The sequence below is a fragment of the Microcebus murinus genome, chromosome 1, assembly GCF_040939455.1.
Source record: "Microcebus murinus isolate Inina chromosome 1, M.murinus_Inina_mat1.0, whole genome shotgun sequence".
NCBI classification, from domain to species: Eukaryota; Metazoa; Chordata; class Mammalia; order Primates; family Cheirogaleidae; genus Microcebus; species Microcebus murinus.
This window is the reverse complement of record NC_134104.1, coordinates 4,007,175-4,136,323: the sequence shown is the minus strand read 5'-3', so window position 1 is coordinate 4,136,323 and position 129,149 is coordinate 4,007,175. Positions and strand designations below refer to the sequence as shown.

General features: G+C 53.8%; 3 protein-coding genes across 6 annotated transcripts; 2 read left to right on the top strand and 1 right to left on the bottom strand.

Annotated features, from left to right (window-relative positions):
* The first annotated feature begins 16,514 nt into the window (after positions 1-16,514).
* On the top strand, positions 16,515-39,835 carry LOC105863084 (interferon-induced GTP-binding protein Mx2). Its single transcript, XM_076000064.1, has 14 exons — positions 16,515-16,678; positions 22,621-22,896; positions 23,388-23,580; positions 25,219-25,356; positions 26,759-26,913; positions 29,187-29,325; positions 30,444-30,642; positions 31,660-31,738; positions 33,252-33,374; positions 33,597-33,738; positions 34,427-34,585; positions 35,197-35,273; positions 37,146-37,400; positions 38,742-39,835. Exons 2-14 carry the CDS (start codon positions 22,657-22,659, stop codon positions 38,982-38,984), a joined length of 2,142 nt encoding a protein of 713 aa, XP_075856179.1. The 5' UTR covers positions 16,515-16,678; positions 22,621-22,656; the 3' UTR covers positions 38,985-39,835.
* A 6,858-nt stretch (positions 39,836-46,693) lies between these two features.
* On the top strand, positions 46,694-78,589 carry MX1 (MX dynamin like GTPase 1). Of its 2 annotated transcripts, none has more exons than XM_076000046.1 (15): positions 46,694-46,802; positions 49,683-49,760; positions 50,570-50,681; positions 55,392-55,584; positions 56,672-56,809; positions 59,427-59,581; positions 60,332-60,470; positions 61,030-61,228; positions 63,400-63,478; positions 65,061-65,183; positions 65,592-65,733; positions 69,689-69,847; positions 71,752-71,828; positions 73,199-73,450; positions 77,901-78,589. In XM_076000046.1, the coding sequence occupies exons 3-15, from the start codon at positions 50,577-50,579 to the stop codon at positions 78,129-78,131; spliced, it is 1,992 nt and encodes a 663-aa protein (XP_075856161.1). In that variant the 5' UTR covers positions 46,694-46,802; positions 49,683-49,760; positions 50,570-50,576; the 3' UTR covers positions 78,132-78,589. The 2 variants fall into 2 exon arrangements, with proteins under 2 accessions (XP_075856161.1, XP_075856165.1); XM_076000050.1 differs by having other exon boundaries at positions 50,486-50,681.
* Positions 78,590-80,056: 1,467 nt separating this feature from the next.
* Positions 80,057-118,219, bottom strand: TMPRSS2 (transmembrane serine protease 2). 3 transcript variants are annotated; one of them, XM_076000058.1, is made up of 14 exons: positions 116,993-118,219; positions 107,756-107,826; positions 104,779-105,001; positions 102,340-102,426; positions 101,478-101,597; positions 96,488-96,614; positions 94,734-94,844; positions 92,402-92,445; positions 91,367-91,538; positions 90,105-90,280; positions 89,047-89,142; positions 86,901-87,043; positions 85,987-86,139; positions 80,057-84,647 (listed from the first exon to the last, which is right to left on the bottom strand). In XM_076000058.1, exons 2-14 carry the CDS (start codon positions 107,768-107,770, stop codon positions 84,636-84,638), a joined length of 1,479 nt encoding a protein of 492 aa, XP_075856173.1. In that variant the 5' UTR covers positions 107,771-107,826; positions 116,993-118,219; the 3' UTR covers positions 80,057-84,635. The 3 variants fall into 3 exon arrangements, with proteins under 3 accessions (XP_075856173.1, XP_075856168.1, XP_075856175.1); XM_076000053.1 differs by lacking the exon at positions 116,993-118,219 and adding an exon at positions 115,243-115,497; XM_076000060.1 differs by lacking the exon at positions 116,993-118,219 and adding an exon at positions 115,093-115,213.
* Positions 118,220-129,149: the final 10,930 nt, after the last annotated feature.

Genomic DNA, 129,149 nt, shown 5'->3' with positions numbered 1-129,149 from the left:
AGGTGCCCCCACATGTCCCCTGCCTGGTGGGGACCCTGCTGGTCGCCCCTCACACCAGCCCTGGGACGGGGTCACCACAATTAGGTCCAGTGGAGCAGGTGAGGCACCGAGAGGCCAGGGGCAAAGAGCCAGGCCACGGACGGGAGGGGGCGGCCGGACCGGAATAGCCCCCTGCCCCTCGCTCTGCTGGGGCACCCACGCCCGGTAGGAGCTCCGCTGTCTGCAGCCCCTCGCCGTGTCCTCTGTGTCATTCCCCAGGGAAACCCCTGCGTGACCTCTGTCTGGGGGTCCAGGTGGCAGAGGGCAGGAGCCGGGCATGCGCGCTTTGGTCTGGCGTCTTTGTCAGGCTGCACCTGTCGGAGCGCTCTGCCCAGCGGCCGTGGCAGAGGCTGGAGCAACTGCAGTTTTCCCTCTCAGAGAACTGGCCCCTGCGCCCCCATCTGCTTAGGGGGTTCCATTTGCCCCGGGGGGCTAAGGGCTCAGCCTGTCACCAGCACCCAGTGGTGAGAGCCCTGCCCTTTAGGTTTTGCACGCATCCTTCCCGGGCCAATGGTGAGGGGTGTGCAGGACGGCTGCAGCCGTGATGGGGGCAGGTCTGAGCCGCTCCTGTGCTGTGTCCAGCTTCCCGAAGCAGCAGACGCCCCCACCACTCTGCCTGTCCCTAGTGACACAAACACTGCCGCATGCTGCCTGCTCTCCCACCAACTCCCCCTTACTGCCCTCCGAGCTCTCTGGGGTGACAGGGCTCAGGGACACTGGAGGTCACCTCCCAGTGATTTCTAAGATGGAGGTTTTTGAAAAACATTTTTAAGCTTCTAAATTTCTTCAAAAGTTACACTTGCCCTCAAGGGAAGTAAGTAAAATGAATTAGCAAAGAGGTGCTCAAGACTTTCTTTTTTTTAATTTACAATATTATTAGGGTATGAAGTATGGAATATCTGATTTCCTTAAGAACTAAGTTTGACCGTTGATATCTCTGACATTTCCCTCCGACACTTCCTGTTTGTGAGCGTGTGTGTGTACATATGAGCGTGAAAGCACATCCTCGTTCTTTCAAATGCATGTTTTGGCTTGCGATGATGATCTTTCAAAGTTTTGTTTTTTTAGAGCAATTTTGTGAAACCATGCATAAGTCGAAAGTTAGCATTATTTTCTAATGTGAGTTCCATCGTGGAATCAGTGCAGCACACACAGCTCAAAATATCATCGAAGTGTTTGGGGAGGATGTGGCTAATGACCACACAGAACGTTGGTGGCATGAGGAGTTCCGTTCTGGTGATTTTAATCTTGAAAATGAGCCACACAGGTGACCTGAGACCAAGGCGGATCATGATGAGCTGAAAGCTGTAGTGGAAGCGAGTCCATCTCCACCTACAAGTGAATTAGCAGTGAGGTTCGATGTCACTATTCCAACAATATTGGACCATTTGAAACAAATGGGTAAGGCAAAGAAGCTGGATGGACAGATGGGTTCCGCATGAATTATTAAATAAGCATCAGAAGAGAAACCGTCTCAAAGCTTGCCTGTCTTTGCTGTCACGACATAAAGGCCAACCATTTCTGCACTGTATTGTTATGTGTGATGAAAATGACAATCCCAGGCATTTGGCACAACAATGGATAAAAATTAAGTGCCGAAACACAGTCCAAAACTGAATATTCATAAAAAAAAAAACCCTCATGGTGTGTGCTAGATGGTCCAGCGGTGGTATTCTCCATGACAGCTTCATGAAACCTGGTCAGTCGATTACAGCAGATGTCTACTGCAACCAGTTGGATGAAATGATGAGGATGCTTGTGATTAAGCAGCTGAGATTGGCCCATAGAGACAGGCCAATCCTCTTGCAAGACAACCCTCAACCCCATGTCGTCACACAAATACACTGCCAGAACTACAGAGCCTGGACTTGGAAACTCTCTCTGTCATCCACTGTGTTCACCAGACCTTGTGCCAACTGGCCACCACTTCTCCCAGGCTTTGGACCACTTCATGCAATAAAAAATATTCAATCCTCAACAAGCTGTGCAAACACCTTTCATGGCTGCATCGACACTCGCTCTCCAGGCTTCTTCGCTGCTGCATGAACAAGCTGCCGTTAAGATGGCAAACCCGTGTTGACAGTTGAGGCGCACACGTTGATTAACTGTACCGCTTCCCCCCGTCCTGCAGGTGCTCTGTCCCCTCCTCGGGACCCTGTGGGCTCCTTGGGGTTTCCAGGGCTTCATGCTCAGGTGATGGGAGTGCCCGGCCCTCCTTGACTGTGGTCGCAGAGCAGGAGGCCCTGGGGACTCCGTGGTAGTGCACCTACACGTTCGCAGGTGGAGTAGCTGAGGACCGCTCGCCACGGCTGGCTCGGCGCCTCATCTCCAATGGGAAGGAAACCATCTTGGTTGCGAGGTGGGGACTCGAGGCACAGGTGCTTTGAGAAGCTGCCCATGGCCCTTCTTTGGGGAGAGGTGGCATTTGTCGGTGCGGCTCAGGTGTGAAGCTAGGCGGACAGCTCAGAGCTTTGAGACCACACACCTGGGAGGGCGCCTGGCCGCGTCGGCAGTGCCTCTGCGAGGTCCAGGACAGGAGCCGCGCGTGGCTATCTAAATGAATTCAGACGATGTGGAATCCAAAGTCCAGCTCCTCCGTCGCAGCTGCGGCGTTCCAAACGCTGAGCAGCCTCACAGACGGTGCTGGACAGCGCCCCTCGGCAGGGCCTTCCAGGGGTCTCCACTCGGGGCCCCCAGACCAGCCTGCCCCGGCAACGTGTTAGCGACACCCCAGACCTGCGGGGCCAGACTCGGGCGGTCCCAGCCCCCTGTTCCCCAGGTCTCCCGGGGTCCTGATGGGGCTGGAGTTTGAGGACCACTGTGTGAGTCATCCAGGGAGTGTGTTGATGATTCGGTTTCATTTCTGTGGCCAGCCGTTTAGTTTCATTTCTCTCCCTGTTTGTTGGTGACGGGTCCGGGGAGGGAGTGGCTCACGGCCCGCATAAAAGGGGAGCAGAGGAGGGGAAGGAGGCTGTGCGCCCGGTCCCCGTCCTGGACGTGCACAGGTAAGAGCGGAGCCCGCGCGGAGAAGCAGCTTCAGGTCTGAAATGCAGCAGGTGTGACTTTAAAAGCATTTCCTGAGTGACGTGACAATCTGCCTGGTGAACTTGGCTTGCACCAGGAGGCAGGGGCCGTGGAGATAAGTTTCCGATGCCTCCTACGGGGGGGGGGGACGCAGGACAGGCTGTGTTGACACTGGCAGCCCCGTGTACCCCCGGAGGGTTCCCGAGGGGAGGCAGCTGGCCTCGGGGCACAGGGTAGCCCCCAACCCCAATCTGGCCACAAAGCAGTGGCTTGCGGGGTAGCTTTGCTCAGTGTCCTACAGAATCTGGGGTGGGTGGGGAGCTTTGTGCCCCAAAGCCTGGTCTCTTGGGGCTCCAGGTGCCGCTCCTCTGGTGGTATTTGTGGTAGAGTGACATGGTGTGTTGGGAAACTGGCTGTCATGTGGCAGGGCAGGGCAGGGTTGGGACCTGACTCCCAGTAGCTGCCGATTGTCCTGGTGTGGTTTCTCCCCCCATGCAGATCCCAGCCCCCGGGGCCACCTGCACGGGGCCGAGCTCCATTTCATAGCTGAGACAGGCAGGAAGGAGGCAGGGTGATACTGATGACATGTTTTTACAACTGCTCTTTCTCATGGCATTTAGAACTTTGTCCACCGTGGTTTGATAAGGAGCAGGGCTGCAAACCACCCTTCCTTGCTCTCTGTCCTTGCTTCCACGCCTCTCTGCCTTTTCTCTCCCCGTAAGGAGCACTCGGGGCCTCCTAACCTAGGACGCGGTCTCGACCCAGGTCTGAGCGGGGTTTGCTTTATCCTTAACCAAACTTCCAAACCTCCCTGTCGAATGTGCACTTTTGTCCTGGATTGCAAGACCCTGGGGGTGATGGCAGGCGCAGGGTGATGGCAGGCGCAGGGTGATGGCAGGCGCAGGGTGATGGCAGGCGCAGGGTGATGGCAGGCTGAGATCCGACTCCCAGCCCCGCCGGGCCAGGACCTCGGCTTGCCTTGGTGGCCCGGCTCCTCATCTGCAGGATGGGGGGTCCCCCTGCCCTCCCCACCTCACAGGCTCTCTTGAGAATTCGGGGAGGTGATGGAAGCAAAACCCACCTGGGTGCCAGAAGGGTTGTGCCCACATGTGGGGTGTCAAGGCGTGCCTGTCACAAATGCCCCCCCTTACTTCTCACCACCTCCGCCAGCCTCCTCACCCAGCACCGCCCTTTCCACCCACCCCCCACCCCCACTCGGTACCCACCAGCTTTCTGCACCTTCCCTGACCAGCGACTTCCTCCGGCGGTGCCTGCAGAGAGGGACCTCTCTATGCAAAGCGCTTTGGAATTGCAAAGTGTGGCTTTGAGTGCATGCAAGGGAATCACCTCCACTGCGTAGTCTGGGGACTTTCCCCAGCCCTCCATGGAGACAGATGCAGGAATAAGGCAAAGCTTCTCCAAATCCCTCTCGCTGCCTTGGCGCCCCCTGGTGGAAGTTGGAAGGCAGGACTAGGCACAGCACGGGCACCATCAGGCTCTGGCTTCCCAGATGTGCATGGCGGGGCGGGGGCTGCCTTCCGGAACACTCCAGGAGGTAGGACCACGGGCTTCTTTTCCTACTGTTAACCCCAGTCATTACCCACCTGTGATGGGCTGAACTCTGTCCCCCCAAATTCATATGTTCAGGTCCTGGCCCCCAGACCTTCAGACTGTGACCTTATTTGGAAATAGGGTCTTTGTAATTAGATGAGGGTGCAGTAGGGTAGGAGCCACCTAAGCCGCTGTGACGGGTGTCCTTATAAAAAAAAAAGGGGGGGGGAATGTGGACAGAGACACACACAGAGTCTGCTTCCTGCTTGCCACTCAGCCTGGACTGGCCTCCGCCGTTCCCCGTCCCCCGCCCCCTCGTCAGACTCACACCCGCACGCTGCCCCAGCGCCTGCCGCCCTGCAGTGTCTGCTCTCACAGCAGGGATCCCCACACCTTCTTCATTCGGGGTGCGCTGAGCGTCTCGAGGGTTCATTAATGGCATCCCCTGCCCACGGGAAATACCAACCACTCTATTCACTGGCTAAGCCCAAATAGCTCAGTAAGAGAAGGCTGGGGGTGTCCAGTAGGTGCCTCCACGTACCCCTGGGAAATTGTGATGTCCCATCGTGCCCTGTGAGTTTGCTGGCGTACCCCGGGGTGCCTCGGGGCACAGTTGGGAACCACGGTCCGGAGGTCTTTGTCCGCCTGCATGTCATTCAAGGGCTTCTCCATGGCCCAGGAAATCTCACCTGGGTGGTCCAGGTGCCTTCAACAGCAGGATGCTGTCGCCACGGACCCTGAGGCCAGAATGAGGTCTGAACCCCTGAATTCTGGCCAGTGCTCCCCCTCTCAATGAGGCTGCCCCGCCTCCCGCTCCTCCCGCTGGTCTCCGGCCAGGTAGCCATGGAGAAATGCCGCGGGAGTCCAGTTTGGGGGCGGTCAGGGGAGGCTGGGCTCAGGTTGCACGTCCTGAGCTTGTGGTGGCCTTGGCCCAGTGTCCCAACCCGAGGGACCTTCTGTTACTCGCGGGGGTCAAGGGGGACCATGCCTGAAAGAGATGGGCGAGAGAAAGGAACGAGACCAAGCAAAGGGTTGTCAAGGTCTGCTTTACTAGGTTTTTTGTTGGTTTTATAAGCATACAGAAACAAAGAAGTAGGGAGGGGCAGCGGGCGGGGGGGGGGGTTAGGGTTGATCGGTCAAAAACAGTTTAGGGTCAATCAGTTACAAACATCCTAGGGTTTATCAATCACAGATAGCCTCTGGCGCCAAGCCTGGAGGGTTTATCAGTCACAAACAGCCTCTGGTGCCAAGCCTGGGATATCTTGCGATCTTTCTCGGAATGGCCATTAAGCACCTTCTGACAGCTCAGGGTATTTATGGGTTAAGACCCTCAAAGGCCTCGGTTCCTAACATCTCCCCCTCTCTTTATTAATATGAGGGAGATTTGTATAAGTTGGTGGAGAGCCTGTCTTAGGCTACGCGATGGGCTCCCGAGACCAGCACCCCAAATATAAGACTGGGCGATCAATGTGGAGGTGAGGCCTCTGTCTTAGGCTATGTAGGTGGCATCCCGCTCCGGCACTCCTGATTATGAAGTGTGCCCCCGGGCATGGACCTACAATATTCCCGTCATGGAGTTAGCTCACTGCTGGCGGGGCGTGCACCTGGTACGCGGCATCGCGATAATCCCGTCATGGGCGTCTCCGCAGCCTTTGTAACCAACTGCGTTCTATGTCTGAGGCAAGGTTTGAAAAATTTAGACTCTCTGTGGCTGTATGGAGAGACTCTGTATGGAGGTCTTCTCTGGAGCCTCTTTGTTCTAGCCGTTGGTAAAACATGGAGACCGATTTTTGTGTGGCTGCGTCCACCTGTGACTTTACAAAGTCAGTTAGTTTTTTGAAAGCCCAAGGCCCAAAGGTGAGGAGCAACAGAAAGCCTACAAGCGGCCCTAAGACACTGGGAAGCAATGTGGATAGCCAGGGGGATGTGGAAAACTAATTTTGATACCATGCCTCACTTTGTTCTCTCCGTTTTTTTCTATCTTCTAGGCTTTGTCTAACTCTTTCAATGCTATCTTCTACCAGGCCTGTTTTGTCTGCGTAGAAGCAACATTCCTCTTTAAGTGCTGCGCACAAACCTCCCTCTTGGAGGAACACTAAGTCTAGGCCCCTTCTATTTTGCAACACTACCTCAGAAAGCGAAGCGAGGGACTCTTTAAGATACCTTAGGCCCTGCTGTAGCTCTCAGAGATCATTATCCATGGCAGCAGAGAGCTGCAGGTACTGCTGGTTGGAGGTGACCAGAGAGGCTATGCCTGTTCCAGCCCCTGTGGCACCAAGGCCTAGGACAACTTCGAGTGTTATGGCCGTGATGGGCTCCCTCTTTTTCCGGGGCATTGTGGTGCCGCGCTCCCAAAGTCTGAGCAATTTGTCAGCAGGATGTATAGTGAGTCTGGGGAGGAGCAAGACTAACACACAATATTCCCTATGCTCAAGAAACGTTGCAGTGACTACATACGGGGTAAGACCAGAGGAACAAGCAAAGTAAGAGGTGTCAGGTGCCTGAATATACTGAAAGGTGGAGTCGACAGTAATTGACTGATTACATATTTTTTCTAAGGGTGCGGGGGGAAGCATTCTTGGGCTAAGAAGGCAAAGGCCTAGGCCTGTGAGTTGGCTGACTGTCAGGCCATCATGGGTCTCCAGGCCCCATCTGAGTTTGCTGGTGTCGTTAGTAAATAATAGTTTGCCAAATGTAGCGACACCCTCGTAGAAGGGAGGCCGGGGGGAGTAGCATACCCAACACTCCTGATATTCTGAATTGTTGGCCTCTCGGATGGTCCTGACAGAGGCGTTGACTAAGGTGAGAATTAGTTCTGCAGAGGAGGGGGGCCCCTCGGGCAGGGTAGGTTGGTATAGGGGGGTGCTAAACGGAAAAGGGGACACAGCTGGGGAGGAGGGTGGGCCCCTGGAGGGACCATGAGGCCGAGGTGGGTGTAGGTCGTGGTTAGGACCTATTGCGACCGTAGGACCTCTGGGGAGGCTTTTAATTAATTTGATTTTAAATGTGAGACCAATGTCTTTTCCAGACATGTAAAGTCTAAGCCCCCACTCAAATCCCCTGGACTGATCCCAAGAAGCCTTTTTTCCAGCTTCGGTGAATGAAATTAACAGGGGGTTGCACCATTGGTTGTTACACTGAGGATCAGTGGGTGGTTGTGGGGCGTAAGGGGACGAAGGAGCTTGACGGGGAAACTGCTTTCTGACGGTGATATAATCCCAGGAAGAGGAGGGATTCCAGCAGGCATCACCGGTGGTCTCACAGCCCCAGGAAGCACAAAAGAAGTCAGGGGCGTAACCACATTGGTGGTTGTTGGCTCGAGGTCGATGGGCCCCCAGGCAAACATAAAGGTCTTTATATCTCATTGCAGAGCGTCCGGCTACCGAGGAACAAAGGCCTGGGGAGGAGTCAGCTGTCGGAGGAGCTGGCTGAGGGGCGAAAAGTGTGGGAAGGCCCCACGCAGGGTCTTTAGCCCCAAGAGCTAATACGCATAGGTCAATTTCTAATGGATCCCATGGTATAACGGCGGAGAGACGTGAGGAGGAATTAACAACGTCTCCTGCCTCATTAATTACCAGCCATGTATAGTTGTAGATCTGATGGATGTTGGTTGCGATGGTGCTCTTGGTCACGACTAGAATCAGGCATAGGAGGGGCAGCGCCTTTTCTCGGGGAGTCATTGTATTTCTGGAAGAGAACAGAATTAAGAATTCTTCTCAGGGGATTCCCTGGGTGGGTTATATAACTTAATTACTCTCTCTGGTAGCCATCTGGCGTTTCCTGCCTGGGTATCGTAGATGCAGGCATGTCCTTTTCCCCATATGAGGACGGGGTCAGGCCCCAGCCATTTGCCTGTAAGCGGCTCCTTCCATAAGGCCTGTGCATAAGTATCCGTGGTGGATGGGTGCCAAAGGCGGTCGGCGGCTGTCTTACCGGCGGTGTCAAAGGTGAGAAAATTTAAAATGAACAGGGCGTGATTAAGCAGGGTTTTGGAATTACCTGTCAAAGGGTACAAAATTCCTCCTCCCGATTGTAGTTTGGAGAGCGTATTTTTTAACGTCTGATGAGCTCTCTCTACAATACCTTGGCCCTGAGGGTTATATGGGATGCCTGTAATATGCTTAATGCCTAGCTGAGCACAAAAGCTTTTGAAGTTGGAGCTGACATATCCCGGGCCATTGTCAGTCTTAATGACTTTAGGCTGAGGGAGGGAGGTGAGACAGGCTATAATATGACTAATAACATGGCGGGTGGCTTCGCCTGTTTGTAGGGAAGCAAAGATAAATCCACTGCAAGTTTCCACAGAGACATGTACATATTTAAGCTTTCTAAAAGGGGGGTTGTGAGTGACATCCATCTGCCAGAGCTCCCCAGGGATCAGGCCGCGAGGGTTGACTCCTAGGTGTGGCTCAGGGAGAAGGGTGAAACAGGCCCTGCATTGGCGGACGATTTCTCTGGCTTGTTTTCTAGTAATGGAGAATTTAAGTCTGAGGGTATGGGCGTTGAGATGGTGTAAATCATGAGCCTGGCGTGCAGCGTAAACAGGGTCAACAGTGATAGTGTGGACTGCGCCTGCAACGCGGGTTGCCTAATCAACAAGATTATTTCCAGCGACTAGAGGCCCAGGAAGGCCACTGTGGGCGTGAATATGGCCTATAAAAAACGGCGCGGAACGGGAGTGAATGAGCCCTTGTAGTTGCTGGAACATTTGAGTAGTATTGTTAGAGGGCCGAATATGAGGCACAGTTTCTAAGGTGGCGACAGCATGAGCAACATAAGAACTATCAGCATACAAGTTAAATGGCTACTGATCTACGTTTTTGAAGACCGCGACTAAGGCTGCTAACTCAACGAGTTGAGCAGAGGAGAATCTGGTGGGAAAACTGTGGACCTGGCCATTAATGCTATAGGCCGCGGTGCCTGAGGAGGAGCCGTCGGTAAAGACTAAGACAGCTCCTGGAATGGGGGAGACTCTTGTTTTTTTGGGAAATATTACAGGTGTCCGATAGAGGAACTGAATTAGTTTATCAGGGGGGTAATGATTATCTAGTTTGCCCTGGAAAGACGTACAGTTAACCGCCCAGTCATTGTCATTTTGTATTAGCCACTGAATTTGAGAAGCATTATAAGGGAGTATTATGACATCTGGATCCTTTCTAAAGAGCTTAAGGGAGTTTTCTCGCCCCAAGTGAATAATCTTAGCTACTAAGTAAGGGTAGGTGGGAAGGACTTTAGGGGAGGAAGCCGATAGGTGAACCCAAAAGAGAGGCTTGCCCTGCCAAAAGAGTCCCGTGGGCGAAAAGGGGGTAGGAAGGACAATGAAGTACAAGGGGGAGTCAGGGGAGAAGTAGCCAATGGCCTGGGCATTTATGGCCTGCTCAACTAAATTAAGCGCTTGCTGCCCTTCTTTAGTTAGGGAGCGGGGAGAAGTTGGATTGGTATCTCCCTGCAGGATGTCAAATAGGGGTTTTAACTGTCCTGTGGTGAGTTTTAAATATGGTCGAAGCCAATTAATGTCGCCTAGAAGGCGCTGAAAATCATTAAGGCATTGAAGAAAGTCCTTTCTGATTTGCACCTTTTGGGAGAGGACCTTATTGGGGAACAATTCAAAGCCTAGGAACAGGTGAGGGGGGCAGACCTGAATCTTTTCGGGGGACAAGCAGAGGCCTCGAGCTTGTAAGGCCGAGACAACCTGCATGGTAACTTGATGTAAGGTTGCCTCGTCAGCTCCGGCAAAAAGAATGTCATCCATATAATGAATTATATATATTTGAGGATGTTGAGTTCTAAAAGAATCAATTGTCTGAGCCACATATTTTTGGCAAAGGGTAGGGCTGTTGGCCATGCCTTGAGGCAATACTCGCCATTGGAAACGCGGGGAGGGCCCTATACAGTTTACCACCGGGAGACTGAATGCAAAGCGTTTGCAGTCATCCGGGTGCAATGGTATGGAGAAAAAGCAGTCTTTCAGGTCAATGACTATCTTATAGTAGACTCTGGGGATAGCTACGGGCGAAGGCAAACCAGGCTGGAGTGCCCCCATGGGAACCATTGTTTGGTTAACAGCCCGCAAGTCTTGTAGCAGCCGCCACTTGCCAGTCCTTTTTTGAATGATAAAAATGGGGGTGTTCCATGGTGAAGTAGAGGGCTCTATGTGTCTGGCAGCTAATTGTTCCTGCATTAACACTGTAGCTGTGGCTAGCTTGTTAGATGGGAGGGGCCACTGTTCGATCCAGACAGGTGAGTCACTCTTCCAAGTGATTTTATCTGCCTGAAGTGCAGGGAGATCAATGGCCCTTACGAAAAATGGTCTTTGAACCCTAGTCCTGATCTGTCTGACTTAGGGAGGGTGGTTAGGGGTGCTCTTAGTCCCTGACCCTCTTTGCCTAACCCCTGTCCTGGGAGGAATCCCTGTTTAAGCATTTGGCTGGCTACAACTTCATTAGGGCTGCACATAATGACATTCATTTGTGCAAGAATATCACGCCCCCACAAGTTAACAGGTAGGTTTGGGACTACAAAGGGTTGAGTGGTGCTTTTGTTTCCCTCAGGGTCTTCCCACGTCAATATTTTTGAGCTCTGGAGAGTATTATTAGACTGCCCTATACCTTGCAAGTGCGTAAGGGAGAGCTGCAGTGGCCATGAATCGGGCCAAGCGTCTTGGGCAATAACTGTGGAATCGGCGCCTGAATCAAGAAGGCCTTCAAAAAGTGTACCATCTAATTTTAGCTGCAGGGTGGGCCGTTCCTTGGTGATAGCTTGGACCCAATAGAGATCAGAAGAGCCAGGGCAAGAAGCACCTCGGGTAGAGGCGATGGCTGGGAAGGATGTATTAAGGGGCAAGGGTAATGCCTGAGCTAAGCGCTGTCCCTTAGAGACACACACAGGGCCGGTAAGCACACTGGCTAAGATGTTAATTTCCCCTGTAAAGTCACTATCTACTATGGAAGGGTGGACTATGAGCCCTGCAAGAGTGGAGGAGGCTCGGCCCAGAATAAAAAAGAACATGTTCAGAACCCGAGATAATTCCAAAAAAAAAAAAAAAAAAAAAAAGAACATGTTGGGGGGGGGGGTCCAAAGGAGCCAGTGGGCAAAATTTGAACACCATCCTCAGGTCTTAATATTGTGTCGGAGGAGGCACACAAGTCCACTCCTGCGCTCCCTGTGGTTGCTCGGAGGAGTCTAGGGGCTGGGGATCCTCTTGTCGGCTGTTCCCCAAGGCCGACTGAAATTGAATAGGGCGAGGGGCCCGGGGCTGGCCCCTCAGGCCGTTTCCCGAAAGGGGGGCAAGGGATTTCTAAGGGCATCGGTCTTAGAGCAGCACTCACTAGCCCAATGGTATCCCCTCTTGCAGCGAGGACAGAGGGAGGGGGGCCGAGTTGGCCTGCCTGGTGGTCCACTGAGGTTAGGGGCAGCAGAGGAGGTGGCTAAGGGACACTGTCTCGCAAAGTGCCCTGGCTGACTGCACTTAAAGCAGTCCCTCTGTGCCGCGGTCCCTTGGATGGCAGCCCCAACCGCAAGCTGTACGGCCTGCGACACCTTATGGGTGAAGGGGTCAACATCGTTACACATTCTAATCATGTCATTAAGGTCTTTATTTTTAAGTTTGCCCCTGAGGATGGCCCTGCAAGCGCTGTTAGCATTTTCATAGGCCAATTGTTTAATAAGCCTATTATTCTCATCCTCGTGTCCGAGGGTTCGTTCAGCAGACTCTAAAAGCCTGCCCACAAATTCACTAAAGCCCTCTTGAGCTCCCTGGGTGATTTTTGTCAGGGGAGTGAGAACAGATCCCGTAGAGGGAAGTGCTCGCCAGGCGCCGAAGGCGGCTGCGGCGGTCTGAGACAAAAGCCCGATCAGCAGTCCCCTTTGGCGCTGTTCAGTGGCAAACTTCCCTTGTCCGCTAAGTTTTTCAAGGTCCAAGATGCAGAATTGGGGTTTTTTAAATTATTAGCAGCCGTGGTCTGACAGCGGTCGAGAAAGTCGGCCTTTCATGAGAGGAACTGTCCGCGAGAAAGGACCGCCTGAACTAGTTTGACCCATTCTCCGGGGAGCAGGTAGCCGCCTCCCGAGGCTGCCTCTAGGAGGGAGTAGGTAAAGGGTGCATTGGGCCCATACGTCCTAACAGCAGAATTTAATTCTTTTAAAGTCTTAAGTTTTAGTCTGCGGAACTCAGTGGGCTCTGAGTGGGCCCCAGGACTGCCTCCTCCGGGGGGTCATCACCTTCACTTTCCCTTTCTCTCTCTTCTGCATCCTCATTATCTGAATCTTGGGGCGGGGACTGGCTCGAAGAAGGGGCGGTAAGGCCTTTCTGGCTACCAGACCGGGTAACTACTGGGAATGCTAGGGCTTTATGAGAGGACTTTAAGGATTTTTTATTTAAGGTGGCGTATGACTGGGTGGTCTCATGATGTGGGTGGCTAATGAAGACCGAACCTTTGAGCGTATCTTGGAGGGAGGGCAAGTCTTTGGAAAGCTGGGCAAACTCTTTTTGAAGTTGTAAGACATCCTTTAATTGCGTAACCCTTTGACTTAAGTCTTCTTTGGCGCGCAAAAGCAAGGGCATTGTAAGGGAGGCATTAATGAAGGTGCTCAAAGCTGAGGCGCGTAAGGAGGAGGTCTATGGGGGGCCGCGGCAAGAGGCGGCCATTCGGGATTGTGATATGGGGCTGCTCCCTCCTCGAGGGTTGCTTCTCCTGCGGGGTCGAGGGACTCTCGTGGGGAGGGGGGTTGTTTTTTGAATACCGGGTAGTTGAATGCATGAGGGGCAGTACCCTCGGGTAAGGGAGGGTAGAGGGCCTTGGTGTCTGGCCTACTAACCGGGGGCTCGTCCCTAGATGTCTGGAGCTCAGCCGAGGGGTCCTGAGGGGGCATATTAATACAAACTGAGGGGCAAGGGGAAGGGCATGTTGGTCTCTCAGGAGTCCAACTCTTTGGGGGAGTCGACTCTTTGGCCGCCTCTAATGACGTTCTCGAAGCGGACCGTGACACGGGTCGGAGGCAAAATTCTGCTACGGCGAGTAGCTGCTTCTTATTGGGGTCTGAATCTGCCCCTTCAACAATATCTCTGATTAGTCCCCAGTATGAGAAAACATATACAGGGACGGCATCTGGGCCCTGATTCAGAAGTAAATTCTTTAAATCTCGACCTACCTTTTGCCACGTGTGTGGGTGAATTTCAGGTCCATCAACTATGAACCATGGACAAGCTCGGTCAATGAATACAAAAAACTTTACTAAGTCCTTTTTCTTAACTCTAATTCCTCTCTCTCTGAGTGAGGCCTTGAGATCCTTGATAAAAACGGCCTCTTTAGACAATGAATGGCCCATCTCGATGGGATGACAATGTAAAAAATCTACTCACCAGACCGTCGATTCTGTGAGCAGCAGAACGGAGGTCTCTCTAAGGGTTTCTCGGCCGAGGAGCTTGCGCTGGCGTCATCCGACGAAGGTCCGTACCTCGAGCCCCACGTTGGGCGCCACTTGTCCCGACCCGCGGGACCTTCTCTCGGGGCTCGCGGGGCTCAAGGGGGACCATGCCTGAAAGAGATGGGCGAGAGAAAGGAACGAGACCAAGCAAAGGGTTGTCAAGGTCTGCTTTACTAGGTTTTTCGTTGGTTTTATAAGCATACAGAAACAAAGAAGTAGGGAGGGGCAGCGGGGGGGTTAGGGTTGATCGGTCAAAAACAGTTTAGGGTCAATCAGTTACAAACATCCTAGGGTTTATCAATGACAGATAGCCTCTGGCGCCAAGCCTGGAGGGTTTATCAGTCACAAACAGCCTCTGGTGCCAAGCCTGGGATATCTTGCGATCTTTCTCAGAACGGCCATTAAGCACCTTCTGACAGCTCAGGGTATTTATGGGTTAAGACCCTCAAAGGCCTCGGTTCCTAACAGCCCAAGCAGGCAAAGACCTCAGGGTCCATGACTTGGCCGCAGGTCCAAGCAGAGCCCCCAGCCCTGTCCTCATGCCAGGAAGGCAGGCAACTCGGGGACCGTCACGACGAACACTTCCTTGCCGGTGACCAAGGGCAGGGTCTGAATCCCGGGCACGGTGCAGCCCAGCTCTCTCCTTCCCTGCAGCCCTCCTCCCGCCCCCCATCATGGCTCTCCCTCAGGCCGCTGCTTCTTCCCGGGGGGCCTGGGGCAGGGCCTCAGCGACACTTGCACAAGGCGGACACTTGCACAAGGCGGGCTTCCTCTTGCCCGCCCTGGCCGTCCCTGGCCCTTAGGACTGTGCTCTAGTCCTTTCTTTCTCCATCTTAGCAAAGATCAGTTCTACGCTCCGGACTTGGTGTGATCCTGGTGCCCGGTTGTGTCCCACAGGAAACCCAGGTGTTGGTGTTTCTCAACACTGTTTTCAGTTCCTCTTTCTCCCCAAGTCAAGGTCTGCAGGTGCCAGTGTCTGTGTTTGCGCTGGGTTCTAGAAGCTTCCTCGTGGGGGCAGAAGCCCAGAGAAGTGGCCACAGGGCAGCGAGAGCTCAGGCGGGGCGGGGCGTGGGGCTCCCGTGCCTTGGCCTCCCAACGTCCCTTCCCTGGCGCCTGTGTGTGCATGACCTTAGTTCCACCCATCCCCGTGTCACCTGGGTCCTGGGTGTCCCCGGGGGCCACAGGTTCCATAGAGACTCCACTCAGGCAGACACACTGCGCACATCCCTGAAGATTCGCAGGGCAGACGGAGGGTCCACGAGGCACACGGCACCCAGCACTCACCCGAACCCCGCCCCCTTGCTCAGCCAGAAGATCCTAGAACTTGGCGGGGAGGGGCACCCAGGGGCTTCTGGTCTTCTCCCCCGGGCTGCGCCGCTGCTCGCCCCTGCCCCCCCCACCCCCCTTCACACAACTCACCCCTTCAAATTCCCACCGCTTTTTTGCAGAGCTGTCTGTGTCCAGCCTGTCCCCCACACTTGCCTGCCCGGCCCGTGGGACCGCTGAGCTGCACCCGCCCGCCCGCCAACAGGGTGAGGGTGGCCACGGCTAAACACACAAACCAAGGGACGTCCATGCTTCACGCAGACCTCTCCTTTCCCTTGTTCTCTCTTCCCGTGACGGGGAAAACATCAAAGCTGTGTCGGACATCACTCCCGTGCGCATCAATTTTGATTTTTTATTTTATTTTTTTAATTTCAGAATACTACAGGGTGGGGGGGCTACCAAAGTTTTGGTTACATAATTTGCTTTTGTACAGTCAAAGCTGTAAGTGTGCCCACCACCCAGATGGTGTGCGTTGTGCCCGTTAGTTTTGTTCCTGGGCCCCGACTTCACTGGGGAGGGGAGCACCCACTCTCCGCCTCTGGAGGGGTGGGTGGCCGGGAGGCCGGAGCCCCAGGCTCCCCGGACAGCCGGGCCCAGCTCCCACTTCCTGCTCCTCCAGGCTGGGCTGAGCGACGGCAGTGGTGGCAGGTGGCAGAGGTGGCAGGTGGCAGTGGTGGCAGGTGGCAGAGGTGGCAGGTGGCAGTTGTTAGAGACTAAGACCCTCAACACCCCAATGACATGTCCTATGCACAGGCCTCGCCCTAGAAAATTCCCAAGACGAAAATAAGCACCCAACCCTCCAGCTATAGCTCCGAAAAGAATGCATTCCATGACGTGCTTGCTCCAGGGTGTGCTACCTGCAATTATTTGCTCCAGGGTGTGCTACCTGCTATTGTTCCCGACCCCCTGCCAGGTTGAGGTTGAGTAATCAGTCACAGTTTCAATGCCGATAAGATGCTGATTAGAGCTGATTGACCCAAACCCGAGCCTCATCATCCCCCCACTCTATTTTTCTGTTCATACTTCCTTGTTTCTGTATAATTATAAAACCAGCAGAAAATCTAAGTAAAGCAGACCTTGACAACCATTTGCTTAGTCTTGTTCCTTTCTCTCGCCCATCTCTTTCAGGCACGGTCTCCCTCCCCCCCCCACCCCCCCCCTCGAGTAACAAAAGGTCCCGCGGGTCGGGACAAGTGGCGCCCAACGTGGGGCTCGAGGTACGGACCTTTGTCGGATGACGCCGCCGCAAGCTCCTAGGCCGAGAAACCCCTAGAGAGACCTCCGTTCTGCCGCTCACAGAGTCGACGGTCTGGTGAGTAAATCTTTTACATTGTCATCCCATCGAGATGGGCCATTCATTGTCTAAAGAGGCCGTTTTTATCAAGGATCTTAAGGCCTCACTCAGAGAGAGAGGAATTAGAGTTAAGAAAAAAGACTTAGTAAAGTTTTTTGTGTTCATTGACTGAGCTTGCCCTTGGTTTATTGTTGGTGGACCCGAGATTCACCCACTCAAATGGCAAAAAGTAGGCAGAGATCTAAACAATTTACTTCTAAATATGGGCCCAAATGCCGTCCCTGTATATGTCTTCTCGTACTGGGGACTAATCAGAGATATTGTTGAAGGGGCAGATTCAGACCCCAATAAAAAGCAGCTGCTCTCCGTAGCAGAATTCTGCCTCCGACCCGTGTCACGGTCTGCTTCAAGAGCGTCTTTAGAGGCGGCCGAAGGGTCGACTCCCCCTAATAATCCTGAGGGACCAACATGCTCTTCCCCTTGCCCCTCGGTCTATATTAATATGCCCCCTCCAGGCCCATCAGCTGAGCTCCAGACATCTAGAGACGAGCCCCCGATTAGTAGGCCAGACACCAAGACCCTCTACCCTTCCTTGCCTGAGGGTACGGCTCCTCATGCATTCAATTACCCGGTATTCAAAAAACAACCCCCCCCAGAGTCCCTCAACCCCGCAGGAGAGGCAGCCCTCGAAGAGGAGGCGGCCCGATATCAGGATTCCGAATGGCCGTCTCTTACCTCGAACCCCCATAGACCTCCTCCCTATGCGTCCCAGATTTGCGCACCTTCATTAATGCCTCCCCTTACAATGCCCTTACTTTTGTGTGACAAAAAAGACTTAAGTCAAAGGGTTACGCAATTAAAAGATGTCTTACAACTTCAAAAGGAATTTGCCCAGCTTTCCAAAGACTTGTCCCTCCTCCAAGAGACGCTTAAAGATTCTGTCCTCATTAACCACCCACATTATGAGACAGCCACCTTACCTAAGAGATCTTTAAAATCCCCCCATAAGGCCCTAGCATTCCCGGTGGTTACCCGGTCTAAAGACCTTGCCGCCCCTTCTTCGAGCCAGTCCCCACCCCAAGATTCTGACAATGAGGATACGGAAGGGAGGGAAAGAGAAAGCAAAAGCGATGACCTCCCGAAAGAGACAGATTCAGAGCCCACTAAATTTCGCAGGCTAAAGTTCAAAACCTTAAAAGAACTAAATTCTGCTGTTAGGACGTATGGGCCCAATGCACCCTTTACCTACTCCCTCCTAAAGGCAGCCTCAGGGGGCGGCTACCTGCTCCCCGGAGAATGGATCAAGCTAGTACAGGCGGTCCTTTCTTGCGGGCAGTTCCTCTCTTGGAAGGCCGACTTTCTCGACCGCTGTCAGACCACGGCTGCTAATAATTTAAAAAAACCCAATTCTGCATCTTAGACCCTTAAAAAGCTTAGCGGACAGGGGAGATTTGCTACTGAACAGCGCCAAAGGAGACTCCCAATTAGACTTTTGTCCCAGACCGCCGCAGCCGCCTTCGGCGCCTGGCGAGCACTTCCCTCTACAGGATCTGTTCTCACTCCCCTGACAAAAATCACCCAGGGAGCTCAAGAGGGCTTTAGTAAATTTATAGGTAGGCTTTTAAAATCTGCTGAGAAGACCCTCAGACAAGAGGATGGCAATAATAAACTTATTAAACAATTGGCCTATAAAAATGCCAACAGCACCTGCAGGGCCATCCTCAGGGGCAAACTTAAAGACAAAGACCTTAATGACATGATTAGAATGTGTAATGATGCTGACCCCTTCGCCCATAAGGTGTCGCAGGCTGTGCAGCTTGCGGGTCGGGGCTGCCATTCAAGGCACTGCGGCACAGAGAGACTGTTTTAAGTGTGGTCAGCCAGGGCACTTTGTGAGGCAATGCCCCTTGGCCACTTCCTCTGCCGACCCTAACCCTCCTAAGCCGCCAGGCCTCTGTCCTCGCTGCAAGAGGGGAAATCATTGGGCCAATCAGTGCCGCTCCAACACCGATTACCTCAAAAATCCCTTGCCCCCCCCCTTTCAAAAAACGGCCTGAGGGGCCAGCCCTGGGCCCCTCGCCCTATTCAATTTCAGTCGGCCTCAGAGAACAGCCGACAAGAAGATCCCTAGCCCCTAGACTCCTCCGAGCAACCACAGGGAGCGCAGGAGTGGACTTGTGTGCCTCCTCCGACACAATATTAAGACCTGAGGATAGTGTTCAAATTTTGCCCACTGGCTCCTTTAGACATTCCCCCCCCCAACATGTTCTTTTTTATTCTGGGCCGAGCCTCCTCTACTCTTTCGGGGCTCATAGTCCACCCTTCCATAGTAAATAGTGACTTTACCAGGGAAATTAACATCCTAGCCAGTGCACTTCCCAGCCATCGCCTCTAACCGAGGTGCTTCTTGCCCTGGCTCTTCTGATCTTTATTGGGTCCAAGCTATCACCAAAAAACAACCCACCCTGCGGTTAAAGTTAGATGGTAAACTTTTTGAGGGCCTTCTTGATTCTGGCGCCGATTCCACAGTTATTGCCCAGGGCCTGGCCCCAATCATGGCCACTGCAGCCCTCCCTTACGCACTTACAAGGTATAGGACAGTCTAAAGATACTCTCCAGAGCTCAAAAATTTTGACGTGAAAAGACCCTGAGAAAAACAAAGGTACCACTCAACCCTTTGTATTCCCGGGCCTGCCTGTTAACTTATGGGGGCGTAATATCCTTGCACAAATAAACGTCATTATGTGTAGCCCCAATAAAGTTATAACTTAAAAAAGTGACTCCCCTGTATAAATCGATCAGTGGCCCCTCCCGTCTAACAAACTAGCCGCAGCTACAGCGTTAGTACAAAAACAATTAGCTGCCAGACACATAGAGCCCTCTACTTCACCATAAAACACCCCCATTTTCGTTATTCAAAAAAAAACTGGCAAATGGCGGCTGCTACAAGACTTACGGGCTGTTAACCAAACAATGGTTCCCATGGGGGCACTCCAGCCTGGTTTGCCTTCGCCCGTAGCTATCCCCAGATGATACTATAAGATAGTCATTGACCTGAAAGACTGCTTTTTCTCCATACCATTTAGTGTTCCTCCAAGAGAGAGGTTTGTGCGCAGCACTTAAAAAAAATGCTGCTTCTACGTAGACAAAACAGGCCTGGTAAAAGATAGCATTAAAAAAGTTAGACAAAGCCTTAAAAATAAAAAAATAAAAAAACAGAAAAAACAAAGTGAGGCATGTGTCGACGGAAAAAAGCCAAACTCTGTAAAATAATTTTAAAGAGATTTATTCTGAGCCAAATTTGAGGACCATGACCCGGAGCCACTGCCAAGAGGCCTTGGGCAAGTGGACTCGCTGTGGCTGGGTTACAGTTCAGTTTTATACATTTTCAGAGAGGCAGGGGTTACAGGCAAAGTCACAAATCAATACATGAGAGGCATATATTGGTTTGGCCCAAAAAGGTGGGACATCTCGAAGCGGGGGCTTACAGGTTATAGGTGGGTTTAAAGATTCTTTGGCTGGCAATTGGCTGAGAGAGTTAGTCTTTATCTAGAAGACCAGAAAGGATATGCTTACTTTAAGATAAGGGTATGAGCACTCTGGGAGGTCCAGACAGGAGGACACTTTAAATTTACAATAGGCGCCTGCTAGGATGTTTTAAGATGGTTTAAATTTAAGAATAGGCATCTGCTAGGATACTTGAGTTAAGACAGGGGCTTCTTATCTTTTAGGTGATGTTAATGCCATACCAGAATCAGGTCAGGAAGTAAACCACTGCTTCGTTTGGTTAACAAAAGCCGCTTAGTGGGAATTTACCGTTTGTCAGCCTAACCCTGCTGGCCTCCTTACCATTTGCCAGCCTAACCCAGCTGGCCTCCTTAGGACAGAGTTTTTAGCAAAAAATTAGAGTTCAGTCCTCACATGGTATCAAAATTGGTTTTCCACATCCCCCTGGTTATCCACATTGCTTCCCAGTGTCTTGGGGCCGTTTATAGGTTTTTTGTTGCTTCTCACCTTTGGGCCTTGAGCATTCAAAAAACTAACCAACTTTGTCAAGTCACAGGTAGACGCAGCCACACAAAAATCGGTCTCCGTGTTTTACCAACAGCTAGAACAAAAAGGCTCCAAAAAAGACCTCCATACAGAGCCTCCCCATACAGCCACAGAGGGTCTAAATTTTTCAAACCTTGCCTCAGACATAAAACGCAGTTGATTCCAAAGGCTATAAAGACACCCATAATGGAATTATCGCAATGCCGCATACCAAGTGCACACCCCCACCAGCAGTAAAGTAACTCCATGACAAAAATATTATAGGTCCATGCCCAGAGGCACACTTCATCATTAAAAGTGCCAGAGCTAGATGCCACCTACATAGCCTAAGACAGAAGCCTCACCTTCACATTAATCACACAATCTTATTTAGGGTGCTAGTCACAAAAGCCCATCGCGTAGCCTAAGACAGGCTCTCCACCAACCTGTGTAAATCTCCCTCATATTAATAAAAAGAGGGGGAGATGTTAGAGACTAAGACCCTCAACACCCCAACGACTTGTCCTACGCACGGGCCTCGCCCTAGAAAATTCCCAAGACGAAAATAAGCACCCAACCCTCCAGCTATAGCTCTGAAAAGAATGCATTCCATGACGTGCTTGCTCCAGGGTGTGCTACCTGCAATTGTTTGCTCCAGGGTGTGCTACCTGCTATTGTTCCCGACCCCCTGCCAGGTTGAGGTTGAGTCATCAGTCACAAACAGTTTCATGCCATTTGGGGCTAATTAACCCAAACCCGAGCCTCATCATCCCCCCACTCTATTTTTCTGTTCATACTTCCTTGTTTCTATATAATTATAAAACCAGCAAAAAATCTAAATAAAGTAGACCTTGACAACCATTTGCTTAGTCTCGTTCCTTTCTCTCGCCCATCTCTTTCAGGCACGATCCCCCTCACCCCCCCGCGAGTAACAAAATGTCCTGCAGGCCGAGACAGGCAGTGGTGGCAGGTGGCAGTGGTGGCAGGTGGCAGAGGTGGCAGGTGGCAGAGGTGGCAGGTGGCAGAGGTGGCAGGCCGTTTGAGGGAGGACTCTGGCTGTGTGAGACACAGTCCTACAGAGCCTGCACCCTGTGGCTGCACGTCCCAAAGCCCCAGGACTCTGGCCGTGTGCGGACCTCACCTTTCATGCCTTTCTGTTGTCCACACGGTGTCCTTTGTTGTACCTGGTCTCCTCGTCGACAAGAACCTCCATCACCCCACTCCCCAGCTCAGACCAAAGGCTGCCTGGGGCCCTGCCTACATCTTCTGATCCTTTGCCCTTCCTTCCTCTGCTCAGTCACATGGGCTGTCTTCTGACCTCAGGACATTTGCAGGTGCTTTGCTTGCAAGTTCCTCCAAGGTTTGCTCCTCTGCCCACGCCATGTCCTGTGGACAGCCTCTGAAGGACACACGGGGTGGGGCTGGGTGAGTCAGGGTGGGGAAGGTTCCTGCCCAAAGCCCGGGCCTGGCCCCCAGTCCTGGCTTGGGCCAGTCACTGGACCTCCCAGACATCAGTCTCTTGACCTGGAAAATGCACACGTGGAGTGACCTTGTAGGCTCGTCGCAAAAGTTAAACGCGTGTCTTAGCGTGGTGCTGGGTGAGCCCAGCGCTCAGTGCCGCCAGCCGAGTTTACCAGCAAGGCTCCGTCTGAGCAAGGCCACAGCCTGAGGACTGTGAGACTCAGATGGGCCTCCACCAGCAGCCTGACCAGCCCGGGTGTGAGACGGTGACCACGGGGCCTAGGCTGGCTTTGGGCAGGCCAATGAGGTGCCAGCTGTCATCTCTCCACGGCTTAGTGTTCTCCTGCCTGGCCCCGAGCCACAGAGGGGCTGTAGGTGGGGTGAGGAGGGGCTGGCAAAGGAGCGGCCGGTGGTGTGGGGACTCCCTGGTGACCTGGGGGCCACCGTCCTGCCCCATGTCTTTGCAGAGCTTGTCGGGAAGAGTGAAGCACCTGAAGGAGCGGATGTCTAAGGCCCAGAGAAGGCGGAGCACGCTTTCTTCCCAACGCCGTCCGAACCCAGAAATAATCTTCTGCCAGGAACAGCCGCTGCTGTTGGACAGCCAAGCGACAAGACAAATGATGTCTACCCCAAACTGCCAGGCCACAGGGGACAAGGAGGCCGATTTCCTCTCCAATGGCTTCGACTTCCTAAAACTGAAGGATGAGCTGTCACCTGGAAACCAGAGCGAAGCCAGTGCAAAGGTGAGTCCAGCATAGTGGTGACCGGGCAGGGCGAGTCCTGCCGCCAGTGCCCACGGCGGCCGGCGGGTAACAGAGCCAGCCTGTCTGTCCCTGCCACTTGCCCAGTCACGTCTGTCAAGGACCAGGGACGTTCTCAGACTGCTTCAGCAAGGAGCCGCTGAGCCCGGGGTCCGGGGCGTCTGTTCTGTGCGCTGGGGCTTGGCCTCCCAGCGTCCCCACTGCCGGGCCACCAGCTCCCCTCCTCGCTCCGCAGCCCCTAGGCCAGCCTCTGTCCTCCCTGCCGCCCCAGCTCCATCCACAGCCCCCTCCCTGCGGCATCGCAGAGGCCTCCGAGGACAGGACGGACAGGGTGCCTCAGCTGAGGCGCCCCCCCACCGTTCGCCTCCTCCCCTCCCCCTGCGACCCGGTGTCCTGGCGGCACAGACCCTGCCCGGCCCCACCAAGGACCCCAGCAGAGACCGAGGCAGTGGCGTCCCTTCTGCCTCCTCCAGGGGTCCGAGAACAGCCTGTACAGCCGGTACGAGGAGGAGGTGCGCCCCTGCATCGACCTCGTGGACTCCCTGCGCGCGCTGGGCGTGGAGCAGGACCTGGCCCTGCCGGCCATCGCCGTCATCGGGGACCAGAGCTCGGGCAAGAGCTCCGTGCTGGAGGCGCTGTCGGGGGTCGCCCTCCCCAGGGGCTCCGGTAAGCTCCGCCCAGCCCGTGCAGCCACCCGCCCCCTACGGAGCATCCTGGGGCGCAGCGGGGTGTCGGAGACAGGCCTGGCAGGGGGGGCGGGGTCTCGGTGGGGCGGCAGGGGGTGACGCCCTTCTCATTTACATAGCCACGCCTCCGGTGTCGCCGGGGTCCGGGGACCTTGCTGTCTCTCTCTATCGGTCTTTGTGAGAACGGAGAAGCATTTCTTCTCTGATGGGGTTAACGTGGTGCGTTTTAGGGGACACATGGAGCCTTTTTAAAGAATGCTGTTGCCAGGCGTGGTGGCTCACGCCTGTAATCCTAGCACTTTGGGAGGCCGAGGCGGGCGGATTGCTCAAGGTCAGGAGTTCGAAACCAGCCTGAGCGAGACCCCGTCTCTACCAAAAATAGAAATAAATTAATTGACCAACTAAAAATATATATACAAAAAATTAGCCGGGCATGGTGGCGCATGCCTGTAGTCCCAGCTACTCGGGAGGCTGAGGCAGGAGGATCACTGAGCCCCGGAGATTGAGGTTGCTGTGAGCCAGGCTGACGCCACGGCACTCACCCTAGCCTGGGCAACAAAGTGAGACTCTGTCTCAAAAAAAAAAAAAAAAAAAAAGAATGCTGTCAACGTTTTGGAAAACCCTTAGCCAGGGTCACCGCGGTGTCACTGGCGTGGTCACGGTGTGGTGTGACGCCGCGGTCCTGTGTGTGTAGCACGGAGAAGCTGTTGTGCATCTGTAACTCGATGGAATAACGAAAAGAGAGAGAGGGAGGGGCGGGATCCCCACAGTGGGCCTTGGAGGGGGACTTCACAGCGGGAGGCAGGTGAGGGGACGCTGGCCGGAGGGGAGCAGCTTCCAGACCCCGAGGGGGAGCAGAGGGAGCCCGTCCCTTCGCCCCCCACTCCTGCCAGCGGTGCTCACCTCCGAACCCACCAGAGCCCGGGGCTGCGGGTCCCGACACGGCAGGGTGGGGTGGTGGAGGGCCGCCCCCACCTGCCCCGCCCCAGCAGCAACTGCAGGGCTGAGGATTTCATCCTGCAGCCTGGTCCTTTCCCCAGCGGGTCCAGAAAGATCTCTCAGCCCAGGCCCTGAGGCAGGAGAGAGCATGCTCTGGGCTCAGCATTTCAGGGAGAGAGACAACAGGACAGGGGGTCTGAATGCCAGAGGGCAGGCAAGTCCTCCGGCCAGAACATGAGGACAATCCCTCCCAGGGCCAGGGGGTACAGGGGTAGGTACCGGGACTTCGCAGCAGGCGTGTGGTCTGCCGGCCCGGCCCCAGCCTCTCCCAGCCCCCTCCGCCCCCCTTCCCTGGGCCCCCCACCAGGATGTACGCAGAGCCTGCAGCAGACACCCAGCCTCGGGGGTGCGGGGCGGGAATGAGCCGGAGCCCCAGTGTCTGCTCGTCACTTACAGAGCCCGTGGCAGGTGGGCACCCAAGGATGGCAGCGCCTCCCAGAGCCCTGTGCCCCCTCCCACCTTCCATTCGGGTCCCCTCACACACTGCTGAGCCCCAGGAAGGGCCAGAAAGTTCAGACAGGCCTTGGGGACACCAGGGCAGGTCCTGGCGGTGCACTTAGAGGGACCAGAGGCATTGCTTTCAAAGGACACTTATGAGGTTTGGGGACCTGTCTCTCAGGAGTGACCACCAGGTGTCCCCTGGTGCTGAAGCTGAAAAAGCAGCCGAGTCAGCTCGGCTGGGCGGGAAGAATCAGCTACCAGAAGACGGAGCTGCAGCTGCAAGACCCCTCTGAGGTGGAGAGGCAGATTCTCCAAGGTGAGCCCGGCGGCTCCGCACTGCGCAGCTGCTGCCCTGGCGCCCGCCCGGCCGCACTAGAGCGCCTCACCCCTCCCTGCCAGGCCTTGTCCGGTCTTCGTGGTCCGTTCCTGGGCTCAGGGGGATAAGCAACAAATAATCCGAGTGTGGCAAGAATCTCTGTAGGAGGGACCGTTTCAAGGGAGGCACTTGCATTACTGAAGAGCAAACTCTGTATCAGACAAGGGTCCTTTACACCTGCGGTCCCCACCACTGGCCAAGGACCGGCACTGGTCTGCTTCCTTTTAGGAACTGGGTCACCTGAGCTCCACCTCCTCCCTACCCTCCTGTTCCCCCACCCCTATCCGTCAAATTGTCTTCCATGACACCAGTCCCCGGTGCTAAAAAGGCTGGGCCCCTGCTTTACATGACCTCCCGGGTTCAGCCCTTCCCCGAGAACCTCCATCGGCCTGCGTCAAAGGGCTGTGGGGGGGGGGGGAGGGAATCCCTGCCCGGGGCGGATCCAGAAGCTCTGCCCCCAGGTTGAATTCAAATACAGAAGCTACTGGGGACCCCCTGTTGGCAAGTTTCCTAACCTCACACTTCAAGGTCTGCACCTGGCTGTGCCCACCGCAGCCACCAGGTGCCCCCAGACATGCAGCGTCTGTTTGCATCCTCTGGGGTCTGTCCAACAGGGCTCTGAGGGGCAGGGCCAGGCAGGCTGTCCGCAGCAGGACGCTGGCCCACCGCAGGTGCACGCTGGCCTCAGGTTCTAGGTAAGGGCGAGCAACGAGCAAACCACAGCCAGCACATCTCTCGACTAGCACCCCAGAGGCCGGGCGAGGCTGCTCGGAGCTCACCGCTGGTAGAGTAAGTTGTGCAACCACTTGGGCAATCTCCACTAAAGCTGTTGGCAGGAGGCCACTCCTCACCACGTGGACTTCTCCAAGCGCCTTGGTGTCCCTGTGGCATGGTGCTAGCGCCCCCCAGGGCAAGCCATCTAAGAGGGGCGAGGAGGGGCAAGCGTGTCACCTCCACTGTATTGATTTGTTAGAAGCGAGTCCCCATGTCCAGCCCACACTGGAGCCTCCACTCTTTGGAGGGAGGAGAGTTGAAGAATTTGAGGACATATTTAAAAGCACCGCAGCACCCACTGGGGAACGCTGAAAAGCATGAAGAGAGAGAACAGAGCCCACCCTGGTCCCGTTGCTAACATGTCCCTGTGTTTCCCTTGGAGGTGCACACACACTCGGCAGCCTCCAGGATGGCTCTGCAGGCTTCTGTGACTTGTGTCTAAACACTGGGGACGCTCTAGAGCCCCCATTCCCTGGCAACAAGCCGCCACTCGCCCTCGGGAGCAGCTGCTTTCCCTCTTAGGGATGATTAATTCCGACTCTGGGTCCCCTCCCCTTGCCCTCCGCAGCCCAGGTGGCTTTGGCCGGGAATGGCACTGGCATTAGCCACGAGCACATCAGTCTGGAGATCAGCTCCCCCGAGGTTCCGGATCTGACCATCATCGACCTTCCGGGCATCGCCAAGGGCACTATGGGCGACCAGCCCCAGGACATCAGACACAAGGTGAGCCTTTCCGGAGTGTGGGAATGGGCCGAGCTGATGTCGGGGAGACCTCTGAGGTGTCTGCCTGCAGCCCCAGGGGCGGGGGTGCCCACCCCGAGCCCCGAGCCCCGAGCCTTGACACTGAGTGAGGAGGGAGCAGCCTGGGCAGGGGCCACCTGGGGCAGGGGCCTCCTGCTCAGGTTCTGACTCGGGCGTGGCAGGTCCTGGAGACAGAGAGGGGAAAGGGATGGGACTGGCAGGTGCATGGGACGGCTCACTTCCTGTCCAGCACGGTCACAGGGCAATGTGGGCCCTGTGCTACCAGCTGCCCTGATGCTAGAAAGAGGGCAGAAATTTGGATTGTCACATGAAATCTTCCCACTTAACCAAAAAATATTTTAATTAATATTATATAAGTCAGTGAGAACATGGCCTGTGATCTCTGGCCAGGCACAGTGGCCTGCGGCTTCTCTGCCAGTGGCCTTTCCATTTAAACCTGGTCCTCGCTGGGATGCCTGAATCACACGTGGTCCGGAAACACTTGTGCACGTCCTGTGTTTGGGCCGGGGCCAGTACAGCCCTGTCCAGGTCTGCCACACCACTCACCTGGCAACCAGGGAGACAGGGCGGTTCCGGGAGCAGGGTGGACTCCAGGGCGGGGGGGGGGGCGCTGATGGGGAGGTGATGAGCCCTTCCTGCCCTAGGACTGGGGTCACCTGCCTCACTTCTTCCATTTTATGGGGGCCACGGCCAGTGTTGGGAACCCGGGAACCCAACCAAGAACTTATCATGGGGTGGCAGCTCCAAGAGCATCCTTGGTGGGGTCACCACTAGCTCTACTGTTCTGGGCAGAATCCTGGGCAGTTAAATTTTGCTTTTTACTGCAACATCCAAATCCGTTCTCCGCCTCTCTAGGAGCAGGGTAATTAGCTCATTTCCGTTACTGAGTTAAGCGACTAATTGCACCCTTCTTAGCCCTCCTAGGAGGGTGGCTTGAGTCATCCTTCTAATTGGAGGGATTTCCTGGAGCATGGGAAGGATCCTTGGGTGCAGTGGGAACACGCGGCTTCCTCCCGCCACTCCGTCCTCTCTGCTGCTGGGGTCCACGTGACTTGTTCAAGAACACTTTGATCTCAAACAACTGCAACAAAAGCAAGTTGGTTGAGATGGCAAAGTATTGCTGGTGCTTTAAGTGTTGGGAAAATGTGTGCACAGTGTCTCTACGCTTTTCGTTTGTGTTTCAGAATTACCGAAGGCTTCGTTTCTCTGCCTTCTGCTACTGCTGATTTTCAGCTCACTGTTCCCACCATGCATAGGCATCTGTTGCTATAGACTTGCCTCTAAATGCTGCTGTTGCTGTGTCCCATAGGTTTTGGGGTTGGGACACAGGGCTGTTCCACTGGCCAAGTAGCTTGGATGGATGGACAGTAGCTTGGCCAGCCTGGGGCGTGCCTGCCAGGGAATTTGCTGGGATGGACTCTGCACATGCTCTGCCTGCCTCCGTTTCCACATGGGAAATGCCCGTGTTTCCTTCAGGTTTCTGCTCTAATGCAACCTCATCATGTCCGCCTTCCCTGGCACACCGTACCCTGTGCCCGGCACTCCCAATTCCATTTAGCCTCCTTAATGTCCCTCCACATTGAGTTTTTAGTGCCTGCGTGCCCCACTGGGGTGTAAAGCCCTGTGGGACGTTGCCTATATGTTCAGTCTGAGTCTCCAGATCCCGGAACAGGTCCAGCACCTGCTGGGCACCTGCAGACTGTTGCACGCATAGAACATGCTATTTCTGGTGCCTCCCTCCCCGGGCAGTCTGTCCTGGGGAGCAGCCCTCCCAAGACCCTGCACAAATGCACACAATGAGTGCACGTTTAATACAGGGATTCCAGCCCACGACTGTTTCACCCCAAGGGGACACTGGCAATGTCTGGAGATATCTGGGGCTGTTAAACAGCTCAGGTAGCAGGTGGGGTTTGCTGCACGTTTGGACGCTACTGGCATCCAGTGGGCAGAAACCAGCGAGGCTGCTCAGCATCTTACAGTGCCCAGGGTGCCACCCGCAGCAAAGAGCCGTCCTTCCGAATCGTCCATGGCATCGGAGTGGAGCCCTGGATCCCGTGGCCTGTTCTTGTCACTTTTGGATGTCTGCTGGTGGCAGACATTGCACAGGGAGGGGACGGGCCAGGCAAAAGCGCGAGGTCACGCTCCAGGGCGACGTTGCTTTTGTGTCTGCATTGTTGGGTGACCAGAGCAAAGACGTGTGCTCTTTCTTTCTCTGCGCGACCCTGTGGCACCAGATCAAGGTGCTGATCAAGAATTACATCCAGAGGCAGCAGACCATCAACCTGGTGGTGGTCCCCTGTAACGTGGACATCGCCACCACGGAGGTGCTGAGCATGGCTCAGGAGGTCGACCCCAGTGGGGACAGGACCATAGGTAAGAAGAAAGAACCAAGCTTCCAGGGGGCAGGCAGGGAGGGAGAGGCTCCTCCTATCTTTGGAAGGTTTCAGAAGGCGGAGTGATTGGAGACACCCTGAGCATCGGGCCATAGCCCTCCCTGTGGGATTCTCCACTGCCTCCCTCTCACGTGCACGTAACCCCCCACCTAACCGCACAGCCAGCCCTGGGGCCTGGCCCGCCTGCCTCTCCCATCACGTTGCTCTCTGCCTCGCCCACTTCTCTGCTGTGTGGCTCGGCCAGCCCAGCCCCTCTCGCCCATGCCTGGCCTGTTCCCTCTCCGTCCTCCCTGGGCCGGCTGCCTCCTTCCTTCGGGTCTCAGCCCACAGAGAGGCCCTCCCTGCCCGCCCAACCTCAAACTGCCCACGCACCTTTGCCCACGGCCTGTCTCCAGCACACCACTGAGTTTCAAAGAGAGTTATTCTTCTCCAGTTCTTGTATATTGCTACATTGATTTAAATGGAGAGAGAGTTTCAGGAATAGCATAGACCAGATATGCACACTTAACCACAGATTAAAACTAAGGACAAAATAGCAGAAAATGACATCCAGGTTTCCAACATTAAAAAAAAAAAAAAAATGCAGCCATTTGGCACTCCAGCAACACAAACGACATACAAGCACTCAGAACTCGAAGCTTTTGCAATGTGAGCAGGGAGGTGTGAGGGCGGAAGAGTGGGAGAGGGAGGCAGAGAAGAGAAGGTCAAAGGAGGTGCCCACAGGAGGGCCTGTGAGTGAGTCTGTGCGGGAGACACAAGAGAAGGGACACAGACCTGCCTAGGTGGGGAGGGAGGTGCTCTCGGAAACGTGGTGGGCAGAGCCAGCCCACTCTGATGACTCATGAGTCCTAATGCCGGCACCCCGAGGGCACCCAGAACATGGATTAAGGAAACCACACACGAGACTGAATGCATGGAGTGAGAGGGTGAGCAGACGGGCCACTAGAAATGCCGATCGGAGGGTAGATGAGGGGTTGGTGAGCAGCTGTCGGACGCTGGGGGCTGCAGAAGACCTTGCTGGCCCACAGCCTGGCAGGAATCAGAGAGGTCTGAGGGGCGAACTGACCTTCCCATGGCCCTTCTTGAACCATCTCACAGGGGTTCTGACCAAACCTGATCTAGTGGACGGGGACGCCGAAAAGAGGGTTCTGGATGTGGTCCGGAACCTCACGCACCCTCTCAAGAAGGGCTACATGATCGTGAAGTGCCGGGGCCAGCGGGAAGTCACGGACAAGCTGAGCTTGGCAGAGGCAACCAAGAGAGAAATGATCTTCTTCCAAATGCACCCGCATTACAGGTGAGACTCTTTTTTTTTTTTTTTTTAATTTTTTTTTTTTTTTACAGGTGAGACTCTTTAGCAAAGCCCTGGAATTGGCATCCACGAAAGCTGTCTCCACCCACCAGTGTGGGCCAAGATGATAACCGGACTGCACATAAAATTACATCACATAGTACAACCTAGCCTTGCCTTGTTTGGTGTTAAATGGATTGGCTTATTCAAACAAATTGAAACAAATGACCGTTCCTTGGATTCTAGCAGTGGTGTCCATTCGACACTGGAATGTGAGCTTACATAAAGCACAGAGCATGGCTGCTTTCCCAAAGTGTTTTCACTGGCTTTTCCACTGGAGTCCCACGAAATCTCAAAAGCTATGTGCGGCAGGTGAAGTTCTTCTCGTTTTTATAGATAGGAATGATGAGGTCAAATGGCGAATGGAAGCAGGGCTGGAAACAGATCTCCTCACTGCCGGATACCTGTGCCTACCACGGCGAGGGGCGCACGTCAAACCTGCTTTGTGAACTCCCCTCCTTCCCGGGGCCTGCAAACCGAGTTTATTAAATATAAACGATCCTGCAGGGACTCTGCTGTTTGTAGGATGTTGGGGTTTCCCCCATCGGACTGGGTATTTCCCCCCCTTTGTTCTACTCAGGAAGTTGCTCCTGCTGAACGCTTCGGTATCAGGGTGATAAGACGGGGGGGGGGTCACTCCTGCCTTAAGGACAGACATAGTAGGAAAATGGTGGATTTGGGCAGAGCAGCTTTGGTACTCGCTAATGCTGTGGTCCTGCGACATCAGCCGCTACTTCACAGGGTGTGGTTGGGGTTAGGTAACACGACGTGCACCAAGGTTGGGATCAAATAACACGGCGTAGACCGATGGCCCCCGCTCGGCGAATCCCATCCTGGTTCCTTCTTTCCTCCTCTCTGCTCCTGCCCCAGGGAGCTGAGCTCGCCGCCCCCTTACGCAGCCCCGTGCTGGAGAGAGGCGCACGCAGGTCCCTGCTGAACGCACGCCTGCCCGTGTCGTTTCAGAGCTCTGCTGGAGGAGGGGAAGGCCACGGTGCCCCGCCTGGCGGAGAGACTCACCGCCGAGCTCGTCGCCCACATCAAGGTGAGACCACGGGGCGGGCTGCCCAAGTCACCGTCTTGGTCTCGAGTCGGCCAAGACGCCCCGATGGACGGTCCAAACAGGCACATTCTGGAGACTGGCTGGCTCACGGTCACGGGCTCACAGGGGGCCTTCTGAAACCAGGAAGCGGCAACTGCACGATGGTGCAACACAGAGCTGGATCAGAAGGAATAAAACGACAGCGCCCGTTCAGCAACGCAGAGGGGAATGGCCGCGGAGTCAGCAATGTTTTCTTTCTCCAATAGGTCGTTAATACTTCACAGTAGAAAAGAACTTTCCCGGCCTCCAGCTTTAAAAAAAAAAAAAAAAAATCAGTTTGTAAGAAATAAGTCAGTTTGCATTGATTCTCAAAAAAAGACAACTATAGACACAGTTCTCATGGCATCATCTGTTACATGAAAACTTTGGCTTAAGCGGTTACCGAGAAAGGTGATATTCCAGTGCTTGCCTGAGCCTTCACAAATGAGTTTAAGCAACAGGAGAAGAGTTAGGTTTACCCTTAGAGCAGAGGCAATTCCAGGTCCTGGGACTTAGTCCATGTTAAATTGTGTGTCAGGCAAAAGCAGTGAATTCTTTGAGCCAGGAAGCTCATACTGAAAGAATATTTAGCTGGGAGGAGCCAGTGTTCTCAAATTCTAGCACACACAAGAATTACCAGGACATTTTGTTAAAACGCAGATTCCTGGGCCCCACGGTTTCTGACTTAGTAGGTCTAGGGTGGGGCTCATGGGTTTGCATTTCTAAGTTCTCAAGTGATCCTAGGGACATACTTGGAGGAGCCTCGAGTCTAGTGGAACCCCCGGAGTTTGCAGAAGATGTTTCTGAAAGATGCATCCTGTCTAATTGAGGAAAACACCTTTTATGCAAAATATATATATATTTTTTTTTGCCATTTGATGACATTTTGGTAACATTTTTCTCAATAGTTATATGTTTTAATCTAAACTTTATACTATTTTAAATTCATTTTAAAAATTTAAATCAAGACTCAATTATGATAATGATAATTTGAAATGTCAGAAGTTAATACACTTCTGCCTGTAGGTACAAATTGTCCCCTCCAAAAAAGAGCGTCCGAGACCTTATTAATGTCTTGGTGTGACCCATCTTGCCTAGCCTTGGTGTACTGACTGACCTCCAGGCCACTTCTGACCCCCAGACCACCTCTGACCCTCAGACCACCTCTGACCCCCAGGCCACCTCTGACCCCCAGGCCACCACTGACCCCCAGTGCACTCCTCCACCCGGCTGGAGCATCACCTGCAGGGGCTGGGGAGAGGGTGGACAGGGTGCCATTCGACACTCTGCCACCAACTAGATCCACCTTGGTGCCAAATAACTGGATTCTCTGAGTCCACTCTGGCAAAAGGGGCGGAGAGAGCACTGCAGTGTGGGATTGAGTGAGATGTGGAGGGTGTCACCAACACTCAAGACTCGCCATTTTCCAGTTGTGACATGCAAATTGTCAAATTGTCTCCGCGACGGTTTTGTTCAGAAATCACTGCCCCTGCTGGAATATCGGCTCCGGGAGTGCCACCAGAGGGCAATGGAAGAGCTGCGCTGCTACGGGGCCGAGGTCCCCCAAGAGGACAGCAACAGGAAGTTCTTTCTCATTCAGGTGAGGGTTTCCACGGGACTCCATGGGACACTGCGTCCTTCCCTGGTGGTCTGCAGGTCCCTGGGGTGGTGACAGGAGCCCTGTCCCCCTGCCCCGCCTGGGAGACGAGGTGGGCGGGGTCTCCTTGCGGCCCTGGCCCCATCCCCCCACACACTGGCACAGGGCCCGGCCCTTCCATAGGATGGATTGCAGCACTGACGAATGCCTTGACATCATTTTCAGAAAATCAAGGTGTTCAATCAGGACATCGAGAAGCTGGTGGAAGGCGAAGAACCCGTGAGGGAGAACGAGACCCGCTTATACAACAGAGTCAGAGAGGAGTTTAAAAGCTGGGTGAACGCCCTCACGGCCAATACCCAGGAAGGTACATGCCGGGGCAGGGCTCCCCCAGAACCCTTGTCATTTCCACCAAGACCAGAGGCTACTCCCAGCACAGACAGAGTGTGCGGAGAGCTGGACGTCCCCACACCGGGGACCAGGGGCCCTCGGTCATCGGCAACGGCTTCCCAACTGCAGAGACCCTTCCAGAAGACGAGGTTGCCCTCGCCAGCTCTACAGAAGGCAGCTCCCCAGCCTCCGACTTCCCACTTGCTCCTTGGTTCTGAGGCTGAATAGCATTTAATGCCCATCTGAGAAAGTCCAGAGCACCCCTGGCCGGCCATCCCCGAGGGGAGGCTGCACCTGCGGCAGGGGTCCAGGTGACCCAGAGCCAGCCCCCGGGAAAGCCATCACACTGCTGCTGTGTGGAGCGGTTGATCGCAACCTGCCAATTACAATCCACCCATTACAAACACTGAACTTCTCCGCCGGGGTGATGATTCCCAATCGAAACGCATTTTCATAGGATAAAAGTTTTGTTTCCCAAAAGTCAGTATGTCTTGAACTGCCCTTACCAGACCAGGAATATTTTGTTTTTTCATTATGAACAAAACTCCGTGTTGAAACACCGCTTTAGGGTACATTTGAGAGCAAGAGTTTAAAAAACTCTTCCTACTTTTAAGACGTCTATGGAGTTATTAGAATTAACTGTGGTGATCTGTTACATGTTGCAGTTAAAACTATTATTCATGAGGAAGTCACAAAATACGAAAAGCAGTATCGTGGCAAGGAGCTTCTTGGATTCATCAACTACAAGACGTTTGAGACCATCGTGCATGGGTACATCCAGCAGCTGGAGCAGCCCGCACTGGACATGCTCCAGAGAGTGGTCGGTGAGGATCTCTCTAACAGCCCCGCTGGTAACTTGCAGAGAGAGACGCTGGTGCCTTGGAGGGAGACACTGGGGTGTGTTGAACACAGCGTCTTCTCTGGCACGCTGGGCTGCTACGCCAGGAGCTGGTCAGAACTGCAGATACTGACCTTCGGGATGAGAACTTGTACGGAGCGAGGTCTCCAGGTGGTTTGAAAGCACATTTAAGTTTGGGAAGGCTGCACTGGAGTGCTAGCCCGCCCTTCGGACACGGGAGGGAGGGATGGAGGGAGGATGGGTTCTTCCGTCTTTGGGGTGAGGGCGGAGAGCGCAGCCCGTGGGGCCTCACCTATAGCACACGTAGCCCCGGACATGGCCACGAGAGGGACGGTCAGATGCTAACCACAGAGAGAACACGCATCCCAAGAAAGGGTGGGAAGTGCACAGGAGCTGGCCAAGGTGGCTGGGGCTGGGCTGCCGCTCTGCCCGGGATTCTGTGCCACCCTCTCGCTCTGCAGGTCTGGGGAGCTCAGCCCTGGGGTGCGGTCACAAGTCATCCTGCCTGTGTCTTTAACCGATTTTTTTCCTGCTTGCATTTTACTGAGGTTTTGTTCTTTTTTTGTTTCTGGTCAGAAATTGTCCGCGAAGCTTTCATGGACGGGGCCAAGAAACATTTTATCGAGCTAACCAACCTTCGACAAGTAGTCCAGGTAAGTGGCCCGTTCTCTTGCTTGCCACCTGGGCCACTGGCTGCGCTGTCTGGGTCTGACCTTTGAAAGCAGCTGGCTATTTACTGTGGCCCGGGGCTGCAAGGCCAGGGGGGAAGGGGCAGCCCAGTCGAGCTGGAGGCTCCAGGAACATGTTGGCTTCTGCTCAGGAGCGGTCTTCACTCCCAGGAGAAACGAAACAAGGCACGTGACCCCGCCGTCTGTCCCTCGTGACCTTACGCAGCATGGCAGGTCATGGGCGAGGCTTGGGACTGGCTGGTAGTCCAGAGCATCTTCAAGATAAAGGACAGCATTATCTCCTAGTCCTGCTCCAAAATTTGTATGAGTTTGATTTAGAAATATCGTCAGGGTTCCGTGGGTCTCCACTTAGCAACTCAGCCCTGAGCCACCTCTCAGCAAAGGCAAGGGGGGCTGGGCCCACACCCTCCTGAGCACGTGAGAGCCTGCGGGTCCTGCCACTTCCCCGTCACCAATCTTGAGAAGTGAGGCACAGGCCACACTTCTGCCCTCAGATGTCAGACCTGTGAGAGGGTCTCTTGTCCACTGTAGCCACAGACACTCAAAAAAGCCCAGAAGATCCTGGCGCGGTGGCTCACACCTAGAATCCTAGCACTCTGGGAGGCGGAGGCAGGCAGATGGCTCAAGGTCAGGAGTTCAAAACCAGCCCGAGCAAGAGTGAGACCCTGCCTGTCTCTACTAAAAATAGAAAGAAATTAATTGGTCAACTGAAAATATATAGAAAAAATTAGCCGGGCATGGTGGTGCATGCCTGTAGTCCCGGCTACTCGGGAAGCTGAGGCAGGAGGATCGCTTGAGCCCAGGAGTTTGAGGTTGCTGTGAGCTAGGCTGACGCCACGGCACTCTAGCCCGGGCAAGAGAGTGAGACTCTCACTCAAAAAAAAAAAAAAGACCAAAAAAACAGAAGAGAAATGAGCACCTGTGAGGCTTCACCTGTGAAACTCTCTCTCTCTCTCAAAACATCGCCTCTGCCTTTGGTTTTTAAAAAGTCAGTTTGAAGTTCAACCCCAGAACGTGACCGTCCTGGTTCAAGCTGCTATCACAAAGTGCCACAGACTGGGTGGCTCATCCTCAACAAGAATTTATTTCCCATTGTCCCAGAAGCTGGAAGTCTGAGGTCGGGGAGCTGGCGAGGCCGGGCTCTGGTGAGGGCTCCCTTCCGGGCTGCAGGTGGTCACGGCCTTCTCGCGAGTCCTCACACGGCTGAGAGAGAGCAGGAGAGCTTGCAGGGGCCTCCTCCGTAAGGGGCTCCTCCTGTTCACGGCCTGTGACCTCATGGCCTCCCAAAGGCCACACCTCCTAATACCATCGCCTTGGGGGAGAGATGTCAACATAGGAGTTTCGGGGTCACACAAACATCCAGTCCCTGGCGGTGGCTTCTCCGCTGTGTCATCCCCTCCTTTCCCAGAACGCCCTGGGCTGCAGGAGTCTCGGGGGTTCCGGGCGGCAACCCACCAGGCTCTCGTCCTACTGTGCACATCCACGCTAGAGTCCCTCTCCAGGGCCTGGATCCAAGCAGAGTCAGCTCACGACAGTGACTGACACCCCCGTGAAAACGCGGAGCAGATCTGATCCAGGGAGCAAACGGCTGGTGGTGTGGGAGGGGTCGGTGGGGCAGAGAGAAAGAAAACGCAAGAGAGAAGGCAGATGGGCAACATTTGGGGGGGGGAGGGGGTGGTGAGGTAGAACCTTCTGGAAATCACCATTAAATGTCAAGGCCTACTTTGACCCTGGAGTATTTCTAATTCTGGGGTCAACAGAGCAGTGCTTTCTCAATTGTTTAAGCAAAGGGAAAAAGAAAAAGACGTAACCCGTTTGTCTTTCTTATCTAACCAGTACCACATTGACGAAACCAGAAGGAAGCAGGCAGAAAAGGCAGAAAAGATGATCCTGCTTCAGTTCAAAATGGAGCAGCTGGTTTTTTGCCAAGATCAGATTTACGGCGTGGTTCTGAAGAAAGCCCGGGAAGAGGATCTCCATCCGCTGGAGAATGGGCCGGAGGATATTCAGCTGGATACGATGGCGTCAAACAGCCAGTGCGCGACTTCCGCCATCACGGAAATAGGTGTCCACCTGAACGCGTACTTCTTGGTGAGCACCAGGGGCGCGGGCCGGAGCTCTCTGGCGCCAGCAGAGTGGAGGTCGGGCTCTTCTGACCGGACGGCCCTCAGGGGGGGAAGAAGGCAGGGACCACTGCGGTGCATTAAGCCCTTTTGTGCTGTGATAAACTACTCATACGTTATCTCATTTACCATTTCCCAAGAACCTCATGAGGGCACTTTTAACTCATCTGCCCCAAATCAATTTTTTAATGTGCCAGAGCTTGTACTCAAAATTAATTCAGAACCCAAATTCCTTTATATTTTGTATGCAATGCATGAAGTACAAGACCACTCTCATCAGAATGCAGCAAAATGCAGTGAGCACTAAGGATGCTGGCGAGAACGTAGCTTTCCCACGTGGGCGCGGGCAGGTAGCTCTTAGCGCGCCCCGAACTTGCCAGCTCCACCACGCACAAATGAAATCTCCTTCCCTTGGATTTTGTGACCCAGTCAACTTTCTCACCTGCCATTCAATGTGCAGGTATCGGGGTGCAGAGAGAGGGGAATAGTTTTTTTTTTTTTTTTTTTTTTTTTTTGAGACACAGTCTCGCTTTGTTGCCCAGGCTAGAGTGAGTGCCATGGCATCAGCCTCGCTCACAGCAACCTCAAACTCCTGGGCTCAAGCAATCCTCCTGCCTCAGCCTCCCCAGTAGCTGGGATTACAGGCATGCGCCACCATGCCCAGCTAATTTTTTCTATATATATTAGTTGGCCAATTAATTTCTTTCTATTTATAGTAGAGACAGGGTCTCGCTCTTGCTCAGGCTGGTTTCGAACTCCTGACCTCGAGCAATCCGCCCACTTCGGCCTCCCAGAGTGCTAGGATTACAGGCGTGAGCCACCGCACCTGGCCGGGAATTGCTTTTAAATTACAAAGAAGCCTGACTCCTGAAGTCCTTTCTCAAGCAAAATAGAGAGTGGAGTTGCCCAGCCTCGGGGCGGTGGGCTGCCAGGCAGACTGGCCACCCAGGAAGGCAGGAAGGAGCAAGGGTGTGAGGTGGTCCCCACCTTCTCTCAGGAGGCAGTCAGGGGAACCCAGGGCCAGCAGGTCTCTCCAGAGGGAAGGGAGCTCCTAGGACGCCCGTTGGAGGTGGGGGGCTTGCTAGCCTATGATGGGGGGGGTTCTTAGTGCCCAGGGGGATGCCTGGGAGTAAAGAGGGTGTGGCCAGGTCGGAGCCTTCATGGGGTTTGATCCCACTGGCGCGGACGGGGCGGGGCCGTGGCTTAGCAAGGCAACCCCTGTGCATGCAAGAACGCCAAGGCTTCCCTCTGCAAGCACAGGCCTTGGGCGGAGACGCCGCCAGTGAACCTTTCTTATTCCTTCTTCCAGGAAACCAGCAAGCGTCTCGCAAACCAGATCCCATTCATAATTCAGTATTTCATGCTCCGAGAGAATAGTGACTGGTTGCAGGAAAACATAATGCAAATAATACAGGAAAAAGAAAACTATTCCTGGTATCTTCAGGAACAGAGTGAGACCGCCATGAAGAGAAAATTCCTCAAGGATAGACTCCACCGGCTCACTAAGGCGCGGCAGGGACTCTACAAATTCACCACGGAACAGTGCCAGTGAAGGGCCGCAGTGCTTGTGGCTGTTTCCTTACGTGCATTCGTCCATTGCGAGAGGGAGCGGTGGAGAATGTTGCCCCTGCTTTGGGGCCAGCCTCGTGTGCTGCTGGCTGTGTCCGTCTTTGCTGTGCTACCCTCCGCACCAGAGCTGATAGCTGGGTCCCCCTGGGCTTAGCTGTCACCTCCACCAAGGTCTTCTCTGACCTCCACGGAGAGGCGGCTCTCGGGTCTTGGCCCCATGGCACACAGCCACAGCATCAGATACTGCTGCCATGCTTCGCTAGTTTGTGCTTGTGCCCCACCCCCTCGTTAGATTATGAGACCCCAGAGGGGAAAGGTCTGTATCATATTCTCCTCTTGTATTTCCAGCGTTGTACACAGCACCTAGCACATGGTAACCGCGTCCTAAGTGATAGCTCACGGAACACAGGAGTACTGTGGAGTGACGGAGATGCCTGAGGCTATCGCTTAAGTCCAGGCCCTGGTCACCCAGGGTCCCTCAGCTGGTCGCTTTCAGATACATCTGGCCATGCCACCTGCTTCCCATCACTCGCTGAAATCGTGATTACCAGTCCCTGCCCCCTGCAGAAATGAGCCCGAGCGACACTGTTTTCCCCAGTTGCTTCCGCACAGCAATGAGCTTCCATTGCTTCCTTTAAGTCTTGAAGAGGAATTTAATAAGCAGAAACTTAAAAAAAGAAAAAAAAAATATATATATATATATAGCGCTTCACACCCGTAATCATGTCTAGATTTGAGAACTGTGGGTGATTTTATTTTCTTCTCCATGCTTTCCTGTATGTTCCAAACAATGGGACTGGATCCCTTAATAAAAAGACAGTAGGATAAATGTCATGATTTGTTTGTTTCTAAACCCAAGTTTGGGATGGAAGGAGTGCCTCAGAAACATTCAGCTTTGGCCAGGGGTACAGACAGGGAGGATACACATGAAATCTTTTCTTCAATTGCTGTGAAAGAAGTTGGAGAAGAAAGTTCAAGTCACGATCACAGCTTGACTCTCCTCCCTCAAGAAGTCTCGTGCAGATCGGACTAAAATACCGGTGTGTTAGTCTGCACGCGCCGCCAGAGCAAATGTCGCAGCCTGGGTGGTTTAAACTACAGAAATTCATTTCCCCACATTTCGGAGGCTGGAAGTCTGAGATCAAGCAAGGTGTTGCTGGTTCGGTTTCTTCTAAGGCTTTCAGACGGCCACCTTGTTACATGTCTTCACTTGGTCTCTTATAAAGACACTAGTCCTATTGGATTAGGGCCCCACTCCTATGACTTCATTTAACCTTGACCTCTTTACAGACCCTATGTCCAAATGCAGTCACACTGGAGGGTTAGGGCTCCAACATTTGAATGGGGGCAGGGGAGGAGGGGACATAGTTCAGCCCATAACATCTAGTAAGTGTTAGGTCCGGAGCCAAGAGAGAGATACAGGCAGCCTCGTGTGTAGCAAAAAGCTGTTTACTTTGAGCATCTGGGAGCAGACGGGTAGAGGCCAAAAGAGCATCCACCAAGAGGGAGGGGAATGCCTTGGGTTTTACAGAAGGTTTTTCTGGGGAGAGTGAGTAACTAGGCCAGAACAGCCACTGCAATAAATTTTTTTCAAACAACCACTTTGTGGGACCCCTGAGTCCATCTCATCCTGCAGGGATAGGAAATAGCCTCGTCCTTCTTGGGGGGTACAGTAATGTCATCATCGCTGCACCTGTCTGTGGTTGGAGTTAGGCTTACACCTCCGGACTCCAGACTTCATGATCACTATCTAAGTTTTCCATTAAATGCATTTCGTCCTATACACACTTTCTTGGTTCCCACCTGGAACAAACCCAACAGTGAGAAAATAAGCACACGCACTCTGAACACAAAACTTGACCAACAGTTTGGAGGGTTCATTTCTAATTTGAAAGCCAGCAGGTCTGGACTGAAACAATCCAAATGATTGTGGAAAGAGTGACACTGATTTACTGTTTCCTATCCACCCAGCATACAGAATCCAGGGGTGGGGGGTTCTGTTATCTATTGCTGTGTAATAAGAACCCCAGAATTTAGTGGTTTAAAACAACATCGATGTGTTCTTTCTTTGGATTCTGCGAGAAGCCTGGGTGGTTCCTGGGCTGGTCTTGCCTGGGCTCACCGGTGGGTCTCAGTCACATGAAGGCCAGACAGGGCTGGAAGGTCCAAGATCTCACTCACTCCCCAAGCTACATTTTTATAAGGGACACTTGGGTTCCATTAGCACTGATTTTCGAAATTAAGAACAATGGAGAAAAGCCGCCTGGCCGCCTGCATCTGCAGCACCTCTTACTGTGGCTGCTTGGAAGCCCGCTGGGTGGACCAGGATAAACGTGGCGGACACTCACCCGTATTGAGTATGAGGGGACCATCTGAAATAGCGCACCTGCCCGTAAATCCCCCTCCCTGCCCAGAGGGGCTGGAGAGGAACAGCAGAGGCCCAGCCCCAAACGCTTCTTGCGTGGGCTAGGTTAGGAGAGGGTGTTGGCACTTGCAGGCGCTGGCGTTTGAGGTGGAAAAAGTGAGAACAGAGGAGGTGGGCCACAGTCCGGAACAGTTCCGGAAAGGCCGCCCTGGGAGCGAGAGGGGGCCCTTCTTGGAACTATTCTCCCTCAGCCGTGAGCCCCCAAGCATGCCCTGGGTGCCTAGCTCACTCCCCACACTGTGAGGTACAGAAATCTACAGCACAAAGCTGAGCTTTGCTGTCCCCACGTCTGTCCGGGATGCAAACAAGGACCAAGGAAAGTGCAAACGCGCAATGCTTTTCCCGTTTCTCCTCCGTATCAGGAAATTGAAAATGAAGTTTTGAAGGGGGCTGTTCACCTTGTCCATGAATCCTTTCCTGAACACTTTCCTTGTGGCCCACTCCTCCCCCTCCCCCAAGGCTCCCTGGAACCCCCTGCCCCGGCCCTGTGGGGCTCTAGAGCAGCACTTTGCTCTTACCTGCGCCCCACCTGTCTGCTTAGGGGCAGTGGCTTGGTTGCATTGTCGTGTTCATTTGTATGTCCCAAGCACCCAGCATAGCATCTGGGTCCATAAATGTCTCCGGAGGCAGGATGACAGGGAGGGAGGGAGAGAGGGAAAATGCTTTTACTCAGTTTACCCCTCTTATATAACAGGATTTACCACAATATAATATTTCTTTTCTTTTTGTGAATGCCAGTGGACAGGGGGCCCCGTCTGGGAAAAATGAGTTTGGAGAGTGCAGGGACCTTTCCCAGTACTGTCAACAGCAGTGTCGTGGGTCGGGCCACGGGCACACCAAGCCGGGCCCCCTGCTCCCCAGAGCCCCTCCAGCCCAGCAGGATTCCAGCATCTGTCCCCTCCTGGCAGGGCTCTGCCATAGGCCCCCGCCGACAAGAAAGCCAAGCGCCGGGCCTGACCCTGAGGGCCCACAGCCAGGCCAGATGCGGCCTTCTCTCGGGCCGCTCGCAGACGACACGCCACGGGAACTCCACGGAGTGCAGGTTCAGAAACAGGGGTGCCCGGGCGGCCCCACGCCCTGCGTTTCCAACAAGCCCCCAGGTAAGGCCAATGCTGCCGGTCCAGGGGCCACGCGTTGAGATGCACGGGTCTATGTCACCGCACAGAAGGGACACAAAACACAGGAAAACGAACCCAGTCCCTCTGCCCTGGGGCCCCAGGCCGGACACGGGGCTATTGGGGGGGCTCGTTACCGGGGAGGTGGTTATGCGGCTGCTCCCAGACCGCCAGCACCCACCTCCGCGGGGACCCGCAGAACCAAGTCGCCGCCAAGCAGCGAAGCGGGCAGAAAGAGCACAGCGACCAGCGGCCCGCTCGCCCCTAGGGTGCCTGGCGCTGCCCCCGCCCCCTCCCGGTACCGCCCCTCCCCCTCCCGGTACCGCCCCTGTTTACCCTGGCACCGCCCCTACTTTTCCCAGCACCGCCCCTCCTACGGACACGGCCCCCCTTCTCCTGTCCCCGCCCCTCCCCCTCACGGTACCGCCCCTGTTTACCCTGGCACCGCCCCTCCTTTTCCCAGCACCGCCCCCTTCTCCTGTCCCCGCCCCCTCACGGTACCGCCCTCCCCCTCCCAGCACCGCCCCTCCTCCCGACACCGCCCCCCTCCTCCTGTCCCCGCCCCTCCTCCTGTGGCCTCCCACTCTTTTCAGCGGACTCCCCCCTACACCCCCGTCCCTGACTTTCATTTCTATGAACCACGGAGTAGAAATGAAACCGAAACCGAACCTGAGTCCGCTGGGCAATTCGCCATGGGGGCCGGGGAGTGGCTCAGAGTCACCCGGGTCGCGCCCGCAGGGCCAGACCGGCCTCCACCCGGCCTTCGTTCACGCTGGAGGCGCTGACCACGCACGGCCCGGACCCCGGGCGCACGGCGGGCAGCACGGACCTCGTGCCCCCGGCTGGCCCGTGCGCAGCCCGCAGGTGGCGGCGAGGCGGTGTGCGAAGGCCACGTGCGATCAGGGGCGTGCGGGACAGGTGTGGCCGGCTCCGGGAAGAGAGCTGCCAGCCTAGAAGAGAAGGTGCTGGAGCCTAGCGCAGAGCCCAGGAGAAGGAGCCCCTGAACGGGGACGTTCGTGTCATGAGGAGGGTATTTCAGTGAAGCCCTGAACACCAGCTGCGCAGTTTGGCATTGTGCTCCGTGCCTCAGTGGGGCGCCGGGCAGCATTGTGACCAGGGCTGTCAGCTTCCTAGGAATCTGCGGAAATGCACCTGCTCTGAGGCGGGGAGCCCACGCCACACAGGGGCAGGCGGCTTCCCACTGACACCAGCTGGGCTCTCCCTCCCTGGCCAGGCCCTGCAGGCGGGGCAAGGTCCAGGGACACCTGGAGCCCCCTGGGGAACCCACGACTGCACAGGCAGTGGGATTGAGGGCCAGTGGGAATGTTGGGCCTCTATGATGCTTCCCCTATGGATGCTGTGTTTTTGCACCATGAAAGAAAGCAAAATTCACGACCCCTCAATTAATTGTGCCAAGGGAAGGTTAGGCCCTGCAGACTCACTCAGCAGCGCCGATGTTTTTTCTGCATGGTGCCTTGCCTGACCTTTTGTATTAAGACTGTCAGTGGAAAGGAACTCAAACTCTGTAAAGTAATTTAAAGAGGTTTATTCTGAGCAGAACATGTGCCACCATGGCCCAGAGAGCCACGCACAAGAATCCTTGAGCAAGTGGTCTCACCGTGGCTGGGTCACAGTTTGGTTTTATACACTTCAGGGAGACAGGGGTTACATGTGAAGTCATTAATCAATACATGGAAGATGTACGTTGGTTTGCCCCCAAAAGGCAGGACCTTTCGAAACAGTGCACTACAGATGATAGGCGGTTTTAAAGATTCTTTGATTTGTAATTGGTTAAAGAAATGAAGCTTTGTCTAAGGGCTTGGAGTGTTTTAAGTTAAGAAAGTGTTAGAGACAAGCCACCGGACATAGACTGGACATATACCCAGACTCGCGTGATCTGTTAAGAAAACTGATGAGCTGCAGGTGTGGTCTGAGCTTGTCTTGCATGGCCTTAGGCCTGTTAATGAACGGCAAAGCACATCTCCAGGAAGGGAAGGGGGCACGAGGAGGCATGTCTGACTTCCCTTCTCATAGCCAGCAGCTCAGCTTTAGGGCATGTCTGGGGTCCCCTTGGCCAAGAGGACGTCCCTTCAGTCACCTGGAGGGGGGTCTTAAGATTTTATTTTAATTCATAAGATGTTACACATTAATTAGGCCACCCATTCCTCTCTTGGACATAGACCTTTGATGCCCGAGGTGGAGAGCCCTGTGACTGTCATCTCTCTACAGTGTAATGTTAAGCAACCCCTTGGCATAGGGAACTGTAACCAGTCAGATGTCTGCAAACGACCCTTTAGCCTCCCATGCAGAATGCTGGGATGCTGCTCCCTTATTCGCCTGTATAGACGACCCCTACTCTGACCCCCTTTTTTGGAGTCCGTGTTTCCAGGCGGTCATCCTGAAACTGTGAGCTTGTATAAACTCTCGTTTAACTAAATCCTGACCGCTCTGATTACTTTAGGTTCGGCAGCCCAGTACATTTTACTGGAGGGAGGAAAACACTAAGAGGGCAGGACCGAGGCTGTGCCGTAGCGGGGGCCCCAGAGACGGAGATAGCTGGTGAGAAATAAAAATAACTTCCTAAGCCCCCTACCAACTGAACCGATCCCCTCTTGGCCAAGGGGACCCCGGATAAACCTTCAAACTGAAATTTGGGCCGTGACAGGATGGGAGGTGGGACGTGCCTTGTTATACCCCCTCCCTTGCTAACGGCCACCATCAGGCTTTCTGTCCTAGTGGGTTAAACAGAACAGGACCTTTGGAAAGACTTGCTCCGCTGCTGGCTTCTACCAATCTAGTAACAGCTCCTCCTTTTTTCCAGTTTCGACACAACTGACCAGCACCCCTTGCTGCTGAGACCACTGGCCACGGAGTGGCTCTGGCCAGGCTCTGGAGGCTGTGCACAGAGGGCCTCTGCTTCACCTCTGGCTGTCAGAGGGCCGAAAACGCCACCCTTGGACCATGCTAATGCCGCCACTTTCTGAACATGGGTCCAACAAAATGGCATGGAGCTCAACTGCACGTGCACATGTTTCTCCTTTCATGAACATCCCTGGCTCCTCCTATAGCTTGTTAAATGCGTGCACTCAGCCACCCGGCTCAGCATAAATTCCTGTTCCTGTTGCCCCTCCCTCCAAGTAGCTCTCAGCTCCTGCCCCAGGCTCTGCTTCCCAGATGGTCAGAATGGCCACCTGTAAGCTGCAACCCTTAATGAGAAATAAAGCTGTCCTTTCCAAATATATGAGCCTGTCATTCTTCAGTTGACGCTGAGCACGTCAATCCAATGAAATGCAGCTCACACGTAACTGGGAGGCAGGCGCTGGGAAAATGCAAGCTTGATAAGACTTCCTTGCCCTGCCCTCGTGGTGGTGACAGCCCCATCAAGGAAGTGGCCGCATCCACCCTCTCCAGAGCATTCCCCAGGGAGGCAAGAGCATCTTAATCTGAGCTAAATTTGGTTTCACCTGGGCTCTCCCTGACCAGGACCTAAGGCTGGGGCAGGTTCTGGGCCTTGGGGCTGGTTAGGGGTGACCCTTCCTAATCACAGGAGTCTCTGGGGGCCTCAGGGGCTCTGAGCTGTGCTAAGGAGGATGGAGTCGGGGTGACAGGCGCCCCTAAAGGGAAATGCCATTCCCCACGCACAGGCTGTCAGCCCCAGGAATGGGGGGAAGGGCCACCCCTGCATCCGCTTGACCTTACCTCCCTCTCCCCCCAATTCCATCCTGGGGAAATCAGGTGAGCCAAACTCCAGGTAGGCCTTGGAGTGCCCAAAGCAAATGGGAAAGCAGGAAGACTCTGGGGGTGCGCACGCGGTGGGGGTGAGGGCGAGAGGGAACTGCAGCCATCAGCGCCCCGCGACTGGGGATCTCCGCTGGGGCCTGAGCATCCCAGGGACCCATCGCGGGAACTGAAGACGCCAACCGCCACCGCATCTGCCCAGGAGACCGGCTGCAGCCCAGGCTTGGATGACTCAGGCCCTAGAGCAAGAGCCCCGGCCGGCGCGCCGGAATCCTGGAAAGGGCACACTCGGGCCGCGGCCCCGCCACAGCTTCCGATTCGGCGGGTCTGCGTCGGCCTGAGAATCTGTATTTCTCACCAGCGCCCACGCGGACCCCAGGCCGGCTAGGTTTCGTTTCCCCCGCGCGGCCGCCGGCCCCTGCCCGGCCGGGAGTTTCGTTTCCCCGCAGCCGGGGGCGGGGCCCCGCGCCCCTTAAAGCGGCCGAGCGCGCTGCTGCGCCACATCTGCGCTGCACGGGGACCGGTGAGTGTCGCGCCCAGCTCCGCACCCCGGGCCGGCGAGGGGAGCTTTCGCGGCCCAGACGAGCGCTCCGGGGCGGGGGCACTGCAGGGGCCCGTTCTCGGCCGCTAGTAATAATAACAACAACGACACGGGCGATGATGGGCGAGCTCAGGCCACGCTCGCTCCATCCTAGCCCCGACCGACCAGCGGCCGCGAGGCTCCTGGATGGCCCATGGAAAGCAGGCCCCTGACGGGCGGCTTTCCCTAGAGCCGGGCTAGGTGGAGGGGACCGGGCGGGCGTCTCCCGGGGACTCCGCGTAGGCAGGGCTGGGAAAGTTGCAGGCACTGCTGCGTGGGGCCGCGAACCCACCTGTCAGCGGATTTAAATTTTCTGCTACGGAGTGCAAACCGCGTGAGTCCAAGTGCAGGCAGTCGCCTGGAAGGGCAGATTCCGGGAGTCGCCATCGATCCTGAGTGAGGAGGTCCCAGTCCCTGGAAGAAGGGACGGTGGGCAGAGACTGGGCCCGATCAGGAAGCTGAGCGCCCTGGGGTTTGGGGGGGGGCGCCCGGACTTCATGGTCCGGGTGGGCAGCGCGGAGGGGGTAGGGAGAGAGAGGGTGGTCCTAGGGCGACAGAACCCGCACCTGCAGATCTGCCCCTCCCCCCACCTGCTCCCTAGGGGGTGACTGCTCAGACCTGCCCCTGCACCTCCCCACAAGGGGTGACCGCTGAGCCCTGATTAAGGGATGGTCAGAATTACTTGGTCCAATTTTAAATGAAGATTTTAATCGGAAGCAGGGTCCAAAGATTCTCACCCCCAGATGTCAGTCCCAGAGGGCTCCTAAAATGTCTAACAGTGTCATCTTTCAGCTTCGGACCTCGCAACCGTGGGGGTGCACACATTATTCTCTTCCTGGCTCTCTGCTGCCACATCCGGAGGCCTGGCTCAGCTAGGTTTGCTAGGTAGCAATGCATTTGGTCCAAAGTGCAAGCTCTTCCCCCTTTTATTCACAAAAAATGTAAATGCCCTCGGGCTTCTGAGGGAAAAACACTTTGAGAAGAAAAAAACTGAATGTTAAGTCCTGCAAGAGTTATTTTCAAAACTGGACTGAATTGTGTCGGGAAAGTTGCAGACTCTTGTACCTTAGGCATTTTCTCAGATATGCCCGGTGGGTGGTCCTTATTAGGGGTTCTGGGGCTGGAAGGGGGCTGAATCCTACCTCCTATCCCCTCTCCTCTGCTGGGTCTCAGCAGAGAAATCTTCCCCACAAGGACAGGACAACTCCCTGGACAACCCTTGATGTTGTCCCCCACCCCCACTCCACTGCAGGAATTCTGTGGCCAACACTGCAGTAGGCTGGGTCTGGAAGCAGCAGGAAAACTCCGGATCCTTTAAGTCTGGAGTGGAGGGGCAGCCATTGCACCTCCCCGCCCTGCCCCCTCACCCCGCCAGCAGGGATGCCCCCCTGTCCTGGACAGGAATGGAAGGAGCTTCCTAGACCCTGGCAGCTGCTCCCCTCCCTAACCCTAACCTTAGGATGAGAGAAGAGCCTGGGACATGGGACATGACCCCACCATGCCCAACTCACATCTCAGACTCCGACCAGTGGGGGCGTGCAGTAGTGAGGGGATGGGGGACTGGAAAGCAGAGAGGTGGGAGGTGTGCTGGATTCCCAGCAGCCCCCTCTGCAAACATCAGGTGCAGGTGAGACGCTTTAGGAATGATTTGGGGCTGAGAGGTAGAGGGCACCACCTCTAGATTCTCCCAAGGCCAGAACTGGTGAATGCACCTGGATGCTGAGTGTCATTGATAAGTAAGAGACCGCCTTGAACTATTGAGATTGCCCTGCTGCCGAAATCCAAACTGATTGTCAAAGCCGATCCAAGGAAGAAACAAACATTTATGGTTTACAGACAAAACCCATGAGGTTTAGCTTTCAGGGGATCTCATTTGTGGAACAAAGAGGGGAGGGAATAGACTCACAAAGTCCTGTTTCTACCGACCAAGTCAAACCCATGATCATGGGGTACAAGTTCTGGGGACCAAAGGTGCCCCTTGAATGGGTACAGAAAAGCCAACTGAGGCAGCTATGGCCCAGAACATTGGCACTCCAGAGAGGCAGATGGAGCGGGGTCTCCGGCATGGAACTCAGGATACCCTGGGCACCTGAGGTCTTTCCAAAGGCGTGGAGAGTTTTTAGGGCATGCATTTCCAGATTGCTGAACTCCATAAGTACCCTTTAAAATTGGTCACCTTTTATAATCACCACCTTCCCACCTTACAAAAAGAATACATACCTCTCTCCCTTTCCAAATTGAACAAGGGTACAACCGTGCCTGCCCTGGAAGCGTATAAACCTGGGGCCGGGAAAGTGCAATTTACATGGTGGTTCCCGGGACGTGTTGTTTAGCCGAGGCACCGTGAACCAGCGGCAGGGCTCCCAGACCTTCCGGATTCACGCATGTTTGTGTTAAGCACAGCGTGACAGCAGAATCGGGGCATTGGCTCAGGTTAGGATGTCCTGAATCTAGACATGTTACAGACCAGGGTGACAGGTGGGGTTGATGAGGGGTTTTGTTTTACCAACCTGTCCCTTGAAGCCCACCAGGATTGACAAAGATTGCATGGCTCTCCGGGGAGGGTCCCTAGAGAATCACAGAGAAAAACATCAGTACAAATTGTTGATGCAGGCAGCAAATTTGCAGCAAGGCTCGGTGCCTTATTCACCCATGTTAGAATTAAAATAGTCAAGATATGTAAAAAAGATTCTGGGAAATTGGAATCTGCTTCCAAGCACACCCCTCTGCGCCTGCACCATCTCAGCAACGGGGCCGGCGTGGGGAGGGCTCTCCTCGGTTCACCAGGTTTGGGTCTCACTTGTACACTTCGCTTGGTTTCAGGGAAGTGCAGGACACCGGCTCCCCGTTTCCACCCAACTGTTGACATTACCCCTTCAAAAAAGGGAGCACATATTGGAGGTAAGTTGGTGCTTTGTGTTTTTTTATAACATTTATGCTGATCCATAGGAGGAAAATTTTCATTTACTTTTTTAATCCAAGATTATTAGATGCTATAAAATTTAATATTCAGAGACTATGGGCCTGGAACATTTTAAGAATGAATTTAACATGTATATATGTATTTATGATGCAGACAAGTATAAGATGGTCAGTTAAGTGCTTTCAAGAATAAAATGAATGACATTAAGATATACTTACGTGGAGGAAATGGGATGAAAATCTGAACTCAGCGATCAAAAGGAACAACACAGAATACTTAGAGTTCATACACATTTTTAGGCTCAAGGTCTAGGTATCAAATCGCCATAATATTTAGATTCCCTTGTTTACACTGGAAAGAGTTCTACAACAACTTTATTTTTGAATGTAAAGTTTTGAAAGGCATCAGAAATTGTATCCTTTGCAACTATTAAAATTTATAGAGAAAAAATCTCGATGTTCAACCTAAAATGTTGACAGGAGATACCTAGTTTTAAAAAAATCTTTCAAAGTACGGAGGCATATTCTTGAAGAGCCTGGGGTGCAGAGTTTGTCTCCGTCTGTTTCTGTTCCCCTGCCACTTCTCGTTCAGTGAATAAAGAGTTAATGAGCATGCAGTGTACCCCGGGGGCTCCTCTAAGCTCTGGGGACACCACAGTGAATAATTTGTCACAGTCCCTGTCCTCCTGGATCTTACCTTCCAGTGGTGGGTTTGGTTCCACGACTGAATACACCCAGCTTCTGATCTGTTCCACGCTGACCGCTTCATTCTAACTTGACTTGCGAAGGAAGAAGATGGTTCTTTCCGAGGTGGAAATCGCAAAGCCTGACTCGGCTTCTGCAGCCGCCCATCAGTTACTAAATGGAGATGTCGGTATGGCTATGGAAACTCCGGCCCCGGTAAGTTGCTGCCTGAAAGTCTGGTGAGCCACGGTGCCCCCTTGGCCGAAGACATTACATGAGCCGTGCCCATGTGAGGTCGCCACTGCCCGGCGATGACCTTCCCTGGGGCGGGATGCAGATCCGCGTCCTCTGTTCACTCTACCGGGCCACCTGGCAGCCAAGCGTAGACGTTTTGGCTTCGCTGACTCCGGTTGGGGTGCTGTGGCGGTCTGGGAAACCTGACCGGGTGTGGAGGGCTCAGGTGGGAATCGGCCCCGCCCTGGGTGCAAGGAGCTCAAGCTGCAGTCTCTCGTAGGTGCCATTAGGACATTGTCTCCTTCGGGAAGCCAAGTGGTGCCTTCCTTGCCCAGAATCATTTTTAGTGGGAGCAAGTCCTGTCCTCTGGACTCAGTCCGGCCTGAAGGTGGTCACGACACTGACACTCCCAGCTGTCTGATCAGGGGTAGTTATTCCTCCTGCTATAAAGCCTGGGTTTCTGTCGTCTCTAACGTGGGAATGATGTTAGTCTTCGCTTCTTATAGCTGTTGAGAGAAGTCAGTGCAGCCAACGCCTGGGCGCCTAGCAAGTGCTCAGTTCATTTTTACTACATGTTTTAGAACCAAGGGCCATTGTCCTGGCTTCAGGTAGCCTCTGGGATCCTAAGCAACGTTAAACAATTTTTCAAATAAGATTGGAGGACATAGGAAAATAAGAAGGGCCACCCGTCTTTCCACCACCCTAATATCACCGTCTCCCCTTCTCCGCGTTTCCCTCCCGTCTATGTCTCTGGCCTGGGGCCGGCGTCAGGGTTCGTGGGAGGAGGAAGTCACACCCCTCACACCCATGTGCTTTGGAAGCAGCTCGGCCTTTTCCAGTTAAGGCACATTAGGGCTCATCTTGTGATCCGGTAGTTCCACTTCTGGGTATAGACTGCGGTTCTCAAAGTGAGGTTCCCCAGACCAGTGGCACCAGCATTGCCTGGGAAGCTGTTTGACATGCACATTATCAGCCCCTCTCCCCACTGTCAGACCCAGTGAATTAGACACCCTAGGGGCAGGGCCTCCGGGTGATTCTGCTGCACATAGTTTTGGAAACCACCGTACACACTCTCACACGTGCCCCAGGGAGCCGCGTGCATAGCAGCATTGTTTATAGCAGCAGAACCTGGGTAGGTACAAGAGCCCGTCGGCGGTGGAGTGGGCACCGCACTGTGGTTGCTCGTGCAGCAGAATCCTACACAGCAGTGCAATGAGCAGACTGGGCTTCCAGGCATCAACACGGCTACGTCTAATAAACAACGATGAACCAAAGCATCAGGTCACAGAAGAAATATACAAAATACCCATTTGTATAAAATTCCCAAACAGACAACGATAAGCACTATGCCGTCCGGGGAAAAGATGTGAAGGTGGGAAAAGCAAGGAGCTGATTGCCACAAGCCCCGGGACAGAGGGCCCCTCCGGAGGTGAGGGGTGGCGGGAGGGAGGTGACTAAGGAGGTGTGCGGAATGTCTTAAGTGCCCGGAATGTCCGAGTTCTTAACCCGGTGGTTGGGCATGCCTATGTGCTTTATTATTTATGTTTTATAAACTCTTACGAACGGGTGATATAAAGACATGAAGACAAAACCAAAAAATCCATAAGGACAGCTAAGACCCAGGCTGCGGGTGGCAGTGCTTCTTTGTCCACCAGGGCCACCGTGCCCCCAGGACTGGGTGGCCATGTCCAGAGACAGTTTGGTTGTCACAGCTCCGGGCGAATAGTAAATAGTGAATAGAGGCCTGGGATTTGGCTAAACCTCCCACAGCACGTAGGATAGGCCTCCACCATGGGTAGTTACTTGTCCGCTCATCCTGATATAAAGAAACTATGCCAGTGAAAATTGACGTCTATGGTGAAGCATACACAAAAATAGGCGTTAAAAGGAAAGAGGTAAAAGATAAAATGATTTTCTTATGTTTTCTCCCTAGACCCCAATCAGCCTCCCCTGCCAAGCCACTGGGGTAGGTGACAGGTTGAGTATGACCCCCCTCTCCTTCGTAAAGAGCCGTGGCTGGCATCTCAGGGTCATGGCAACAAGGATGGGCGGAGGGAGCAGAGGGACTTTTTGCTCTGCTTAGAAAGTCCTGAGCAGCTAATTGTGTCTGTAAACCCTTCTTTGCCTGACAACATTCATAGTGGGAGTTTCTCATGTTTTTTGTTGTTCGTTTGTTTGTATGTATCTAGCTTTTTAAACTATGTTACGAAGAGCAACAAATTGCTTTAGCCATTATTCTGAGAAGCCACTTGAAATTTTCCTGTATGCCTTCTCTGTGGTTTTTATATTCACTTTCACCTTTTTAAAAAAATCAGTTTTATTGAGAAATAATTTACATATAACAAAATTCCACTAATTTCAAGCATTGTAAGTTTAATTTGTATTTCTCCAGTGGTTACTGATATTTACCATCTTTTTCATGTGCTGTTTTGCTATTCATCTAACTCCTTTGGTGAAGTGTCTGTCCAAATCTTGTGCCAATTTTTTAATCAGGTTGTTTGTTTTCTTATTGTTGAGTTTCAAGAGTTCTTTATAATATTTTGGGTACAAGTCCTTTGCAAACACTTACTTCCAGATTATGGCTTCTCTATTCATTCTCTTAATAATCTCTTTTAAAGATCACATGTTTTGAAGTTTGTGAAATTCAGTTGATCAATTAATTGGTTTCTTTTCCTGTTTGATTTGATTTTTTTTTCAGGGTACATGTGATAATTTAATACATTTGTATAATTTGTAAAGATCAAATCAGTGTAATTGGGAGATCCATCATATTAAATATTTGTCTTTTCCTTATGCTAGAAACATCTGAATTATTCTCTTCTAGTTATTATCAGATGTTTCATTTATATGGATTGTGGGTTTGGGGCCATGCCTAAGAAATCATTGCCTAACTCTTGGTCGCTAAGATTTTTCTCTTATGTTTTGTTCTACAAGTTCTATAGTTTAAAATTTTACATTTAGGTCTAAGATCCATTATAAGTTCATTTTTTTATATGGTGTGAGGTATTGATGTAAGTTTATTTATTTTTGCATGTAGATATCCAATTATCCTAGTACCATGGGTTGGAAAGCCTATACTTTTTCCACGCATTGCCTTTGTACCTTTGTCAAAAAATCAGTTATGTGCTGGCGTATTTCTGGAGTATGCATGCGTTCTGTTCCATTGATCTCTTTCTCGATTTTTACACAAATACCACACTGCTTTGGTCACTTTAGCTTTATAATAATTAAGGGAATTAGATAATGCTAGCCCTCTGATTTTTGTTCTTCCTTTTCAAAGTCATTTTGACTATTCTAGGAATATTTAGGCCATTCGTATTTATTGTGATTATTGATGCTATGACTAGGTTTGAGAATATCGTTTTGCTATTTCTTTCCTATTCATCCCATCTATCCTTCATTCCCCCTTTCCTCTTTTTCTACCTTCTTTTGGATTAATCAAGTATTTTTTATGATTCTATTTTGTTCCCTTTGTTGGCTTAGTAAGTATAACTTAGTGTTTATAGTATATATCTTTAACTTAATCAGTCTACTTTCTAGGGACAGTGTATTACTTCATGTATATATAAAACCCTTATGATAGTATACTTCCATCTCTCAGCTTCCAGCCTTCATACTATTTTTGTCGTGCATTTTACTTTTATATATAACATAAACCCCACAATGTGTTGTTACTTTTTTGTTCAAACATTCAATTATCTCCTAAAGATATTTAAGTAATAAGAAAAAGTATAGTAGTTAACACTTCTGTTGTGGATTCCTTGGTGTAAATCAAGATTTCTACATAGTATCATTTTCCTTCTGCCTGAGGACTTCTTTACCATTTCCTGTAATGCAGGTCTGCTATTGATGAACTAGTTCAGTTTTTTTTTTTTTTTTTTTTGAGACAGAGTCTCGCTTTGTTGCCCAGGCTAGAGTGAGTGCCGTGGCATCAGCCTAGCTCACAGCAACCTCAAACTCCTGGCTCAAGCAATCCTCCTGCCTCAGCCTCCCGAGTAGCTGGGACTACAGGCATTCGCCACCATGCCCGGCTAATTTTTTGTATATGTATTAGTTGGCCAATTAATTTCTTTCTATTTATAGTAGAGACGGGGTCTCGCTCTTGCTCAGGCTGGTTTTGAACTCCTGACCTTGAGCAATCCACCCGCCTCGGCCACCCAGAGAGCTAGGATTACAGGCGTGAGCCACCGCGCCCGGCCTAGTTCAGTTTTTATATGTCCGAAAAAGTCTTTATTTTGCCTTCATTTTTAAAAGATACATTTGCTGGGTATAGAATTCTAGGTTGATGATGTTTTTCAGTCCTTTAAAAACGTTGCTGTGCTGTCTTCTCACTTGCATTGTTTCTGGTGAGAAATCTGCTGTCAATCTCACCTTTGTTCCTCTGTTTCTGGCTTCCTTTAGCATTTTCTTTTTATCACTGGTTTTGAGCAATTTGACTCTATTGTGCCTTGATGTAGTTCACGTTATATCTCCCGAGCTTGCAGTTTGCTGAGTTTCTTGGATCTTTGGGTTTATGGTTTTCATTAGGTTTGAGGATATTGTGTGTATTATTTCTTCAACTATTTTTATCTGTCACTCTTCCACTCTCTTTGGGGGATTACAGTAACCTAATTAGGCTTTAGGAAGTTGGTCGTCTTTGGAGGAGCGTTATATGCAGGCCATGGCAGAGTTCTCCATCTTTGCTTCCTCCAGAGGGCCGAGGACAACCTGTGCAGCAAGTACGAGGAGAAGGTGCGCCCCTGCATCGACCTCATCGACTCCCTGCGCGCGCTGGGCGTGGAGCAGGACCTGGCCCTGCCGGCCATCGCCGTCATCGGGGACCAGAGCTCGGGCAAGAGCTCCGTGCTGGAGGCGCTGTCCGGAGTTGCCCTTCCCAGAGGCACCGGTAAGAGCTCACGCCCCGCATTAGTCTGATCTGGCTGCCATAACAAAATACTACGGTGGAGTGGCTTAAACCAAATAAATTTATTTTCTTATGGTTCTGGAGGCTGGGACTCCAGGATCAAGGTTTAGTTTCTCCTGAGGCCTTTCTCCTTGGCTGGCATGTGGCCACCTCCCCACTGTGCCCTCGCAGGGCCGTTCTTCTGTGTGTGCCAGCATTGCTGGTGTCCCTTTCTCTTATAAGGGCGCCAGTCATACTGGATTAGGGCCCCACCCTAAGGACCTCATTTAACCTGAATCACCTCTTAAAGGCCTTACCTTCAAATACAGTCCCATTGGGGGTTAGGGCTTCTACATCAGAATTTGGAAGGAACACTATTCAATGCATAACATCGTCGCATTGCACATTTTTTTTTGCAAGTTGTATGTAATCTAGAATTCTTGGAAGATCTAAATAAAGGCATTTGAGGGCCCAGTCCAGAACTACATGCATGTGGGTGTCTGTCCTGAACCCCTTCCCAAGAGGTGACCGGACATCTTGGGAGATAAGAACCGGTGCTCCGGTTGGTGACGCTATCTGAGTTGCTAGGCCAAGGATGTCAGTAGGGCTCGAGGCGGGAGGTCAGACCTGGGATGGGTCTTGGAATACAGGTCAGACGTGGTAGGGACGTAGGATGGGAAGCGGTTTACGGTACGAGGACAGCGATAAGATGGCCTGGTGGTAGCCGTGTGCCTTCCTGGTGGGTGTACAGTGTGTATGTTGGGGGGGAGTCATGGGGATGTTTGCATGATTTGGCGGTGTTTCCCACTGCAGTTTGCCACCTGGGCTGATGACAGAACACCGGGATGAGACAGGAAGCCCAAAGTGGCGACTCTCAAGCATTAGTGAGCAAAAACTCACATTCGAAATGCATGTTCTTGAGGTCGCATTGGGGCATAATGCATGAGAGTGTCAGAGGGGGAGACCAGATGGTCTTCAGTTGTAAACGTCTCCCCAGACAATCGTGCGGAAGTTTGAGAACCCCTGGTCTAAGGCGCATGCAGGACTTTGAAGGGCAGAGCGTGGAGCTGATGTGAGTGTGTCCTCCTAGGAATTGTGACAAGATGTCCTCTCGTGCTGAAACTGAAGAAACTCGTGAACGAAGATGGGTGGAGAGGCAAGGTCAGTTACCAGGACTTCGAGATGGAGATTTCCGACGCCTCGGAGGTGGAAAAGGAAGTCAGTAAAGGTAAGGACCCCATGTCTGCTCATCGTCCCAATCGGATGCCCAGCCGAGTCTCTCGGGGTGGGTGGGCTCTGCCTGTGACTGTTCCCACCCCCCACCCCCCGCCCCGGGCCTGGCTGCCCCCTGGACACCCCCGTCCTCATCAGGCCCCCGTCCCTGGAGCTTTCCCCTTGTGTCCTTGTTAAGACCAGCACACTGGTGCAGAATCTGATATCGATAATGTGTTGCTCAGTATGTAAATAAGTATCTGAGAATAATGCAAATCTTAACGTTTAAAACTTGTCTCTAAACACGGAGGTCTGTCCCTTTTCCAAGGGCTTCCCCACTCCACAGATCTGGTGGGGGAGGAACGGTCTGGGGGTGAGGGAGCCCCTCGCCCTGTTACCTCGTAAAAGCGGCTGCCCGGGTCGTCACGGAACCCCACTCGGCTGTCCTCCGAGAAGGGCATGCGTGCGTGTGTTTGCCTAATCCTAGCTCGGGCTGGGTCAAGGCAGGCCTCGGTGGACTCAGAGATGAATGTGGAGCCCCTGCAAGGGGAAACCACGCTGGCCGTGCAGGCGAGGGCCAGCCAGCTGGCCGAGAGCAGCACCTCTGAGATGGACAAATAATGACTTCTTTGCTGACTTTGGTTCTGTTCCGAGCATGTCACGTAATTAAGTGTCCGTCATTTGGGAAAGTACTGAAGTGGCATGAACTGACACCCAGTGGGAGGAAAGGACGGGTTTAGCTTTCGTGCAGACAGAAGCACTAAGTAACGTTTGTTGGCTCTTACAGACACTTAAATGATGTTATAGACAAACTGTGATTTTGTATTAGTGGGGGTTAGGTTGGCTGCCGGTGGCAGCAAACTCAAAACAACTGTGTGCCTTAGTCAGCCCTGGCTGGGTAACAAACCCATCTCAGAATCAGATGGCTTTCCCGGCATGGTGGCTGACGCCTGTAGTCCTAACACTTTGGGAGACTGAGGCAGGAGGATTGCTTGAGGTCAGGAGGTCGAGACCAGCCTGAGTAAGAGCAAGAGCAAGACCTCATCTCTACAAAAAGTGGAAAATGTTTGCCAGGTGTAGTGGCGTGCACCTGTAGCCCCAGCTACTCTGGAGGCTGAGGCAGGAGGATCAAGGTTGAGCCCAGGAGTTCAAGGTCACAGTGAGCTGTGGTGATGCCACTGTGCTCTAAGTGAGGCACCAGAGCAAGATCCTGTCTCAGAACAAAAAGTAGGGGGGGGAAAGGACATGCACACACACACACAGACACTAAAAAATAAAAAAAAATGGCTTAAAAATTTTTATTTCTCACGATTTGATGGCCTGAGAAGTTCTGTTCTGGGCCGGATTGGCTGGGGCTGATGGTCTAGGATGGCCCTCAGCTAACACCCCAGGCCTTCTCTCCACGTGGTCTCTCCTCCTCCAGGAGGCTCTGCTGGCTGGGCTTTTTTTACGTGGTAGGAGAGGGGTTCCCAGCAGCACGAGAGGGCCAGCCCCAAAGCGTAGCACCTTTCAATCTCTGCTGGCATCACATTTTGTGGTATCCCATTAGCCAGAGAAAGTCACAGGGTCAAGCCCAATTTCAAGGGATGGACTATCCGTAGAAGAAGTGGCAAAGCCACACTGTAAAGTAACATGCACACGGGGACGGAGGGGAGTATTGGTACCACCTGGGCAAGCAAGCTGTTTGGACAGTGTGGAAGTTCTCTCTCTCTCCCCTCCCCAACATAAAAGTCTGGAGGCGGGCTGCTTTGGGGGTTCCAGCGTCCGGATCCGAGACTCTTACTATGCTTCTCTGTTTCGTGTGGCCTCTGTCCCCAAGGCCCTCTCATGATTCAGTCGGCAGGTCCACATAAGAGCCGGTGGACCCTGGCAAAGGGCCTGTCCCCGCCTTATATAAGGATACTTTCTGTAAGGTGACTTAGCATTTTCACATGTACCCCGTTGGCCAGGACCTGACCTCATGCTCATGTCTGGGGTGAGTGGATCCCAGGGTGATTAGCAGACTATATGCTGCACAGGCTGTTGTCACTTCCAATCTAGGTTCTACATTGGTGTCAAACATACCCAAAAGACATTCTGGATGTAGAAAAGAGTGAAGTGGTATTAGCTAACAATTCAATGACACAAATTCACATCATACATTTTTCATTATTAAGGAAGAAGGATCAGGCTGAAATGCCTTAATGGAAGCCAGCAGCCAATGCTCGTCTTAGCTAAAATAAGCACGTGGCCCGATATAATTTCCCAGCGTATGTTTCGGGAATGCCTGTGTATTCTTATTTGTTTGCGGTTAGCTTCGTTGCTCATTTCCTCCCGACATCAGCGGGAGGATTTTAGGCGTGCCGCCAGGAAGGACTGCTCCACCCTGCTCCGCTTTGGACTGCTGTGGGTTGGTGTCACCCGTGGGGACATCCTCGTGAGGTCTCTCCATAGACAGTGCTGGCCACGGGCAGGGAAAAAACCGAGTTATCCCTTGAGGCCCTTTTCAGTTGCGATCACGGAAAAGTGAATCTGATCCAAAGATGCTTTTATCTGTGACTCACAGAGGGTGCAAGGTGCTTCCAGCGTTCCCACTGTACTGAGATGCTGCCGCCCTAAGCTTTACTGGAGTTTTCTTTTTTTCTCCCGTCCAGCCCAGAACGTCATCGCTGGGGAAGGGATGGGCATCAGTCACGAGCTCATCAGCCTGGAGATCAGCTCCCCCCACGTCCCGGATCTGACTCTCATAGACCTTCCCGGCATCACCAGGGTGGCCGTGGGCAATCAGCCTGCTGACATCGGGCGCCAGGTACAACCTCAGACTCCACGTCTGGCCTTGGCCTTGGCCTTGGCCTTGGCCTTGGCCTTGGCGGGGTTGGGGGCTGGGGTAGAACTTGGGGGAGGGAAGGGGACGCCGTACTGGAGCAGCAGAGTGCAGGGCTGAGTTTGAATGAGTGGATATTTGGAGGCGTGAGTGGGGAATTCGTAGAGCCCATTGGTGGAAATCTCCTTTGGCGAGCTTTGATGGGGAAAGGGAGGCAAACAGGCAAAACTGGGAACAAATTCTACGTGTATATGTTTTGTGTTTAATGCAATGGCTGATTTTTGGTTGTAGTTGCACATCGCGGCATAGCTAGACAGGTGTGCTTTAGGAAGGAGTTTTATGTGGAAAGAGGTAGCATTGGAAATAGGTATAATGATACCTGTCTATCAGTGAATTTCGCATTACGGATTAGAGACTTAGGGAAGGAGTCGAGCAGTTTTTGGCATCGTGTTTTCCGTTGTGACCATCAGACCTCAGGTCTCAGGGGGTTGGTCAAACCAGCTAACACCTGTGGTTCTCCCTGCCCCTGTGGCTCTGTTTCTGCCGCAGGGAACTTGGTTCCCCATAACTCCGCCTTGGGTGGTGCTGCCGTGTGGGTCTGTGGGGTCATTTCCCTGGAGTTCCTTCTCTTTGGGAAGTACCCCCGGGGCTCTGAGGACCTGAAGCAGGTGCAAGGTCGGCACCTGTCCCCGTTCCCGTTCCCCTTTGCAACGCTCGCCTCCCGCCTCCTCGCAGATCAAGGTGCTCATCAAGAAGTACATCAACAAGCAGGAGACCATCAACCTGGTAGTGGTCCCCAGTAACGTGGACATCGCCACCACGGAGGCGCTGAGCATGGCTCAGGAGGTGGACCCCGAGGGGGACAGGACCATAGGTAGGGAGAGGGGGACCTGAGCATGGCGGGTGGTCTGCCAGTGGGAAAGTGTCCTTTGAATCCCGGTGGGAGTCGCTCAGCATGCACGGGGCTGGGACCCAGGTAAGAGCTGCTAAGGTGGCAGGTGTGGTGCCCACCACCCAGGCCAGATAAATGAGCCACAGCTGACTCTTGTTGGCTACAGGTTGACTGGTAACCGTTGTCCACCTGTTTGGAAAAGGCGTGGTGAGCTCAGAGGGAAGGGCATAATCAGGAAGCGCGTTGTTTCCATTATGGATGCATGTGGGGTGGAAACCATGGCTGATGAGGGTCACACGCAGTGTGGTCCCTTCGTGCCACGGGCCTCACTGCAGGGGCTCAGGGAGAGCCCGTGGCCGCTGGCAGGGCTCTGGCCGCTGCCTGCCTGCCGTTCTCCCCCTGCACCGGGCTCCGTTGGCCCCTCGGTTCTGCAGGAGCAGGGCTGGGAGGAAGCCTGGGGGCCGGCGGCGGGGGGCGGGAGCTGCCCTCACCTCCGCCTCGTGGCCCCAAGCCTTCTCCGACCGGAGTCTCCGGCTCACAGGAATCTTGACCAAGCCCGATCTGGTGGACAGAGGCACGGAAGACAAGGTGGTAGACGTGGTGCGGAACCTCGTGTGCCACCTGAAGAAGGGCTACATGATCGTCAAGTGCCGGGGCCAGCAGGATATCCAGGACCGGCTGAGCCTGGCCGAGGCCCTGCAGAGGGAGAAGGCCTTCTTCGAGGACCACCCCTATTTCAGGTGCGCTCGCCCGGGTTTCACACTGGGGCAGCCAAGCCGGGGACGCTGGTCCAAAGCAGATGCTTAGAGAGAATGTGTGTGTGTGTGTGTGTGTACGTGTGAGTCCGCGTGTGTGTGTGTGTGTGTGTGTGTGAGTCCGTGTGTGTGTGTGAGTCCGCGTGTGTGTGTGTGTGTGAGTGTGTGTGTGTGTGTGAGTGTGAGTCCGTGTGTGTGTGTGAGTGTGTGTGTGTCCGTGTGTGTGTGTGTGAGTGTGTGTGTGAGTGTGTGTGTGAGTGTGTGTGTGTGTGTGAGTCTGTGTGTGTCCGTGTGTGTGTGTGTGTCCGTGTGTGTGTGTCCGTGTGTGTGTGTGTCCGTGTGTGTGTGTGTGTGAGTGTGTGTGTGTGTGAGTGTGTGTGTGAGTGTGTGTGTGAGTGTGTGTGTGAGTGTGTGTGTGAGTGTGTGTGTGTATGTGTGTGTGTGAGTGCCTTTGTACCTGGGTGATGACTCTAGAACCCGCCTGGAAGCATGAAAGGGGAATTCTCAAAGCACTGCAAAAAAGCATTAAAAATCAACCAAAATAAGGAAAATATTGTGTGCAATAATTTAAATAATATGGTACTGGGACCAGAATAGAAACATAAATAGAAAAATACAAGCCTAGGAACAGGCCCAGATACATACATTGGATATATGGTAAATTCCACATGTCAGATCAATGGGTTGTGTCAGTTTGACTATCAATCGATGGCATTGAGATCATTGCTTAATATTTGGAAAAAACTTCAGTAGCACCCTTCACACATCACACCAAAATAAATGCCAGCTGAAGTTTAAAATTAAATGTAAAAAAGAAGCCACGTGCATCCCAGAAGAAAATGTAGACGGACAGTTTATATCCTCGGTGAAAACCCTCATGCCAAAGGTAAAGTTTGTTTTTAAAAGGAAGAGACTGATACATCGAGTAGACGTAAAGCAATGAGAACGTGCAGAGTTGTAAACATTGCTGCATTCGGTTCTCCCAGGCGCCTGCAGCAAGGCGGCACTCAGGGTTGCGGGGTGTGGAGGAGATGCCTGCACACCTGCACGTGGCGGCGCTGGTCGCAGTAGCCAAGGGGCAGAACAACTCAAGTGTCCATCCGTGGACGACTGCATAAAAAAGTGTGGTCTACACATAAAATGGGCTGCCGTTCAGCCATGGAAAGGAAGGGAATTCTGACACACACCACAACACGTATGAACCTTGACATCACGCTCAGTGAAATAACCCCGTCACAAGAGGACCAGAACATACGGTGGCACTTGTATGAGGCCCGCAGGGTCCTCAGCTTCCTAGAGACAGACGGCAGAATGGCGGGTGCCAGGGGCCGGGGGAGAGAGAACGGGGAGTTCGTGTTTAATGAGGATAAAGTTTCAGTCTGGGAAGATGGGAGACGGAGGGTGGTGATGGCTGCACAACAACGTGAATGCACTTAATGCCCCTGAACTGTGCACTTAAAAATATTAATAGTCAAAATGGTCAATTTTATAGTATATGCCACAATTTTTTTTTTTAAATTGGCAGTTATAGAAACTGAAGCTCACTCTTGCAAACGGGCTCATGCCTTCCTGCTGCCCTTTATACTAAAGGTCCTTTAAAATGTAGGAAACCCTATAATAACTCCCCTGTGGCCACAAACTTGGGTAGGGTGAGAAGATGCTCGGCTTCCTTCCTCCAAGCAGCCCGTGGTTTAAGTTCTTCTCCTGGACAAGGGCGTGTCTCCCCCAGCTCAGCATTCATCCACACACTTAGGTAAACAGGCATCGATGTGCTTTTAGGAAGACCTACGCTTTATGCATCATGTCTACTTATATATGTATCTCCTACACGCAGAAGGGGGTATGTGTTATGGAAATGTATCTGTAGATGTGTATGTGTGTTTTTATGAAGATCAGTTGTACGGTCAGATGTCATGAGACACATTTATTATATATATCAGGTGGAATGGGTCATTCCATGCCATTGTTGAAATGTCTGAGATTGCGCAAATTCACTCATGATGCCGCGCGGTACTGTTCTGGATATTTGTTGGGTATCAGTGGCAAGACGTTCCATTCATCTGTAAGGAACGGCCCTGAGTTTCTCCAACAGCGGGACGCAGACTTGCATGTTCTGGCTGCATCGCGGTGGACGCCTACCTTGTGCTCTCTCTTAGGTATCTTCTGGAGGAAGGAAGGGCCACTGTCCCCTGCCTGGCAGAGAGACTGACCACGGAGCTCATCACGCACATCTCCGTAAGCACACGCAGAGCTGTGTGTTCTCCAAAGGGAGACACAGGGCTGAACCTTGCTGGCTGCTTTTTTTTTTCCTGAGACACAGTCTCACTCTGTTGCCCAGGCTAGAGTGAGTGCCATGGCATCAGCCTAGCTCACAGCAACCTCAAACTCCTGGGCTCAAGCGATCCTCCTGCCTCAGCCTCCCGAGTAGCTGGAACTACAGGCATGCGCCACCATGCCTGGCTAATTTTTCTATATATATTAGTTGGCCAGTTAATTTCTTTCTATATATAGTAGAGACGGGGTCTTGCTCTTGCTCAGACTGGTTTCCAACTCCTGACCTTGAGCGATCCTCCCGCCTCGGCCTCCCAGAGTGCTAGGATTTTAAATGCTACTTGCACACAGATCTCCTGGGGACCTTGTGAAGATGCAGATTCGGGTTTGGTGGGTGTGGAGTGGAGCCTGAGATCCCGCATTTCTGGCAAGCCCCAGGTGGTGTGGATGCTGCTGGTGGGAGGCCCTGCTGGTAGGAGCGGTGGCAGACTCCATCCGCCTGGCCTAAATAAAAATAAAAACCACATGCACACTCTACTAACTGACTTTCATTGCCAACCACCATTATAATGTCCTAGCCATTGTAATGAACATATTTTTTATTTCTAAAAGCTCTCTGTGGTTTTTTTTTTCCAAATCTGCCTACACAGTGTCTTTTGCTTTTTCAAATTTTCAGCTCAGCGCCGGGGTTCAAGGTCTCCCACGCTCAGGGCCCAGGAGTGTGGGTGGAGAACAGGGTTTCCAGCTGATCGCGATGATGGGAGCAGAGGCTGTTGGGGTCCCACCTTTGCGCAGAAAGAGGGTGCTGCCTTATTCGAGTCCCCACCTTGAGCAAGCTGTGGGGACTGATGCTTTGCCTCTGCTCCAAGTCAGGCTCACAGACTCAAGTTCAAGTTTTCTTAGCTAGACAAGTGCCCTCGAGGCCCAATCTGCCATCCTTGCTGCTTTCTTCCTGAGTCCCTGCCCTGGAAGGCTGCTGTCACCTGGCTTTGGCCTCTAAAGACCCCTCGTTAACTTGCCAGCTCCCTGGCAGGGACAGTTTTAAGGTTTTAGCCATGCTTAGATGTTTGCCATGGAAGAGTGTGCCAGCATGTGCAGTCACCACATTGTTGGAAGCACGAGTCCCTGATAACTTTTTGTCTGTTAAATAACATTAAGAGTTGTTGAATCTCAAATTGTTCCAACTGCCACTTTTTCATAACCTGCTAGGCACCTGGATCTTTCCAATCTCTCTGCAGAGAGCTTACTTAATATGATCACAGGAGAGCTTTCTCCTTGTGTTGCTCCTATGGGGCTTGTGAACCACGCAAACCCGGGTGTCTTAGCGGCTCTTGAGGCTGTTTCTATGGCAGTGGGAAAGCAGGGAGACCTGGGTAGAAAACAAGGCCCCTAATGTGCCCTCTTTCTGCCTGTAAAACCTTCCCTTTTGGAGGAAACCGGGAAGTCAGATGGACCATGGCAGCTACTCTGCAGGTGGCCCGGGACGTCCTTCTCATTCCCTGTCCGTATTTATAAATTTCCACTATTTTCTCTCCCTGTTCCTCAGAAATCTCTGCCTCTGCTAGAAAATCAAATTAAGGAGAGTCACCAGAAAATAACAGAGGAGTTGCAAAAGTATGGCGTGGACATACCCGAAGACGAGAATGAGAAAATGTTCTTCTTGATAGACGTGAGTGTCGCCCCGTGCGTCCATGGGGAGACGCGTGTGCCGGGAGCACTTCTTTCTTACTCCCGAAAGCGGGTCCAAATACGGGGTCCACAGCACCGGGCGGGGGCAGGGCAGGGTGCGGAGGTCTCAGGGAGGGCGGAGTCAGCAGTGAGAGACGTCACATCTCGTCTCCTTGCCGCTTTGCCCTTGATTCTGTCCTGAGCACTCACCCAGATCCCCAAGGCAATAATAAGGGCAGGGGCAGGGTTTCCGATGCCAAAGCCTCTTTTTTTCCCCCCCGGATTCTGCAAAGCCCATAAGGAGAGGAAGAATGACTCCCCCACCCTCAACATACACACGACCTCCAAACCACCTCAGCACTTGCATCTGAAGTGTCTTTGCTTATTCTGAGGTTTTTCTTCCTGGCAGAAAATTAATGCATTTAACCAGGACATCCTCGCCATAGTACAAGGGGAGGAAATTGTCGGGGAGGAAGATACCCGGCTGTTTACCAAACTACGAAAGGAGTTCTGCAAATGGAGTGGTTTAATTGAAGATAATTTCCAGAAAAGTGAGTATCTTAGTCCCTTTGGGCTGCTATAACAAAAAACGCTTTAGACTGGGTAATTTACAAACAATAGAAATTTATTGCTCGCAGTTCTGGAGGCTGAAATGCGTAATCATCGAGGCACCGGCAGACTCAGTGTCTAGTGAGGGCTAGGTCTCTGCTTCAAAGACGGCACCTGCTAGCTGTGTCCCCATATGGCACACGGGACAAACGAGCTCCCTCAGACTCCTTTTTTATGAGGGTGCAGCAAGCATGTCTCAGAGATAGTGTGGGTTCAATTCCAGACAATCAAAATCAAGTGAATATTGCGATAACACAAGTGACAAATTTTTTATATTCCCGATTCATATAAAAGTTATATTTATACCACACTGTAGTCTAAATGTGCAATAATAGCACTATGTCTAAAAAATGTATGTACTTTAATTTTAAAAATATTTTATGGCTGGCCGGGCGCTGTGGCTCACGCCTGTAATCCTAGCTCTTGGGAGGCCGAGGCAGGCGGATTGCTCAAGGTCAGGAGTTCGAAACCAGCCTGAGCAAGAGCAAGACCCCGTCTCTACTATAAATAGAAAGAAATTAATTGGCCAACTGATATATATATAAAAAATTAGCCGGGCATGGTGGCGCATGCCTGTAGTCCCAGCTACTCGGGAGGCTGAGGCAGGAGGATCGCTTGAGCCCAGGAGTTTGAGGTTGCTGTGAGCTAGGCTGACACCACGGCACTCACTCTAGCCTGGACAACAAAGTGAGACTCTGTCTCAAAAAATAAAAAAAAAAAAAAAAAAATTTATGGCTGAAAAATACTGGCACAGGCACAAAGTGAGCATGTGCTGTTGGAAAAATGGCACCAATAGACTTGTCCAATGCAGGGTCGCCATGAACCTTCAATTTGTGAAAGCCTCGGAGTCTGCACAGCGCAATGCAGAGGTGTGTGCCTTTACTCCCATGCGTGAGGGCAGAGCCCGCACTTCCCAATGACCCCGCCTCTTAAGGTTGAGTTTCACATTGGGGTTTACATTTCAACATGTTGGCTGGGCGCGGTGGCTCACGCCTGTAATCCCAGCACTCTGGGAGGCCGAGGCAGGAGGATCACTTGAGGCCAGGAGTTGGAGACCAGCCTGAGCAAGAGCAAGACCCCATCTCTACTAAAAATAGAAAAAACTAGCCGGGCATGGTGGCGCCTGTAATCCCAGCTCTTTTGGAGGCTGAGGCAGGAGGATGGCTTGAGCCCAGGAGTTTGAGGTTGCAGTGAGCAAGGCTGACACTATGGCACTCTAGCCCAGGTGACAGAGCAAGACTCCGTCTCAAAAAAAAAAAAAAAAAAAAAAAAAAAACCCAAAAAACCAAAATAATAAAATAAATTTCAACATATGAATTTTGGGGGACACAAACATTCAGTCCATGCGGCGGGGAGTCAAGGTACCATCATAAACCCGATATATCGGGTTGACAGAGAGGAAAGTGGAGCATTGGTGAGGACAGCCACAATAAGGCGTTAGTGCCGCAAAAGCCACATTTGCTCTGTTCCCTATCACTGGACCCAAGTGTCCATCAGCTGGTGAACGGATAAACAACCGTGGAACATCCACGGGTGGCCCGAGTCTGCCAGGGCTGCCAGCACGAAGCCCCACAGACAGGGTGGCTTAAACAACAGAAATGTTCTATCTTACCATCGTGGAGGCTAGAAGTCCGAGGTCAGGGCGTCGGCGGGTCTGGTTTCTCCTGGGGCCTCTCTCCTTGTCTTGTGGACGGTATCTTCTCCCTGTGTCCTCTGTATTGTCCTTCCGTGTCCTAATCCCCTCTTCTTAGAAGGACCGCGGTCAGACTGGATGACGCCCCACACTAATGACCTTACTGCAATTTAATCACCTCTGTAAAGAGCCTGTCTCCAAACGGTCACGTGCTCAGGGACTGGGGGTTAGGGCTTCCGCACGTGAACTTGTGGGGGACACAGTTCAGCCTGTGACACCAGACACTGGCATATTTTCAGCCACAAAAAGGTAGCTGATGGACACTTGGGTTTAGTGATAGGGAACAGAGCAAATGTGGCTTTTGTGGCACCCATGTGGCAGCACTGATAGATGCTGCCACATGGGTGACTCTTGATGTCACACTGAGTTAAAGCAACAAGTGATGAAGCACCACATACTGTGAGCCCATTGGTAGGAAAAGTCTGGAACAGGTAAATCCCCAGGGACAGAAAGCAGAGCTGTGGCTGCCAGGGCTGGGGAGGGGGCGCTGGGGAGGGGGCGCTGGGGAGGGGGCGCTGGGGAGGGACTGCTGATGGGTGGGGGGGTTTCCTTGGGGTGACGGAAACGTCTAGGAGTTAGTGGGGACAGTGGCCCAACTTGTGAACATAACTAAAAATCACCGAGTTGTGCACTTTTAATGAGGTGAATCTTATTATAGTATGCGAATGATATCTCAAATTAAAAAATTCCTGTGGGAAAATATCTCCTGACCGAAAAATGGCATCAATCAGACAGCCATGCCTGCTTAGTTCTTCAAAAGGAGGAACCAGAGCCCTTCTGAATTCCCACCCTGGATGGAAACCCCATAGTCTAGGTGGTTGAGAGTAGAAATAATTCCAAAAGCATGGAGATAAAAGAAACATTTTGTATAATCAAGAGTGATACCTCTGACTCGAGGGGGGAGGGGGGCAAGGGCAACCTTAACATTTGTACCCCCGTAATATGCTGGGAAAAAAATCAATAAATTAAATAAAAAAGATAAGAGAAAAAAAGTGATACCAAGTCACATTGATACAGTTCGATGTGCCTGGTTACTGTGTCACTCCACTGGATTTATAAATGATTTTTTACTCATGCCGCTCACGTGAGTGTGAGACGGGCAGCTGATTCCAGACGGCGTTCAAGGTCATTTCTGCTTTTTAAGGGGCCTACAGTTCTATGTAGTATTCCATTGCTATATTCTTTAACGTAGTATTCTATTATGATACGATTTGTTCGGTTAAAATAACATTGGATTTACAAAAGTTCATACTCAAGTTCCTTTCCAAGAGTGCTTCCTCCTCTAACTTGCTGCACTTGCTGATTTCTGGCATCTTCCCGGCTCCTGCCCTCCCCATCCCGAATGACTAAGGAAATTTATCTTGAGATCTATTTCTTCATTGCAACCCCTGGTTTTATTTTGCAACTCGCAGGTCAGATTTGATGTGATGCTATTTGTTTCTGACCACTCATATTTCCAGGAAGTCTAGAATGGTATTATGTTTAGAAAAACCCACGAGATTGTTTTGTTTTGTTTTGTTTTGTTATAAACCTTGAAATATTCTTTTTTTTTTATTTCGGCATATTATGGGGGTACAGATTTTAAGGTTTCAATAAATGCCCTTTCCCTCCCTCCCCCCCCACAAGTCTGAGTCTCCAGCATGACCATCCCCCAGATGGTGCACATCTCACTCATTATGTATGTATATACCCGCCCCCCTCCCCCCTCCCACCTGGCCAGTACCCTATTACTGTAGTACCTATGTGTCCACTTAGGTGCTGCTCAGTTAATACCAGTTTCCTGGTGAGTATATGTGGTGCTTGTTTTTCCATTCTTGGGAAACTTCACTTAGTAGAATGGGTTCCAGCTCTAACCAGGAAAATATAAGATGTGCTATATCACCGTTGTTTCTTAGCGCTGAATAGTACTCCATGGTATACATATACGACATTTTATTAATCCATTCTTGGATTGATGGGCACTTGGGCTGTTTCCACAGCCTTGCAATTATGAATCCTGCTGCTATAAACATTCAAGTGCAGGTGTCTTTTTAGTAGAGTGTCATTGGATCTTTTGGGTAGATGCCCAGCAATGGGATTGCTGGATCAAATGGTAGATTCACTTGTATCACTTTAAGGTATCTCCATATTGCTTTCCACAGAGGTTGAACGACGAGATTATTTTTGTAAAATAATTCAGAGCTATTCCTTCCTTCCTACTGTAGGTTATGAAATTATCAGCAGACAGGTCTGGAAGTTTGAATGTCAGTTTCGTGGCAGAGAGCTGCCAGGATTCGTGAATTACAAGACGTTTGAGACTATCGTCAAACAACAGATCAGAACCCTGGAAGAGCCGGCTGTGGACATGCTGCACAAGGTGACCGGTGAGTTCTTGGTTTCGCCTTTAGGCATTGTGTTTCCAGGGCAGGGAAAGGTCTGAGCCAAAGCCAGCGGTACACTCCCTTCAGAGCCTTCCTCCTGGGGTGGTTTCCAGCACCAACAAGCAGCTCGCCAACTTGGTGCCCAAGAGCTCGATTCAGTTCTAATCCTAACTGCCCGGGTCAGCACAGACCCCACAGACACCTGAAGGACTCGGTCCCACAACTTCCCCCAGCTACAGATGCCAGTCTGGAGTCGCAGACCTCCCGCACTCCTACCTGGCCGTCTGTAAGTCAGGGCTCCTGCAACCCGCTCCTCAGCCTCCATCCTTTTGCTAGAATAGGAACGCACTTTGCTGACCATTCCTGGTTTGCTATAAAAAGGATATTTTAGGCACAAAAGGACAGCCAGGTGAAGAGGAAGCTAGGGCAAGTTCTGGGAGGGTCCCGAGTGCAGGAGCTGCTGTCCCCGTGGAGTGGGGGTGCACACCCCGCCCCCTGCATGGGTCTGTGCTCACCTTCATGAGCAGGATTTCTTGGAAGCTTCATCACGCAGGCAGGACGGATCGTCCACCGATGTCCTGGCCCCTCCCTCCCTGCAGCTGCAAGTCCTAAGCTTCTAGTCGTGTCTCGGTCTCTCTCGTGACCAGCTCTCGTCCTGAAGCTACCGAGGGCCCACCGAGCGTTAATCTCATTAGAACAAGAGACGCTTCTATCGGCCAGGAAATCCCCAGGGGTGTAGGCGTCCGTGTCAGGAACTAGGCACAAAGACCAAGTGCGCGTTTCCTGTCATGCCGCGACTCCACCCCTCCACTGCTAGGGCTGCGTCACACTCTCACAGTACTGCTTGCTTGACATTTCTGAGACATAAAAAGTCAGTGATTAAATAACTGTGCGTGAAGGCATGTCTCAAGCATCCTAAAGTGACGCAGGAACTAGGTTGTCACGTGTCACAGGCAGGGCGGAAACTGTACCGTACTACGGTCACATCCGTCCTGAAATGCTTTGCCTCCTTGGTTTTCCTGATGGGTCGAATCTCTTTTTCTTCATCCTTGAATGGCGACATCCTTACTCAGACTTCGACTGGCTCCCTTTAGCAATAATTAATAATCATTCGTAGATCGTGAACTAAGGGGCTGGAGACAGCTTTAGAATGGCTCACTGAGAGATGTACATTTCCAATAAAATTTTACCTCTTAAGCTTAATAATTACATACCCAAACCTGTCATTGTGTTGCTTTTGGTCAATTACACACGCTTAATTCACTCAGAAGAAAGTTTGTAATACTTATATGTTTAATCATACAAAACAGTTTAAAAAATTATATATATATATATATATATATATATATATATATATACCTACTTCTGTTCTGGAAATATATGATATGAAGATCAATAAAAGATATTCAAGCATAATGATACAGTACATTATATTACAATAAAAATTTTTCTGTGAGGAAGTAGAATAGAAATATGAGTTTGAAAAGTAAAAGATAAATAATGTCCTTTTTTTAAAATCTAAATAAGAGCTTATTCTTATATTTCGTTTCAAATGGATAATGTGGTCAGTCAGATTTCATTGTATATTTAAGAGTGATTTGACAGCTTTATTATAAAATATTAATATATTTATAATTTACCAGAATTTACATTCTTTGCAGCTATTCATATTTAGGATAAAAAGTTTAAATGTCAAATAAATATATACCAGGTAACATTTAGGTTTTAAATTTCTTCCTATGAGTTCTTCCAGTAAAAGGGCATGCCTTCCTTTTTTTAATGGTAAAGAGGAGAAGGGAGGGAGGGAGGAAACTTTTCATCTTACCATTTTATACAAATTTTTTTGCAATCTAGAACAAGTACAAATGATCCTACCAATATTGAACTGTTTTTCTTTTCCTGATCAGATATAGTCCGGATGGCTTTCTCAGATGTTTCGATAAAGAATTTTGAAGAATTTTTTAACCTCCACAGAACTGCTAAGGTAAAACCAACTGTATGTTATTAAAAAAAAAAAAAAAAGCCTGACACTAGAATGCAGATTTCTTGGATTAAGACCATTTCAACTTTATTGTATCTATCTATTTATTTATTTTGAGACAGAGTCTCATTCTGTTGCCTGGGCTAGAGTGCCATGGTATCAGCCTAGCTCACAGCAGCCTCAAGCTCCTGGGCTCAAGCGATCCTCCTACCTCAGCCTCCTGAGTAGCTTGGACTACAGGCATGCACCACCATGACTGGCTAACTTTTGCTTTATATTTTTAGTTGGCCAATTAATTTCTTTCTATTTTTAGTAGAGATGGGGTCTCGCTCTTGCTCAGGCTGGTTTCGAACACCCGACCTTTAGCAATCCGCCCTCCTTGGCCTTCCAGAGTGCTAGGATTACGGGCGTGAGCCACCGCGCCCGGCCCTATTGTATCTATTTAGAGGAGCAAACACCGTAGCTCACCTGCAAATCTTACTAACGGTGTTACCAGTGATGTCCAGTTAAAAGCAACGAAGAGAGAAAGAGAACGCTTACACTCGTGGGAACAAGAGGTCCACAGTTATTGTAGAAGACTATCACATCTGAAGGAAATAGCCCCAAATCCAGAAACTCGTTGAGGAAGCTAAGGCTAAAACTGGTATCTTTTGAGAGTAAAGAAAGAGCCAAGAAGAAACGAGAGACGCCCCCTCTCCACTCAGCCAGGGGGCCAGTCTGGGCCAAGCAGCCGACTCATCCCCTCTCAGACACAGGGTCCCCGGCACAGCTGGGGCGAGCTGGAGGTCTCGGGACAGGCCGCTGCACCAGCCTGGGCCTCTGGCTCCTCATCCATGAAGTGGGACCAGGAAGACCTTCCTCGGAAGGTTGTAGGAAATGCTTGGGACGCGGCCAGCGCGGTGCCTGGTGGCTGTCACCAAGGCCCGGAGGGCGCAGGTGTTCTCTGCTGCCGTCCCTCCTCCTGGGCGTTCTGGCAGCCAGTTTCTCTAAGCCTCCCAGGAGCTCGGCGAAACAGAATTTGGCCGAAGTGCCGCCTCCCTTGTCTCCTCCCCTCGGGCTCTCTGGCGGGTGTGACCTCCTCACTCGCAGACGACGCCCAAGTCCCCAAGGGAGAAGAGACAGGAGCTGCGTCCTGGCGCCCGAGGACACAGCCCGTGCAGGTCCCAGGCCCTGGGAGGGGTCTGGTCACACCTGCGGCTTCCCCGGAGATGCCGCCCCTCGGCCCCCACTTGGAGCGGCCGTGGGCGGCCTGTGCGCTCTCACGCGTGTCGGGGAAGCTGACGCACGCGGTCTTTCCAGGCGACCTGTCTTCGTGCGTCTCGGGGAGTCGCTTCCCCAGGGGGAAACTGAGTTGTGCTTGTCTTTTGCCGTAGTCCAAAATTGAAGACATCAGACTAGAAAAAGAGAAGGAAGCTGAGAAGTCGATCCGACTGCACTTCCAGATGGAGCAGATCGTCTACTGCCAGGACCAGGTGTACCGGGGCGCGCTGCAGAAGGTCCGCGAGGAGGAGGTGGAAGAAGAGAAAACTAAAAAGTCAAGTGGTTATCATCCTGTGCAGACTACACAAAACTCCAAAGATTCTTCCATGGCTGAGATCTTTCAGCACCTGATGGCCTACCACCAGGTGAGTCTGCGAACCTCTCAGAGGGGCGTTTCCTTTTCTTCCAAATGCCTCTCTCCCTGGTCTAGCTCTCCCTGCAGGTGGCCGCCGCTCAGCTCCACTGTTCGGCTCTTTCTCAGCCTCGATAGGAGAGGCTGTGGCTTAGAGCCGCTGACACCTGCTTCTGACTCGCTGTGTGGCCCTGGCCAAGTTACTTAACCTCTCTGAGCCTTGGCTTTCTTCTCTGTAAAGTGGAATCTCCCCATGGGGTTCTAGCGACTGTTCCGCGAGTCAGGTGTGGTTACGTTCCTTAGCGCGGCGTTGGAATGCAGCTGCAGCTCACCAGGTGGAAGCTGTCCCACAGACGTGTACGTTCATTGACACTGCACGCTTCAGTTGACTGAACGTGCAGTCTAACTCATCCCGGGGACGGGGACTGTGAACCCAGGTACAACTCGGGTAGAGCCGTGGGGATATGCAGAAATCTGGACAGGTGAAGCAAAGCGCCATCTCTTGGTTGGCCAGACGTCTCCATCAGTTCACAGTCTGGAGGGCTAAGGCAGTGCTGCTCAGACGCCACCACGCACACAGGCCTCCCGCGCGGCGTGCTGAAGTGCGGGTTGCTGATTGCAGGTCCGGGTGGGGCCCAGATTCTGCACTTTTCACGGGCTCTCGGAAGATGCCCGTGCTACTGGACAAGAGACCCGCTACCAACGGCCAAACCGCACTCCTGCAGACGCTGGGAGGCGCAGGGGCTGAGTGCAGCCAGTGAATGGTGAGACAGGAGCGCACAGCTGCTTCTCTGCAGCTGAGCCCAGCACCTGTCTGCTGCTCACGCTGCCTCTTAGAATGCATGAGCAGGTAAGGTGTGCACCTGCGCAAAACCCAAAAAGGTAGAGTGAGTGACGGTGGAGAATGAGTCTCCAACCAACCCCACCAGAGCCAGGCAGCTCCCTCCCCGGAAGCAGCCCTTCTCCAGGTTTCCCATCCTCCCAGAGCAAACCCCTGCGTTGGAAAGCGGCCCTGCATGTGCTCTTTGCGATTGTCTTTGCACCGAGGGTAGCGGAGTAGTGCACGTGCCGTTCTGCACCCTGCTGCTCTTGCTGTGCCTGGGAGACGCCCCGTTCTTTATAACGGCTGCCGAGGGGACCGTATTGGAGCCCTAGCGCGCTGAGCCAGTCCCCTGTTCGTGGAAGTAGTTTGTTTCCAGTCTCGGGCTAAAGCAGGAGCACCGATAGCCTCCTCCATACGTCGTGTATCTGGGAGCGGAAATTGCTAGAAAGGAGATTCCTGGTGTATTGGTGCCAGGGAAGCAGACGCAATAGGATATATGTAGCTACAGAAATATAGTTCAAGGACTTGGCTTGTGGGGCTGTGAGGGCCGGCCAGTCCAAAATCTCCTCTTCTTCCGCAAAACCTCATTTCCGCCCTCAAGGCCTTTCAGCGGATTGGCTGAGGCTGCCCAGGTCATGGAGGGTCATCTCCTTGAAGTCACAGCTGTAGGTGTTAAGCGTGCGTACAGAATGCCTCCCCAGCGACACCCACGTCCGCACTGATGGACTCCCTGGGGACCCTGGCCCAGCCAGTGGACGCACGCAGCTGACCGTCGCGCCTGGGGAAAGCACAGCGTGTTGCAGACTGGCAAACGTTACCCGCTATTGCGGTTTAGTCCACACCCAAAGTGGAGTCATCTGTGGAAATCATATTGGCGAAAATCGATGTCTTTTAACTTTAATTGGCAATTCTCTTACGGCAACGAGGTGGTCCATCTTTCCGTGTGTTGAGAGTGATTTTTGTTTCTTGTGTAGCAAACTGTCCATACAGGAGGAGCTCTTGGCACGGTGAGGGGTTAGGCTTTTGTAACTTAGGATGCATGCAAATACTCTATATTTCGTCGTTTGCCTTGTGACTTCGTCTCTGGTGGGTTTAGACCGGGCTGAAGTTTTCTAGACTTGTGGGTTGGATTTCATTGTTGTTTCTTTTTGGTCTTGTGTGTTTTCTGGTCATACTTTTTTTTTTTTTTTTGAGACAGAGTCTCACTCTGTCACCTGGGCTAGAGTGCCATGGCGTCAGCCTAGCTCACAACAACCTCAAACTCCTGGGCTCAAGCAATCCTCTTGCCTCAGCCTCCCGAGTAGCTGGGACTACAGGCATGCATGCGCCACCATGCCCGGCTAATTTTTTCTATATATTTTTAGTTGGCCAATTAATTTCTTTCTATTTTTTAGTAGAGACAGGGGTCTCGCTCTTGCTCAGGCTGGTTTTGAACTCCTGACCTGGATCGATCCTCCCGCCTTGGTCTCCCAAAGTGCCAGGAATACAGGCATGAGCCACCACGCCCAGCCCGTTTTCTGGTCATACTTTAAAAGGATTTTGTCTCTCTGAGGTTATAAACAATTGCACAATATTTCTTCAAGTCATTTATTGCTTTAGCTTTTACGTTGTACCCGTGATGCATTGGGAATTATTGGAGGCCAAGAGTCCTGTCCCAGCGCCATCAATCAACACAATCTTGTCCCCATGACAGCCACCTGCCCTGCCGTGCACACTTCCCTCCTGCACTCAGGTCCTTGTCTGGAGCCTGTCTTCTGGTCTCTTGGCGGTCTTGTCCTCGATCATTGTCACCGTGGTCACATGCGAGCATCCCTGTGCAATGTCACACTGCACAGCACAACCAGTGTTCTTGCCTTCATTGTGCCACGATATTTGTTAGATATATTTTACCATCTTAACCGTCAGTATTTGTAGGTGTTCGGTTCGATGGCGCCAAGTCCATTCACATTGTGGTGCAGCCATCACCACCGTCCATCTCCAGAACGTTTCTATTTTCTCAGACTGAAACTCTGTCCCCGTGAAATGCTAACTCCCCTCCCCCAGCCCCTGGCGCCCACCTCTCTACTTCCGGTCTCTATGGATTTTACTGCCCTGGGGACCTCGTACAAGTGGAACCACACGGTATCTGTCCCTTTGCGACTGGCTCACCTCACCCGCACGATGTCTTCCACCTTCGTCTGCCTGGTGGCGTGGGCCGGAGTCTTGGTCCCTGTGCGACAGTAATGGTCCACTGATGCATGTGTCACCTTGGCTTCATCCGTGGACACCTGGATTGCTCCACCTGCTGGCTGCTGAGACCAGGGCTGCCACGAACATGGGTGTACAAGTATCCGGGCCCCGCTGCTTTTTATGTAGAAACTTTCTGTGTATTTTTGCTTATTCCAGTTTCAGGATGGATTTTAGAATGAGCTTATCCAGTTTCCTAGGAGCAGAGAGAACCGCTGGTGTGTTTATTGGGATTGCATTCTCTGCCTGGGTCCACGTAGGGCAAGCTGGCGTCTTTCTGACGCCACGGCTCCTGTCCACGGGCATCGCGGGTCTCTACATTTTAAAGGCCTCTTTTCGGTGGGGGGGGGGGGTGTCTCAGGAGCATATTGCAGTTTTCTTTGTGTAGACAGTGCACAGTTCTGAGGTTTGTGCGTACGTATTTCCTCGCCGCTGTGTCTGCTGCACAGGGCCCTCTCCCCCATGACACCTTCCGCAGTTGGCGGTAGGTGTGGCTTCCATGCATGAGCTTATGCCCCACACCCCGCTGCGTCTCTTACTGCGTATGGCGGTTTCACGGCTTCCCCAGGGGCCCACGCACCATGTGCAGGTAGCCATGCCTGTGTCCTGCCCTGGCCCCAGCATCACGCCTGAGCCCCTTCCATCCGCCTGTTCCTATCTCCTTTCCCCGTCTGCACCGGGACATGGGCCCCCCCTTCGCTGGCTCTGGCCCTGGGACACGCACCACCCTGTGTCCCGTCTCTGTCTTGCTGACCCCCTCCACTGACTTCCACCAGGTGCTCATTATGTGCCTGGCATCTCTCTAGACCTGTGTCCTTTAACCCATTTTGTCTCTGTAGCCACCCAGTGCTGTCCGTGCCCCTGTTCCATAGGGAAGGGCACCGAGGCACAGAGAGGTGGCAGGACTTGCCCGGGTACCGGTGCCCGTCACCTTCCTGCACGGTCAGCCAGGCCCGGGAAAGAGGACACCTTCCCTAAAGGTGGGGGCTTCGGGGGGAGGAAATGGGAAGTGTGTGCATGTGCAGGTAACTCAGGGGCTCCTTCTGTGGCCTTTGACAGCCCAGCGTCCACTTCCTGCTAAAATCACCTGAGTGTGGATGAAAGACAAGCCGTGACGTCTTCTCGGCAGGGTTGTGACTGATCTGGAAATGCAGTTCCTGTGCTGTCTGTGCTTCTTAAGAGCACGTCTTCCCTCTCCCATCTGCAGTCCCCGCTTCACGGCCAGGAAAAGCCGGTGGCTTGGAGCCGGGACTGTCCTTGCCCCGTGCGCGGCTCCCCTCTGCCTCCCGAGCAGAGGACGCTGAGGGGCCTGCAACCCGGGGGAGGGACCTTGTCCTCGCCAGGTCTCCCTCCCCGGGCATCTGGGCGCCGCGAGCCCGCCCCGACCCACCTGTGCGTTGTCCCTTCCTTCCAGGAGGTCAGCAAGCGCATCTCCAACCACATCCCCCTCACCATCCAGTACTTCGTCCTCCAGATGTACGGCCGGGAGCTGCAGAAGGGCATGCTGCAGCTGCTGCAGGACAAGGACAGCTACAGCTGGCTCCTGAAGGAGCGCAGCGACACCAGTGACAAGAGGAAGTTCCTGAAGGAGAGGCTCTCGCGGCTGGCGCAGGCCCGGCGCCGGCTGGCCAAGTTCCCCGGTTAATCGGGCTCTCTGCCCGGCCCCGTAGACATGCTTCCCCCCCATAGCTGCACCCCCACCATTCAGCCGCTGAACACTGTGTTTGGGCGCTCCGTGGCCAGGCCTGACGGGCACGGTCCCTGCTCATCCGTCAGCTGATGAGGACTTAGTAAGTGGCTCTGGCGGCCATCTGATCTCCAGCGCTGAGACGACTGCCCTGCCTGCAGACGCGCAGGGTCTCCACGGGGTGAATGAGGCCACGTTCCCGACTGGGAGGAAGTCTTTTCAGCCCCTAGAATCACTTTTCCTCCCTGAACTCTCCTCTTTGATTCGTTAGAAGCCCATGCATGCTAGCCACCCCAGGAGGGCTCTTTCCTGCTTTTTGTAATGTCCTTTCAGGAACCCAGTGTTTTCGGAGCATCGGTACCGCCTGTGTACGCTTCTAGGACTCGCACCTCTTTGTAATAAACTCATTTCTAGCAGACCTTTCTCGGATGTGCTTTGCATTTCGGGGAGAACTCGCAAGTGGCAGCAGGTAGGAGCCCAGTGGCGCAGGACTGAGCACCGAAGCCGCCCCCCGTGGCAGGACTAGGCGGGAGCGAGCAGAGGAGCAGGGTCTGAGGATTTGCTAGAGACTGAAGGGAAAGGGAGAGAACAGACTTAAAAAAAATGGAACCGAACGTGAAGCCAGCGGCACTGTTCACAGTGTGCACTGAACAAGTGTCCAGTTTGTTTAGTCACCAGGTACCTGCGTGGACTTGAGGAAGAACAGGGTCAAGTACAAGGTCAAGAGGAGGTTGCGCTGTGGTAGGACTTTGCCGCATGCAGGAGCGCTGGCTGGGGGGCGCCGGGAAGCAGAGGAGGGGGAATGTTAGCATGAATTGCCTTGGAGTAGAATTGCCCTGGGGGAGGGCTGTGGAGTCCAAGCTGTTCCCTTTGGTCTAGCCAGGGGCGGGAGACTCCCGGCCACACCCTTTCCCCCTTAACCCTCCGAGAACCACGGCTCCAAATCAGTGCTGCTGCCAGGACCTCCCTCCCCACCAGCCCAAGGCGGGCTCGAGGGCAGGATCGTGGACCGTGGCTGCAGGGGCTATGAGAAGACCTGCTGCTGTGTCCTGTACCCACCTCGGGACGGCGCTCACCGGCCGCGAAGCCTCGCCCGCGGCCGCACTCACAGTCCGCACGGCGGTCTGTGCCGTGCGTTGACGACGAGTCCGTTTTGCTCTTGTGTGATGAGGGAAGCTTGAAAGCACTGAAAGCTTGTTTTACATTCCAGGCGGCTTCACTTGTCATGTACATCAGAATAGGGAACGTATACATATATGTTTTCATTACGTTATTTTTAAATGTTCGCAACTTTATTTTGATAAATGAAAAATTAGAGAAGTCACATCGCGGCTGTCGGCTAAAGTCGCTGTGCCCGTTCATCTGTGGCTGTGGTCCCGAAGTGGTTAAGGGACAGTCGAGGGACCACAAGCAGCCGAGCCTGGGTGAGAGAAGACCAGGGGGCGCTGGAGGGATGAGGGGTGAACACCGCGGAGCAGACGTTCTCCACGGAGGCACATTCCACACTGTGGGGGATGGGGCGTGCTCTCTGCAGAGATGTCCAGAGTGGAGAGGGCCACCTCGTTGGGGAGTAGGGTGGGGGCCAGACCAGCGACACCATCCCCTCCCATCTGGGCCCCCCACCCTCAAACTCCTTCTCACTCCTGGGGCTCTGATCTGTTGGGACCATTTGAGAATGTTGGCAGGAGAGAGGATGCCAGGAAAACAGCAGGCCTTGCTCCTCGGCTGCGGGGGCCTCGTGCCTCTGCCAGGTGTGGCCGGCCGGACACCTGCAGGCTGGCTGGGGACCGCAGCGGGCAGCACAGGCTGGTGGGTTTGGCGAGTGCTTGAAGGGAAGGCTATACCCACACGCACGGACTTCTGTAGGAACAGGTTGTGTGTGCGCTGCGCGTGTTCCTGATCCGGCACCAGACATCTGTCCCTTCAGTAGACAGAGTCCAGGTCTTGTCACCTCACCGCTGGCCACCAGCCAGGCCAGCCCCTTCTGGGAGGCGGGCGCCCTCTCGTGGCCGGCTGGAGAACCTCATCACGGGGCGTCCCTTCCTTCCCACGCCCTCCCGCCTCCCTGTCAGTCATTCTTCCACCGACCTTAGATTCTGCAGGACCAGAAGCAGAGTCAGGGGAGTCAGGGCGTTGCAAGGGATTCCACTTCACTGTTGCCACGGTTTCCCTCCCACCTGGGGAGGCAGGAGGAAGGAGGTGGACGGCATGTGCCTCAGAGAAGGGAGTTTACCTGGGGGAGTCAGTGCACCTGCTGGGAACCCGCCAAGGTGCTTGCAAGAACTTTCCTTTTGGCCAAAAAGAGCAAAGGTGGGTATGCCCAGGCCTGTCCCGCTACTCACTGAGAGAGGAGGGGTGCGTTGCTCCTTCTCCCAGGTGGTCAGAACTCACAGAGCCCTGGAGACCCCTTTGTGTGACTCCTTCACTCCCAGGTTCCCCAGCCCCATGGCCCAGGCCAGCAATGGCACGGCCCCCGTCTGCCCCGAGTAGCCCCCACACAGGCGGGCCCCTTGGGGCCAGGACCTGCATCTCTAGCTTGAAGGCCATCGGCCTGTGCAGAGAATATCCACCGTGTCTACTCACGGACCCACTCCGGGCAGGTCTGGGTCTCGGTTGACCCCGCAGGGTGGGTTTGAGTTTAGAGCACGGCAAGGAGAGGGCCAGGGGAGACTGGACACACAGAAACAGAATGCCCGGCTTTCCAGAGCATGCAGCAGGTGCTTAATAAATGCTGTGAGGAGGGCGTGGAGACTAGGGGATACTGGACATAAGCCTTGTTTGAATGATCTTCTGGCTTCCTGACTGTCCTGTAAGATGCCAGGGGGCATCTGCCTTCATTGTCACCCTTCCCTAGCAAAAACCCCCCAGACAGCAGCTGTTATTTCAGAGGAAGGGAATCCAATCCCAGTGGCAAGTCCTCCACCAGGTAGCAATAAGACAACAAAGGGGACACAGACCCTGGCCTCCAGATCCCACTTCTGTTTTCCTCCAAGGAAAAAAAGGTCCAGCCCTCTATGCAGTTCGGTGGGTTTTCAGGCGGTTACAAGGCCAGCCTGTTTGATCCCAGTGAAGAGGACGGCCCTGGCAAGCTATCCAGCGCGTGCATAGCGCAAACACCAGTATTTATGGGGTTAATTCATTTAAAAGGAGTGAGCTGTTACCTTTGTGAATTGTTTCAGTGCTATGTTAGAAGTAGCATAAATTCCAGCATGTGTCTTAAAACCCCAGGCGCACCGGGCATGTGAGCTGTGGCTCATGCTGGGGCATCTTGAGACGTCCCCCTCCCTGTGTGTTCAGAGCCTGGAAGGGCCGTGGCCTGGGACTGGACTCCGGCCGGGCTGGGTGCGGCTCTTTACAGAATGGGGCTGCAGGCAGTAGCCCCGGCCTGGGGGTCAAAGAGCTCAGAGCTGCACAGGTGAGCCGTAAGGGACCAGAAGACAGAACCATGCACACGTGGACTTGAGTTTAAGGCGTGACCCTCCCCCAGCAACTCAGCCCGAGGGGAAGGAAGGGAAGGGGACCGCTTCTTTCAACACTGACCCTTCCTGCTGGGAGAAGCAATAAAGTGAGGGTGCAAATGACAGCTGTACTCTAATTAGCATTTGGGCTAATTTATATTAAGCACATTCCATTATGGCTTTTTATAAATGTTTACATACAAAAGTATCCATAATTTGCCTTAGTCTCTTGGCTTTCTGGATAGATCTTGGAAGTGAAGTCAGCCTCATCCAAAAGCAAAACCATTCAAAAGTAAAGTCACTTTCCAATGTAAAAGGTGTCACTGCATAAGAGCCGGCTGCTTTGCTCGCGGGGACATGTGAGGCACGCGGCTGATACTAGTTATTCACAGCCCCTCGTCTGTGAATTCACCTGTCTGCTAACATTGATCTGCAGCCGCCAGTCAACGCGCAGCCCTCTTGTGGGCAGGCGCGGGGCAGGGAGAAGTTTGTCACCCAAGGTGGACGTTGCCAGCCAAGGTCCAAAGAGCGACACTCAGCCTTCTCGTCTCGGCTCTCGTGCTGTAAGTAAGTGTCCTTCCCACGGTCTGTTATTGAGTGCCATGTTTTCCCAATTTTTGAACTTTTATTTGGTGATGTCACTGTTTCAAATGCCCCCAAATGCAGGGCTGATGCCTTGAGCACAAGAAGGCCGGGACGTGCCCTTTTGGAGCAAATAGGTGTGTTAGAGAAGGCTCGAGTTACAGACTAACGTGTCTTTGAAGACTAACGTGTCTTTAAACGTGTCTTTAAACATACATAAAACAAAGTTCCGTATCCATCAGCTTATAAAAATGCTGTGGCCAGAGGCTCACGGGAACCTGACTCTATTTCCCCAGGAGCAAGGGTGCAATACTCCCCCTTCAGTGTTGACGGTGACTTCACAGAACATCACTACCGTAGCAAGTCACAAGAGTCTGTAAGCGTATTATCTAGCACAAAGATATGTGCTTTAATTTTTCCCCGTGCTTTTGACACATTGCAATGTAAGGAAGCCAACCTCCTCCCATGCCCTGGGATCCCTGTCAGGCACTGAGTGAGGGGTGCTAGGGAAAAGGGTGGGGTCTGTCCTCAAGCAGGGAAAAGCTTCCCCGGTCTGTCACCCACCCATGTCTCAACCACAGAGCCCTGGGATGGAACCGCGTGAGGGAGGTCTCTGCCACCATGGACTCACAGGGCCTCCCCAGGGGAGACACCTGCAGGGACCAGACGTGACTCAGTCTTGGACATGCTGCCCCTGAGGGCGGAGGACGTGAGGACACCAGGCAGACAGGCCTGCAGACGGTGGTTCTCGGGCTCCGAGTCTGGGAGGCCCTGGCCACGCCCACGAGGGAATCACCGAAGGGACACCTTGGACAGGACCGGCTGCAGGACCCGAGGGTGGTCCGGCCCTGCCCGGCCTCCGAGCTCTGGCCGGCACGCCCTCCACCCCGGCCCCGCAGAGTGGCCTCCACATCCGCCCGCACGAGGACAGGCGGGCTGGCCCGGCGCCGGGCAGAGCTCCAAAGACGCAATAAATACGTGGAAAAAAACCATATAATTTATTTGCATGACATTCAATTTGACAATGGAATTTCACAATTTAAAAAAAGATACAAAACAGAAGACGAACCGTCGGTCACATAAATAAAAAGGAACGGCACAGGAGGAAGACGCTTTCGCCGTACGAGGCTGTGTGATAGCTGGCTGGGGGGGCAGATGCCCCGCGGTGCCGTGTCCCAGGCCCCTGGGGACAACCCCCCCCACGAGGCGCGTGGCACAGGAGTGTCCTGGGCTGTGGCTGGGGTTCTGTTTCAAGGTTAGGTCCTAGCAAGAGAAGCATTCATTTCCTTCTTTTAAAACCAGCGTGCTTGGAAAGGAGGCAGGACCACGGTGGAGCAGCACTCACGGCGGCACGAGAGGGACCCCCACCCCGGCCCCCTCGGAGCCCTGGGTGTTGGAAGGGACCACGGGAAGTCCGGAACGCAACGTCCTTCTCTTCTTCAGCACGTCTGTGGGAGCCAGTCCTTCCGTGAAGGTCATTCAGGTGCCCTGCACGTCCTTGGCCAGGACGACAACATCTCCGAGAGCCAAATGCCTGGACTCCTTGGAGGCGTCAGAGGCCAAGAATCCAGCACTGAGGTAGCAGCAGGTAGAAACACGACAAGGAAACAGGATGCACTTATCCTAAACCACACATCCCTGATGGCCCCAGGGGACTCGATTGCCAGCGATTGATTGGCAGGTGCAGAGAGGGTCCGCACGGTGCCCAGCTCGGCCCACTGCCAGGACCAAGGTCAGGCACACTCTGCGAGGGGGCTGGAGAGGGGCCTCGGGGGCTTCCCCCAAGGATGCCAGGACGTGCAGGTGGAGACCTGCACCAGGAGCCACCTCTGTGACCGCTTCCCTTGCACCGAGGGCTGTCTACACTGCCGTCCCCGCAAGGAGGGAAAAAAATAAAAGGTTTCTGTTGCCCTTGCAAGTGACTAGCACGTGGCCACCCAAATAAAGGGCTGGTCCCTCTATTTGGAGACACCGTCAGGGGCTGCTAAGAAGGCACTACAACATGATTGGCAAAGACCCCTTGTGGAGAGCCAGGCCGCGGGGCTATGCAGGTGGCCGTCCCCTTTTCAAACTCAAGCCGTCCAGCAGCTGAGAGGTGACAGCTCCCTGCTCATGGAGGAGCAGCCCCCGGAACAGGCGCAGAAGGGAGGTCCCGCAGGGCAGCCTCCACCCTGCTCCTCTGCGTCTGGCCCAGCTGGGCTGTCGCCCCTCTGGACAAGGGGTCAGAGGGAATGGGCCCGGGGCCGGGGGAGCCACTGCGGCCTGCACAGAACGGCGGAGAGTGCCATCGTCAGACAAGTTCACTGTTTAATACAAATGAAAGGACCTTTGAATCATCTCTAAAAATAAATCACGCACGGGGAACCAAAGCCAGCCCTTCCATTTTCTTGTGGAACGAAGTCAAGGACAAAGGCCATGAGGATCAGCTGTTTGCCTGTTCAAACAGGAAGGAAAAACAAAAACCAGATGTGACCTTCTTAAGACAAACCAAAAGTAGAGGAGTATTGTTGTCTTCTCTAGATCGACACGAAGCACTTATAAAGCAAACAAGCCAGTTTAATGGCACAAAGGGATCGCTGTGTCTCCAGCGTGGGCCAGAGTCGGGCCGGGACGGTGGGGCAGGGGCTGTGGGTGGACAGAGCAGAGGGGCATAGGCTGGTGTGAGTGAAGGCCGCGGCTCAGCGCAGCTGGGGCACATCTTACATCTGGGGAGCTGACCCCCGCCCGGTGTTTCATCAGCAGAGCCCTGGCCTCCTCCACTCAGCCCTTTCCGCGCCCAGGCCGGCCATGCTGACCCACCTGCGGCCCCCCACGCACCTTGCTCCTTCCTGTCTCCGACCCAGATGGACTCCACCCCAGGCCTGGCCGACTGTTCCCTCTGGGCCCTGCCAGCCCCACCGACCTCCCTCCTGCCACGCCACCCGCAGGACGGCTGGGTTTTCCATTTCCAGCGCTGTGGCCCCTGCCAGGCAAGGACCAGCTGGCCTCACAGTCCCGGGAAGGCCCTGGGTGGCTCCCGGGTGTCACTTAAGGGAGACACAGGCAGGGCCTTATGGGGCCGTGTCCCGGTTCTGCACCTCCTGTGACAGACCAGACACCTCGGGGGACTTGATAGGAGACAAAATAGAAGGTTTTCTCTCACCGGCAGCCTGGCCCCGGAGAAGGCAGACACTGGGAAGACTGTGGTCCCCCAGGCCCTGGGCATGGGAGGTCTGGCTCTCACCCCGGTCGGCGGCAGTGCCCCAGGCCCAGGCAGTCCGAGTCAGGCCGGGGAGCCTGGGCTCTTCCTTCCCTTCACAGCCCTCCCTGTGCCAGAGTCTGGGGACCCACAGAGCTCCAGCTGCCTCTCCACCCCCGAGACCCTGGGGGTGGCCCAGGCCCACTCAGCAGCCCCAGAGAGGCTGTGACACGGGCACAGCTGTCCCCTCTGCTCTCTGCCTGCCGCCACCGGGGCTTGGTGTGACGAGGTCTGGGGGGACAACTGAGTCACTGAGCCAGGACAAAGCGTGGCCAGCAGAGCAGGAGGGAGATTCCTGCAAGCCGAGCCCAGACTCTCCATCCACACACCGGGGGCACCTGGGTGGCAGCGATGGGCTGGCTCCAAGGGTTGGGGAAGGCGACCCTCAGGGCAGACCCGTGGCCGCGGGAGGCAGGCCTTGCTTCTTGCCACTGCCGTCACCAGTCAGCTTCTGGCCATGGAGCCACGCCCAGCCGGCCTCGGGCTTGGGTCAAGCAATCAGGGGACCCAGTCGGAGTGGGGAGGGGAAAGTTACCTTCATTTGCTGATAAATCCAGTCTGCAAACACGGTCACGTTCCCGTACACTCCCGGTCGGTTAGGCTTGGCGCAGCCGGACCCCCAGCTGGTGTCCCCGACCAGCCACCAGATGCTGTTCTTCCTAGTGACCAGAGGCCCTCCACTGTCACCCTGGGGGACAGAGCAAGTTACCCAGAGCAGAAAACCAAGCCCTGGCCGGGTGTGGTGGCTCACGCCTGTAATCCTAGCACTCTGGGAGGCTGAGGCGGGAGGATGGCTGAAGGTCAGGAGTTTGAGACCAGCCTGAGCAAGAGCAAGACCTCATCTCTACTAAAAATAGAAAGAAATGGATTGGCCAACTAATATATATAGAAAAAATTAGCCGGGCATGGTGGCGCATGCCTGTAGTCCCAGCTACTCGGGAGGCTGAGGCAGGAGGATCGCTTGAGCCCAGGAGTTTGAGGTTGCTGTGAGCGAGGCTGACGCCACAGCACTCACTCTAGCCTGGGCAACAGAGTGAGACTCTGTCTCAAAAAAACAAAAAAAAGTCCCTACCACTGGCCATGGCTGGAGGGGTGAGGGTAACAGAGATACAGTCCCCAAAAGAGACTACACTAGCCGTGAACGTTGGTCTATACCAGCGAATAGTTATTAAATAAATTGCTGCTCATAGTTTAAAATAGTCAAAATACTTATTTCTGCTCCAGTGACACTTTTTACCAAACACAAGTTTTTCAGAGCGTGCAGGGTTCACTGGTGGCACTCAATTCTGCCACTTGAAGCTCTCAGGCTGTTAGCGCCACCTCCCACGCTGCCCCCGAGCGGGCTGCCTGTCCCCAGGGAGGCTCCAGGGGCCCGGGAAGCCCTGTCTCTCCCGGGCGAATCCACAGGTGCGGGGAAGGCCCAAAGGCTGAACACAAAGCTGCAATCACCTGGCAGGAATCGACGGTCCCCTGCAGGTACCCTGCGCAGACCATGGCGGGCGTGACCAGGTTGTTGTAGACGTATTTGCTGTTGCACTTGGAGGGCTCGATGAGGCGCACCTGGGCCGCGTTGAGAGTGTCCGAGGTCTTCCCTAAGGACAGGGTGGTTGGTCGAGCTCTGTCCCCCGGGGTGCTGTCGGGGTCCCCCCAGAAGTGTGGCTGTGCCTCCCCAGGGCCAGCACACACCTGTCCGTGCTCACCTGCCTGCGCCCCTCTCTCCTCCCTCCCTCCGCCCTGCCTGACACCAGGCCACCAGGCCGTCCCCTGGGCAACCTGGCTTGTCCTTGGCTGGCCCGGGTGGAAGGCAGAGCTGGGGTTCAGCGTCAGGGAACAGAGCTTGCTAACTCTGGAGCCACGGGACTGCCTTCGTGTCCGGGAATCTTTCCCCGATTTTCCCATTGGTCACCTGCTCGTCACCTGCCGTTCCCAGACACGCGGGGGCTCGTGAGCCCACACGACCTGCCAGACTGCCACCTCTGGGCTCCCTGCACGTCAGAGCCCCTCGGGCACGGCTGGCACCCGCTGTCCCTGCCGTCCCCTCCTGCCGTCCCCCACCACTTGTCTACTGAGCACCGCGGGCTGCACGTGCAAGGACAGAGCCCTTCATCACGCCTCCTCCGCCCCAGATGCTTACTGCTCAATCTCCCCGGCTTGGGAATGGCACCACCAGCCCTGGGGCTCCGGCCACACAGCAGGAAGTCACCGCCTGCCACTGACGTCTCACTCTCCCCCGCTGACATCCAGCCCAGCAGTGAGTCTGGTGGCGCCAGCCCAAAGGCATCCTCGCCTCCCCACGTCCACACCCCCACCTTGCTTTGAGCCACCATCATGTCCCAGGGGACCACAGCGATGGCCTCGTCACTGTCATCCTCACCTCCTCTTGACCCCCCCCTTCCCGTGACACCCCACACAGCTGTTACATCAGGGCACTGCCCTGGGTAGGACCTCCCTGTCTCGCGAGGGAGAGAAGCCGCTGTCCTCACCATAGCCCGTGAGCCTGTGCAGCTGGCCCAACCCACGCCCTTGGCCCCCGATCACTGGCCCTGCTGTTCCTCTCCACACCTGCCATTCAGGGCAAATTCAGGCTCAAATGCCACCTCTTCCAAGAAGCCTGCCCTGGTCACCCCTTCAAAGTAGCTGGGCCCATGCTATCACCACCCTCCGCCGTCAGCAAGCACCTAGTTCAGTTGTCCCCCTGGCTGTGTGACCACGAGTGCCCACACACCACTGTGGCGTGAAGGCCCCAAGGGAAACATGCTCATCTTATTCTGTTCAGTGCAGCATTCCCAGCACCCAGCCGTCCTAGGTGTGCCACTAAAGTTTCCTGGTGCTCCCTCTGGTCCTAGACGCCATGAGGCCGTGCCCGGCTGTGCAGCCCAACTGCTGTGCCTTCCTGCAGACGAGATGCCGGGGCGGCCCCCAGCTCTCTCCCCAGGTACCCCCTGAATCACCCAGCCCTTCTACCCTTTCCCTTGTTTTAAAGGGTTGGTTTTGCATGTGAGCTAAATGCTTCTTAGAAGGATGTAAATAATGTATACGATGAACCTTTGTATCGCTAAGCGCTTGCAACCTTCCATGCGTACAAAACAGCCGGGTCCCTTCGTTGGAAACCCCCCCCGGGCGGAGAGCAAGTGACAGCCAGCGGGGCGGGCAGCCCACACAGGGGTCCGGTTCCTGCTCCCGTCTGCCTCCGCAGAAGGACAAAGCCCTCAGTGGAGTACAGGTGGCCATGACAGGTCACAGGGCCCACCCTCGCCAAGCCCACCATCACTCAGCCATGGAAGGGCCTGGTGGGACTTCCAGGTGGGCCTTAGTGGCAGCGGGCACAAACACGGGGACGCTATACTGCTCACATTTATGGGGCCCTTATGCTGCAAAAAGCCGTTTCTACACACTGACCCGTTGGATCTTAGTGATCCATTTTAGGGCACCATTTTTCCCATGTAGCAGATGGAGAAACTAAGGCACGGGGACCGGGGAATTGCCCAGAGCCATCCAGTTGTTGAGTGGTAGAACGGGGATTAAACCCGGACCTTCCGAGTCCGAGCCCAGCGCCCCGCCACGGGCCCTGCGGGCCTGCGTGCAGGAACCTCACCTTTCTCCTCGGTGGCCCCCCACCCGGAGATCCAGCAGGGCTGCTCCGGCGCCAGCATCAGGCCCGGGTTGGGCAGGCACACTGGCCTCACATTGTCTGTTCAGGAGGAGAGGACACCGTGAGCCAGGCCGGTCTCACCGAAGGCCCCAGCCGTGGGCCCGGCCCGGCCCTTCCCCACGGGCAGCCCGCTGGGCCCGGCCCCACCACCACCCTGCCCGGAGAACCCGGGACCCCAGTGTGTCGTGGCACTGTCACTTCCGTCCCTCCAGCCCTCCTCCCAGCAGGCAAGAACTCATGCTGCTTATAAGTGGAATTCTTTGCTAGCTCTCTTCTAAAATTTCACCATGTCTCCGAGTGACAGAGGGTGGGAAAGACACTCGGGGGTCAACGGCCAAAAAGCCAGTGGCACCAGCTTGTCCCTCACTTGAGCTTTGGCTCTTCTCTGCATGAACCGTTTGCCAGCGTGAATACAAACACCTCGGGGAGGGACGAGGTTTGGCTTTTGTGCCCAGGTGGGGCTAGAGCGTCCCAGACCCTGGGACAGACTAGAGCCGTGGCCAAATAAGCAGCTAAGGGAAAGCACGTTTGTTTTGAATTAAGCATCTTGCTTTCAGAACGTATATTGAAACAATAAATTATCTTCACAAATTATAGACCAATTGTGCTCAACTGGAGGCGTCTTTGCCACTCAGGGGACATCTGGCAATGTCTGGAGGCAACCATGGTTGTCACAGCCACGGGAGCCACTGACACCCAGCGGCAGAGGCTGCTGTAGGTCCTGCCACGCCCAGGACAGCCCTCCACCAAGAACAGCCGGCCCCCACAGCCAGAGCAGCGCGGTGGAGAGCCGTGTTCTAGACTCAGCCTGTGGCTCGAGCTGTCATCGCCACATGGTGGAGAACAGACATGGCGCCTCCCTCCCCACGCCACTTCACCCACCGCACGCCACCGTCACGCCGCGCACCTGCCGCCCCGCCGTGCAGCTCAGGGCAGGTTTTACTTCCAATCAACGTCCCCTTAAGGCTTGGCCGAGGGGCGCATCACCGGGCCATACGTACTGTCAAAAGTCAGAGGCGTCTGCAGCTTCATCAGCGCGATGTCATTGTTCTTGGTCTTGGAGTCGTAGTTGGGATGAGAAATGACCTTTCCCACCCGGTTTCCGCCTCCGTAGGACATGAAGGACTGTCTCAGAATCCCCGCGTACGCCGTCCAGTGCCGCGCGCTGTTCAGAGGCCTGGGGGGCAAGGGGGAGCCGCGCTCGGCACCTCGCAGCCAGGGCCACCCGGCCGGGCTCCGGCACAGGGCCCCGTCCGCCCCGCCCCTGCCCTCGTCCTCGCTCTTGCTGCGCCTGGAGGAACCTGCTCCTCCCGGTTCCCCTGCGCCCGCCTTCGAACTGGGCCGGGACGGCTCCTGAGGCTTCACACGCCGTTTCCAGCACGGCTGGGCCTTCCCTGCTTTCTGATGCCAGAGCGTTTCCTGGCACACAGTAGGTGCTTAATAAGTGTGTGCCGACGAACAGGCTCGAACTCTGACATCAGCCTAAGTGTTCCCTTTGCCTAGGTGTTTCCCTTTTAAAAAAGCAAATCCCAACTGCCAGAGGGTGCTCGGCCGGCGTGAAGGGAGGGAAGGGGGGACGCTCTGGTGGTGACCCTGGCACCCCCCCCACCCCCCGCTCCGCAGAGCCGTCCCAGGCTGGGCTGGGAGTCACGCCAGGCCGAGCCTCTCCACGGCAGAAAACCACGGCTGCTGAGGCAGGCTTCCTCAGACACAGACGTGTGCCCCCCAAAACGATGTATTCAAGCAAAAGCGGAGCAGGGATGTGTCTCCCAGAAAAGCTACCGCTGGGAGTCACGGCCACCCTCACCCGCCCCACCGTCTGCATGGCAATGCCACGGCCGGGCATGCTCGGCCCCAAAGAGCCTTCCAGCATGGCGGCACGCGGGCCCTGGCGTGTCTGAGTGTGCCCTCTCCCAGGACGGGCACCCCGGAGACAGGAGCCCTCGAGCGGACGAGGGCATCTCGCAGGGGCAGGGCAGAGCGGGAGAAGGAAGCCTGGTCGCAGCAGCACCGCTGGGCACCTCCCGCCAGGCCGTACCCCAACACCCAGAGCCCGCGTGCAGGGCACGCTCCGGGCACGCTGCTGAGGGGCGGATGTGGCCTCAGGTTTCCGAGCCAGCTCGCCCGGCCTCCCAGTGGTGCCGAACCGGTGCCTCCACTGTCTCGTTCATGCACAAAGACCCGGGGGCTCCCAAAGGGCGCCAGCAGCAGGAGTCTGCCCAGCGCCCGCCACCCCACGGCCCACACGGGGTGGGGGACCTACTGTTCCACGCAGTGGGCGGCTGTCACGATCCACTCGGGGGTGATGACGGAGCCTCCGCACACGTGGAGGTTCTGCACGTGCAGGCTCACCTGCCAGGGCCAGTCCCCCAGCGCGGCGCCCGAGCCCCCCACGATCCTGCTCTGCCGGCTCGAGTTCGAGGTGGTCCCGCAAGCTGAGGGCGACAAGCAAAGGCCAGCGGGCCCCTGAGACCGGCAGGGGAGCCACAGTGACACGCCCAGCCCTGCCCAGCCACCCCAGGTGCCACCCGGGGCCACCCTCCCCGGGGTCCTGGGCTGCCGGGCCGGTGGCGGCCACTGTTGCCGCCTCACACTCCCTTTGTGGGACCCTGACCCCGAGGACTCAGCGGGGCAGGGACACCCCTCCAGCCGGCCTGTCCCCGGGAAGTGCCAGGTCCCTGCAGGTGCGGCTGAGACTCTGGGGTCCCCGCTAGCCAGGGGGCGGGGCTGGAGAGCCTGATGGTGCCCCAGGACTCTTCTCTACAGAAAAGGAAGGTGGGGGGCCAGGCTGGGAGGGAGTGAGCGTGTGAGTGAGGGGTGAGGGGGTGAGGGGTGGCTGAGGGGCTGGGTGAGTGAGGGGTCATCTCTCACCCCCTCACCCGCACACTCACTCACCCCCTCCCCCTCAGTCACATCACAGCTGTCACAGCCGCTGAGCGCCAGGTGGCCACACCAGGACGTCGTGGGACACGCTTCAAGTCCACCCCAGGGCCTCGGCCAGGGCTGGCTGGGCCACCCGGGGAACTTCCTGGGGAAGGGGCCCCACCAGGCCCCCAGCCTGGGTGCAGCACCAAGAATGGGGCCTGGCCCGCGTCTCGAGCTGGGCTGTGCTCAGCAGATGCCTCTTGGACCCCAGCGAAGGCCTGGAGAGCCCGTCGGAACGTAAAGCAGGAGCCCCCGGACAGCGGGACGGGCCTTTGGGCGCATTTTTCCCTCTCGCACTCCCCGGGGACACAGAGGGACGCTCCCCTGAGGTGACGGCGGCTTCCCGCTTAGGGCTGTCTGCAGCAGGACTCACCGATGCAGCGCAGAGACACCACCTCTTTCGAAGGGCAGGAGTCACTAGGCGGGGAGAGGGAAAGTCGGTCAGTATAACAGAGGAGGGGACGCCTGACTCTCAAATACCCAGAAATGGATATTGGTTTCCAGTGCTCTCTCCTGTCTCCCAGACAGAGGAGGACCCACCACTGAGACCCCAGTGAGGTGAGTAGGTCTACTCGGGGCAGTGGCAAAGGGCAGACACCAGGCCAAAGCTCCCAGCTCAAAGCCCAGCTGTGTGGTCTTGGGCAAGTCACTTCACCGCTCTGTGCCTATTTTCCCCCATCGGTAAAACGGGATCATAAATTGTGCCAACCCACAGGGTGCTTGTGAGGGCAGGCATGCAAGGGGGTTAGTCTTTATTTTGATTCTTGGAATCTAAAATCATCCCCTAATTTTGTAAGGCATCTGGAAGCTTGTCGGCATGGAAAACATCACGAGCAGCAATTTGCCTGGGCGCAGAGGGAAAACGCGAGTTGTTCATTTGGGAGCCAAACATCCCAGGTCAGGGACGAAACAGGAGTGAGTGATGCATTCGGTCCTACAGCGCATTCCCCGGGTGCCGAGAGGCCAAGAGGCGGCCGGTGGTCCCCTCCTGTCCCATCCCCACCAACTTCAGTGACAGACGGACAGACACTTCTTTACCACCCACAAGCCTCAGCCTGGCTTCATTCCAACCACCTTCTAGAAAAAAAATAAATAAGGCGGCGACCAGAGAATCACCCAGTTTCTGGATAGCATCTAACCCCAGGAAAGCCCCACTTCTTCGAACCTCTCCCAAACCACCTGACACGAGCCCAAGTCCTGCAACGGGCCCTTCCTGATACCCTCTTACTGAGACACCCCGGCCCCCCCCCCCCCCCCCCCCCCCCGGGGACTACAGATGAGTTCCTGGAGGACTTCAGCCCCGGGGCACTGACAATGCCAGGCAAAGACACGCCCCCGTTAAAAGAAGATGTTTTCTAAGAATCCTAAGGTCGACCCACACTGCACAGCCACCAGCGTCCTGCACACCACGGTTTTTCACCGCAGCCTGGGGACTAAAGGGCAACTCCAGGAGGAAAAGAGGAAGTCCCTCCCCTCCCCACCTCCACCCCCTGCCACGTTGCCTGAATACCAGACAATGACCTTCTCTTCTTTCTTCCAAACCCTCCAGCCACCCTGCATTCCCAAGGCCCTTGCCAAGGGTGGCAGTCTCCTCTTCCCCTCCCCCGCCCTGATGTCCGGGTAACCCAGGAAGACAAAGCACCACTCTGCATTTACAAAGCGCCCAGGCAGCTGTGTTTGGCTTCTCAGCAGGCAAACCACAGCCCGTGCTGTTTTGATGGGCACACCTGGCTCATCCTGTCCCGCATTCCCAGGGACAGCCAGGCCCCCCCAGACACCTCAGCCAGCAGCCACCAGGAATGCAAACCTGCCCCCAGCCTCCCACTCAGAGGAAAGGTGGGGCGGTGCTAAGAGGACTTGCACCTGTCCACCCCCCACCAGCCAGCAGGAAGGTGTGCCCAGCACCTGGGCATGAGCACCCAGACCTGGGAGGTGAGGAAGCTCCTTCGCAAAGGACACTATGTGTCTTTGACAGTGGAAACCATTCAGGTAATGGCAACGCTGCAGACATTTTAAACCCATGCAAACCAGAATGAGTAGCCTAAGTCCACCCGCTCTTCCACCCTCCTTGCCAGGTCAGCCAGCAATCACGTGACCCGTGGCTTGGGTTTATTCCCACCCACTGGACGTACTGTGCTCTGCCCAGGGCCAAAAGTCAGCTTCGAGGTGTAGGAAAAGCTTGCTGGATTGCACTAGCTACTCACTCCCAGGCCCCCCGAACACTGCCCACCCCTGGCCTGGCCCCTGGCACTGCGGCTCATGGGTTGGGGCCCAGGGGACCCACCGTCCCAGCTGCCTGGAGTGGAGTGGCTTCCTGGGAGGCAGGTCTTGCAGTGCTGAAACCAGCAAAGTCCCTGGCAAGCCAGGATGGGCTGGCCACCCCAGTTGGGGCCCCGAGATAGTCTCTTGGGTTCCTGGGGCCACACCCTGACACAAGCAGGTACATACAGACAGCTTTCAAGTCTGCCAAGTTTTCCCCCAATGAGGGCAGGTGGCGACTGAGAACAAAGTGCCAAAGCAACCTCAGTCACTTCCTGCAGGTAGAGCCCCCAGTCCCGATGGGATTCCAGGCTCTGCCTAGTGCTAAACTCGCCAGACCCGCACGCACAGCTTGGAAAAATCAGACTCCGGACGAGATTCCTGGGGGACCTCCTCGTAGGTCTCCTTACAACATTTTTCAAAGAAAAAAAGAAATCGCCGCATACCTGTGGTACAGCTTTTTATAGATGTCGAGGCTGCTGGCGCTTGCGTTCAGCTTCATGAAGCTCGTGGCCCCGCTGTCGTCTGCTATCCCTTGGCTAGAATAAAAATTATTCCTAAAAGAGACGGAAAAATCTTATTTATAATAATGGTTGGGGCTTAAGCAAGCACAATTCCTAAGCTAGATCATGATACCTCTCTCTCTCTTGTATGATGCTCAGGGTAGGAGGGGAAAACCTTAGCATTTTGGAAAACAAAATCACACGCTCAAACCCTGTGACACTGAATGAATTATAACTATTTTTGATCCAATAACCATGAAATGTCAGGTTTCCAATCTAGCTTGGGTCAGAAGAAAGAAATGGTGAGAATAAGGATGTATGAGTATATAATCATACATACCTACAATCAAATAAAATGTACAGATATTAAAATGTCCCGCTTACAAAATTCCAGCAGGTTCCTGAACTGCGATGGGAGTTTCGCTACGTAACCGACCCTGGGGTTTAGGGCCGGCGTTGTGCAGCCTTCCACCCGCTAAGATGCCAACTCCCTTACCAAGTGGCGATTCATTTTGAAAATGTATATAGAATCCCTAAAATTGCACAGATAGCACACGGAGACACCCCCACGGAATAGGAGAAATAATAAATAATGTGACCCTTTCTCCCATGTCCCATGGCTGCCAGGATTCCTAAATAATGCTGATAAGCCCCGCCAGGAACACTCCCTCTTAACTCTTCCCACCTTTCCTTCAAGCCGCAAGCAGGGATTTTTTAAAGCATAAATTTGATCAATGCTCTCCCCTGCTCAAAAGCCTTCAGTGGCTCCCAAATGCAGTGAAAGCAGCCCAGGACTTCTCCCTGCTGATCTCCCAACCAGCCCTCCTCTCCTCTGCCCCAGTCCCAGCTCCCCTCCCCCAGGGCAGCAAAGGGTTCAGCCCGGGCTGAGAGGGGCCTCAGGAAAAGAGCCACCAGCCTGCCCAGATTCACGCCTGGGATCCCAGCACTCTGGGGAGCTGAAGCAGGAGGATCGCTTGAGGCCAGGAGTTCAAGACCCATCTGAGCAAGAGCAAGACCCCATCTCTAGAAAAATTACCTGGCATGGTGGCACATGCCTGTAGTCCCAGTTACTTGGGAGGCTGAGGCAGGGAGGTGACTTGAGCCCAGGAGTTTGAGTTTGCAGTGAGCTACTGCACTCTAGTCCAGGTAATAGAGAGAGACTGAGGAAAGGAAAGGAAAGGAAAGGAAAGGAAAGGAAAGGAAAGGAAAGGAAAGGAAAGGAAAGGAAAGGAAAGGAAAGGAAAGGAAAGGAAAGGAAAGGAGAGAGGAAAAGGGGAGAGGAAAGGGGAGAGGAAAGGGGAGAGGAAAAAGGAGAGGAAAAAGAAAAGGAAAGGAAAAAGGAAAGGAAAGGAAAAAGGAAAGGAAGGAAAACGAGCCCCTCAATACTTCCAGCCTGTACCCCTGACCCAGTGACCATGGCACTGGGTGTTCCCGAGCAACCAGGAGTCTCTAGAGGCCAAGGGGCACTCAGGCAGGGTGACGGTGAGCCGTGGTCCACAGGCACACGCCAATGTGCCAGGCACAGCTCTGGCAGAACGAATGCGCCCTGCTGGTCACAGGGACCAGTTTTGGAAGGGGACAACTGTCCCCAGCATTTGTGTGCTGGCACTTCTGCCGGGAGGCAACAGGAGCATCTCTCGTGTTCCTGCCGTCACCGTCACCGTGACGTGCCCCCCCCCCCGCAGGCCCGTACTCACCCGTAGCCCAGGTCCCTGCAGGCCGACCGCCCGTAGCTCTCGCTCCAGTAGTCCCAGCACACGGGGTGCCAGGACTTCCTCTGCGACGAGTAAACCTGAAGGATGAAGTTCGGTCCGTAGAGACGAACTGCACAGAGAAGGAGGACTCTCCGTGAGTTTCACGCAATCGTCCCTTCCTGGGTCGTCCTAACTGCCAGCGGACCCCACGCTCCCCCAGGACACCAAGGCTCTGCACGTAGCGGCAACGTGAGGTTCACCCCTCTCGAGGCACGGACCGCGCATGGGGAGGCCGCCGGCCTGCTCTTTCCCTGCTGACACGTGGGCTTTACGCAAAAAATGGAGAACAGGTGTTCAGACACAAACTGGCACAGGTGTTCACTGCCGCCCTGTTCACGGGAGGCGAAGGGTGGAAACCACCCAAACGTCCACCACGGATGAGTGAGCGAAACGCGGCGTATCCAAAATGCACAGTGGACCATCTCCCGGCCACAGGAGGGAGCGGAGGTCTGCCCCTGCCACGTGGTCAGCCCGGACGGCACCGTGCGCATGAGGGGCGCCGGTCACAAAGGCCACGCACACCGCACGATCCCACACGTGTGGCGTGTCCGGAGTGGGAAATCCACAGGCAGAAACGTCAGTCGTTGCTTAGGACGGGGGAGGGGCAGCGATACAGGGCGGGAGCTCCAGGGTGTGGGGTTTCTTTATGACATGACGAAAATATTCCAGACCTGATGGCAGGGAATGTGTAAAAACCACCAAATTTACTTTAAAAGGATAAATTTTGTGGCATGTGAATGATATCTCAGTAAAGCTGCTTTTAAAATTAAATAAAAGGCCGGGCGTGGTGGCTCACGCCTGTAATCCTGGCACTCTGGGAGGCCGAGGCGGGCAGATTGCTCGAGGTCAGGAGTTCGAAACCAGCCTGAGCAAGAGCGAGACCCCATCTCTACTATAAACAGAAAGAAATTAATTGGCCAACTAATATATATAAGAAAAAATTAGCCGGGCATGGTGGCGCATGCCTGTAGTCCCAGCTACTCGGGAGGCTGAGGCAGGAGGATTGCTTGAGCCCAGGAGTTGGAGGTTGCTGTGAGCTAGGCTGACACCATGGCACTCACTCTAGCCTGGGCAACAAAGCGAGACTCTTGTCTCAAAATAAATAAATAAAAGATTTTTTTCGAAAGTGTTCTTTAAGCGACCACTTTGAGGGACAGGGGGCCTCCTCTCGCCCAAATCCTGGACCTCAGCTCTTTTATTCAAAGAAACGAAATGTCATAGATGCAGTCGAGGCTCCCCCCTACTCGAGCCCCCTCTCTCTCTCCCCAGAGGCAGCCGAACCCCAGAGTTCTGAGAGCCTTCCGCCGGGGAGGGGAACACATCCAGCGTGGCGCGGGCACAGAACGGGACCCTCTGGGGCCTGGGGATTCAGATGAATGCTATGCGGGAGAGCGAGCCGCCAGACACCGAGTCCCGTGTGACTTGCTCATGAAAGCCGAATGCACGTAAACAGAGCCGTGCGGTCTGGGCGGACACACGTGGCTTAAAGCATAAACGGAGGGCCCGGTCATGCTTCCGCCCCACGCCTCTCCTCCGGCCCGTGGCCCTGACTCACTGGCCGGCCTGACACCCGGGGGCTCCTTCCCCCGTGCAACGACGGGACACGTCGGATTATTTTCTGATGCTTCAGTGGTGAGTGAGGCCAACACCACGTGGGAGCTGGCCACGGCTTACAGGAATGGATAAACAAACGGCTACCGCCACACAGTGGGATATTACTCAGTGCTAAAGAGAAATGCGTTTTCCAGCCGTGAAAAGACCCGGAGCAACCTTAAATGCTCATTCCTAAGGGAAAGAGGGCTACATGCTCCGGGATTCCGACTCTAGGACATTCTGCAAAGGGCAAAACTGGGGAGGCAGTAAAAAGATCTTCGCTAGCCAAGGCCAGCGGGAGAAACAGGAGCGCAAGAGAGCTGAGGGCAGCGGGACTGTTCTAGATGACACTATAGCGGTGGGTATACAACACTGTGCGTCTGTCAAAGCCCGCAGAGCTGGGCAACAGAAAGAGCGAATTCGAATGCAGACTGAGCGCTTTAGTTAGCAGCAATGTCTCCAACTGGTTCCTCAGGTGTAATGAACTTGCCACGAGCTCTAATTCGAGATGTTGCTGGGTGCAGGGAGGGGTATGTGGAACTCCCTGCACTATCCGTTCAATCTTCCATAACCCTAAAGCTACTCTAAAAAACAAAGTCTAATAATTATTTTAAAGGAACTGAAGTTGAATACACTTCCACAATTAAAAATAAAACTGCCACCGTGACGTGGTAGAGAGTAAGGTAGACGTTTCATGCCCGGTTTGTGGATGACTTTAGAGATTTTGTTTTTCCTTCCAACTATCTGCATTCAACTGTCAACTAGGAAGAGATGGTAGTTGGCCATACAGAGAGCTGGAAATGGTCTCAAGCAGTTCTTTTTTTTTTCTTTTTTTGGTAGGTATTAGGAATGTTTTTCAGGCTTTATCAAGGTAACGTTGACAAATAAAAATGGTGCATGTTCAGGTGGCTTGATACATGTCTATCGTGAGCTGCCCACCACAATCAAGCTAATTAACATATCCATCGCCTCACATACTTACTGTTTTCTTTTTGGCAGATTTTCTCTTTGTTGGTGGTGAGAATACTTAAGAACTACCCTCTTGGCAGAGTTCAAGAACACAGGACAGTATTATTAACTAGAGTCAGTTCTTTTGTTTCTCTTTTGAGATTTTGAGAAAGACACAGAAAAGATAGCAATAGAAGTTGAAAGTGCACTGGTGTTAAAATACACACACACACACACACACACACACACGCCCTTGGAAAGAAAGTTCGGCACACGTTCTTGAATGTTTTCTATGGGATGAGTAACATTCTTTATAATTTCCATTGTACGAGGCGGACAAATTAAAAGGCACACCACATGCCTGTTCTGGTTTAATATGTAAAAGAAAACACACACAATGTCGTTGCTCTTCTGTTTCGTTCTATATGAATGATCAATGTGGAAATTGGATAAAACCAAATTGAGGGAGGTCTATCCAATTACAGATTCGCAAACCCTCTGAGCCAGCAATTTTACTGCTGGGAGCATTTCCTACTGAGCGCTCACAGGCTTGGAGCGTTGCATCTTGCAGCCAAAGGTGGAGAGATCCCACATGTCTTCCAGGAAGGGCCTGGCACAGTAACTGTGCTCCAATGGGCAAAGGAAGAGGAGCCCATGTCACCATAGAAACGACTTTCAGGATGCTATCCAGTGCTGAAGATCAGCTGGATAGTAGGGGAGGGGAGGGGAGGAAAGAGAACCCCAAGGAGCTGGGAGTGCACTTGACGGGAGGAGAGGAGAGGAGAGCAGGGATTTCTGGTGATTCCTCGGACTCTACAACCCTGAAATTTCTATTTAAAAAGAAACAGTTCTAGTGTAAACATGTCAGAGTGTGCTTATCACGAACCAAAACGTGAACCCACGTACCACTCCCAGTGCTGCGTCCCCAGGCTTGGAACGTGTTGTCATGGTTGCAAGACAAGTTCTAGGGAAGAAGGAGAGGAGGCGAGAGGCAGCCCTGCGCCAGCCGCAGGGCCGAGTCAAGCCCGCGTGCACGTGGAGCTCTGGGGCCAGCAGTTCTCAGCAAAGCTCCCATGTGCGGGCAGCGTTCGCCCTGCTAGAGCCACTTCACCTCCCTTGCAATCGCCTTCAAACATTGATTGAAAATGGAAATAGAAACCAAACCCGCAATGAGGTGTCACCTCCTACCTGTTAGAATGGCTGTGACGGAAGAGACAAAGGTGACAGGTGTTGGTGATGTGGAGAAAGGGCAGCCCTGGCACGCGGTTCGGGGAAATGCAAACGGGTGCAGCCTCTATGGACAACAGTGTGCAGGTTCCCCCAAATTACAAATAGAACCACCGTGTCATCCAGCTTCCCACGCCTGCCTGTGTCCAGAGGAAGGCACGCGCCAGAGACGCCTGCACCGCGTGCACGGCAGCGCCGACCCCAGCAGCTGAGACTCGGCGCCAGCCTCAGCGTCCGCCAGCGGGTGAGCAGACAAACTGTGGTGTGCACACACACACAATGCAACACCAGTCGGCCTTGAGGAAAGAAGGAAGTCCTGCCATTTGCGACAACAAGGATGAACGTGGAAGACGCTGCACCACCTGAAATGAGCCACGTGAAATGAGCCACGTGAAATGAGCCACGTGAAATGAGCCACGTGAAATGAGCCACGTGAAATGGGCACAGACAGACACTCACTCACGTGCGGAGTGTGAAAAAGCCAAACTCTCGGAAACCAGACGGCAGGGTGGGTGGGCATCCCCGAGGTGGGGTGGGGGAACTGAGATGCTAGTCAAAGGGCACGAAACTTCAGTGACACAAGAGGAATGCGTTCAAGAGATCCATGACGTCACAGCGACCACAGCGAACGACAATATGTCGTATACTGGGAAACTGCCGGGAGAGCAGAGTTCAAGTGTTTTCACCACGAAATAAGACGTGCGAGTACGTGGGGTGACGCGTATGTCGAATAGCTGACGTAGCATCCCACCAGCGGACACACCAAAGCACCCTGTAGCGCACCGTAGATGTATACGGCGTTTACTGGTCAATTAAAATAAACAAACAATGGAAGCAAACAGAAGCCCCCCCGTGGCAGCAGATGTGGCTTTAAAGGCAGCTTGTCTGGGGGGTGACACAGTGCATCCCCCCCTTTCTACGTTAAACCGTTCGCTGGTCTCAGCTGATGTCCGGCGGCGGTGGCAGCTGGGACCCACCGGCTGGCCCCCACCTGCCACGTGGCGCCAGGAGCACAGCCCCTCTGGCGGGCTTCAGTGATGTGGTGTGTCCACGTGCTGTGGCCTGGCCACCCCCCAGCCCTCCATACCCGGCCGCTGCAGGCACGGTGGCCACGAGGAGACCCCCACCCCGGGTGGAGCGGTCTGCTCCCAAGGGGGCCACTCACCGCACCGGGTCTCGTCCTCGCCGCCGGGGCAGTGGGACACGCCGTCGCACCAGAGGTCCGGGCTCACGCACATGCCAGAGGAGCCGCACTCCACCTGCGAGCCCACGCACCTGCTCGCCACTGCAGAGGGGAGGGGGTGCCCGTCAGGCTGGAGCCCGCCCGCGCCGCCCCACCCTGCTCCGGCCCCGAGAAGGAGACCCAATCGCTCCCCCGGCTTTGAACGAGGAGGAGATGTGCCCCTGCCACCAGCATCCACGCGTGGACTCAGCGCTGGGCTACTCTGCTTCCACGGGGCCGGTGGGAAGGACCCGCTCCGTGTCTGGGTTTGGACAGCACTCACAGGTCCTCTCTGCCACACAGAGGTGACTTCAGGGACGCACAAATGGGCAGGGAGTCTGCACCGCCCCGGGCCGATCAGAAGGGCACGGGCTTCGGTCACAGGAGGTGGCAGGGGAGGGGCACGCCTGGCCCCAGCAGCCATGAGACACAGGTGGCCAGGCGTGGCCCCAAGGTAGGGGAACCTGTGCGCACAGTGCCTGGTGGCACCTGGCACCCCAAGTGCTGGGCAAATTCTAAGTCCTTCTCCTGCGGTGTGTCAATACCACCGAAATAGCTCGGGACTGCAGCAGCCCACAGATTAGGAGGGAGCAGGAGAGCGGCAAGAGCAACCCGGACGGCGGGCGGGCGGCTGCCAAGAGCATTACTCATGCGGCGCCAAGACTGAACAAAGAGGAGGAAGAGGACAGCCTCGTTCTGCGGTAGAGAGACTGCAGGGAGGGCCCCGAAGGCCTCCCCGGCCCACACAGCCCACGCCGGGACTGCAGGAGCCACGGCCCTGAGTGGGGCCGGCCCCGGCACTTACTGAACTTCCAGACCAGGCCTGCGGCCAGCGCGCCTCCCACGAGGACGGCCCCCAGGGCCAGGGCGATGCACAGCCCTTTCTTAGTCTCTGGAAGAAAAGGAGACACGGCATTCCGTCACACTCAGTCATAAGTCACACTCTCAAATTCCATGCACTGCTTTTATAGTGTGCCACATTAACAAATAATTATTTCATAGGCACTTAAAAATGTGGCTTTGATTTTAAAAACACATCCCAAGAGGTTTTACGTGTTTCCCTGACACTAAACTTTATGCTTTTTAGAAAACAGAAGCAGAAAGCCATGATCTGAAGCAAAGAACCCCAAAGTTAAGCTCTTTAAAAAAGCACAGCATGCTAAAGAGTCTCAAAATAGGCAGATGATTAATGTGAAAAATGGGCAAAAAGAGGAAAAGTACTTCATTTTTGTAATTACAAATAGAAGCAAAATGATAATAATGTCCCCCCAAATTATCATCGCCCTGCCAGTGGTACTCAAGGCAGAAGAATAAATGGTCTTACTCAAGGGTGTTTAACAATCCACACTGTCCCGTTGGGACAGCCACTAGCCACACGCGGCTGTTTGCACTTTAATTAACGTTAGATGGAACTAAATGAAATGATGCAAATTCAAGTGCTCAAGTAGTCAGCAGCTACCCTATGAGATAGCTCTAGAACCTTCCGATCTCTGTCGTAAGCTCTACCCAACACACTAGCAGAGGCCCTTCGGTCTGAAGGCAGAGACACTGGACCCAGAGTGTAGGCACATTTCAGCTGAAAACAAAGGAAGGCGGAAAGGTCACCAATTTTCTCTAGTCAAAACAAACAGACACAGAATTGTTGGCCAAAGGGTGTATGCCAAAAGTTGCATCAAGGTTCGGAAGACAGTGCCAGACGCCACCACCCTCCTTGGAAGGAAGGTGGCCAGGTGGAGGGGGGAGAGAGAGGGGAGAAAGCACTTAAACAGACCCTCCAAGGCCGCAGAGGTGGCACGACCGCCCGGTGCTGCCCACCTGTGCACACCTGTGCTTCTGGAAGTCAGCCAGGGTGAGAATCTCAGCTTCCGGACTTGGAGCGACCAGAGCTGACCCCCTGCTGAGGGCTCACAGCCCTGCCTCGCACTTTGTTACCACACTCTGACCATTCTACGATCCTTCTCCAACTGCAGCAGGCTTAAGAATTACCTGGGGAACCTGGTTCCCATCCCCAGACATTCCGAGTCAGCATTCAGAGGGCCGGGCATGGCTTTGCATTTCTAACAGGCTCCCAGGTGAGGCCGCTGGTCTGAGAATTGCCCAAGCACTGGATTTCATCACAGCCCGGCTACCGTGACTATGCCTTAAGGTGGCAGGCGGGAGCCAGCGCAGTTCACGGGAGAAATTCCAAATGGCCTCTTTGACTCATTACCAAGGTCATTTTCTTCCATAGGTGACTTCCCTGCCGTGCCACTTTATCTAAGATGAGATAACTTGCCTGTGGAGTTAAGGATGGTTAAATCAGGCATCCTTAATTTCACACCAAGTGTGTGGCAGCCTGCCCGGCTCTCATGAGCAGCGGGGAAGCCCCCAGGGTTACTCCTGGGGGGACAGGCATTTTGCAGTCAGTGCGTGGCCAGTACAGACTTCATTTGGCCCCGGTTTGCCGCGGTGCCACTGCGGAGTTTAATTACAACTTACTATTCATTTGCCTTAACCATTCTCCATTTAGTCTGCTGTTGACTCGGCCCTACAGTGCTTTCTGCCACAAGCCTGAATTAAAACCTAGGAGGGGGACCAAGGGAGGGGACACAGGGGAGACAGGACACAAATGAAATGGCAAAGAAAAGCGAGATGAATGAGGGCGAGAAGAGACAGGGTAGAAGAGACGGCAAAGGCCATTCCACCTCAGCAACCCCCCAACCCCGCTCGGGCTGTCCAGAGGACTGTGAAGCCTGGTGAGATGTCACGGATACACGTCTGTGCTACGACCACACCGGCCACGTCATGCATGGAACACAAAATAACACGCAGCATCTAAACGTGCATGACCCGCTGCGTCCAGGGGACGGCACGCCAAGAAAGGCAGGGCGGTTGGTGTCTGCCCTGGGGAGCTTACCGCTTACTCAGGAGGAGACATCACAAGGCACACGGGCAGTAAACGACAGAGAGAGGCCCGTGTGCAAAGCCCACGCCGAGGGACACAGGCAGAGGAGAGTTAACAGGACGTGGAGGTCTTGCAGAGCGGAGGCCCCGGGAGACCTGGCGGCGGCGACAGCTCTGCCCCAGCGGGAAGAGAGGGAAGAAAAGCCGCGTGGAGACAGGCGGCTCCAGCAGACAGAGGGACAGGGTCAGACCAGGACAGCCCGTGACAGAGGCGGTGGGAGCAGAGAGCCCACGCAGACAGACCAGGCGCTCGGGGCCGTGGCAGGAAACAAACACAGAGCAAACACAAAGCGGGTCCTACTTGAGGAGCACGCAGCTCCCGTCGGGGATTTGGGCCGCGTGCGGACGGTGGGAGTCGAGTCGTTGGTTAGGACCCTCGGGGCGTACTGGGGAACCGGGGACGGGTAGTACTGAGCCGCATGCGCAGGGTAGACACCGGGACCCCCGGCGGGCTGGCGGGTGTAGAGGTTTTCCGGTTGGTAGCCATGGTTTTCGTAGTAAGGTCCAGCACCTGGCGGTGACCTCTAAACAATGCAAAAGAAGAGGAATCACGTGAAACTCTTGCTTACCCTAAAGGGTTAAACACACAACCTCACACGACAGTCCCACAAGATGTTGCTGCGGGACTACACATTCTTCTGGGGGGGCACCTATAATTATGTCAAATGTTGGATTTATCTAGAACAAAAACTAACCAGAATTTTCCATTGTAATTGTTCCGATTTATTTTCTACTATCTATTCTTTGACATGAAAAAAAAAAGTGGCAGGCATTGGGATTTCATAAAAAATAAACAATAATAATAAAAAAAAATTGTGTAGAAGTCTGGGATTAGAACCAACCAAGCCAATATCCTGCACCTTTAATCTCCCGAGGCCTCTTCTTGAGAATCGAGGTACAAAATTACGGACTAGCGATGCTAGAATTTTAAAGAGAATAACAACAGCTAACGTTTGAGAACACATGTGCTGCGGGGCCTCTGTGCTCCCAATCTCTTTGGACCCTGATTATAGCCCCCCCCTAAGACTGGTACAGGTACCATCAAGGCACTCACTTTGCAGAAAAGAACCTGAGCTAAGGCCAGGTGCAGTGGCTCACGCTTGTAATCCTAGCACTTTGGGAGGCCAAGTCGGGAGGATTGCTTGAGCTCAGGAGTTCCAAGGCCAGCTCTGAGCAAGAGCGAGACCCCGTCTCTACTATAAATAGAAAGAAATTAGCCAAACAACTAAAAATAGAAAAAAATTAGCCGGGCGCGGTGGCATGTGGCTGTAGTCCCAGCTACTTGGAGGGTGAAGTAGGAGGATCACTTGAGCCCAGGAGTTTGAGGTTGCTGTGAGCTAGGCTGACGCCACGGCACTCACTCTAGCCTGGGCAATTGAATGAGACTCTGTCTCAAAAAAAAAAAAGAAAAAAAAAAAAACCTGAGCTAAGAAATGTGCCTAAAGGCATATGTGATCTCCATGTGATTCTGCAAATTCCCTTCCTATGTCTTCTTCTCTTACAGCAGACGTATGGTCACTTACCATCTCTTCTTTTTTTTTGATACAGAATCTCACTTTGTTGCCCAGGCTAGAGTGAGTGCCGTGGCGTCAGCCTAGCTCACAGCAACCTCAAACTCCTGGGCTCAAGCAATCCTCCTGCCTCAGCCTCCCGAGTAGCTGGGACTACAGACATGCGCCACCATGCCCGGCTAATTTTTTCTATATATATTAGTTGGCCGATTAATTTCTTTCTATTTATAGTAGAGAAGGGGTCCTGCTCTTGCTCAGGCTGGTTTCGAACTCCTGAGCTCAAGCAATCCGCCCTCCTCGGCCTCCCAGAGTGCTAGGATTACAGGCGTGAGCCACCGCGCCCAGCCTACTTGCCATCTCTTCTTGACGGCCATCTCAGTGTGCACAGTGCGGGCTCTGGCCGTCCTGCTGCAGTGCATGCCCTGCACGGCACGGGCAAGCTTGTGGGAAGGGCGTGGGCGCCCGCAGCCACAGCCCTCTAAGGGGAGTCTCTGGGTCAGAGTGCACACACATGAAAATGTGACAGCAGCTGCCCAGTGTGGCATTTTATCCTCAGCTCCGTCTTTGGGCTGGTGCCTGTCTTCTTAGTATGCCTTTCTCCCCTCCTCTCCCCTCCCTCGGCCTACTTGCAAATTGCCCTCCCAAGGCCCACCCTCTCAAGACCCATCCCCCTGCAGGACACGGGACCCTATAGCCCTGTCTTCCCCTTCTTTCAAGCGCTCCTCAATTGCCCCTTGTCTCGCCCCTCTGGGAGGCCACATTTGCCCTCTTATCTGTGTCCAAAGGTCCCCATGCAAAACTTTTTCCCACTCACTAATTTCTGCCTCTCATCTCTTGCTGAGCTCAGAGACCACAGCGGGGTTGTCTGAGGTTGTTCTCGGAGGGCGGGCATTCTGGCCACTGACTCCTCAGAAGTTTAAACAGGGCTTCCAGGGAAGCGTGATTATAAAAGGAACAACCAAACGCAGGCTCCAGCGCTAACCTCGGCTCAGTAACTCACTCGTGCCGGCCTTCAAAAGTCCGCAGACTGTAACTCTAAACCGGGGCAGCGGGCACAGGGAAGTGGAACGCAATCTCTGATCTAAATGAGGCTACCAGGGGCACCACAGTCGGCATGTGCTGGCCTCAATCTCAGCCATCTAAGAACACGCCGTCCCTCCCACCGGTATGTCCCCGAGAGTCCTGTGCAATGGATTTAAAATTAAAGACAGATCCGGGAAAAAATAATAAATATCAGTAACAAATAAAGGGAAAAACAAAGGTCTATTTTCTGGACATAGAATCTAGGAAAATTTTCAAACTCTTTGCTAAACGCTCTTATTTCAGGTAAGAGATGAATTGTTCAGATAATCGGGGAACACAGATAAATGCGTTTGTCCCCAAGGAGGGATGGCCTGCCCCACGCCTCACTCGGTCAGACTTCTCCTGGTTTATCAGGAAGCTGGGTCCTGGCGGCATCCCACAGGCTCTCTTCCCCTGGCCTTACTCCCTCTCACCACCAGCCTGTCTCCTCTGTCCTCACACCTCCTTCCTGCCCGCCCCGACCCACCTGCAGAGCAGGCCGGGAGGAGTCAAGGGGAGAATGAACACCACCCGCTCTGTCCCGCCAGCAATGGCACCTGAGATGCACCTGTACAGCTGCCATGTGCCAGCCCCCCACCCCCTGCAGCCCACACATCCCTGCAAACGCAGACCACCACACAGTGTTGGGGATAGCAGATGAAGGAAGGAAGGAAAGGCCAGGGAAGGTAATAATTAACCACTTACTGAGTTCAAAGCCATCCTGATTTTATCAACAGCATCAAGTAATGGGAGGTATTTGGAATGTTCAAGATGACCTAGAAAAAAGAGTTACAAAACTATATATAATATTTCCATACCAGTTAGTGTTTGGGAGATAAACCTGGAAAGAACTAGAAACCTTCTAGGTGAAGGTTACCTCCCACCAGAACAAACAACAGTGCTGCCTACTGACCTTGGCCCGACCTTCCACCCCGATTCTCCACATCCCTCTGCACGTAAAGATCCCAGGGCTCGCTGGCACGTTGGGGGTTACAGCGAGCAGGTGGGTGGGGGGGGCGTGCAATTGGAAGTACTGTGGCCAGGGATGCCGGACCCAGAAGAAGGGACAGGCTCAAAGACCCAGACGCCCATTGGAGTAGCATCCAGGGGCATGCCCAGGGCTCCACTGCCACTGAGCCCAGGGGTCCTACAGCAGTGACCTCGGCTCTCAGCAGGGGGCTGTGAGTTCCCCCTTACGGTGCACCTGCCAACTGCCGGGCGGCCTCTAAACCCGTCAGGTTCAAGAGGCTAAGGACGGCCCAGGAGGCAAAGACCTGGGGCCGACTCCTGGCAGAACCGCCTCTTGGAGGTGTCACTGGGCGAGTACCTGAACCTCGCTGACCCTCAGGTTCCTTATCTGAAAGACGGACGGAGCGTTGGCACTGCTGTGTTACGTGAAGGGCGCTCCCGTGCCGGGCACCGAGGAACGCAGGTGCGAGCAGACTCGCCCTCCCGCGGGCGGCCGGAGGCACCTGTGCACAGCCACCCTCCGCCCCGCACCACAGACAGCTCACATTTGACTCTTCTAAGGAAGCCCTATGGAACCTCCGGATTTTCAAAGATACAGGTGTATAAACAAAATGCCATAAAACACATCCACACCCACGCAGGTTACTGCCCCAGATCCAGAAGACAAAATTCAGAGCTCACCATTTGGACTGTTTCTAAAATAGGCAGTAATGAGAAGGAAACTCTGGGCCATTTTGCTTGTAGCCATTTATGAAGAGTTAACAATAATACCTAGAGACACCATCCCCATGGCATGCTTTATGGCAAAGCCCTTGTTCCAATCACATCATTCTCCACTGACAAGATTCTTCACTTGGCCAAACTTTGTCGGGCTCCTGAGCCGCCCAGGCCATCTGTGCACTTCCTGGTAAGAGGCACTTTTAGCAAAGAACCCTGCCAGGTCAGTTTATCAAGAACTTCCACGCTCGATCCCTCGATATCTGCACACTCTCCATACCTGAGCAGGTTCCTCACCCTCCACCCCCCACCCCCAGGTGACATGTGACCACCTTGCCGTCTCAGCAAGATCCCGTTAGGTCAGTTTGGCCAGAATGCCCCTCACCCTTGATGTCTTCTCTTAGTGACTATTCCACCCTGGTCCTTAGTTATGAATTAACCCCCACTTGCCCATGCTGTGTTCAGAGTTGAGCCCAGTCTGTCTCCCCCACCGCAAAACCCCATTGCCTCGGCGCCTCCACCTACCCTGATGGTCCTGCTACCAAGTCCGCCTTACCACCTCTAACAAGTGGCACTGAAGGGCTTCATGTCATAGCCTGGGAGTCCTTACGAGGCATGAATCTCTTATCCTTCAGCAGGCTGTTAAACATTTATCAGCTTTATAATTACTTTTATTTAATGAAAATGTATGTAGCACTCATTGTGTGCTAGGCACTGAGCACTTGATTAGTACTGACTCATTTAACAGTGCCTGACAACCCCATGGTCAGTGCTACTATTATCTGCATTTGCAAACGAGGACACTGAGCCACAGAACGTTATTAACCTGCTCCAGGCCACAGCTAGTGAGGGACTGAGCCTGCTCGCAGAAGACCGCGCTGTGCTACCTGCTGCTGTCTGAGTGCCCACTGCGTGCTGCCTCTTAGAGACGAAAAATACTCAGACCCTGATCTGGCTGGCTCCAAAGACGAGGCCGCCGGTCTCCATCCAGGACTCAGAGGTATGCCCTGTAATTAGGGCTCCGCCGACATCACCACGTACACCACACAGGCACTCGCTCCTTCTGGAGGGGCCCACTGTGTGCCGGGCACTGCTCCAGTTTCGGAAGCTGTAAGGGTGAGCAGGCAGGCCAGGCCCCACCTTCCCAAGGCTCTGTGTCCCTTCTTCAAACTCCAAAGCAGCACGGCCACCATCCAGGGACACTTCCCTTCCGGTGGCCCAGAGATGGAAAAGAACCCCTTGTGCCCAAACCACCGCACCGAAGTCACACTGCACAAGAAAATGTTCTGTCCTTCCGGGGATATAACGCACTGTTCAATGAAAGTTAAATGACAGCGGTGGGTTTCAGTAACAGTTCAACAGAAACAAGCACACGGCAGCCCAATGGCACACACAGTGACTGACACAGGGATCTACAGACAGGAAGGGAGAGAAACAGAGAGATGACCTCAGGAGAGGTACTGCCTGCATCATCCAAGTTTCTTTTTCTATGAATGACTCATTGTCCCAAAGAGATTACAAACTTTTTAGGGCAGGAATCAGGTCTGGTCCTCTTTTTTTTTTTTTTTTTTTTTTTAGGTCTACCTTTGTACCATACAAAGAAAGTGTTCAAATATTTTTTGAGTTCCAAAGGCCAAATGAGTAAGATGAAATTTAACAGAGAGAGACGGGAAGCCCGTACCTGGCTACGTCAGGGCAGTGGGTGACCTTGAGGGGGTCCAGGTGCACAAAGCTGAGAGCACCCCTAAAATGACGGACAGGCAGCAGAAAGGTGCCCGGGCCACCACTCCTTGAAACTATGTCTGGGCAGTGGGTGACCTTGAGGGGGTCCAGGTGCACAAAGCTGAGAGCACCCCTAAAATGACGGACAGGCAGCAGAAAGGTGCCCGGGCCACCACTCCTTGAAACTACACAGAGCCTCCTGGCTGAGGTTTAAGGAACTTGCCCAAGTCAATCTGTAAAATGGGGCTAATTGTAAGGATAGCCCCTAACAATGGGGCTATTGTACTTTCTCACTTAAGTGAGAAAGTAGTTTTCTAGCTCGGGCTCAGTGCATGCTGAGCTCTCAGTGTAATGAGAGCAGATAAGGTTTGTCTTCCAATATCCAAGGACTGCTGTGTGGACAAGGAATCCAATTTATCCTATGTAAATCCAAGGCAGGACACCAGGATGAATGATGGGAATTACCAGAACGGCAGGCTTCGACTCCACTTGGGGAAACCGCGTATCCAAAAATTAGAAAGTTCAAACGTGAGCAGGGGCTACCTTGGAAAGTGCTGAATTCATTAAACCGAAAAGCATGTGTTTGGTTGGAGACTAGAAGGTCACTTCTCCAGCACAGTCTAGGGCAGAATTGGGCTTTAGCTCGGAGGCCAGACCTGATGATCTTTTCAAAGTCAATCCCAGCTCCTTACAAATGTACCCCCACCAGTGAACTTGAAAATGTCACCAGACTCTCCCTCATCAGAACTTCACAGAATGAGCTCCACACCCGTCGTCCCTAGAAAACTCAGTCTCCCGTGACCCCAAGGCTGTGCTGCAGTAAGGTCAGGCTCCGTCCCCTGCCAGGATGGCCCCTTGGAAAGCAATGGCCTTAACAGGGAGGCATTTGACACTGGGTCTCACACCACAGGCAGACAAGCAGTAATAAAGCCTGCGTGCCCAGGTTCGCCTGACAATTTAGCTCTCGCTTGAAAATATTTTTCTAACGAATGTCAGCTCGATCGTCACGGCCTCTCTTCTTAGTCCCACTTGAGTGCCCCAGCTCTTCCATCTGCTCTGCCCCGGCGTGAACTTCCAGACTTCAGCCACCACGCCACAAACCACACTGCCGGTCAAACATTCCCACTTTCTTATCACACCCCACACGCTTAACCCTCCTGCCCACCCACCACTGATGCCTGGCGGCTTAACCCCAGGTACACACCAGCTGCCCCAGCTCTCACTTCTCTCACCCTCCCTCACCTCCAAGAGGAGCAGAAAGCTTGTCATTGAGTCACCTGCCTCTGGAGCGCCACTGTTTAGAATCTAAGTGACCACCCACACCCCCGCTGGAAAATCAGCCCCGTCCACTGACCGGGGCGTCTCCCAGGCTCCGTGCTGGGACATCCCGCAGAGCTGCCTGCGGGACCAGCTGACCCGCTAACCTGCTGCAGACAGACAGCCCTTTGCTCCTCCCCGTGAGCCCCTGTGCCCGTGGGGACCAGGATGGCCAGTGGCACAGGGGCGTCCTGAGCCCGCCTCCCTCGGGCCCAGGCCCACCACTCCTGGGGATTGCAAGCCAGGGCTCCCCACGTCAGCCTTGAGGTCCAAGAAGGGAGTGACCCACAAAGGCTGCCCCAATGCAGACCTCAAGCTCATGAGCCTGTACCCCAATCCTGAGACCACCCAATGCGTCCTGGGGTAGGCCCCATGTTGGGGGGGCGTCCCTGACAGGTGACCTGGAATGTAAGGAGTGGCCGGGAGGAGCAGGTAAAGGAACACCCAGGGAGTGCAGAGCGAGAGAGACCAGAGAAGGGACAGGCCTGCAGTGTCCCCTGTCCCCCGCAACCAGCTCCCTGCAGGGGGCGCTCCTTGGCCTCCAGAGCCCTCTGCCACCCCCCACCACCAGCAGGGCCAGTTTCCAATTCTCCAGTAACCGGCACACCAACCACTCAACTGGCCGGTCACCATTCCTTTCTGCCTCGGTTCTCAAGGCTTAGACCCGACCAATCGTTCCCAAACCTAGAGTTTTCAGGAGGGCTTAGAAAAAAACTAATTCCTCAGCCCCAATCTCCCAGACTCTGAAGCAGCAATGGGGACCAGGGCAAGGACCCCATCTTCTTACAAAGGTCCCCCAGGAATCCTGCCACAGGTTTGGGTGGAAGAGGCTGAGAGTTGCCTGGCTCTACTCCTGCTTTACATTTCCAGGCTGAGCCCGAGTAGGGGTCCGCACACTAACTCGAGGATGATGATGGTCGTGTGGGGGGGAGGGCGGTGCTGCATGTGTCTGGCTTCACCTCCAGGACATCTGCAGTGTCCGCCAGTGAGGCCAGCCCTCCACAGCAGGCCTCCTTGAGGAGTCCTGAGCACTCTCAGGCACGTCATCGTGCTGCTGGGGCGTGGGCCGGGGGCAGCGCAGAGCCCGGGGGCTGCGGGCAGGCGCTGGGCTGTCAGGCCGAGGGGAACCCGAGCCCGGCCCAGGAGCAGGAGCCAGCCCCTGCGGACCAGGATTCCCCGGCCTCGTTCACAGCCTCCAACTCTCCTTTTGCCCACTAGCCCCGACACTCTACCCTCCAGGAGGAGCTGAGGGAGGGAGGGAAGGCACCTGGCACGCTGTGCCGGTGGTCACCACCATCCCTCCTAGGCCTCCTGCATCTCCACCTCGGAGCCTAATGCCGGAGCACCGACCAGTGCAGCCTGTGGGCGTCCCCAGGTCACGGTGTCCTCATAACTGAGTTAAATATGCTATAAAGAGCTTGCGACAATGCCTGGCTGGAAGAAAGGAAGTGTCACATCAATGCCGTCATTATTATTATGATACCAGGGAGCCCAAATTTACTCCTACAATGAACGTGACTTGGGCTCACGGTGGAGCAGCCAGTGGGGCCAGCACCAAGCCACCAGGAGGGCTCTGCATGTGGCAACAGCACAGCCTTGTTGCTAGAAGGTTGACCCTGCAGGGTGGGGGTGGGGGGTGAGTAAGAAGGAACTTGCTGGGGACCAAACAAATGTCCGAGCTGAGAACAAAGGCCCGGCCTGCTCACCGGTTGATCATTAAAAACAAGCGGGGACAGAGGTGTCCAACGGCATCTCCAGGCGGAGGTCCCGGCCCATAAGGGTGCCCCCACCCAACCTTGTGTGGAGTGCGTTCCACCCAGCGGTGTCCCCAGTGGCAGCCCCTCTGTCCAGTGAGGTCTGCTGGGGGGAGGAGGCAGGCTCCACCTGTTCAGAAGCAGCTCAGCACAGGTGAGGGAGTCCTGAGCAACCTCCAGGCCCTCCCTCCGCCCCCCTGGGGGGCTCGATTATCTCCCTATGTCCCCACCTCCCTTCCCCTGGTAAACCCTGCTGCCACACTCCCAGCCCTGGCCCCTGCTTCATGGGAGGGTGGTGGCCATCCTCACTTCCAGGACAACCCTCCAGCTAGGCCAACCACCCTCCTCACTTTAGGTTTTCCAAACACCTAGTAACTCCTCTTACAGCCTTTGTACTTTTCCACCCTGCAGGCGGTGCTCCCCGCTGGGAGCGTGCTGAGCGCAGGCATCACCAGGGGATCTCAGCCACAGGACCACTGCACCTGTGTACCTGGAGGGCTGCGCAGCCCCGAGGCCAAGCCCCTGGTGACCCCTCCCCACCCGGGCAGCCCAGCTATACTTTCCTTTGCAAGCAAGCCACCAGGATTCCTCCGTACCCAGCCGGCCGTCTGTGCGTTCTGAACGGGACTTCTCTGGGTCACCGCGCTCTGCCCTGGGGCTGGACTCTTCCCAGCCGCACGCACTCGCTCCAGGCTCCCCGCGCCAGTGCCTGACCGCTAGCCGGTGCCGGCGGCCACCCGCACCCAGGGCCTCTGGGGTGTGGGTACGCAAACTTTCCGGCGCTAGGGCAGTTCTTCAGCTAGACTCACGCGCAAACAGAATACCCACGGCCACGCTGGTGCCCTCTGTCACCCATGGTGCCACTGACCCCAGTCTGTCTGGACGGGATGTGGTAGACCGAAGAAGCACCCAGGTGCCAGGCCTTTGCTCCAGCAGCGAGCGCGCGCCCAGCGGCCAGCCCGGCTGCCCCCCTACCGCGGGCTCATGCGGGTGCCCCGTGTCCAGGCGGCCCCGGCCCCATCGCCGCAGTTGAGTGGGGGTCGCCAACACTCCCTCCCCTGGGCTGAAGAGCCGTTCGTGCCTCGTCCGGGCCCCTGCGGGAGCCTGGCCCCGCGGTCCCAGCCGCGCCGGCCCTATCGTTCCCGACATCTCAATGAGTTTCTAGTTTCTCCCCACCTCGGTAGGGAACCAAGAGCAGAAGGAGTTCAGGTAACACTCTGGAACTGCAGAGATTTCCCCGAAACAAAGAAACACCCACAGCCCTCCTCCCCCTTCCTCGTCCCCAAAAAGAAAGGGCGCACCCCGGGCGACAAAGTGGGGGCCGGGGACGTAGAAAGCCGGCGCCCCGGAACCCGCTCCAGCCCACGGACCCACCCCGAGGGACCGGGAGGCACCCTCTTCTCTGACCCATTGGCAAGGGACTCGCAGGGCCGCCTGCCCCCGCCTGACGACGCCAACAGGGGCGGACAGGGGTCCAAGCCGCGCGCCCCAGGGCCCCCACCGTGCAGGCCCTCGGAGGGCGCGTGGCGGCTCGGCCCGCAGCGCTCTGCCCCGCGGACGCACCTGCAGCGCTCGCGCGCCTCGCTCCGGCTTCGCCTCCAGCCACTCCCGCCCAGCGCGGGGCCGAGGACTCGGGTCGCTCCCAGTCGCCCCGGTCCCCCTCCCAAGCCCGGAACCCAGCCCGGGCCGGGGAGCCGGTCGCGCGCGGCTCACCTGCAACTCTCGCCCCGCCTTCCTCTCCGCCTCCCGGGCCTCCCGCGGCGCTCGCGTCTCCAAAGCTGGCGCCCGAGTCCCCGACCTTCCCGGCTCTCGCTTTTATCTCGAGAGGCGGCGTCCGAGTGCCCAGGGTGACACCCCCACACGCGGGTCCCCCGTCACCTCGTCCGCGGGGGCGGGGGCGGGTCCGGAGCTGGCGGCGGCAGCCGGGGGAGGAGTTTCCCGAGGGCAAGCCCGGGAGACCGGAGGGGACTCCTGGGCACTTCCCGGGTCTGGCCCCTCCGGGCAGTTTAGGGTTGCGGAGGAACTCGTCTCTCTCCACGTCCCCGGACCCCTGGGGTCTCCGACGCAGCTCAGTCCGAGTTTGGATGGAGGAGGGGATTCCGGGGGGCGCTAATCCAGTCCCGGGTGAGCCCCTGGACCTGCTGCTTCGCGAACGCCCGGAGGTGGCGGGGGGAGGGGCAATGTGGCCTCGGCGCAGGGACCCAGGAGTCGGCCGGCGCCCACCGTCCTCTGCCCTCCCGACGTCCCTGTGAACTGGGTTCCCCGAGGGCCCGAGGTCTCCTCGCACCGCAGGCCGGGCGGGGGCGGGCGTGAGCTCGCGGCGGGACGCACCTGGGCCCAGCAGCCGCGGCTTTTCCGAGACCTCAGAGGCTCTTTCCAATATTTGCAACTGTGAGGACTCAGGATACACCACCCCAAAATTTGGCTATGGGAGACCAGAGCATGCCAGCCCAAAATAGTCCTCTTTGGCAAATTGCTTATTTGGAACTGGTCGTTTTGGGAAACTGCCCGCACAGGTGTACCTCTGCCGCCGCTGCCCTTTGTGAGAGAAATTTACATCTCTGCAGGAAACGCTCTTTGGTAAATTCCTCTGTGCCGGAAAGAAGCTATTCCCGGCAACTTTTATCACCGAAGAACCTTTCTTCTGCCTAATAAGGCAGACTTTATTCACCGGGCATTTCCTCCCCCCACCCTCCCATGAGGTGCCTCCAGCCGCCCCCTGCACCCCCAAACCTCTGTTCCACTCTGTAGCTCAATCATGTGGCTGCTGCTTTCAGTCTCATATTTTGTGGAGTCCGCATCCCTGAGTTATGTAAATTAAAATGGTTTTACACCTGTTAATCTGTATCATGTCTGTTTAATTCACAGACCAGCCAAAGAATCTAGGAAGGTGGACGAAAGCATATTTTTTTCCTCCCATACACAATATGTAAAGTAACAGGATTTGCTTTAAAATAAGGTGAGAGCAGAAAAAAGCGGAATTCAGTTGGCAGCCTGGGCTCCACATACCCTGCCCGGGCAGCTCTCCCTGGGGGCCTGACTTTGCTAGCAAGTCCTTCCCTCCCGCCCCCTCCCCTGGCTCCTTTTCTGGTCTGCTGTTGGCATCCACGACAGGGATTGCCCCCAGACACCCAGCCCTACCCGTCTCCCACCCTGCCCTGCACCCCAGGCTGTCCCCAGTGGAAGACAGTCTCCAGCACGCAGGGCAGATCTAGCTGTGCCCTGGTGCCGACTCACTCACTTCTGTTCTGACAGTGCGCTCGGTGCCTGCAGAGGGGACTGCTAATACCCAGCTACACGCAGGTGCTATGTGCTTCTGACCACCAGCCCTCCTGTGGCGGTCGCTCCCCTGACACTCAGCTTTCCCCTTGGCACTGGTAGTCGGGCTTCGCCAGGGGAGCGGAACCAGCAGGTGATGTACGTGTGTCTGTCCAGAGGGATGCGTTGTAAGGAATTGCCTCACCTCATTGTGGAGGCTGAGAAGCCCCACAGCCTGATGTCCCCAAGGCGGAGACCCAGGAAAACTGGTGCTGCAGTTCAAATGCCCGAAAGCCGGAGAGGCAGAGCGCTGATGGTGTAGATTCCGGTCTAGACCCGCAGGCTGAGAACCAGGCCTGCCGAGGGCAGGAGAGGACTGAAGCCCAGCTCACACGGTGAATTCAACCTTCTTCCACCTTTTTTTATTTTGTTCAGGCTTTCAACAGATCGCTCACGTTGGGGACGGCCATCCGGGGCACACTCAGTTCACCTATTGCGATGCTAGTCTCTTCCAGAAACTCCTCACAGACACATCCAGAAATAATGGTTAACCCGCCATCCGCACGGCCCTTGGCCCAGTCAACGTGACACATAAAACCAACCATCACAAGAGTGCCCTGTGTCAGCCTGTCACCCACGCACGTCCCCTTAAACCGTCTTTAATCTCCGAATAAAGACGATAGCAAGGTTATCACTCTGCCTAACTTGGTACAATTGTCCTCATACAGCCAACATGCACTGATGCCTCCCCCAGGAGAGAAGGTAAGTCCCTGGGTGATGCTTACCCTTCTCCTTGACATCCTATAACTTAAATGCAATGATGTAAAAATTAACAAAACTTAATACAATGACTACGATGCTATAAAGTCAATACAGCCCGTACAGCATAGCAAGGGAATAAGAGAGGAAATGAAACAAAGATAGACATGGCACACACACACACAGATGCACACACGAAGGTATTCAGAACAAAATAAGGAGAAAATACTCAGGACAATTGCAGTCTTTATTTAGCTGCTTGCCTGGATATGGCTGGTATATATCACCACCCTCTTCCAGTAGCCACTCTGCACTGCCTTTGCCTTCCATAAGCATCTCAGCTGATCACAGTTGTTTGCCTGGCGGCGTACCCAAGCCTTCATTCCTCAAGGGTCTGGGCCATCGGCAGTCCTGCTCTGATTGTGCTGTTGTAGTGTCCCACTGGCGTTACCCGCAAGCGTGGCAAACCTAGGAGATGCCCTATGTGGCGGCTGCACCCTTCCTTACCTCTGCAGGAGAGCGGTCCTCTAGCTTCCTCTCGATGGGCCGGATCGGTTACCCCAGCCCACGCCGCGGCTCTCTCCTTTGCCTGTTGATTCAGAGGCATGCGGAGCTCACGGTGGCCGGGTGGAAGTCTTAGGTTATAGTTTAATGGAATTGCTGGGCCCTCCGGTGGAAGCATTTCTCCCTCTGGAACCAGGGCCTCTAGGCCAGCAGAGCATAACGTCGCAGGAACAGGAAGCACACGTTTTGCCAGTGGGTCACTAGGGGTGACGGTGAGTGGTGCCACTCCCATCTCCACCCCTTGATTCCTGGACCCGTAAATGCTGGCCATGGAAACACAGCACTGTGTATTGGATGCCGGTTCAGAACATACACAGCCTTTTGGAGAACTTGCCCCACCCTGCAAGGTATGGCCGCCTAGCGGGCACTGTAACAGCATCTTCAAAAGGCCATTCCACCATCCTAGCAAGCCAGCAGCTGTAGGACAGTGGGGAACATGGTCAGAGCAGTGAATTCCATGAGCGTGGGCCCTGCTGCATTTCTTTGGCTGGGAAGCGAGTTCCTTGGTCAGAAGCGATGCTGTGTGGAATACTGTGATGGTGGATGAGGCATTCCGTGAGTCCACGGATGGTAGTTCCAGCAGAAGCATCAGGTGCAGGGAAGGCAAATAGATAGGTAGTGTCTATTCCAGTAAAACAAAATGCCGCCCCTTCCGTGATGGAAGCCGTCCAGTGTAATCAGCCTGCTGCGCCAAGTAGATGGCCGATCGCTCCCAGGAACGGTGCCACATCAGGGACTCGTCACTGGTCTCCACTGCTGGCAGATCGGGCACTCAGCTGTGGCCACAGCCAGGTCAGCCGTGGTGGCCCTGGTGAGTGGAAGTCCATGTTGCAGAGCCCATGGGTAACCTCCATCCCTGCCACCATGGCCACTTTGTTCATGAGCCCATTGGGCAACGACAGGGGTGGCTGGGGAAAGGGTCCAAGTGGTGTCTAAAGAGCAGGTCATCGTATCCACTTGACTATTAGAGTCCTCCTCTGCTGAGGTCACCCTTTGGTGAGCATTCACATGGGACACAAATAGCTCCATGCTCTTTGTCAGCTCAGGTCTACCCACATACCTCTTTCCCAAATTTTTCACCAATATTCCAATCATGTTCCTTCCAAGTCCCTGACCATCCAGCCAAACCACTGGCCACAGCCCGTGAGTTGGTATATAATCAGTCACACACGTCTGGACATCTCTCCTTCCAAGCAAAGTGCACAAGCAGGGGCAGTGCCCTACGTTCTGCCGACCGTGAAGATTTCCCTTCACCGCTGTCCCTCGGGGATGTCCCCAGAAGGGGCTGCAGTGTTGCAGATGTCCACTTTGGGTGGTGCCTGCAGAGGGTGCAGAGCCACCTGCAGTCCAGGTGCGAGTCTTCTCTCCCTCTGTCCAAGGATCATGGGGAGCTCCCCACAAGGCCACAGGTACAGGCTGGGGGAGAGAGGGCAGTGTAGCAGGAGCAGGGACCTGGGGCATTTGCTCCACTTCTTCATGTAACTTACCTGTACCTGCAGGACCTGGTCAGATCCAATCACCTATACACCATGTCCATTCGATGATGGAGTGCTGCTGTGCACACCCCGCTTTATGGCTCGGTGGTCAGAGAACACCCAGCTCATGATGGGCAGCTCAGGTTGCATGGTAACTTGGTGGCCCATGGTCAAGCATTCCGTTTCTGTGAATGCCCACTAGCAGGCCAAGCACTGTCTCTCAAAAGGGGAGTGGTTATCTGTGGAGGAGGGCAGGGCATTTCTTCAAATCCTGCGGGCCTGTGCTACAGTGCACCTACTGGGGCTTGCCAAAGGCTCCAAACAGCATCACCTTAGGCCACTGACACTTTATGCACCACTGGATCCACTGGGTTCTGTGGCCCAAGTGGCAGAGCAGCCTGCACAGCAGCCTGGACCTGCTGCAGAGCCTTCTCCTGTTCTGAGTCCCACTGAAACTAGCAGCTTTTCAGGTAACCTAGTTAATGAGTCAGAGTAATGCACCTAAATCAGGTGTATTACTCAAAAGTGGCCCAGTAGGCTTTGTGCCCCTTTTTTTGTTGTAGGAGGGGCCAGATGCAACAACTTATCTTTCACCTGATGATGGATGGCTTAACGGGCCCCACACCCCTGGACCCCTAGAAATTTCAATAGGGGTTTATTGTGTTGTCTCTGCTATCCACTATGGTAACAGTGTCCACCTTGCCCCTGCCACACTGAGATCAACTATTCCCGTTGCATTTAGGGTTCCCAATCCAGTGCTTGCATTTCTCACTATGAGGTCTGGTCTGCACAGAAGGGCACTCCCGGAGCTCTTCAAGGGTGCTGAGACTCCACTCCCAAGTTTATTCCCCGAAGTATTAGTGAAAGGTAGGTCTTCTGGACCCTCCGGTGTGGGTGAGTAGGACTTAAATAACAAATCCTCCCTAACATCCCAAACTCCCCAAGCCTTTGAATCTCTTGCTCTACATTAAACCAAGGCAAGTCCAGCATTTCCAGTTCTCTCACTGTGGGCCACCTCTGGATTCGTGCTTCAGCCGATGAAACTGTTAGAGCTCTTTCTGACTCCCTGAGCTGCACCATTAAATAAGGCCACGTCAATAAATTCAGCCCGATCCAACTTTATGTTCCTTCTATTGTCATCTCACACCTTTAGTATCCATTCCCACACGCGTTCCCCAGATTTTTGTTTGTTAAAATTAGAAAACTCAGGTAGGTCTTTTGGAGGCAGCAACTTTTCAATGGCTCACATTTTGGACCTCACCTTCGGGGCCTGCTGTGGCTGGAGTCTAGTTATAGGTCTAGAAGCAAAGAGGGCTGGCTGGCAGGGGTGGGCGCTGGGTGGAATCAGCTGCGTCTTACAGGACAGCTGCCTCAGGGGAGGCCCCTGCAGTGTCCTGCAGCAATGCAGGGTTAATGTCCCCAGACTAAGTTGGAGAGGCCAGTACCACTGGGGGTGGGGACGCTGCCACCACTGGAGGTGGGGAGACCTCTGTCGTTGGCACGGAAGGCTCACCACAGCTTCGTCAGGTGATTCCCAGGCATTCCCAGCCCAAGCTACAGGCACCTACTCTTCCCAGCCAGTGCACTCACTTTAACAGTGGACACGCTGGGCAGCTGGGAGTCCAACTTTCACTGCAACTCAGCCCAGGTAGAGTGAGGTTCTGCTTTTGTTTCCCAGCATGTCCAGCCCTGCGGCTACCGGACATGAGGCTGTCTGTCCTTCAGGGCGCATGCAGAAGCCTTCAGGTCGCTTATGTGGCACTTGAGCTGGGAATTCAAATCCCTGCGCTCAACCTTTTCTTTCAAACCTCTTTTTGTCCAGCAACAATAAGAGCAGCCACCCAAACTTAATATATTCATTTCCCAAAAATGTTTGTAAGTATCATAGACACAGCTACCCAGTGCCTTGCTTCTTAAAAGTATCCAGTGAAGATATTTTGTGTGTATCTCTGTTGCCATAGCACATCATGGACTGGCACTGCTCTCATCAATACTTGAAACAGAAGCATTCCTATTGTAAAAATCGAATCAAATGAGAAAGCAGAAACCCCAGAAACAACTCAGAAAACTTATCCTTAAAATTCTGTTGCTCCTGAACCATTCCCAGTACTGAAATCTGTTTTGGTCAGAGCTCTCCAGAGAAACAGAACCGATAGGACATATATGTATATCTTCATGTATGTGTGTGTGAAGACATTTATCATATGGCATTAGCTCATCTGATGATGGAGGTTGAAAAGTCCCGTGATCCTTTGTCAGCAAGATGGAGACCCGGGAAGCCAGTGGTGCAGCTCAGAGGCCTGCGAGCCAGAGAGCCCATGGTGTGGCCTCCGGTCTGCATCTGAAGACGTGAGAACCAGGAGCAGCAAGGGCGGGAGGACATCCGTGTCCAGCTCGTGTGGTCAGGCAGAGAGCAGGTTCAACCTTCCTCCTCCTTTTTGTCCTATCCAGGCCCTCAGTGGATTGGACGAAGCCCACTCACACTGGGGATTGCCGTCTGCTTTACTCAGTTCACCGATTCAAATGTTAATGTCTTCCAGAAACACCCTCACGGACACAGAAATAATGCTCAACCAGATATCTGGGCATCCTGTGCCCAGTCAAATCCGCACAAAAAATCAACCATCATATTTTCTCTTGGCAATTCTCTAAGATTTTGGAGGAAGGGTGGTATGCAGGTCTCCCAGGAGCAGCCCACCAGCTTGGGAAGCCAACTCCGCCCCGGAGCTAGAGGTGGGCACGTGGCCAGTCTCTGGCTCAAAGGCTCTCGGCCGGAATTCCTACTTCAGAGACGAGCACACAAGAGACTTCTGGACAGCAAGGCATGAGGACAGTTTTCCTGGAGCTTGGAGATGGATGTTTTCTCGTTCTTCTAAGGGATCTTCTAGAGACCCTCTTCCTTGTGCTTGGAGGAAGAAGCAAGCAGTCCCAGCAATTGTCAATAGCCATCTTTCCATTCCCAGAGAATGGTACCAGGACAAAGAGAGCTCCTTCATTAACAACCACGGCAGAGAGATGACAAGAAACTGGATTCCTGGTGGCATCATTGAGTCACTGACTCAAACCAGCTCTGAAGTGAAGCTTGCTTTCCCACTTTTCTACAAATACAAGTGGAAAATCAGGATTATTTACCAGGTAAATAGCTGTGATATAATTTTAAAAAATGTTATTGTGTGTTAAAAATACGCAACAATATTCTGTTTGTAGCAACACAGCAGATTAGATATCCTAAAATAATGCTCATACTACAAAATAGCCAACAAGGCTGGATAAAATACAAATTGTTAATATCCTTTAAAATTATAGCTGAATTTGCAAGAAAACTTGGGAAATCTTCATACATAAAAGTGGAGTGGGGACATATATCCAGCGGAGGGAGTCATATTGGCAGGCATCCTGAAGTCACCTGGGCATCTCTGGTGGTGCAGTTTTGGGGCAGGAGGTATGAGTGGATACCCCATATCTCCTGCCCAAAAACTTAGCAAAGTCTATGGCTCAGTGAGGTGGGAAGTTGTCTAGGATATCACCACACCAAGCCAGGACCCCAAAAGCTTTTTATATCTACCCCACCGAAGGGTGATGATCAATAAATTTGTCTTAGCTCTCAATGGAAGAGGAATAATGCTCACCAAGAGTTTACAACTATAAGCAAGCCCTCATATGAGGATTTAGGTTTTGAACCCAAATTCCCACTCTTTTTGTGGTCAGAAAAACCTCCAGCTAAGAATTTAATCTAAAGTAGTCCTAGATTGGTAATGCCATCGACACATGGCAGATACAAACTCAAATCCTCTCTAGTGGAATGGCACTCAACCCAGGAAATATTTGCACAAAGTAGCAATTAAAAGGAGCTCACAATTAAAACTAAAGTAATATGTCATTTAAAAAGTCAAGAACAACAACAGCAATGGAATCAGACCACAGATATTGACATTACTAGACACAGATGAGAAAATAAGAATGTTTTTACTATGTTAAAAATAAATAAAAGAGGGAATCTAAAAATGATAAGAAGCAAAAATCATTTAAAATTACCTGGCAGAATTGGAGGTAAAAACAAAACGAAACTAAAGAGAACTTCTAAAAACAAACCAAAAAAAAAAAAAAAGTAATTTTTCAATAGCTGAAGAGGAAATCAGTGACCTGGAATATAGATCTGAAAGAATTATCCAAGAATCACCTCAAAAGACAAAATTATTTTAAAAATTATGAAAAGGAGCCAAGTACCACGAAGAATAGAGAAAAAAAGATCTAAATTGTGTCTATTTTTCTAAAAAACGATAATAGAAAGAATAGAGTATAATCAATATTTGAAACAATAATGGTTGGGGATTTTTAAAAATTGATAAAAGTCATGAATCCTTAGATTATTGAAGCACAAGAAATCACAGTCAGAAAAAAGAAGAACCTGTAGTTAAACATATCATAGTCAAATTGTAAAAGCCCTAAAATAAAGAAAAGTTCTAAAAAGGATCCTGCAACAAAAGGTGTAACAGTCTCTAAATGAAAGCCAAAATATGTGACATAAAATATTTAAAGTGTTGGAGGAAAGTAACTGTCAACACAGAATTTTATATCCTGCCCAAATATCCTTCAAGAAAGAGGAGAAGGACGTTTACAGACAAATCAAAACATTGTTGACCACAACAAAGAACAACAACAACAACAAAACTTGAAAAGTTGTGGCTCAGAAGAAGAAAAACAAACCCAGAAGAAAAGTCTAACATGCAAGAGGAAATTGTGAACCACAAAAATGCTAAAAAAAAATGTGGGTAAATCTAAAGGAACATTTACAGCACAAGACAACCCCAATAACATTTAATTTGTAAAGGAGAATCAACCACAACACAGAAGTAGAACTGAAACATTGAATAATGATACCATGAAAGCTAGTAGCAGGATGAGCCGAATTAAAGCATTTTAATGATTGTATTCTTCCAGAGGAGAATAAACATACTGATTAACTTCAGGCTTTGTTCAGGATGCTTATGAAAAGCATTACAAAAGAACAAAAATAGAGTGTATGTTATTAGCACCTAAACCTAAAGAAGAAAAAAAAAAATTGGTTCCTTGGGGGAAGAAGAACTCAAGGAAAGAAACAAAACAAAGCAGAGGAGATGAATGGCCAGACCTGCACCTGCCCTGGTCCTCTGGGTCTCCATCTTACTCCAGGGCCAGGCACGTGAGTTTGGCTTCATGATGGTGGGCCCAGCCCCAGCCCCGGCTCCACACCTGTCAAGGGCAGAGGCACTGGTCCTGCTCGTGGGCTCCAGCTCTTGCTTATGGGCTCCAGCTTGTCCTCGCTCCCTCATTTTACAGCCTTCTTTCCTTCTCAAAGGCTTGAACTAGGACTTCAGGTTCCAGCATCAAATGCAAAGACAGGAGCCATGGAGGGACTGGCCAGCCAGTGCCCACCGTTTGACCCAGAAGGTCAAGTCCTCTAAGCAACACCCCTTGAAAGCACACACACGCACACACATCATTGTAGCCAGGGAAACACGAATTAAAGCCAAATGACTGCTCCAACGTGGATAAGACTTGAGGATAGTATGTTGAGTGAAATCAGCCAGTCACAAAAAGACAAATACCAAATGATTCCACTCATACGAGGTCTCTAGAGCAGTCTGATTCTTAGAGACAGACAGTAGAATGGTGGGTGCCAGGGGCTGGGGAGGGGGCTGGGGAGTTAGTTGTTTAAGGAGGATGAAGTTTCAGTTTGGGAAGATGAGAAAGTTCTGGAGGTGGATGGTGAGAATGCTTGCACAGCAATGTGGACATATTTAATGCCACTGAACTGTATGATTAAAGTGATAAATTTTTTGTTATGTATATTTTGCCACAATAAAAAGCATGAGTCACCATTTTACACATAATCAGATTGGCAAAAATGGCCAAAATTGGATCTGCTGGGAGCAGAGGGAATAGGAGGAGTGTATAAACTAGTACAGCCACTTTGTAAAACTTTTCAGCGTGATGCAGTAATGTCAAAGATCTTTCACCCAGAAATTCTTCCCCTAAGTATGTGCCCTAAAGAAACCCTTGCCACATGCCCAGAAACTTTCACAGAAATGTTCACAAAAGCACTATTTCTGCTGCAAAAACCTGCAAACAATGCTGATAGGAACAGGGTGGCGTGTTCCCATGATGCCACGCTGCACAACAGTGAAAGTGGGGAAGCCGCAGCCACACCAGGGACCACGCATAGACCTCAGGATCAAAATATGGGGCAGAAAGCAAGTTGCAGAGCTTATCTATGTATAGTTCATAATCATTCAAAACTAAATTATATATTGTTAGATATACATACTTAATAGTAAAACTGTGAAAAACGGAAGGAAATGGATAAACACAACATTCAGCATGGGGCTTTCCCTGAGTGGGAATGGAGGGGGTTCTCTGGGGCTGGGGACTACAAATTTGCAGACTGGGTGACATGGTAATGATCCGTGGCTTAGCCTAGGTGGCAAGTACATGGGTGTTCACCTCGTCTTTTTCTTTATACCTTTTTCTGCATTATATATATATATATATATATATATACATTTTTTTCTCTTGTATGCATGGACTATTTCATAATTTGAAAAATAACATCTGTATAATCATTAACTGATTTTAAAATGTGTATGCTTGAGAAGCAGTCCCTTGGTGGGATAACACAGGTATCCATAATTTGTCAGTAGTACAACAATATTTGGACCAGTGTTGGTAAGACGGAGAAGATAGTTCTGTGCTTCCGTTTTGGTGTGAACCAGCTCCAGGATCCCCACAGCTACCCGTAGTCAGAAGGAGACAAAGAGAATTAGCCAGTTCCTGGAAAGGTAGGAGATGAAGGATTTATTCCGCGTTAGAATGACGCAGATGGAGTGCTGAGCCCGAGGCAGCAGCTCTCTGGTGTGCGGTGGACCTTTGGCCGTGTCCTTAAGGGGTGGGTGAGGTCCCTTATCTAAAAATAAAGACTGTCTTAGTCCTTTCTGTGCTGCTATAACAGAATGCCACAGACTGGGTAAGTTATAAACAATGGGAGTTTATGCGGCTCATGGGAAGTCCAAGATGGAGGGCCACGTCTGGGGACGGCATTCTTGCTGCCTCACAGCAGGGTGGAAGCATGGGTGAGGGAAAGGCAGGGGTCAAACTCACAGCCTGGATCCCTTTTACAGTGGGCATTAATTCACTCCTGAGGGCGGAGCCCTCCTGACCTAAACGCCTCCCATCAGGCCCCCCAGCACTGTTGCATGCTTCCAACGCGTGCCTTCTGGGGGACACATTAACACCACGGCAAAGACTTCCACGGCTTTCTTCACACGACCACTACACTTTCAGTAAGTTCTGCAGAGGGACTCAGATCCCAGCTGTTCTAACAAGGAAAAGGTGTGTGGATATTTGTTGTTTTTCATGGCTGAAGCAAGTCGTAAGGCTCGGCTCCAAGGCTCAGCGTGTACTCTGTAAAAAAGAAATAATTACCTTTTATTGAACATTCACCGTGCCAGTCACCGCGGTCAAGTGGGCATGACCTCACTGCAGGACGGGTACACTGACTCCCCTGTTTTACAGCTGAGGACACTGGGGTTCAGAGAGGGGACATGCCTTGGCTGTGTCACCCAGCCCGTAGCAGGTGGGGCTGAGACCTCACAGCTAAATTGAAATCAGGGGCCAGCCTCCTGGTGCCAGGATTCGGGAAGGGACCCCATCCGTGGGGACAGTTTGCTCCCTCTCTGTCCCCAGGGACCCCACCCCTTACAGGCTCTCCCTACCGGCTCCTGAACCCAGAGGGAGGCCATTGCAGGGAAGAGGGTGTTCAGGAGGGGCCGGGGAGGAACACTTGGTCTGCTTGCCCCCTCTCCTGCTTCCCTCTCCGCCGGCCTCTTCCTGCTCCCGCCCCACCGCCCTCGCTGCCTAGGGAGACACCCCTGTCCAGGGCGGGGTGCTGGCTGCTGAGCAGTCCTCACACTGGGGTGGGCAGGTGCCCTGGAGGCTGCTCTGTGGCCTAAGTCGTAACTGTCACTGTCCCCAACGCCCCTGATTCACAACGATGGAGGGAACGCAGCGTCATTGCAACAAGACCCCCCTTGGGAAAGGCGGGGAGAAGGAGCACATGGTGGTCTCCCATCCCCACCGGCCTACCAGAAGCCTAGCAGGACTACCTGGTTGGCCCCAGCCCTGCACTCAGGGGGGTTCCTCCGTCCAGTGCTGCTGGGTCATGTTGGAGGCTGTCCCCGCTGCGTTCACTACGTCAACGGCCACGTCCTGTGCCCCGGGCGGGATCCGAGCCTCAGGAGTGGAGCTTTCTTTGCCGTCCTGGGGCTTCTCTGGCAAAGGAGCCTCCTCAGGTCCGAGGCAGGCTTCCCGTGGGTTTGGTTCCATCGGCCCCAGTTCTGGTCAGGCAGGCTCCCCAGTGCCCCGCAGGTGTCCTGGTGCAGGGTTCAAGGGTGCTGGGGAGGGCCGGAAACAGCCTGGACCGCGGCCATCCCACCCTGCTCACACCCTCTCCCTGATCTCAGAGGCCCAGCAGCAGAGTAAGCCCGGTTAGCACCTGCATGGGAGACCACCTGGGAATACCAGGTGCTGTAGACCTAAAAAATATAAGAAGAGATATCTCTGTAAAGAAACACCTCCCTGGGAGGCCTCCTCTGCCCTGGCCAGACCAAGTTAGACATGGCCCCCTTTGGCTTTTCGCATAATTTTGTGATTGTTTTTCTGATGTTCTTTCTCCTGTAGAGATTACGAGTTTCGGAGCTCACACAATGTCACTCGTCACGGCCACTTCCCGTATGGCAAGGAGTGAGGGACAAGTGGTTCAGCCTCGTGCCTCCAAGAGTGCAGGCTCTTTGCTCGTGCCGTGGTCGGTTCCGGCCTCGTGACCCAGAGCGAGTGCAGCGGGGGCTGTGGCGTGCCACGTGGACACCAGCCTCCAGGCCCAGTGCTTGTTCTCCCGTTGGCGGGCACGCTGACCCCTGGTCCTTCATCCCTTCCCCCTCCCGCAAGACTGCACCTTGCCCCAGGACACAGCCCACGGTCCAGGATCACAGCCCTGTCTGAGGGCATCTGGGTCCCACGCCTGCTTGGCTGGAGCGCTCGGGCTCCCACTCAGGACAGCCCTGAGGGCCCCCCCACCCCAGGGCCCCAGGGGAGCAAGGTGGTGACGGCACGGAGGCCCACCTCTCCCTCCACCCCTCACAAGTGGCAACCCCACTAACACGTCTCAGGAAACTCCAGCCTCCCAGGACAGGTGACAAGGACAGAAGCTACTTAACCTCTCTGTGCCTCAGTTTCCCCTCTGCAAAGCCTCACAGGGACATAGTTAGGTTTAAATGAGTTAAGGCAAGCACAAGGCTTAAAAGAGCACCTGGCACCTGCTCAGTGCCCAGTTACTACCGTCGCTGCCACCGCTGCTGGCACTCAGAGGGGCCTCCTTCTGGGACAGGACCTGCCACCGCTCCAACAGGACACCTGCCCTGGCCCTGACCCTGGCCCGGACCACGTCATTTCGGGAAAGCGTGGCCAAGATGGCACCGGGGATTCACTCCCCACATCTGTGAATTAATCCATTTCCGACTGACCCATTCC

Coding starts and splice junctions, on each gene's coding strand:
- LOC105863084 (XM_076000064.1), top strand. CDS start 22,657: ATGTCTAAGGCCCAGAGAAGGCGGAGCACGCTTTCTTCCCAACGCCGT. Junction 25,357..26,758: donor GGAGAGGCAGATTCTCCAAG/GTGAGCCCGGCG, acceptor TGCCCTCCGCAG/CCCAGGTGGCTTTGGCCGGG. Junction 33,375..33,596: donor GGAAGTTCTTTCTCATTCAG/GTGAGGGTTTCC, acceptor CATCATTTTCAG/AAAATCAAGGTGTTCAATCA.
- MX1 (XM_076000046.1), top strand. CDS start 50,577: ATGGTTCTTTCCGAGGTGGAAATCGCAAAGCCTGACTCGGCTTCTGCA. Junction 56,810..59,426: donor GGAAAAGGAAGTCAGTAAAG/GTAAGGACCCCA, acceptor TCTCCCGTCCAG/CCCAGAACGTCATCGCTGGG. Junction 73,451..77,900: donor ACCTGATGGCCTACCACCAG/GTGAGTCTGCGA, acceptor CCTTCCTTCCAG/GAGGTCAGCAAGCGCATCTC.
- TMPRSS2 (XM_076000058.1), bottom strand. Junction 101,598..102,339: donor AGGCCTGGTCTGGAAGTTCA/GTAAGTGCCGGG, acceptor TCCCCTCTGCAG/TGGCGAGCAGGTGCGTGGGC. Junction 96,615..101,477: donor CGAGGACGAGACCCGGTGCG/GTGAGTGGCCCC, acceptor TTCTCTGTGCAG/TTCGTCTCTACGGACCGAAC.